This window comes from Oncorhynchus nerka, linkage group LG9a, assembly GCF_034236695.1.
Source record: "Oncorhynchus nerka isolate Pitt River linkage group LG9a, Oner_Uvic_2.0, whole genome shotgun sequence".
Classification (NCBI taxonomy): Eukaryota; Metazoa; Chordata; class Actinopteri; order Salmoniformes; family Salmonidae; genus Oncorhynchus; species Oncorhynchus nerka.
In genome coordinates, this window is record NC_088404.1 from 48,649,817 (window position 1) to 48,793,995 (window position 144,179).

At 42.8% G+C, this 144,179-nt stretch overlaps 2 protein-coding genes and 1 pseudogene across 2 annotated transcripts; 2 read left to right on the top strand and 1 right to left on the bottom strand.

Annotated features, from left to right (window-relative positions):
• Positions 1–10,681, top strand: part of LOC115134653 (AFG3-like protein 1) — a 14,781-nt pseudogene extending 4,100 nt beyond the window's left edge.
• A 14,762-nt stretch (positions 10,682–25,443) lies between these two features.
• LOC115134451 (voltage-dependent calcium channel subunit alpha-2/delta-4) lies at positions 25,444–96,461 on the bottom strand. The gene is made up of 36 exons (XM_029668431.2): positions 95,409–96,461; positions 89,719–89,800; positions 87,885–88,001; positions 87,614–87,673; positions 87,182–87,344; positions 86,779–86,910; positions 86,451–86,511; positions 72,724–72,874; positions 72,369–72,443; positions 70,774–70,863; positions 70,522–70,635; positions 70,081–70,293; positions 69,385–69,462; positions 68,954–69,109; positions 60,264–60,350; positions 59,636–59,707; positions 59,455–59,516; positions 59,281–59,348; positions 59,148–59,193; positions 58,816–58,913; positions 58,480–58,573; positions 58,223–58,315; positions 57,871–58,004; positions 56,967–57,038; positions 38,967–39,028; positions 38,657–38,671; positions 38,336–38,380; positions 38,143–38,205; positions 28,962–29,032; positions 28,781–28,856; positions 28,329–28,381; positions 28,191–28,246; positions 27,841–27,861; positions 27,606–27,723; positions 27,235–27,433; positions 25,444–26,044 (listed from the first exon to the last, which is right to left on the bottom strand). The coding sequence occupies exons 1-36, from the start codon at positions 95,846–95,848 to the stop codon at positions 25,955–25,957; spliced, it is 3,627 nt and encodes a 1,208-aa protein (XP_029524291.1). The 5' UTR covers positions 95,849–96,461; the 3' UTR covers positions 25,444–25,954.
• LOC115134452 (leucine-rich repeat and transmembrane domain-containing protein 2-like) lies at positions 43,803–56,608 on the top strand. Its single transcript, XM_029668434.2, has 4 exons — positions 43,803–44,270; positions 53,394–53,542; positions 53,764–54,444; positions 54,621–56,608. Exons 2-4 carry the CDS (start codon positions 53,506–53,508, stop codon positions 55,139–55,141), a joined length of 1,239 nt encoding a protein of 412 aa, XP_029524294.1. The 5' UTR covers positions 43,803–44,270; positions 53,394–53,505; the 3' UTR covers positions 55,142–56,608.
• Positions 96,462–144,179: the final 47,718 nt, after the last annotated feature.

The window sequence follows — 144,179 nt, forward strand, 5'->3', positions numbered from 1 at the left end:
TGCATGCTGACTGCAAGAATGTCCACCAGAGCTGTTTGTAGAGAATTTAATATTAATTTCTCTACCATAAGCTGTCTGTTGTTTTAGAAAATTTGGCAGTGCGTCCAATGGGCCTCCCAACCACAGACAATGTGTAATGCCAGTCCAGGACCTCCACATTCGGTTTCTTCACCTGCGGGATCGTCTGTAATAAAGCCCTTTTGTGGGGATGAACTCATTCTGATTGGCTGGGCCTGGCTCCCCAGTGGGTGGTCCTGGCTGCCAAGTGGGTGGGCCTACCCATTGTGGCTGCACCCCTGCCCAGTCATGTAAAATCCATAGATTAGTGCCTAATTTTTCAATTGACTGATTTTCTTATGAACTGTAACTCAATAAAATCTAATTGCTTCGTTTATATTTTTGTTCAGTATACAGAACTACTGGCTAAAAAGTATAAAGTACCAGAGAATCTCTTTTTTAATATAAATCAACATTTTCTATATTTTACTATTAGTTTGTAACTTGTTCTCTGCAAAATGCTAGTTAGTTGGTCTTTAGCAAGCTGCAAATGTGCCCCAAAAATGCTAATCTATAGCTAGCGGGCTAGCTAAATCCACTAATAGGGAAAATCCTGCTAGCAAACCTTTGCTCTAATACAGGCCGGTACCAGTGGTCGAGTATATCAGCATTTTTTTTGTTAAACAGTTTTCTTAATCAGAGGAAAAGGCAAAGAATATTCTGTTTGTCTGAATGTACCCATCGATTTCAATCTAATTAGGGTTCCATGGCAACCAACACTTCCCTTTTTCATTTGTCATGCCAAACAAAAGTGCCCACTGTATTCCAACCATAAAATTAGAATGATTATGCTATGAACAGTTTGCCCAAGTGAGTTGATCTATAATCTCTAGTGAAATTGTAATCGCAATATTTGGTACAAAAATGGCAATTTGATTATTTGCCCATATCGTGCTGCCCTAACTTGTTTGTCTGTCCTTGGGGGAACCTACAAATTCCATTTAAATTGAATCTCAACCCCTTACCCTAATTGTAAACCTACTCTTAAAATGGCGTTTGTCCTCATGGGGATGTGGGAAAGGTCCCCACATTTTACTATTCTTGAGGGGATTTTGGGTACACATGAGGCTAGAAGAAAAATACTACACACACCTCAGCAATTCATGCCTCCACCGGGCTAGACTCTTGCTCACCCCAAAATTAGAGGCAGACTTATGAGTCAAATTTCACGTTCAAGCTGATGTTTTAACTGAGACATTTTATAATTTGTCCTCCTACAGGACATTATTGATGCACGTGATCCCCACCCTGGGGTTGATTGGTTTCCTGCTCTTCTCCCTGCGACGGAGCCCAATGGGAGGTGGTGATTGGACCGCTAACACCCCATCCAGCATAAGGGAATCACCAGCGAAGATGATGGACAACATAAACACCAAGTTCAAGGATGTTGCCGGCTGTTAGGAGGCCAAGCTGGAGATCCTGGAGTTTGTTAACTTCCTGAAGAACCCCCAGCAGTACCTGACCCTGGGGGCCAAGATCCCAAAGGTAAGGGATGGGACAACTGCAGTCATACTAGTCCTGAAACACCTTTCAATGTAACGTCAAGGGAGAAAATGTGTTTTGATTTTAGATGTGGTATGATGACTTTTCACAACCCATCACAAGTGAATGTCCCTTTTTTAGACTTTCATATCAGATACCGTTTCAGGTATTTTAAATCTCATGTGTGTGTTCTCAGGGTGCTGTGCTCTCTGGACCTCCAGGCACAGGCAAGACCCTGCTGGCCAAAGCCACAGCAGGAGAAGCCAACGTCCCCTTCATCACAGTCAATGGCTCAGAGTTCCTGGAGATGTTTGTGGGTGTTGGGCCTGCCAGGGTGAGTACACAATAGAGCCAGAGGGAACACTTACAGCTGACTTCATAACATCCATTTCAAGTCAAATTATGCACATTTTAGATTATAGCTGAAAGTAGTTATAGCTAGCTAACCACAGGGATACATTTCAATCCATTTTTACTGGAAATACTTTGCTTAGAGGCTGTGAATGAAGTTGTTTTAAGGACCTAGTATTGACCGTTTTCTCCCTGTAGGTGAGAGGCATGTTTACCTTGGCCCGGAAGAATGCCCCTTGTATCCTGTTCATAGATGAGATAGACGCGGTGGGCCGCAAGAGGGGTGGGGTAGATTTTGGGGGCCAGAGTGAGCTGGAGAACACTCTCAACCAGCTGCTAGTGGAGATGGATGGTAAGTATGGGTGAAAGTTTCCACATCTAGTATCACTATCATAATGTTTGTTAATCTGATATGTGTCCCCTGTTTGTTACTCTGTGATTTCATCTGTTATAAAGCTGTTATTGTCCACCATTACTCTAAATTGTTTACTTTGTGAACTGTAATGCATATACTGTAAGTTTCATTCCCTGGTATTTATCTTCTAGGGTTCGATACCAGCACTAACGTGGTTGTCCTGGCGGGTACCAACAGACCGGACATCTTGGATCCTGCACTCACGAGGCCTGGTAGATTTGACAGGCAGATATACATAGGTATGGAATCATAAAATTAAACTGGAGCTCAGGCAATTTCAGTGTTATGTCAACTTGCTGCATATTTGTATTGATATCTAATACCATTCGGTAAGACTACGTACACCTTACATAAGGACTTTATAACCCATACATAACCATTTTAAAATCAGCAGACTATATGAGCATTTCTTAATGTAATACATGTCCATGTTTCAGGCCCAGCTGACATCAAAGGCAGAGCGTCCATCTTCAAAGTGCACTTACAGCCCATTAAACTGGACCCTGCTATGGCCAAAGACGGATTGGCCAGGAAGATGGCTGCCGCCACACCAGGCTTCACTGGCAAGTTGAGCTGCTCTGTGTGAGAAGATGCCATGTTGATTATCTTGACTTTAAAAAAAAATATCCTCTCGGTCTTCATCAGGAGCCGACATAGCTAACGTGTGCAACGAAGCTGCCCTAATCGCTGCTAGACACCTCAACCCACATGTGGAAGGAAGACACTTTGAGCAGGCCATCGACAGGGTCGTCGGCGGTGGGTACAATGTCTTCCAGCGCCTTCTCTTATTGTGTGGTCTCTGCTTTGTAAATGTTACATATTTAGGAAGATTGGGTGGGGATTCAATGGAAACTTCCATTATTTCTCTCTCGTTATCTCCCTGTAGGTCTTGAGAAGAAGACCCAGGTGCTGCAGCCCAATGAAAAGAAGACCGTAGCATACCATGAGGCTGGACATGCAATAGTGGGCTGGTTCTTGGAACATGCTGACCCACTGCTGAAGGTAATGCCCTCTTTAAAGGCCTTGCTTTGTTTATTTGGTCGGGGGTTGCCAAACGAATAAATAATATTACTATTAAAAAATGTTTTTGAGCACTGCATACTATAAACTCTGCAGCACCCTTCACTCCTTTGTTGGTGTGAGTGAAGGCCAGCTGTTTGGCCTCTGACCTACTCATGAATCAATAAAAGGAGACCTGTGAGACTTCTTAAAGTCATTATACTGTCTGAGCTTACTAGATCCCTCTGAAGGTAGCAGTCTGCAGTGGCCTCTTTGTGGCAGTTGAGGTCATTTCATGAGGTGCCCTATGTCCGTTTGTTTTGAAGCCTAGCCACAGTATTGGGCTATGATTTGATGTGATTTATTTAATACATGATTCAACCACATGTGGATACAGTGAGATGGTGTCATGAAAAGACATGGCATTTTTAAATTGTTACTGGAAATTTGAGCAGATAAATTATTATCTTAATGTGATTTATTTACCTACCATATTTATATTTTATCAATCAAATAAAAATATCAGCCAGGCTCCGAATGACACTTTACTCTTTGTGCATATCACCCATAGATATTAAATCACCTGCATGTGTAGGAGTGGGCCATTGCTCAAGGTTTTGATTTATCAGGATTCGCATTTGCCGACGCCAATGGCGACAAGTGGTCTTACTGGGTTCCTTCCATTAGGAAAATGTGGTGCCTGTCATTTGACTGGCAGCGTTTTAATTTACCGGATCCATATGCGTTGGTTGTGCAACCTGATTAGGGGGTCCTCCCACCGTGCTCAGAAATCACATTTTTAGTTTATTGGCGTTCATCTTAACAGAACATGCAACTCTGATTCGACCATGTGTGTCGTTCTTACCGAATTCCGATGTTAGAATACATAGGTGGCGCGAGCAAAAGGCTCGGACCCTTTCCCTAAAGTACATTTAATTAAATAGCCAAAATTAGAAAAAAAATTGCTATATTAGAAAGCATGATTTGGCCACAGAGGAACATTCGCTTAAAAAATAAGTTATGGCTTGTTTTAATTCGTATAGACTACGTTCGGGAAGGGGCCGCAATTTGTGCAGAGCGAGCAGCAAATACCAAATTCAGTTACGACAGTCAGTGAAAGGCAGAGACTCAGCCAGGGATATCGCAATAATTCAAAATACAGTCACGAAAGAAATGGCTATTGCTGTAAATAGAAGACATTGAAAAGACTCCAATCTGTCTTAATATCAACTTAATTGAGTAGCGTATCTTATTAGCACCAGCGGAGAACATCGGCCATATCCCCAGTAAGTGTGCATATTCACTGTCTTTATCATTGGGTCATTGCCAATTTTGTTTGTTTTTTGGACAATTTCTTCCAGATTAGTTGGAAGTCACTGTATTTGTCTCTCCTTAGGCCCAGAGTTGGATAGCCTGTAACTTGTCATATTAGCAGAATATTTTTTAACGTCTCCAGTCATACAATGTAGTAGAATTGCATGAAATGTGTTGATGAAAGGACAACATTTTCCTGTGATATAGCCATGGCCTACTCCACTACTTTTTGCGAACAGTGATTATTAGCTTATCTTACATATGTCTGCAAATGTGAGAATGCTTAATTATAAATGTGAATTTATTAGCTTCCCCGACCGTGAAACCCACGCACCGCCTAACTGTCCACATGTACTTTTCTTCCGCCAACAAGATGAGTAACGAACATCAAAATCACCAGCCTATATCTATCTACTATCCCCCATAGTAAAAAGTTTACCTAATGCTTGTCCTTCTGTGCCAGAATGAAATACCCTATTCCAAACAGACTCTGTGACAGTTCTCTGATGATGGATCCCAAATTTATACAACCAGAAGGCTTATGGGCTACATGCAGAAAATGTTAAAAAGCAATGAGTCTCCTGCAACAGATCAAAACGTTTAGCTTAAAATGTTGATAAACCATTATTTATTCACATAAGTGCAGAAATGAGCACAAGGCATTAGGCAACAACGGAATGTTCGTTCAGTAATGTAATTTGCGAGAAAACACCATTGTTACCTAGATGAAGATATCCATTGGAAATGTAGGAGGGAATATCTAAATATGAAACGACTAGGATTGTGCCTTTGGCTGCTGGAAAATGAAATAAAGGCTACTAGTTTCAATGGCGTATGGAAGGAAGTCTTTATAAAATGAAATAACTGCCTGCAGGTTTGGTAAAATTGTCTAGTCTACTTTGAAGCAAGGTAAGACGCCTCATATGTAGTAAAACGTTAAGGTTTTAAACAATTAAGTACGTGTTTTCGAAATGCATAGGTTTCCAGCTCATTGCAAAGTGGTGTGAAGCGCTGAAGCCTGCGCTAGTTGCCTGTGCACTTGAATGGGAAGCTTTGAATTTACCATTTTGAGGGAGAAAAATATATTTTTCTATCGTGGCCTTTTTATTTATATATAATCTTTTTACATCTGATTGCCTTTAGAATTGTTGCGCAATGATGGGGCTTATTAAAGCACACGTTTCACTCCAGCATCAACAAACCGCTTTTAGAGCTGTATCAGCAGCTCTCGCTACACGACTGGTATTTCAATCAATGAATCGGTTAAAATGAAATATTTCTCAATGCGATTTTTTTTCTCCTAAACTGGACAATTGACCAGCTCCAATTGTATTTATCGGCTTTTCATTTTATTTTTTACAAAATCCGGCTTTTACCAGCTAACTGAAACACTGTCCGACACAAAGAAAGACATTAAAGACAAAATACTTGCATTTAAAAACATTGACGTGTGCGCATCTATCAGTTAAACATACAGTACATGTCAGGAGGGAGAGACAGTTGGACGTTGCAGCAGCAGGTAGGCCTAGCCTATAAAGAACAAACTAGTAACTACGTAGCCAATTCAAAATATATATTGTTCCTGCTAGTTAACATTGGTTTCATGTCTTGACCCTAAACTTTCCAATAAGGCCAGACAACGTTGATTTACATTTAGGAAAGATTCATTTTAAACTTATTTTTATTTTTTAAAACAAATGATTCACTTCCTCACAGTGAATTGAATCATGTGACTAACAGTAATTTTAGGGAAAAAGATTAGATGTGGCATTTCTCTTGCATTGTGGCTTCAACTTGTTTTGCAGATATACTTCCAGTTGATTTGGGAATCCAATGTATGGAACATTACAACTCAATAGATGCTAGTCAGCCTGCAAAGTAAACACAATTGTATTTATTTTACCTTTATTTAACCAGGCAAGTCAGTTAAGAACAAATTCTTATTGTCAATGACTGCCTGTGGGTTAACTGCCTGTTCAGGGGTAGAACGAGGGGTTTGAACTTGCAACCTAATCCAACGCTTTAACCACTAGGCTACCCTGCCTCCCCAGAAAAGGTACATTTCCTGAAGAGAATTTGTGGGCTTGCTTCAGCAGAATACAATTATTTGTAGCCTACCATAGCCATTTAATTTGCAATATATATTATACTTTGTGGGGCATTAAGTGCCTTGCACAACGAACAGAGATGGTACATGGGATCAGAGAGCACCCTACCTGTGTCGATATACTTTCATAGAGACGCTGCAAATTGTTGGTCATGGAAACATTGTTAAGTCATGGAGAAGTCATAAAATTCCATCTGTCAAAATGTGTATGAACCCTGGATTTGTAAAGTGTTCTAATGCCATGTGTTCCTCTTCTCTTCCTCTAGGTGTCCATCATCCCCAGAGGGAAGGGGTTAGGGTATGCCCACTACATTTCCAAGGAGCAGTACCTGTACACGCGGGAGCAGCTGTTAGACAGGATGTGTATGATGCTGGGAGGACGTGTGGCTGAACAGGTCTTCTTTGAGAAAATCACCACAGGAGCTCAGGACGACCTGAAGAAGGTCACCCAGTCAGCCTACGCACAGGTACTGCAAGGATCATCAACTAGATGATCAGGACTTTTTTCTGGAGCGGATGGTCAAATTGACAGCAAGAAGCCCAAACAGAGATGTTTGACTAAAACATAATCATTTGAAACCTTCCTTACATTTTGTATCTATCACGTCTCTCTCTACTTGGGAACAGATGTCTTAAGTCAGTCACTTGGCGCTTGTTTTCCTGATGTTTTTACAGTCATGTCCAACAATGTAAATTCCACACAAGGTTATCTATCTGGATTTCACCTATCGGATAGGATTAAATGCTTAGAAATAGGAGTCCCCATTCAAGTCAATGATTCTTCTGTTCTATTCATTCCATTTCTATGCATTTAATAATCTCTTATAGGTGAAACCTAGATGACTTTTGAAAAACTGTGCCCAGAGCTTTTTAAATGACTCCCCAGAGTCAAAAAAAGCAATGGTCACGATTCAACAATGTTGATAGGAATTTGTTTTGGGAAGTGTTGCTTTGTCATAGTACCTGTTCTATTTATGATTTACACACACACATATATCACTTCTGCCCTCCAGGTAGTGCAGTTCGGGATGAGTGAGAAGGTAGGCCATGTGTCGTTTGACCTGGGGGAGATTGCGATGATTAAACCTTACAGCGAGGCCACGCAGAGCTCATAGACCAGGAGGTCCGAGACCTGGTGGACAGCGCCTACCAGAGGACCATGGATCTCATTATGGACAAGAGGGAGTGTGTGGACATGGTGAGACTTGCATTGACCTACATGAACATCATGTCGTTCCAAGGTTTTCAGAGTACTCTTTATGCTGTCTTATCAAGGGTACACCATCTAAACTCAGCAGAAAAAGAGACTCCCTCAAACTGTCAACTGTGTTTATTTTCAGCAAACTTAACATATGTTCATACACATTTATACAAGATTCAACAACAGACAAACTGAACAAGTTTCACAGACATGTGACTAACATAAATGTAATAATGTGTCCCTTAACCTCTCTAGGGTATGTGGTACATTAGCATCCCACCTGGCCAACATCCAGTGAGATTGCAGAGTGCCAAATTCAAATATAGAAATACTCATTAGAAAAAGATTAACTTCTTGTGAATCCAACCACTGTCAGATTTCAAAAATGCTTTACGGTGAAAGCATACCTTACAATTATTTGAGAACATAGCCCAGCAGACAAATCATTACAAACAGTAACCAGCAAAGTATAAGAGTTACACAAGTCAGAAATAGAGAATTAATCCCTTACCTTTGTTCTTCATGTTTGTACTCGGAAGACATTCATTTATTCAATAAATGTTCCTTTTGTTCGATAGTCTCTTTATATCTGAAAACCTCTTTTGTTCGCGTTTTCTTCAGTAATCCACAGGCTCAAACGCAGTCTCAACAGGCAGACAAAAAATCCAAATGTATCCGTAAAGTCCATAAACATGCCAAACGATGATTATATTCAACCCTTGGGTTGTTTTTAGCCTAAATGATCTACAATATTTCAACTGGACAATAACATTGTCAATATAAAAGCTAAACAAGAAAGGCAATCTCTCTGGTCGCGCGCATGAATAAGCTCTGACACGGCAGGGTCCACTCATTCAGACTGCTCTTACTCCCTCATTTTTCAGAATACAAGCCTGAAACAATTTCTCAAGACAAGACATCTAGTGGAAGGCATAGAACTGCAATTTGAGTCCTAAGTCAATGGCTACTGTAATAGTATTGAATAGAAAACTACAACAAAAAATTCCTACTTCCTGAATTAATTTCTCAAATCAGTTCTGTTACTCAGACATTATTTTAACAGTTTTGGAGATTTTTGCGTTTTCTATCCAAATCTACTAATTATATTATATGTATATCCTATCTTCTGGGCCTGAGTAGAAGGCAGTTTAATTTGGGTATGCTTTTCATCCAAAATTCCAAATGCTGCCCCCTACCTTAGAAGTTAACAAAGGGGGAGGTCCATGTCTGTTCTGGCCACCAGCTGCGTTTAGTACTGCAGTGCATCTCCTCATGGACTGCACCAGATTTGCCAGTCCTTGCTGTGAGATGTTACCCCAGTCTTCCACCAAGGCACCTGCAAGTTCCTGGACATTTCTAGGGGGATTGGCCCTCACCCGCCGAGCCAACAGGTCCCAGACGTGCTCAATCGGATTGAGATCCGGGCTCTTCACTGGCCATGGCAGAACACTGACATTCCTGTCTTGCGGGAAATCACGCACAGAATGAGCGGTATGGCTGGTGGCATTCTGAAGCTGGAGGGTCATGTCAGGATGAGCCTGCAGGAAGGGTACGACATGAGGGAGGAGGTTGTCTTCCCTGTCACGCACAGCGTTGAGATTGCCTGCAATGACAACGAGCTCAGTCCGATGATGCTGTGACACACCTCCCCAGACCATGACGGACCATCCACCTCCAAATCGACCCTGCTCCAGAGTACAGGCCTCGGTCTAACGCTCATTCCTTTGACGATAAACGCGAAACCGACCTTCACCCCTGAGACACAACTGGGACTCGTCAGTGAAGATAACTTTTTGCCAGTCCTGTCTGGTCCAGCGACAGTGGGTTTGTGCCCATAGGTGATGTTGTTGCCTGAGATGTCTGGTGAGGACCTGCCTTACTACAACAGGCCTACAAGCCCTCCGTCCAGCCTCTCTGTGTATTGTGGACAGTGAGCTCTAATGGAAGGATTGTGTGTTCCTGGTGTAACTCGGGCAGTTGCCATCCTGTACCTGTCCCGCAGGTATGATGTTCAGCTGTACCGATCCTGTGCAGGTGTTACACATGGTCTGCCACTGCGAGGACGATCAGCTGCCCGTCCTGTCTCCCTATAGCGCTGTCTTAGGCATGTACGGATTTGGCCATTTATTGCCCTGGGCACATCTGCAGTCCTCATGTCTCCTTGAGCAGGGACCCCGGGATTTTTTTTTTTTTTTCCCAGAGTCAGTAGAAAGGCCTCATTAGTGTCCTAAGTTTTCATAACTGTGAGCTTAATTACCTACTGCCTGTTAGTGTCTTAATGACCATTCCACAGGTGCATGTTTATTCATTGTTCATGGTTCTTTGAATAAGCATGGGAAACTGTTTTTAAACCCTTTACAATATAGATCTGTGAAGCTATTTGGATTTTTATGAATTATTTAAAATGTATATATATTATTTTCTGAGCTAAAACAACCTAGTAGTCCCTAGAGCTGCTCTTTGGCTCTGTCATTCCTGATGTGTCATGAATGTCACTGAGCTCACTGCAACATTACTGTTCTTTTCCTCTCTCCCCAGGTGGGGAAGTATGTCCTAGCGTAGGAGGTCCTGTACAAGGCGGAGCTGCTGGAGCTGCTGGGGCCACGGCCGTTTAAGGAGAAGCTGACATATGAGGAGTTTGTGGAGGGGACTGGCAGTTTTGAAGAGGACACCAGCCTGCCAGAGGGCCTGAAGGACTGGAACCATAGATAGTGAATGGAGCTGAGGAGCCTGCCCCAGTTGAGGAGAAACGGGACCAATAGGCAGGACATCCAGTGACTGGCGACCTCTTAACCTAAAACCTGTCTCAGCACAACACGCATCACTTCAATCATGTAGCCTAGGCAGAAGGGAAGGTTTGGGTGGACTTAGCATAGTACAGTGTCCAGGGACCTATTTATCGGAGTTCAAAGCAAACTTTCAAGCCCAAATTCAGATCTTTCATTGCCATATTTGGGGTAAGCCACATTTTACTCAAAGGAAAAATATGAGTGACAGTGGACGCATTGAGATTTGCTCTTTTTTTAGGACTTTGATTTACTTCTCTCTCCCCACATATGTTTCATATGTTTGTCATAACTGAATCATGTACAGTCGGGTACAAAATGATTGGCACCCTTGATGAAGATGAGCAAAAAATACTTTATAAAATAAGTACATAGTGAGCTATATTTTTATGGGACTTTTTTTATAATACTATTGCTCCCAGAATGATAATTGATTTAACAAGTAATACTTTCTGTTTTTCAATACTGTTGAATATCTCACCTTGCGAGGATATGGGCACTGAATCTTTTTTCCCTCAAATGTTTTATGAGATTGGAGAACATATTTGGAGTGATTTTAGACTCTTACTCCATACTGAATCTTCCCAGATCCTTGATATTCTTTGTCTGCCCTTATGGACTGCCCTCAATTCAAACCACAGATTTTTGAATGGGGTTCAAGTCCGGATACTGAGTTGGCCATGTCAAAATGTTGATTTTTGTGGTCAATTTAACCATTTTCTTTTGTGTGTGCTTGGGGTTATTTGATGTGTGCTTGGGGTTATTGTCTTGCTGGAAGATTCACTTGTGGCCAAATTCAAGCCTCCTGGCAGAGGCAACCAGGTTTTTGGCTAAAATGTCCTGGTACTGGGTGAATTTCACTGCACCATTGACCTTTAATATTTTACACAAGGTATGGGGTTCATTCTTTTGACACCAAAGCACCACGAGTGTGCGTGGCCAAACAGCCTCAGTATTTTTATCTTTTCTCATCTTTATCAAGGGTGCCTATAATTTTGGACCTGACTGGACATCTGCACCATAAGACCAGATTGTTTTGATATGTTCAGCTATTTATTTAAAAAGGGACTTCCTCCCTGTAACATGAAATTCACAACTGTATTTGTTTCCTTCCCTCAAATGAAGGCTACATTTCTAATCTTGTTCATCTTTATCTACCAATGACAGAGTTACTGGTTATGAAAGATGCACTGCTTAGAGTATTAATATCGTAGTTCATCAAAATGCCAGAAATATACTTCTTTAGATGTGTGGAAATTTGCCCTGCCTCCATCTCTCAGGCTTGCAATCGTAGGGTGTGAAAGCTTAAAGGGATACTTCAGGATTTTGGCAATGGAGCCCTTAATTTAGTTTCCAGAGTCGGATTAATTGTCTGATTGCAGTTTGAAGAAAGTTGCTAACTAGCATTAGTGCAATGCCTGGAAGTCTATGGTAACTGCTAGCATGCTAGTAGATCCCATAGACTTCCAGTCATTGCACTAATGCTAGTTAGCATTGGCTCACAAAACTACCTCTAACTTCTTTCATACTGGATGCAGAGACATAAATGGTGTCCGTGAGTTAATCAGACTCTGGCAACGTAGACAAAGGGCTTCATTGTTCAAAATCCCGAAGTATCCCTTTGACCACAAATTATAACTGACTATGCTCAGCGAGTTTGTTTTTAAGGATGCTATGCTGCTCCAGGAGAGTGCTGTTGAAAAATGTACAGTAGCGCACATCTCCTACAGAACTATAAACAATTTGCTACCTCACTTCAAAGCGACGTATTAAACTCAATTGCCTTCGTATAGGTTTGTGAAAATTTCCTGTCAGTACTACAAATGTTTCCATTTTAACTGATCAGCACGGAAGATTCCTAATAGTTTATAATTATTGATTTAATACTCCAGTATTGTAAATATGTTTGCATAAATGTATGTGTAGTTGCTGGTGGTTTTGGATTGTGTGCACTTACCACTTTAACAGGCAAATTTACCTTATGTTCTCCAATTACTGGGGGACAGAAAGTAGTTGTCCATTTGGATTAAAAATAAGATGCTGTGTAGGAAGGCAATGGGTATACTACCATGTATAAAGCATGTTTTTGTTTCCTCTGCTTACTGCCACCAACCATCTGCTTGTAATTTCAACTTTTAATGTTACTTTAAATAAACTGTTTGCATTTGATTTTGATTGCATTTGTGGTAACGTTTTAGTGTAGGTATTCATTTGAAGCTGTAAGGGGTTAAGCACAATGATAGCGTAATACTTTCAATCTCAAAGTACTTTTCAGTGCATGTTCTGAGACACTAATGGAAAAATAAGTTTATAATCATTGTAATAAAGCAACACACCCATGGCATCTCACATGTAGTCACAATTTCCAGTGCATTTGGAAATTATTCAAACCCTTTGACTTTTTCCAAGTTACGTTACAGCCAATTCTTAAATTTGACCCCCCTCAATCTACACACAATACCCCATAATGACAAGGCAAAAACAGGATTGTAGAACTGTATTGTTACGGATACAGTTATTCTGTGTGTGTGTATATCCTATGTGTGTGTTTCTTTTCTCTCCTTCTTCCCTCACAGGTGAAAACCATCACTCCCCAATCAGTCAACAATCAATCATCAATCAGAAGACACACCTCCTCCTATTTCCTACCCTATCACAGTTCCTTCCCCATGGTTTAAAAACCCCATCATTTGTTTGATCTCTAGCTCAATCTTTAGCTCAATCTCTCTGTAAATGCCATGTCTGTAGGTCTCTGTGTGTCACTCTCGCTTTGTGTCTTCACCTCTCTTTTGTTTAAGCACCTCATAGCACTTTGTCATCACCTGTGAGTATTGTTTTTGGTTATGGTGTTTGTTTGTTGCTGGTGGGAAAAGGGGAAACCAAGACAAGTCGGCCATGGGCATACACTACCCGTAGGTGAACTTTGTTAAATACACTAGTTAGAACTGGGCGGACCACCCACTGTATTTTTGGTTAGTTAGTTAGCTGTTGTTAAAGTAGGCTAGTCTAACTTAGGGGTGTTTTTGAATACTTATTGTTTCTTTCCTTGGGTCCAGCTCAGCCCCTTTTCCTGCTCCCCCCATTACCGTGTGTTTATAAATAAACCTGGAGTTTGACGGTAGATTTCTGTTGTCGTGGTTATTTCGTGCACACTTTTACTTTGTCACAATAATAATTTGCATGAGTTATGTTACGGGTCTCATTACCATCCCCCCCTAGACTGTCGGGCCAAAAGGGATTCGTAACATAAGTGGTGGCTCGTCCGGGATCTGTCATAACTGCCACCCATGCCGCTCATGTAGATTGTTGTAGTGGTATAGTTCAGTGTTGAGCGTCATAGCTGAAGTAGCATTAGTGTTTGCTATTTTCTTTGGCACTTGTGAAGTAGTGTAAAATGACTACTTTTGATTTGAAATCCTTTTTGGATAACCCTTCGTGGGAGGTTTTTGACAAATGTCGTAGAGTTGATTTAATGACCTTGGCTGACCATTATTCAGTATCGATTCCGCAGAGTTTAGTTAAGGCGGAGGTTAAACGGCTAGTATTAAATGTATTGTTGGAAGAGCAGGTGCTTGTGTTACCGCTGCCTGAGTCTACTACCCCTGTAGCGGATGTTGCTGCTCCTGTAAGCCCATTGGTGTCTGATAATGAGGGCGAGGCTAAAACACCAGCCACATTGTCCCGTTTTGATCCACTATCCCCACTGTCAAATGGTGATGCCAGGAGGGATGTCCGTTTAGCACAGTTCCAACTGGAGGTGGAAGAGAGAGCCCAAATTAGGCAAGAGACTCTCCAGTTGGAGATATATAAAATAGAGGCAGAAAAAGAACGAGAACAACGACATTTGGAGATGTGTAAAATTGAGGCAGACAGAGAACAAAGGCAGTTGGAGTTCAAAATGCGCCAGATGGAACTGGAGGCAGAGACAGCGAGGCTAGCCTCCGGTCCTACTGTGCCTGTTTGTGAGCCGTCCTCACCTGCTGTGTCCTCCAACACGTTTGACATTAGTAGGCAGATTGCCTTAGTACCTTTGTTCAGAGAGTCAGAGGTTGACTCCTATTTTTGTGTATTTGAGCGTATAGCCGTAGCATTGAAATGGCCTGAAGAGGTATGGTGCCTATTACTTCAGTGTAAATTAACTGGTAAAGCCCAAGAGGTTTTGTCAGCGTTACCTCTGGAGGACAGTTTGAATTACGAAGTGGTCAAAGCTACTGTTCTTCGTGCCTATGAGCTTGTGCCTGAGGCATACCGACAGAGATTTAGGTCTCATAGAAAGTCTTCTAGTAAGACTTATGTGGAATTTGCTAGAGACAAGGGAAATCTGTTTGATAAATGTAGTAAGGTAACTGATTTCAACTCTCTCCGGGAGTTAATCTTGTTGGAAGAGTTTAAAAATTGCTTGCCCGAACGCATTGTAGTTTACCTAAACGAACAGAAAGTATCCTCCCTGGCAGAAGCGTCTGTGTTGGCAGACGAGTTTGTGTTGACGCACAAGAGTGTGTTTTCGGCTCAAACTGAGAGTAGAGCCACTGAGTTTCCTACCTTTAGCCCTAGTCGGCCAGCAGTAGTATATCAAGCACGCCAGAAGAATGAGCGTCCCTGTTTCTATTGTCATAAAGTAGGACATATGATTAATGATTGCTTCCTGCTTAAACGCAAACAAGGGATGCCTCTTCGTGCCAAGCCACCAACAGGTGTTGCTCTAATTCGTACGGTTGTGAGGTCTGCAACAAAACAGGTGCCTCAGGGTAACTGTAGTTTGAAAGTCTCAGTCCCCGACCGCAGTTATGAACCATTCATTTTCGAGGGGTTTGTGTCCCTAACGAATGACGAAGCGTCTCAACGACCGGTTAAAATCCTTAGAGATACTGGTGCGGCGCAGTCGTTTATATTGTCTGATGTGTTGCCCTTATCTGACGATACATACTGTGGTTCCAGTGTGTTAGTGCAGGGTATTGAAATGGGTTTTGTCCCAGTGCCATTGCACTTTGTGAAAGTACACTCTGAGTTAATCAGTGGAATATTCAGAGTGGGGGTACGCCCTATGTTGCCAGTGAAAGGTGTGACCTTTATAATGGGTAACGATATTGCCGGAGGAAAGGTAGTACCCGTATTGGATAAAAGTGACCACTCTCTCTCGAATGAGCTGGCACAGAGTTATCCACATGTGTTCCCCGCTTGTGCTGTCACTCGTGCTCAGGCACGACAAGAGGGTGACGTGATAGATTTGTCGAACACTGTTCTGTTCAAAGAGGTTGATCAAGAAGATGGATTGTGTGATACTTCTGAGAAGCTGATCACCTCTGACAAACAGCCCAGGAAAGAATCAAAGAACGTTGAACTTATTGCTGATGCAATACAGTTACCAGTCACTCGTGAGCAGCTGATTGCTAACCAAAAGGTTGACAACAAGCTTGCTAAATGTTTTTCTAGTGTTGTCTCATTGGAAGATGTGAAGAAGAAGAACGTGGCTTACTTCATTGATGGTAATCTCCTCATGCGTAAATGGAAATCCCATGTTGACGCGGATGGAGATTGGAATGCTGTTTACCAAATAGTGATTCCTACAGCCTTTCGACAAAATGTGTTATCCCTTGCTCATGATCACCAAGGTCATTTAGGAATCACAAAAACTTATGATCGGATCCTTCGACATTTCTTTTGGCCGGGTTTAAAACAAGATGTGGCTCAGTTCTGTCGGACATGCCACACATGTCAGATAACAGGAAAACCAAATCAGGTTATTCCTCCCGCTCCTCTTTGTCCCATACCTGTCATAGGTGAACCATTCGAGCATGTGGTGGTTGATTGTGTCGGACCGTTACCGAAGACAAAATCGGGTAACCAGTTTTTGTTAACGATAATGTGTATGGCTACAAGATACCCCGAGGCCATTCCTCTGCGAAGGATTACAGCTCCGATAGTGAGTAAAGCCTTAATAAAATTCTTCACGACATTCGGGTTACCTAGGGTGGTATAAAGCGATCAAGGTACCAATTTCCTATCCAAGCTCTTCAAGCAGGTGTTAAAATCCTTGTCAATTACGCACCGTGTGTCAAGCGCCTATCACCCAGAGTCTCAGGGTGCACTTGAAAGATGGCATCAGACACTGAAGTCTATGCTACGTAAATATTGTTTGGAATCTGAGAAAGATTGGGATGAGGGAGTTCCTCTAGTTTTGTTTGCTGCTCGTGAAACTGTGCAGGAGTCCCTAGGTTTCAGCCCGGCTGAACTAGTGTTTGGTCACACAGTGAGAGGACCAATGAAAGTCCTTAAAGAACAGTTCTTGTCCCAAGAGTTGTGTACCAGAGATGAGAATGTGTTGGACTACGTTAGTCGCTTTCGTGAGCGCCTACACCAAGCTTGTGCTCTCGCAAAGGAAGCTCTGTCTTCCTCACAGAGGAGCATGAAAAGACACTATGATAAAGAGGCTGTTTCTCGTCCACTACAGCCAGGTGACCAAGTACTGGTGTTATTACCTGTTCCAGGATCTTCACTGTCAGCTCGTTTCTCGGGTCCTTATTTAATTGAAAAGAAAATAAGGGAAACTGACTACGTGCTTCAAACTCCTGATAGACAACGCCGATCTCGTGTGTGTCACATTAACATGTTGAAAGCTTACCACACCCGACCCATCACACAGTTAGAGAGTTCAAAAACAGAGGAAGGTACTGCTGTCTCCTCTGCTACTACTGCTATGATAGTGGACTGTCATATTGATGATGTTGATGGCTTGGAGTTGCGCAATACTCAGCAGCAGTGTGTTAAGATTGCCCAACTCAGAAATGTTGCTGTCTATCCAATCCGGTCTGGTTCATTTAACGGATGGACAGGCCAATGATATTGTGAGGCTACTACACAGTTTTCCATGTCTCTTTAATGACGTTCCTACTCGCACAAATGTGTTGGAACATGACATTATTGTTGAAAATGCTACACCTATCAAGCAACACCCATATCGTATCAACGCTTCCAAGAGGAAGATAATGAGGGATGAGGTGAAATATTTGTTGAAGAATGACCTGGCTAAGCCAAGTTCAAGCCCTTGGAGTTCTCCTTGCATTCTGGTTCCTAAACCTGATGGTACGTCCAGGTTATGTACGGATTATCGAAAGGTAAATTCTGTCACAATGCCAGATTCGTTCCCGTTACCCCGACTGGACGACTGTATCGACACTATTGGTGCTGCTAAGTATGTAACCAAGTTAGACCTCTTAAAAGGTTACTGGCAGGTTCCGTTAACTTCACGTGCTTCTGAGATTTCTGCCTTTGTGACCCCAGACAACTTCCTACAATACTCAGTCATGGCTTTTGGGATGCGAAATGCACCAGCCACTTTCCAACGACTGGTTAACTCCGTATTAGCTGGCGTTCCTAATTGTAGTGCATACCTTGATGACCTAGTGATTTATTCGTCTGAGTGGTCAGATCATGTTGACTCTCTAAGGGTAGTATGTGAACGGTTGGCAGCTGCTTCTCTAACCCTGAACTTGGCAAAGTGCAAGTTTGGGAAGGCTACTGTTAGCTATCTCGGTAAAGAGGTTGGCCATGGACAGGTGCGCCCTGTTGGTGCCAAGGTCTTGGCTATAACTGCATTCCCTGCACCTACCACCAGACGAGAGCTACGCCGCTTTTTAGGGATGGTTGGCTACTACCGTAGCTTCTGTAAAAATTTCTCTGCGGTAGTTGCTCCATTGACCGATTTGCTTAGTCCAGCTGGACCATTTGTGTGGTCCCCTGATTGTACGAGAGCTTTTGAATCAGCGAAAGCACTCTTATGTAGTACACCTGTACTTGCTGCTCCAGATTTTGAACAACCGTTCAAACTTGAGGTAGATGCTAGTGCCAGAGGTGCTGGTGCTGTTCTACTGCAGCAGGACAAGAGTGGAGTGGATCATCCCGTTTGTTATTTTTCACGTAAATTTAATAAATGTCAAACAAACTATGCGACAATAGAACAAGAAGCTCTTGCTTTGTTGTTGGCTCTGCAATACTTTGAAGTATATATTGGTTCCAGTGCCCTACCCGTGATTGTATATACTGACCATAACCCCTTAGTTTTTCTCCACCGAATGTACAACCAGAAGCAGCGCCTTATGCGTTGGGCGCTGATTGTACAAAATTATAATTTGGAGATCCGCCACAAAAAGGGTTCTGATAATGTGTTGGCAGATGCTTTGTCTCGTGTGTGAAAATGATTTCTGTATGTTTTGCAAGGTTGTTGCTTTGTTGTGAGTATTCATTGAAATACTGTAGTCGCAACCCCTAGGGTTGCTCTTTTAAGGGAGGGAGTGTTACGGATACAGTTATCCTGTGTGTGTGTGTATCCTGTGTGTGTGTTTCTTTTCTCTCCTTCTCCCCTCACAGGTGAAAACCATCACTCCCCAATCAGTCAACAATCAATCATCAATCAGAAGACACACCTCCTCCTATTTCCTACCCTATCACAGTTCCTTCCCCATGGTTTAAAAACCCCATCATTTGTTTGATCTCTAGCTCAATCTCTAGCTCAATCTCTCTGTAAATGCCATGTCTGTAGGTCTCTGTGTTTCACTCTCGCTTTGTGTCTTCACCTCTCTTTTGTTTAAGCACCTCATAGCACTTTGTCATCACCTGTGAGTATTGTTTTTGGTTATGGTGTTTGTTTGTTGCTGGTGGGAAAAGGGGAAACCAAGACAAGTCGGCCATGGGCATACACTACCCGTAGGTGAACTTTGTTAAATACACTAGTTAGAACTGGGCGGACCACCCACTGTATTTTTTGGTTAGTTAGTTAGCTGTTGTTAAAGTAGGCTAGTCTAACTTAGGGGTGTTTTTGAATACTTATTGTTTCTTTCCTTGGGTCCAGCTCAGCCCCTTTTCCTGTTCCCCCATTACCGTGTGTTTATAAATAAACCTGGAGTTTGACGGTAGATTTCTGTTGTCGTGGTTATTTCGTGCACACTTTTACTTTGTCACAATAATAATTTGCATGAGTTATGTTACGGGTCTCATTACCATCCCCCCTAGACTATCGGGCCAAAAGGGATTCGTAACATGTATAAAAATGTGATAAGTATTCAGACCCTTCACTCAGTACTTTGAAGTACCTTTGGAAATGATTACACCCTTGTCGTCTTGGGTATGACGCTACAACCTTGGCACACATGTATTTGGGGAGTTTCTCCCATTCTATGCAGATCCTCTCGAGCTCTGTCAGGTTGAATGGGGAGCATTGCTGCACAGCGATTTTAATTTATTTTATATAATATTTTTTTCTCAGATCTCCACAGATGTTCGATCGGGCTCTGGCTGGGTCACTCAAGGGCATTCAGAGACTTGTCCCAAAGTCACTTGCGTTGTCTTTGCTGTGCTTGGGGTCATTGTCTTGTTGGAAGGTTAACCTTTGTCACATCTGAGGTCCAGAGCACTCTGGAGCAGGTCTTCATCAGATGTCTAGGTACTTTAGTGCGTTCATCTTTGCCTCAATCCTGACGTCTCCCAGTCCCTGCTGCTGGATAACACCCCCACAGCATGATGCTACCACCACCATGCTTCGCCGTAGGGATGGTGCCAAGATTGCCAAGCGTCACGTCTGGAGGATTCAGGCTAAAGTGTTCAGTCTTGGTTTCATCAGACCAGAGAATCTTGTTTTAGGTCCCTTTTGGCAAACTCGAAGCAGGCTGTCATGTTCCTTTACTGAGGAGTGGCTTCCATCTGGCCACTACCAAAAAGGCCTGATTGGTGGAGTGCTGCAGAGATGGTTGTCCTTCTGGAAGGTTCTCCCATCGTCAGAGGAACTGTGGAACTCTGTCAGAGTGACCATCAGGTTTTTGGTCACCAACCTGACCAAGGGCATTCTCCCCTGATTGCTCAGTTTGGCTGAGTGGCCAGCTCTATAGGAAGAGTTTTAGTGTTTCCAAACTTCTTCCATTTAAGAATGATGGAGGCCACTGTTCTTGAGGACCTTCAAGGCTGCAGACATGTTTTTGTTCCTTTCCCCAGATCTGTGCCTCGACACAATCCTGTCTTGGAGCTCTACGGACAATTCCTTGGACCTCATGGCTTGGTTTTTGCTCTGACATGCACTGCCAACTGTGGGACCTTATATAGACAGGTGTGTGCCTTTCCAAACCATGTCCAATCAATTGAACTCCAATCAAGTTGTAGAAACATCTCAAGCATGATCATGGAAACAGGATGCACCTGTGCTCAATTTAGAGTTTCATAGCGAAGGGTCTGAATACTTGTAAATAAGGTATTTCTGTTTAAGAAATGTTATGCATTATGGGTATTGTGATAAGGAAAAAGTTTTATTTAATCAATTTTAGAATAAGGCTGTAATGTAACAAAATGTGGAAAATGTCAAGTGGTCGAAATACTTTCAGAAGGCACTGTATGTACATCGTTTGAAAATGTGATTCACGTATTGAAATACGTCATGGGTCCATACTTGCAAACAGTGTGCAGGTTTAAACTGGACCTCTGTCTCAAATTGCACACCAGCCAATTTAAATCGCCAACGTAGTTGGATGTGATCCAACATTTGTTCATGAATGTGTACTTAACAGAAGTCCAACGGCTCTGATAATCAAAGCAACTAGATCACATGCAATTGACTGACTGATTATATACAATTGAAGTCGACAGATTACATACACTTAGGTTTGAGTCATTAAAACTTGTTTTTCAACCTCTCCACAAATTTCTTGTTAACAAACTATAGTTTTGGCAAGTCGGTTAGGACATCTACTTTGTGCATGACACAAGTCATTTTTCCAACAATTGTTTACAGACAGATTATTTCACCTAGAGATGTCTCCTAGAGATGAATGTACTTTGGTGCGAAAAGTGCAAGTCAATCCCAGAACAACAGCAAAGGACCTTGTGAAGATGCTGGAGGAAACAGGTACAAAAGTATTTTTTATCCACAGTACAATGAGTCCTATATCGTAACCTGAAAGGCTGCTCAGCAAGGAAGAAGCCACTGCTCCAAACCGCCATAAAAAAGCCACAAAGATCGTACTTTTGGAGAAATGTCCTCTGGTCTGATGAAAAATAAAATAGAACTGTTTGGCCATAATGACCATTGTTAAATTTGGAGGAAAAAGGGGGAGGCTTGCAAGCCGGAGAACACCATCCCAACCGTGACGCACGGGGGTGGAAGCATCATGTTGTTAGGGGTGCTTTGCTGCAGGAGGGGCTGGTGCACTTCACAAAATATATGGCATCATGAGGAAGGGAATTTATGTGGATATATTGAAGCAACATCTCAAGACATCAGGAAGTTAAAGCTTGGTCGCAAATGTGTCTTCCAAATGGACAATGACCCCAAGCATACTTCCAAAGTTGTGGCAAAATGGCTTAAGGACAACAAAGTCAAGGTATTGGAGTGGCCATCACAAAGCCCTGACCTCAATCCCATAGACAATTTGTGGGCAGAACTGAAAAAGCGTGTGCGAGCAAGGAGGCCTACAAACCTAACTCAGTTACACCAGCTCTGTTAGGAGAAATGGGCCAAAATTCACCCAACTTATTGTGGAAAGCTTGTGGAAGGCTACCCGAAACATTTGACCCAAGTTAAACAATTTAAAGGCAATGCTACCAAATACTAAATGAGTGTATGTAAACTTCTGACCCACTGGGAATGATGTGATGAAATAAATAAAATCTGAAATAAATCATTCTCTCTACTATTATCCTGACATTTCACATTCCTAAAATGAAGTGTGATCCTATCTGACCTAAAACAGGGAATTGTTGCTCGGATTAAATGTCAGGAATTGCGAAAAACTGAGTTTAAATTTATTTGGCTAAGGTGTATGTAAACTTCCGACTTCAACTGTAGCTGAAAGTGTAGAGCGTCTTGTTCTTCATGTTCCAATCCCACATGACCCCCCTTTAAAATATAGCATTACATTAATTGTGCTAGTGTGTTGAGAAGTGAAGTGCAGCCAACAGCAAAATGAAGATTAAGAACAAAGAAGCTACGCCTTTCTTCAGCAAACACTGTTCTGGCCTAATAATCATATTGGCTATATTACATCGAAGTATACACCTAAATGTAACCCTACGACATTTCATAAGCATTTTTTATAATCTACTTTGTCACATGTTATTTGACTCGATGACCTCAAATAAAACCTCACCCCAAGGAGAATTCTAACTCACAGTGGTTGTTTGTCACTGTCTCTGGGCCTTAGTGGATCATGCCACCAATTAGTAATAGCAGGAAAGGGTAAAGTAGAGCTATTTGACATGGCCACAAGTTTCTTAATCTTTTATTTTACTGTACGAATATAAACTTACATGTTGTATAATCCTCATATGCCTTTATTGCTGTCAAATCACATTAATATGTGTGAAATGGAGAGGCAAATTTAGTCATATATGTCAACATGTGCCTTTTGGATTTAGTATCCAGTAGGCTAGTCAAGGGTGCATCATACAATATTGTAGGGACACGACACTTTGCAGACCTAGTGGAACAAAAGTAAACCTTGAAATTGGAGGTTAAAAATATCCCTAATTTTAAGAAATTCCTTTGGCTGGTGGCTATAAAGTCTAAGATCTTTGATAGGCTGATGCAGAATTTGTTACAGAAGATAATCACTGTCAGCTGGTGAAGTAAGCATAGGGTTAAAGTGTGCCAGGGGACCAGCTACAATGTAGCATTTGTGTTGATTTGGCACTCCAGCGTCAATAGATTACCCATCCCCCAACACTGTCAACCAAGAGTCAAGACTAAACCAATTAACTTTGGTGGTGTGTGTGGTTTTGTTTTATTCTTAAAGATGTCGCACAAACCAGAAATAAATGCAACAATATGTCCGTAAACTATATATTCACGATATTATGAATTAATTGTGGTTTATTTGGTAGCATTTCGTAGTGTGACGGATTTTACTAATTGCATTTAATACTGTACAAAGTTAGAGGTGCGCTTATTTGATAGATTTCCCCTCTCTCCCTACCCCGGACTTCCAGTGGGGAGACCTGAGATCAACCTACCCCGCCCCATCTCGTACTTCTGAGTGGGAGACCTTCCCAGGCAGTAGCCTGCTTAGCTCACAAACTAGAATCAGGGTGCCCACTCCGACAAGGTTAATTGACTCACAGTCCCACATGGTGACATGATATCATTGACGTGACGTGCAACTGAGCGATAGAAAACCAATTGCGCAAATGTCACCATTCCGAAATTGTTTGTGCGGGTGCCCCGTGCCGCCCCCGGCGGCTGTCCATGTCGCCTATACCTAAATCCGTCACTGCTTGTAATGATTTCACAGGGGAAGAATTTGGCAGAAGTGAGCCAATAACCACTAGCATAAGAATTTCCGGTCCCACCTACCGCCGTTGTGCCATTGAGCAAGGCGCATAACCCTCTGCTGCTCCCAGCTTTTGTGTGTGTGTGCGTGTGTGTTGTCTGGAGGGGTTGGGAATAAAATAAGACAGCAAAAAAGACAAATTTCTGATTTATATTTGACAATAGGTCATTGTTAAACAGTTTCCCACTTTCGTAAAGCTTCAAGCATACCAGTATCATGAACTACACTACATGACCAAAAGTATGTGGACACCTGCTCGTCGAACATCTCATTCCAAAACCATGGGCATTAATGTGGAGTTGGTGCCCTCTGAGGCCAACAGCCTCCACTCTTCTGGGAAGGCTTTCTACTAGATGTTGGAACATTGCTGCGGGCACTGATGTTGGGCGATTAGGCCTGATTCGCAGTCGCAGTTCCAATTCATCCCATAGGTGTTTGATGTTTGAACCATGAAAAACAGCCAAATACCATAATTCCTCCTCTACCAAACTTTACAGTTGGCATTATGCATTCGGGCAGGTAGCGTACTCCTGGAATCCACCAAACCCAGATTTGTCGACCAGATGGTGAAGCATTATTCATCACTCCAGTGAGCACGTTTCCACTGCTCCAGAGTCCAATGGCAGTGAGCTTTACACCACTCCAGCCAACGCTTAGCATTGCGCATGTTGATCTTAGGCTTGTGTGTGGCTGCTCGGCCATGGACACCCATTTTCATGAAACTCAGTTATTGTGCTGAAGTTGCTTCCAGAGGCAGTTTAGAACTTGATAGTGAGTGCTGCAACTGACAAGGACAGACAACTTTTACGTGCTACGCACTTCGGCGATCCCATTCTGAGCTTGAGTGGCCTACCACTTTACGGCTGAGTTTTCGTTGCTCCTAGACGTTTCCACTTCACAAGAACAGCATTTACAGTTGACTGGGGCAGCTCTAGCAGGGCAAAAATTTGACGAACTGACTCGTTTGGGAGGTGGCATCCTATGACAGTGCCATGTTGAAAGTGACGGAGCTCTTCAGTACGGGCCATTCTACTGGTAATGTTTGTCTATGGAGATTGCATGGCGGTGTGCCCAATTTTATACACCCGTCAGCAACGGTTGTGGTTGAAAGAGCGGCAGCTACTAATTTGAAAGGGTGTCCACATATTTTTTTATATGTAGTGCCTACGAGACTAGCCTCTGACTTAGTTCTGATGGTTTATTTATTTCACCTTTATTTAACTAGGCAAGTCAGTTAAGAACAAATTCTTATTTTCAATGACGGCCTAGGAACAGTGGGTTAACTGCCTGTTCAGGAGCAGAACGACAGATTTGTACCTTGTCAGCTCGAGGGTTTGAACTTGCAACCATTCGGGTTGATAGTACACTGCTCTAACCACTAGGCTACCCTGCCACCCCATGGTAAGGGAATGGTCACCAGCATGTTCCCGGTCTAAACACAAATGTACATTTATTGCAAATGTTCATCAAGTATACCACAAAAATATGAATATTCCTATTTCATAGCACACAGTTTTGGTACAGTAGTTCATTTCAACATAAAAAAGAGTTTTAATACAATACAGCTTAATGTTACTGTGTATAAAAATCTGATGGATTGTCCAGCAGAGGGCAGGGTTCGTCCTACCATATCAGTGTCTCCATGAAAATAACAGTCTCTCATTGCTTCGCATTTCCACAAGTTCATATCCCATGGCTCATGCAAAAGAGTCCCAAGCAAAGAAATGTGGCTTTTGTTTGGACTGTTGAGTCTCTTTCTCTCTCTCATTGTGGGAAAAGGAGTCTTACTAGAAAATAGCCCTCGCTCCGGAATTGACTTTAACTACTGTATTGGTAGGTCCTTTATGTAGTTAAAGGTCTTTTATAAAATAATATAATATACAAAAAGGAAATGTGAACGGCCATAAGACAGGTGGAGTCTTGTTATGTCCATCTTCAGAGGGCCAATGAAGTGGCCAGAGAAGTCAAGAAGACGGCCACCGATAGGCTGATCTCTGAAGCTCCTCCACAGTCCTTGGCATTTTCCTACAATCAGCAAGAAGATAGAAACATTTCAAAATGAATTGCTAAAATACAATTTAAAAAAAATACTTGCTAGTTAAACCTTTTAACAAAAACCACACCCAGCCAAACAAGCAGAAATTTCAGGCGGTCTTTTCAAACAGCTCTTACACTAAAAGTGCATTATCATAATAATTATTTCAACCTCATAGTGTGGAAATATATATAAAACACAGGTTAATTATGTTTTTGACTGCACTGGCCCTTTAAGTGATTTTATCTTGTGTTGATGAAGGTTGAGCACCTAATTTGTCCACTCCCAGTTCTACAGACTTTGTAAGAGGTTTTGAAAATCAAGAGTTGCACTGTTAAGAGGTTACTGTGCATTTTGCAGTAAGTTAATGGCAGTTTGTCAACAGGAAGTTCATGTTTATTTTCAATAATATACTCTCAACTTGCTGCACGTAGTTATTGTAAAATTGACAGTTACTGTGGCTGATCTCGGTCATGCTCACTGACCTGATGGTGTGGCAGCAAGGTCCGTTTTCGGGCAACCATGGCTGAGTCCCAAGTGTACTCATCACTAATAATCTCAGGAGTTGTCAACTAATGTTAAGCTATATCTTGTAATCAGAAAAGTTTACATTAGCTTACCTACAGCTGGATGCCAGTTAGGGACTGCAAAATGCACAGCAACTTCCAGGCAACTAACTGCTATTAAGTTACTGTGAAATGCATAGTAACGTTTTGACACTGCAACTCTTTACTGTCACATTCTCTTACATAGATCACAGAACTGACAGTATTAATGGAGGTGCTCAAACTTGGTCAACATACCCATCAACCACTTAAACTGGTACAACCCTTCAGTAAGTTGTCGTTGTTTACCGTACTTTCAGTGCAACCAGTTTCCTGTAGTGTACTGTCAAATCTTCACAACCATCACAGCAGTAAAGAACCTTTCATGATAGGCACATTTATTTTTACACATATCACCCTTACCCCTGACAAAGAACCCCTCAAGACCTTTTGAGCATACTGCTTTATATTGATTGACACAATCTACTTGGACGATGCATCTCTGTGAATTTCATACCATTTCAAATGTAACAAACACTTCCCTATTTTAATTTCAACATGCCTGCTATGCTAACCCTGTAGTCAATGACAGTAATCAACTCAATATTACACAATGAGGAGGGGAGAGGGCTGACCTTAGGATGATAGGCGTGACAGGAGTTTGGGCGCCGGCGGACTTTCTGAGATTTCATCCTGTTACACTTGACTGATGCGTTGTATTTGACCTCCTTGGGCTCCAGGGTGATGGAGGAGTACTGGCGGGAGCAGTCACAGTCCGCCTGGACCACCATCAACACCAGGTTACTTTCAGGAACCGCCTGCACCACAAACATCCTGGAACACAACACATTCCGTTAACGTTACATTCCGGAACACAAGTTCAGTTAAACAAGATTCAGTTCCATTCGGGAATACAAAAGACTCAGTTCAGATAATTGCAGGTAGGTATCATGGCCATAAGAGGGCGCCACCACAGTGGAGTTGATTGTCTGGTGGAGGTTCTTACTTCTGACAACGGCCACATTTGATGAGGCTGTTGGTTTCTCTGATGGAGGAATCGTACACGAAGCCAGGATACTCTGTGTCACACGGCTGCAGTGCGTCAACCTTCTTGGCTTTATGGGCTAATGAGGATAAAGTCAGCATTAATGTAATTTTTGTTTGTTTCAAAGAAATGCACACACACACCCTCACATACAGTACGTACACCCGCCCACATCTACAGGCACCCGTCTACTCACATGTATGGTAGCCAGCCTTGGCTGTGTTTTGGGAATCACAGTGGAGAGGAGATGGATGGTGCACCGTTCACGATGGACCACAGACAGATGAACATGGCAATGGGAGCGGCATACAGTCAAATGATGACCATGGGTGAGAAAATGGGATGGGAGACAGCATTTGGATGAGAGACAATGACATATGAATGAGACAAAAAGACATGGTATAAAAACTGCAGGATGATTCAGCAAGGGAATATGAAAGCACAAACATGTATTCATTTGAAAGTGACTCTCCCGTCACTGGTATGCATGCAAACATCCTCTTTGCGATGGTCTTTGTCACATAAAGTATTAAGAGCGTGACTTACCGTCTACAATGTAATCCGAGTGCCACAACCCACAGAAGTTGAACTCCATTAAGAACCTGTAAAGAAGTAGAGTTGTTGGGTTTTTTAAAACTATGAATTTCTCCCAAAATCAGCCCAAAAAGTGCATCTCATACTTACATCAACATGTGAGAAAAGAACCATTTGATCACTGCCGCAAGGCCGTAGAAAGGCTATAGGAAGGAGAGATGGAGATACGGAGAGAGAGAGAACGACAGACAGAGAGAAAACTACAGGTAAGTCAGGTGAAAGAGAGCAAGAAGAGAGCATCTGCTAAGTTACCATATTATTCAATCAGCAGATGAGATTTTATAATGACTTGCATCATAAGCCATTAGTAGAGCATTTAGAATTAATGTTCATGATTTGCTGGATTTTGTTAATCGTTATAACTATATTTATTATTGTCAGTGAGCAATTGATTCAAGATCAGTAAATAAAGTCACATACTGTATATGTGCTCCTAACAATTGAATGGGTAAACGCATCCAATTTTTCGACTTGTAGTGCCTTCTTCATGGTTGAGGAATTGATAAAGCAATTGAAAAACATGCTTATATGGCTTGACTTACACTGAGCAGAGGCCGAGCACTACTGGAATGACTGTGTCCTGATCTACACATACCCTGGTAGTCATACAGCGACACCCTGTTGCACAAACACACAACAATTAGGTAGTTAGGGGTTATATAACATTGCGCAATAGGTTCAATCAATGGTATAATATGTCCAACATAATGTAGCTTCTCTTACTGCTTGAACATGCCTGACGTGATCAATGCTGTCATCACAGACCCATCCACTTCCCCAAAGAAACGTCCGACCTGTAGTGACGACAACAATATCTAAGATCTGAGTCACCCCAGAGCTTAATCATTACGCAAAGATACATCACCTCAGAGTCAGAGAGATGGAGTCCGAGGGAGATTCTGTTACACCAAAAAGGCATTCTGTATCTTACTTTATGGAAACTGCCCTGTTAGTAAGCAGTCACAGTAAGCTGTTAGCAAGCACTTTCACATGTTTTATGGTCAGCATGACCCAACGTGAACATAAACTATTGGATCCTAGTGGCTTAAATGCCCATTGCAGTCAACGTGATTTTCCTTCGTTTTATATACATTTTCACACTATGAGGTTAGAATAATACTGTGAAATTGTGAGAATTATGATAATACACTTTCAGCGTAAGAGCTGTTTGAAAGCATCGCCCGAAATTTCAGCTTGTTTTGGTGGGAGGAGTTTTGGCCTGCCTGGTGACATCACCAGTAGGTGAATTAGTTAATAGACCAATAAGAAAGAGAGTTCCAAACCTCTATGTCAATAACAGCTGGTTTTCAGTTTTCCCCACCCCACTCCTAACAAAATTCTTGCTTGAGAAATTGCTCTTTGATAAGAAGCTGTTTCGTTTCTTTTTGACCATTTTAATTCAAAACAATCACTGTAAGGAGAAATTATTTGAAATTGAGATTTTTTTAAATGGCTGCATTGGACCCAAAACCACTCATTCCTTTAATTTACAGTTTTAAAAATAACACAAATATGTGAGAACAATATTTTTTGTTAAAACAAATGTTTCATTTTGGCTTTAAATTATGGTTGTAGCAACATGGAAAATCGTTGTGGAAATCTGTTGCAGCTCAAGTCAACAAAATCCACAATGCAATGCTGTCTTTATGGGCTGGTAGCCTAGTTAGCTAGTAAACTTAGCTACACAGAGTAATACCAAAGACAATATCAGCATGTAACGTAGCTAGTTAGCTGTAAAATCACCCAAACAAACTGTACTATTAATTTAGGAGTCTATAATCTCACCCTGTTCAACCTGCACGTCGATGTGCCGCACAAAGTGGAGTCTAACGTTCGCAACGGAAGATATACTTTTGAGGAGATGGGAAACGTTGCCTACCGTACGTCAATGGACAGCGCGGTGAATTATGGGCAATTTAGGGACAAGAGGCGCTCTCCTTCAAGGAGTGAATGGGAGTGTATTGGGCGCTAGCTGCTCAAAAAACAAAAATTAGCACAAATTCCGTCAACAAGAAGTAAAACATTACAAATATTTTCCGAGACGTGAGATAATTCACTTGCTATCTGTAGTTTCGTATAACTTTGGAATCGTGACATTATGTCGTTTGGAGAAAAAAATAAGCATGTTTCTCGACATGTGCACTGACTTTGAGACGATTAGCTTAGCAGCCGCGTGACGCAGCATGACAATGTGAACACAATTAGTCGACAGTCTGCTGGGTGAGGCATTAGAAATCCAATGAATGAAGGAACTTATATCTCCTTTCTATAATATCTCTGGCAACAGCACCTGCAATGCATGCACCTTGGACTAAAGAGGCAGACAATTGGAAACATGTGCTAGAGACCCTCCGTTAAATTACACATTTCTTGAGGTAGGACTATCAAACATATGATCAATGGCTCATTTGAGAGAAGACATCCTCCAGAGCCTTGATATCGGCCAGTATTGAAATCGGACATGTATGAGAGACATTTTCACAATCTAAAAGTCGTATTGCTATTAACTTCCAGTGTAGTGAGAGTGACGTTATCACGGTGCTACGTCATACCGGCCGAATTTCTGCCTGCTTAAACCCAATAACTCATATACTCATGAAAACATGAAATAACCCAGGGAATCCATAGAACATCACCCGGAGATGCACAAAAACGACATAACACTCAAAATGGGTACACTTTCCTTTCAGTTATCTCCATCTTGTATTCTGTACCTCTACTATATGTATTCACCTGTCACTATCATGTACTGCATGTTCATGTCACGTTAGAGTACTGTCGTCTGTGAATGAGTGTCACAGCTTATTCAATATGACAGAGAGAGGCTAACCTAAAGTACAGTATACACTTCCCTCTGTCTTTCTTGTCTTACCGTAGCACATCTCTGTTCCCCTGAATTATTCAAGGCCACTTTGTTTTAGCAACACTGTCCAAGTTTACAAGTCATCTTCACTCCTCCTCCCCTTTCTCTCCAACTGCGGCTGACACTTTATTTCAATCACAGGGAGAAGAGGAAAATAATTTCCCAGTGGCTTTTTAAGCGATTCAGTGTTTGCTGAGTGTGTGTGTGTGTTTGCCGAGCGTGAACTTTGGTCACCGAGGCCAGAGAACTCTGGAACATGACGCTCTATTTACCTGTCAGAAATGCTTTGAAATAAAACTGCAACAACGTTTCGGTGGGAAGCTTTGTAAACAACGCATCCATCAAATTATGGGAATCCAATGCAGTTCCAAAGCAGTGTCCTTGATCAAATCTATTACAGACATACTACATGTTGTGTAGTCAGCATCTAGACTTTTGTTTCTGCTTAGTCATAGTCTAGTAAAATAAAATAAAATGTATTATTGTCACATTCACCGGATAGGTGCAGTGAAACGTGTTGTTTTACAGGGTCAGCCATAGTTGTACGGCACCCCTGGAGCAAATGAAGGTTAAGTGCCTTGCTCAAGGCACATCAGCAGGTATTTGAATCAGCGACCTTTCGGTTACTGGCCCAACGCTCTAACCTCTAGGCTAGCGGCTGCCCTATACCGATATACTATCTCGATTAAGAAAGCTACATCTTGGACTCTGCTGGTGATCCTTCTAAATTTTAGAAAATAGTATTTGCATTGAGGTGTACAAATTCCTCTTCTTCCCTGCATTTTTTTCTGACTCTGGTATCATGACTGAGAATAATGGGATAAGTGATGCTTTTAATCAGAATTTTATCTCAGCAGGCTTTTTATTTGAAAGAAGCAGTGGTTTAATTGATGCTGGGCAGTCAATCGACTGCTCTTCTCTCTGCAAGCCTCTAGCTGACTTGACGGTTAACCCATCAACTTCTAGTGAATCTTTGTTTTCATTTCAACAATTTGCTATCTGTGATGTGTTAGATGCCTTGCTTAAGACTGAGGTATAAAAATCCACTGGGGCTTATATGCATGATCCATTTTTGCTGCAGCTCTCTGCCTCCCTGAATGCTGAATCATTAACCCATATTTTTTACCTGACTCTTATATCTGGTGCTATCCCTAAGGTTTGGAACACGGCCCATGTACTCCCCCTTCACAAAGGTGGCAGCCCTTGTGACCTAAGTAATTATCGCCCTATTTCTAAACTTTCTTGCCAAGCTAAAATATTAGAATCCTTGATTAATTATCAGCTAAGATCTTTATATTTGAAATGTATTCTACGTAAATGTACATCAGTCGGGTTTTAGACCAGGTCATAGCACTAGCTTTGCTGCATCCATAGTTATAAATTATGTGGTTAACTGTATGGATAAAAGGCAACATTTCATTGACCTGTCAAAGGCTTTCGATACTGTTGATCACTCAGGCTTTCCTCAATTGGTCTCGACCAGGCTGCATGAAACTGGTTTAAAATGTACTTGACAGATAAAACTCAATGTGTAACTACAGATGGTGTTAAATCAGGTTTCCTGGATATTACAAAAGGTGTCCCGCAGGAGTCAATTCTGGGTCCAGTACTTTTTCCTGTTTACATTAACAATGATGACGATGATACTGTTGTGTATGCTATTGCCCCCACGGTTGACCAGGCTCTATCTGAACTGTGCTTTTATTGTATAACAGAAAAATGTTATTGACCTGAAATTAGTATTGAATGAAGGTAAAACTAAGTATATGTTGTTCTCTAGAATGCATAAAAATAACTGATGATTTAAGCATACAGTACATTTGAAGAATATTCAGACCCTATCAGTTTTTCAACATTTTGTTATTTTTTTGTATTTTCTACATTGCAGAATAATAGTGAATACATCAAAACTATGAACTAACACATATGGAATCATGTAGTAACCAAAAAAGTGTTAAACAAATCAAAACACATTTTATATTTTAGATTCTTAAAAGTAGCCACCTTCTGCCTTGATGACAGCTTAGAACACTCTTGACATGTTCTCAACCAGCTTCACCTGGACTGCTTTTCCAATGGTCTTGAAGGAGTTCCCACATATGCTGAGCGCTTGTTGGCTGTTTTTCCTTCACTCTGCGGTCCAACTCATCCCAAACCATCTCAATTGGGTTGAGGTCGGGTGATTGTAGAGGCCAGGTCATCTGATGCAGCACTCCATCACTCTCCTTCTTGGTCAAATAGCCCTTACACAGCCCTTATACACCCAAATGATAGACCCACTAAGGGCAAACCAGATGGGATGGCGTATTGCTGCAGAATGCTGTGGTAGCCATGCTGGTTAAGTGTGACTTGAATTCTAAATTAATCACTGACAGTGTCACCAGCAAAGCACCATCACACCTCCTCTTCCATGTTTCATAGTGGGAACCACACATGCAGAGATCATCCATTCAACTACTCTGCGTCTCACAAAGACACAGCAGTTGGAACCAAAAATCTAAAGAACAGATCTAATGTCCATAGCTCATGTTTCTTGGCCCAAGCAAGTCTCTTCTTCTTATTGGTGTCCTTTGGTAGTGGTTTAATTGCAGAAATGGACCACGAAGGCCTGACTCACGCAGTCTCCTCTGAACAGTTGATGTTGAGATGTGTCTGCTACTTGAACTCTGTGAAGCATTTATTTAATTTACTCTGGGTCTTCCTTTCCTGTGACGGTCCTCATGAGAGCCAGTTTCATCACAGCGCTTGATGGTTTTTGCGACTGCCCTTGAAGAAACTTTCAACTGGGGGCGAAAGTTCACCTTCCAACAGGACAATGACCCTAGGCACACAGCCAAGACAATGCAGGAGTGGCCTCAGGACACCTGTCTGAATGTTCTTGAGTGGCCCAGTCAGAGCCCGGACTTGAACCCGATCAAACATTCTGGAAAGATCTGAAAATAGTTGTGCAGCGATGCTCCCCATCCAACCTGACAGAGCTTGAGGGGATCTCTAGAGAAGAATGGGAGAAACTCCCTAAATACAGGTGGGCCAACCTTGAAGTGTCATACCCAAGTAGACTTGAGGCTGTAATTGCTGCCAACGGTGCTTCCACAACAAAGTACTGAGTAACAAAATGTGGAAAAAGTGAAGGGGTCTGAATACTTTCCGAATGCCCTGTATGTACTTTGGATGGTGTCCATATTGATCATGTCCCTGCTTACAAATATCTGGGCATTTGTATAGCTGAAAAGCTCTTTTAAAAAGCATATACATTAGATAGTTAAGAAGCTGAGAATATAAATAGGTCCTGCCTTTCACTAAATAGTGGAATGCAGATTATTCAGTTGACGTTCCTATCGGCCCTGGACGACGGCGACATCATCTATATAAACGCAGCTGCCACTTCATTAAAGCCATTAGATGCAGTGTATCCTAGTGCACTGCACTTTATTTACGGGCGCCAGTTTGAACAATCATCACCGGATTCTCTCTTTGATGTCACTTAGGTTGTTTACATTGCTTTCATTTATAAAGCCCTTTTACAAAAAGTCTCACTGTACATAACATCATTATTAAACTTTAGACATTCGAGTTACCACACCCGGTCTCAGGTATAGTTAACTGTGGAAACTCCTTTGGTCTGTACTGAGTTACGTAAATCAGCGTTTAGTTTTCTTGCACCGTATTTGTGATGTTGTGGTGCCTCTGGGGCGATTCAGAAAGATGATTGAGGACCTTATTACTGATGAATGTGTTTGTTTTTTATGACTGTTTTTCTTTCTGCTTGCATTTTGTAGTTGTATTTTCTGTCATTTAGGGCTCATCTATAAAATAGACTTTGGTCTCAGTATGTCTCCCTGATAAAATAAAGGTTAAATAAAATTGGTACCTTGGTACATTTGAAAGAAGTTATGTATGACCCATTTCTTGAAGTCATCACTGCTTCCATATCTCCGATGATTAAATATTTAGAGCTCTGCCTCAGCCCAATCCTTCTCTCGGAATAAAAAGGGAGGGATACTCTGTGTTTCCACAAGTCCTAACCTCAGCGAAATGTTACGGGGTAGCACTAAATCATACTGTCTGCTTACTAAGGTTTGCTTTAGTGCCTTACTGAGACATAAACATATGCAATTAAAAGGGAAAATGTAAATACTTCATCCTTGGTTTGGCCTGAGTAGGCTTAATGTTAGTGAATGTTTTATTTCATAGGGGACTGGCAGAGATTGCAGCAAGAATACTTTTATGAGTAGATCAGCTTTAAAGTTGAGCTGACAGCTGTTTTGCACTGATTCACTATGGCTGTAGTCATCAATCTAGCAAGAGGGCAATATTTTATTAATGTAGTAGTGCTTCCCCCCCTAGAAAGTTATGACCTTTGACTTTCACTTTGAATTGTTAATTTATGTCTGAGAAAGATTTTTTTTTTCAACCCATATGATGTAGTATATAATAAAACAAACAAATATGATGATAAATATAAATAGTGAATGAATAAGCCTTTTCATACTTTATAATATGTCCATATATAGTTATAATCTGTTTTAGATGCATCTTACCCAAAACATTTCACATTCTTTATTACTTTACCAAACTTATCATGACATTAGTGATAAATGTTCAATTTCTAAATCAACATTTAAATGGGCAATTTAAACAGTGTGTGTCCCTCCTATTGAAAAGGGCTATGTAAAGGGCTCGCTTTTGTCATCCTGAGCATATGCAATGTGTCTGCCTCTGACGTAAAAAAAAATGTGCGACTTCCACACAAAATTATTACTTTACTTATTTTAGGAAGAGTGTAGGTCGCATTATTTATAGTAGAGCTATGGAAGTTGTGTATTTAGATCTACCTATTCGAGACATATCCCAGCGATTGCTTAGCCATGTCTGTGCCATGAAGCAGTCGAGCTGGATACATGTTTTTCTAAGGACCGCCCCTTTGACGTGATGTCTCAGTGAAGTGACATAAATCGATGTAATAATGCAGCAGACCACCAGAGGGGGGCAAATACAAGTTTATTCGACAGAGGACCTTTACATGGTCTTAGGAAGGTCTGGATTTCTGTCTTCTGACGTATAAAACGGTTGAAAATCAATCAAATATATGTTTAAGTAATTCTAGTGCCAGATTTCGGGGACTGTCAGCTTAAGAGGTTTTAATATTGCAGATTGATTGTAGGTTCTATCAATTGAATTGTTTGCATCAATTCTAATCCCCCTTAATGTTTTTTCTATATATATTTTTTCCCCCCTACCCTACTATCCCTACCCTACAATTCCTAAATAATTATACTTTTCTCCTTCATTTCCTCCTTCAAGTGCAGGATTTTCACCCACAGTGGCCAATACATTATTCATTCTGATTTTAACTCCAACCCTCCGATGTCCACAGATTAACTAATCTTTCCCAGTATAATGCCCTTTTGCTATTTCCTTTTGCAATACATCCCTCCATTTTACTATGATACCTTCCATCTGAACCCTGATATTATGACATAACAACCCCCCCCACACACACATACACACCCCTTTTGGCCTCAGAACATCCTCAATTCGTCAGGGCATGGACTCTACAAGGTGTTGAAAGCGTTCCACAGAGATGCTGACCCATGTTGACTCCAATACTTCCCACAGTTGTGTCAAGTTGGCTGGATGTCCTTTGTGTGGTGGACCATTCTTGATACACATGGAAAACGGTTGAGCGTGAACCCAGCAGCATTGCAGTTCTTGACACAAACTGGTACACCTGGCACCTACTACTGTTCAAAGGCACTGACGTGTTTTGTCTTGCCCATTCACCCTCTGAATGGCACACGTACACAATCATTGTCTCAATTGTCTCAAGGCTTAAAAATCCTTCTTTAACCCGTCTCCTCCCCTTCATCTATACTGATTAAAATGGATTTAACAAGTGACATCAATAAGGGATCATATCCTTCACCTGGATTCACCTGGTCAGTGTATGTCCTGTTCTTAATGTTTTGTACACTCAGTGTATTGAGCATTATTTTTGTAGCAAGTGTTTTTTTTATAAAAGCTTAAATTGAACCAAACATATTCAAGTGTCAAGTGTTGTTTTAAATGTCAATTCATAGACCCGATGCCAAGGTATTGGGACATTAAAAAAACTCTTCACAACTGACCTGAATTTGAGGAATTCTTATACACGAGGACCTGCTTTGGGTAAACAAGATGTGGTGCATTTGTGTGTTCAGCCTATGTGTTTGTGTGTGTGTTTGTGCACTCTCCTCCAGCCCGCGCTCCTCCTCAACCCAAAAGGTCTCCCTATTACAAGTGATAAGAGGCCATGGTCAATCGACCAACAAGGACAAAATACATCCCACGAATGAGTCCCCGGTATCCTACGTGACCTACGCCGTGACAGGCTATAGGGGTCAAGATCCAGATCCATACAGGGCGAGCCTCATCCAGTCAAGGCCTCTTTACAGTGAAGTCAAGTGATGAGGTGGCGCAGGACGTTTGGTGCCTTTAGCCCCAGTTAGTCAGTCTCTGCTAATGCGTCTAAGAGGGATTAGGACCCTAAGTGTTCTCAAATCCTATGAGTGCTCCAGATGTTGTTTTGGCCTGCTACCTACTTTCTGCAACGCAATGTGTCTCTCTCTCTCTCTCGATCGCTCTCGTTTGCTCTCTCGATCGCTCTCGATTGCTCTCTCGCGATTGCTCTCTCGATCTCTCCCCCTCTCTCTTTCTTGTTGCTAAGGAGCTACCAGCACTGAACACGTCCCTTAGGAAGAGTGTTAAGATGCAATCACCTGACCTTATGTGTATTTACATGGTCAAGCCGACCAGATCGTGATTATATAAATTATCCCTCCCCTGATCTGCTGATCCCTGATCTGCTGATCTGCTTATCAAAAGGTTAAACATGTTATTATGTTGCAATCGTTATATAACAAACCACATATGATGTACTATAGTACAGTTGAGGGGTTACTTTAGAATTTTCAACTGGTGTTTGATGGTGGTGTTAGGATGGCCGTATGGATTGGTTTAATATGTTCGCGTCACTGGGTGGTCATGATGTCGGCCACTTACCTCTGACCTCTCTTTCGAGACTATGATGAAACCGTTGCTGTCCACAAGGAAACAGTTGACATCCTGGAGGAAAAGAAGACCGCACATTAAATGAAGCATCATTAGCATTTATACAATAATATTTGAACATCATTGTCATTCATGAATTGAATCGTAACTGACCCCAAACCTGTAGAATAGGCTCAGTACTCACAATGCTTTGACAGGTGAGAGGGCAGACACCTTCCACTTCAGTACACTGGAGAGAGAAAGAGACAGATAGAGATGAGAGAGAGGATAAAGGTCAAGGTCGTGAGTCAGAAGGTCAACCACCCCTTAGATGCAGATTAATCATGTGACTGGCTGACAGCAGAGAGAGAGACCTATATGTGGATTTGGAACACACAGCCGTAACATCAACACAAACATGGCTGGCTCTATAGCCGAGTCAATAGGGTGTGATAACCTCTTCATAATCAGAGAGAGGAGTTAATGTATTGTATCAACAGAAAGTGAAAGGTCACTGTTTACTTACGTCTGTGTCATTGGGCTGTGAGTGGAGGTGAGAGGCAGAGAGGCAGAGGAGGAGAAAGACAGAGAGATGATCAAATATTAGCACTTAGCAGATTATCCGAAATGTAGTGCACACATTTTGGTATGTGTATGTGATCCCTGCGGGAACTGATCCTGTGACCTTGATGTTGCCATGCTCTTACCAACTGAGCCAGAGATGGATTTGTGTCAGTAGTCTGATATATCGATGGAGAGCCGAGTGTGTGTCTGTGTACGTTTGTGTGTGTCTGAATGTTTGTGTGTGTGTGTGTGTGTGTGTGTTGCTCCCTTACCTGAAAGGTAATGGCCCATAGCCTCTTCTCCAGCATTTCCAAGGACATCTGCACCCCGATGGCTAAAAATAGACCACAAGCGCGCACACACACACTCAGGTCAGTTGAGAGAGGAAAACATGGACTCTGCAAAAACCCTTAACCCTAAATTTACTGTGACCATCTGTGAAACTATATTGAGAGGCTGGGTGGATGTGGGGTTGGGCATTACAGTGAGACAGGAAATCGATTAGGCCTTCAGTTCACCTCTATGCAGTTTGCCCAGTTAGCACCAGACTGCTGCTGTTTGCATGCAAATGGTCACTGTGTAAACACTGATGAGGTAGTGTGAGGCGTGTGGTACAAGTAAATCTTGTCTGGGTGGGGTGAGACTATGCAAATATCTGCCATGCTTTCATGGTAGCCTGTTGTTGTTGATACCTCTGCAGTATTCGGTGTTGTGAGATACTAATGCTGGTAATACTTTATTTAACCAGCTGATTACTTAGAAGACTTGTTAAAATGGTTATCACCTATTGATTGCATAGTATGTCTGATGTTTTACATAGTATGCCAGATGTCTTCTCAGATGTCTTGTAGTATGCCGGAAGTTTTGCATAGCATATCAGATGTTTTACATAGCATATCAGATGTTTTGCATAGTATATCAAAGGTTTTGCATAGTATGGCTGATGTGTTGCATAGTATGTCTGATGTTTTACATAGTATATCACATGTTTTGCATAGTATATCAGATGTATTGCATAGTATGTCTGATGTTTTGCATCGTATTTCAGATGTTTTGCATCGTATTTCAGATGTTTTGCATCGTATATCAGAGGTTTTGCATAGTATGTCTGATGTTTTGCATAGTATATCAGATATATTGCATAGTATGTCTGATGTATTGCATAGTATGTCTGATGTTTTGCATCGTATATCAGAGGTTTTGCATAGTATGTCTGATGTTTTACATAGTATGTCTAATGTTTTGCATAGTATGTCTGATGTTTTGCATAGTATATCAGAAGTCTTGCATAGTACTGTATATCAGAAGTTTTGCATAGTATGTGGATGTTTTGCATAGTATATCAGATGTTTTGCATAGGATATCAGATGTTTTGCATAGTACGTCTGATGTTGTGCATAGTATATCAGATGTGTTGAATAGCATATCAGATGTGTTGAATATCATATCAGATGTTGTGCATAGTATTTTGGATGTTTTGCATAGTACATCTGATGTTGTGCATAGTATATCGGATGTTTTGCAGAGTATGTTGGATGTTTTGCATAGTATATCAGACATTTAGCATAGTATGCCTGATGTTTTGCAGAGTATATAAGATGTTTTGCATAGTATTTTGGTAGTTTATCATAGTATTTTGGATGTTTTGAATAGTATATCAGAAGTTTTGCATAGTAAATCAGAATATTTGAATGTATGTTGATTGTTTTGCAGAATATTTTGGATGTTTTGCATAGGATAGCAGATGTTTTGCATAGTATGTGATGTTTTGCACGGTATATTAGATGTTTTGCACAGTATGTTGGATGTTTATCAGAGTATGTTGGATGTTTTGCAAAGTATATCAGATGTTTTGCATAGTATGCCTGATGTTTTACATAGTATGCCTGATGTCTTGCATAGTATATCTGATGTTTTGCATAGTTTATCTGATGTTTTGCAGAGTGTATGAGATGTTTTGCATAGTGTGCCTGGTGTTTTGAATAGTATATCAGAAGTTTTGCATAGTATATCAGAAGTTTTGCATGGTATTTCTGATGTTTTACATAGTGTGCCTGATGTTTTACATAGTATGTCTGATGTTTTTCATAGTGTGTCTGATGTTTTACATAGTATGCCTGATGTTTTCCATAGTATGCCTGATGTTTTCCATAGTATATCAGATGTTTTACATAGTATGTCTGATGTTTTTCATAGTGTGCCTGATGTTTTACATAGTATGCCTGATGTTTTCCATAGTATATCAGATGTTTTTCATAGTGTGCCTGATGTTTTGCATAGTAAATCAGAAGATTTGAATGTATGTTGGTCGTTTTGCAGAATATTTTGGATGTTTTGCATAGTATATCAGATGTTTTGCATAGTAGGTCTGATGTTTTGCATAGTATATCAGATGTTTTGCATAGTATATCAGATGTTTTGCATAGTGTGCCTGATGTTTTGAATAGTATATCAGAAGTTTTGCATAGTACATCTGATGTTGTGCATAGTATATCAGATGTTTTGCAGAGTATATCAGATGTTTTGCATAGTATGTTGGATGTTTTGCATAGTTTATCTGATGTTTTGCAGAGTGTATGAGATGTTTTGCATATAGTGTGCCTGATGTTTTGAATAGTATATCAGAAGTTTTGCATAGTATGCCTGATGTTTTCCATAGTATATCTGATGTTTTTCATAGTAAATCAGAAGATTTGAATGTATGTTGGTTGTTTTGCAGAATATTTTGGATGTTTTGCATAGGATATCAGATGTTTTGCATAGTATGTCTGATGTTTTGCATAGTATGCCTGATGTTTTTCATAGTATGCCTGATGTTTTTCATAGTATGCCTGATGTTTTTCATAGTATGCCTGATGTTTTGCATAGTATGTCTGATGTTTTGCATAGGATATCAGATGTTTTGCATAGTATGTCTGATGTTTTGCATAGTATGCCTGATGTTTTTCATAGTATGCCTGATGTTTTTCATAGTATGCCTGATGTTTTTCATAGTATGCCTGATGTTTTTCATAGTATGTCTGATGTTTTGTATAGTATATCAGATGTTTTGCATAGTATGCCTGATGTTTTACATAGTATGCCTGATGTCTTGCATAGTATATCAGATGTCTTGCATAGTATATCAGATGTTTTGTCTATATCATGTCTCTATTTTTGTTGTGGATCTTTTTTGACACAGTGAAATATTTATAGCTAATACATATTTCTGTGAATCAATAAAGTACTATCTAATTGAATCCAAACTAATCTATGTCAACTAGTAACAATTGACCCTAATGTTCATAATGGCACACACATGCAGGCAGGTAGCCACGATGCACACAAAACCACGCACAGTCTGGTCACTCTACTAAAAATAGGGGTCATATCCGAAACCGTAGCTCATCTGCAGTCTGGGGAACTGAGGAGTACCACCCACACACACTAACTGACTGATGCCGCGTGGTGCCAGGACAACAACCTCTCCCTCAACGTGATCAAGACAAAGGAGATGATTGTGGACTACAGGAAAAAGAGGACCGAGCACGCCCCCATTCTCACCGATGGGGCTACAGTGGAGCAGGTTGAGAGCTTCAAGTTCCTTGGTGTCCACATCACCAACAAACTAACATGGTCAAAACACACCAAGACAGTCGTGAAGAGGGCACGACAATGCCTTTTCCCCCTTAGGAGACTGAAAAGATTTGGCATGGGTCCTCAGATCCTCAAAAGGTTCTACAGCTGCACCATCGCGAGCATCCCTGACTGGTTGCATCACTGCCTGGTATGGCAACAGCTCAGCCTCCGACCGCAAGGCACTACAGAGGGTAGTGCGAACGGCCAAGTACATCACTGGGGCCAAGCTTCCTGCCACCCAGAACCTCTATACCAGGCGGTGTCAGAGGATTGCCCTAAATATTGTCAAAGACTCCAGCCATAGACTGTTCTCTCTGCTAAAACATGGCAAGTGGTACCGGAGCACCAAGTCTAGGTCCAAGAGGCTTCTAAACAGCTTCTACTCCCAAGCCATAAGACTCCTGAACATCTAGTCAAATAGCTACCCAGACTATTTGCATTGCCCCCTCGCTCCTCCCCTCTCCACACCACTGCCACTCTGTTGACATCTATGCATGGTCACTTTAATAACTCTACCTACATGTACATACTACCTGAACTGGCTGGTGCCCCCACACATTGACTCTGTACCGGCACCCCACTTGTATATATTGTTATTTTTTGCTGCTGCTCTTTAATTACTTGTTACTTTTATCTCTTATTCTTATCCATATTTTTTTAAAACTGCACTGTTGGTTAGGGGCTCGTAAGTAAGCATTTCACTGTAAGGTCAACACCTGTTGTAGTCGGCGCATGTGACTAATATTTGATTTGATCTGATTTGATTTTGACAAGGTGATATGCATCACCAATAGTATGGGATGATAGGTTGATGACAGAGATACACCTTTAAACCCCCTCTTGGAGTAGAGTAACTTGGTGGTGACATCTTATTGGACAGAATAGAGGAAATGCCAATCAGAAGACCTACTGTATACCTACCTCCCTGTCAGACATTGCCTACCTTTCTTGAGAGACCAATGACACAGCAGAATGAGTCATCTCATAATGACATGATCATTGTCAGTAGCAGGAGGAATTCCTGACTGCCTTGCATTAGCCACTGGTGCAGCAGTGGTGCTTTTATTGTTTTGCTGCTTTGCTGCAGTCACACACACACACACACACACACACACACACACACAACGACCTTCACTGTAGGCATTTTGGGACAGACCCCGACACAGCTCAGGGTACAGCCTTTACAAGAACGTATAGAGACACTCCTCTTCTGTGAGGTACTGAGCTATATCAGCTGATTCCACCCGCCCTCTCTGCCTCTCTCTCTTCCCCCCCCCCCCCCATCTCACTCCCTCTCCTTTTTCATTCAGCTGTAACACACTGTACTATTTTTTACTATTTTGGCCAAACCAGGCGTAATGCATACACACACACACACACGCACGTACACATGCACACACACAAACAGACAAACACTCAGACACACCCACATGGCACGCATATATATGCCATAGAAACTGCACAGCACTCTCCTTCAGGATCATATAAAGACGTGGTGTATCCTGCAAGAGCGACAGTGCGTTAGCTATCTCGCACACACACACACACACACATACACACTGAGCTAGACTGAACCTCTGGACAGTAGTGCACTCAGACTACAAGGAAAAGCAGAGTTGGAAAGAGGACCCGAGAGGAGAGGAGAGGAGAGGAGAGGGAGAGCCACTGCTCTGAGAGACAGAGGGAGAGAGAGAGAAAAAACAAAAGAGAAGACTGGAGCATGTGTTTCTCGACCAAGAACATCTCCCCTTGGGATCCCAACATCTGCATAAAGCAGGAGAAACAGCTGAATCGAACCACATGCAGCTAAAGGACCTTTCCCCAAGCTCCTCAGTTAGCAGCATTATCAGATGAAGCATATTATTTTTCCCACACGGGGAGGATAAAAGACACTACTGTAGCACTTTTCTTGTAGAATTATTGTAAGAGCTATAGCACTTTGGAGGCTGAAACAGATGGTGAGTACTGCGCTGCGCTGTCTGTGTGTGTGTGTGTAAAAGCATCTGTTGTTGGGAAGGTTTTCTCTTTCTTTAGGCTTCTTGTGAGAGAATATTACAACTACTAGGCTAGCGCATCGAGTCTGTACGCAATAAGAACGTGGTTGTTACCAGACAACAGGCTGACTGTTCTCCCCCCTCATTCCAGTGCAATTATCAGAGTAAACTAATCCATAAACTTGTGGGAGCAAAATGAAACCAAGGGGAATTGCCATTGACCAAGCTGCAGTAAAGGTCTCATTGCAATGCAGGTAGTGTGCACTGGGATGAGAACCACTAACTTTAGGGCTTTATAAAAACGTGAAAGAAGACCGCGGACATACAGCAGAGTACGTAGCTGAATAACCTTGTATATCAACTTTGCATGCAGACTTCCAGTATCGGACGTTGGTAAGATAAATAACATAAATTGACATGTTCCATACAGCATGAGTTCACACTGTCTTGCCGTCTTTTATAAACTCCATAGCAGTGGTTCTCAAACCTCTCCTTGGGGAACCTCAGCCGCTCCGTGTATTTGAACTATTCCACAGCAACGCCTTGACTAGGTGAGTTCAGGTTGAGCTAGTTCAGGGCTACAACAACATTATGAAACGTCTGGGTGTCCCCGAGGAGAGGTTTGAGAACCACTGCTGTACAGTACATTGAGACAGCCGGTTTTGCGGTCTGACAACAACACAGTTTAGGACAAGAAATAACTTAGAACAAGGGACATGCGATACTGTAGATGTAGAGTTCAACACTGGGGACTATGTGTTGTTCTATGTGTTCTGTGTTCCACCACCTGCCAGACAGCCATCTGGAATCATAACTAGCATCTGTGCTGCAGTCTAAACCCTGCTGCCACGGAGGATTGAGACCACGGTCCTAATCTGGGGCAGGAATAACTCCACATTTACAACCCGTCAATGCGTTAGTCACATAAGTGGGAGGCGGACGGGAGGCCTAATCTGATGTGATCTGTGTGATGGTGCACTTGATGGGACAAGCTGTCAAACGCAGTTCGTAAACACCATCTCTTGTAATTAAACACTTGGTATAAATAATGTGTGATACTGTGATGCACTCACCCCTGAGCTGGAACCTTTGCATACACAAATCAGATATATTGGCTCCCTTGCACTTTATAATGGAGTGCAATGGAGCAAAATATGATGTTTTCTCTTCTTAAAGCTGGTTGAATGGCTTTTTGTATCCTGTAGAGACCTGCAACTTACCACAGGTGAGATCAATTACAGAGTAAACAAAATAACTTGCCTCCAACCAAAGGAATGACAATTCTGAATCATTTAGACCAAGATTCTTTTGGGCATTTCATGTAAACAATCTCGATGTCAGTTTAGATGTTTTTCTACTTCTTCTTAGTCCCGTGTAGCTGTAAATCAAACAAATACACTTGTGAACTTGAATTTGAACACATTTTTTAAGAAATAGTCAATTGTGCAAGAGTGCCAACACACCTAAACACATCTGTACAGATGACCATGTGTCCAAACACGAACACGTCTGTCTATCCTCCTTCTGTGGGCAAGTCTGTACTAAATTATTGATGCTAGCTTTTTGTTGTTGTGCCCCTCCCCCCCACCACCCCAAAAGCTTCTCTCAGTGGCTGGTACTGTAATTCAATGAAAGGCAGCCCCCCCACTGGAAAGGACTCCCAAGTGCTTCAATAACTTCAACTTTGCTACTGTACTGGACGTGCATGGACGCTACTGTACTGGACGTGCATGGACGCTACTGTACTGGACGTGCATGGACGCTACTGTACTGGACGTGCATGGACGCTACTGTACTGGACGTGCATGCTTCCCCCCCCAAAATTAGGACAATCCATTGAGTGAGTGAGAACCCCAGTAGGGAAGTGAAAGCTGATTTGAAGGACTGAATGAAAAGTGCTCTGATGTGGGATAGAGAGTGTGAGAGTCTGTGTGTTTGTGTGTGTGCATGATACGTAAATGGCAGGGGTGTGGCCAGAGGCACCTTCTGTTCAAAACCATAACCACAGAAAATGTTAAATACATTTAATTATGTACCGCCCCTCAGTGTTCCTTCTTTTATACTTGTCCTTGGCTTAGGGCAGTGTGTGTGTATGTGTGTGTGTGTGTGCAGTGCCCTCAGAAAGTATTCAGACCCCTTGACTTTTTCCACATTTTGTTACTTTACAGACTTATTCTAAAATTGTTTAAATAAATTTAAAATCTGCATCAATCTACACACAATACCCTATAATAACAAAGAAAAAACAGGTTTTAAAAATCTAAAACAGAAATACCTTATTTACATTTGCTATGAGACTTGAAATTGAGCTCAGGTGCATCCTGTTTCCATTGATCATCCTTGAGATGTTTCTACAACTTGGGAGTCCACCTGTGGTAAATTCAATTGATTGGACAGGATTTGGAAAGGCACACACCTGTCTATATAAGGTCACACAGTTGACAATGCAAGTCAGAGGAAAAACTAAGCCATGAGGTCAAAGGAATTGTCCGTAGAGCTCCGAGACAGGATTGTGTCGAGGAAGGGTACCCAAACATTTCTGCAGCATTGAAGATCCCCATCATTCTTAAAAGGTAGAAGTTTGGAACCACCAAGACTACTAGAGCTGGCCGCCCGGCCAAACTGAGCAATCGGGGTTGAAGGGCCTTGGTCAGGGAGGTGACCAAGAACCCGAAGGTTACTCTGACAGAGCGCCAGAGTTCCACCGAGGAGATGGGAGAACCTACCAGAAGGACAACAATCCCTGCAGCACTCCACCAATTTTTTTATTTGCATTTTAAATTTATTTAACTAGGCAAGTCAGTTAAGAACAAATTATTATTTTCAATGACGGCCTAGGAACAGTGGGTTAACAGTGGGTTTACTGACAGATTTTTACCTTGTCAGCTCAGGGATTCGATATTGCAACCTTTCGGTTACTAGTCAAACGCTCAAACCACTAGGCTACCTGTCACACCATTCAGGCCTTTATGGTAGAGTGGTCAGAAGGAAGCCACTCCTCAGTAAAATGAACATGACAGCCCTCTTAGTGTTTGCCAAAAGGCAACTAAAGACTATCAGACCATGAGAACCCAAGATTCTCTGGTCTGATGAAACCAAGATTTAACTCTTTAGTCTGAATGCCAAGCGTCACATCTGGAGGAAACCTGGCACCATCCCTACAATGAAGCAGTGTGGTGGCAGCATCATGCTGTGGGGATGTTTTTCAGTGGCAGAGACTGGGAGACTAGTCAGGATCGAGAGAAAGATGAACGGAGCAAAATACAGAGAGGTGTGTGTGCCTTTCCAAATCATGTCCAATCAATTGAATTTACCACAGGTGGACTCCAAGTTGTAGAAATGTCTGAAGGATGATCAATGGAAACAGGATGCACCTGAGCTCAATTTTGAGTCTCATAGCAAAGGGACTGAGTACATATGTAAACAAGGCATGTCTGTTTATTCTTTTTTTATTATACGTTTGCAAAAATGTCTAAGAACCTGTTTTCACTTTGTCATTATGGGGTATTGTGCATAGATTGAAAAGGGGAAAAAATGTAATCAATTTTAGAATAAGGCTGTAATGTAACCAAATGTGGAAAAAGTAAAGGGGTCTGAATACTTTCCGAATGCACTGTGATTCAGGAGTAACGTGCAAACAGAATAATATGCCCCACCAACTTTGGACAGCTTTACAGAAAACCCTCAAATTGCTGAAATAAGTTCATTAAATAAATTATGAGTAAAAAAAACTGATAACTAAAATAGCAGTGCCGATGGCACTCTTTTGCTGAGTGCAGATATTTATTATAGGTTGTTTTGGGGTCACGTGTCACATGTGATGTGAAATGTTCCACGTCATATGTTTTCAGATTTCACGTGTTCACATGATCTACCATGTGAAATGTCACACGCAGTGTTCCAAAAACATATTTTCACATGATTTCATGTGAAATTTCACATTTTAAGTGTGAAATCATGTGATTTTTCACGTAAAATCATGCAGTTCAACATGTGATAACTTGAAACTACACTGTTAGCTATTGCTGCTAATTTTGTGGTAAACTTTATGCAGATTTTAGAATATTCACATGAGAATCTGTCGCCAATTGGATGGAAAACTAGCTATTTATGCAATTTCAACGTTGTTTGAGTTGCTTTCTGTATCCCCAAATTTGCTTGATCTGATTTTTCACGGCTCAAAGCATCCAAGTTTCTTGACATAGGTGTCTCAGAGCTGTCAGTCAAGTTGATCTCATGAATATAAGCTCCCCGCCCACTGAGCCTGTCTTTTCAACATTTGTGGCAGTTAGCATGAGAGAAAAAGTTTTGCATTTCTATCCCCCCAAATTATAACGAGTGATATCATAGTCACTTAAAAGCCTATTTTTACAAGGGAATCATAATAACTGTTCAGGACCTTTTAAGTTATTGGAAAATGCATAATTCTTTTACACATTTGCAGGACAGATAACGTCAAAGGAGGTGTCCCATTTGAATTGGCATGACCATCAAACACAAACTGCTACAACATTTCCACTGACGGTTGGCACAAATACATAGATAGTTGACCACACCCACATATGTGCTAATTACCCCACCTATCAAAAGTCCAGTGATGATCGAAAAATGTTCCCATTATATATATTTTTTTGTACCCCAGGTAACAACACTAGTGTAACCTAACCATACCATTATGTTTTAACTGTGTCAATATACAGTACCAGTCAAAAGTTTGAACACCTACTCATTCAAGGGTTTTTCTTTGTTTTTAGTATTTTCTACATTGTAGAATAGTAGTGAAAACTTAAACTATGAAATAACACATATGGGATCATGTAGTAACCAAAAACGCATTGAACAAATCAAAATATATTTTATATTTCAGATTCTTCAAAGTAGCCACCCTTTGCCTTGGTGACAGCTCTGTACACTCTTGGCATTCTCTCAACTAGCTTCATGAGGTTGTCACCTGGAAAGCATTTCAATTAACAGGTGTGCCTTGTTAAAAGTTGATTTGTCGAATTTCTTTCCTTAACGCATTTGAGCCAATCAGTGTGAAAAGGTAGGGATAGTATACAAAAGATAGACCTATTTGTTAAAAGACCAAGTCCATATTATGGCAAGAAAAGCTCAAATAAGCAAAGAGAAATGAAAGTCTATCATTACTTTAAGACATGAAGGTCAGTCAATCCGGAACATTTCAATAACTTTGAAAGATTCTTCAAGTGCAGTCGCAAAAACCATCAACCGTTATGATGAAGCTGGCTCTCATGAGGACCGCCACAGGAAAGGAAGACCCAGAGTTACTTCTGCTGCAGAAGATAAAGTTCATTAGAGTTACCAGCTTCAGAAATTGTAGCCCATATAAATGCTTCACAGAGTTCAAGTAACAGACATCTCAACATCAACTGTTCAGAGGAGACTGAGTGAATAAGATCTTTGTGGTAGAATTGCTGCAAATAAACCACTACTAATGAAAACCAATAAGAAGAAACTTGCTTGTGCCAAGAAACACAACTGGTGGAAATCTGTCCTTTGGTCTGATGAGTCCAAATTTTAGATTTTTGGTTCAGCCTGCCATTTCTTTGTGAGACGCAGATAGGTGAATGGATGATCTCCGCATGTGTGGTTCCCACCGTGAAGCATGGAGGTGTGATGGTGTGGGGGTGCTTTGCTGGTGACACTGTTAATGATTTCTTTAGAATTCAAGGCACACATGACCAGCATGGCTACCACAGCATTCTGCATTGATACCCCATCCCATCTGGTTTGCGCTTAGTGGGAATATCATTTGCTTTTCAACAGGACAATGACCCAACACACCTCCAGGCTGTGTAAGGGCTATTTGACCAAGAAGGAGAGTGATGGAGTGCTGCATCAGATGACCTGGCCTCTACAATCACCCGACCTCAACCCAATTGTGATGGTTTGGGATGCGTTGGACCACAAAGTGAAGGAAAAGCAGGCAACAAGTGCTCAGCATATGTGGGAACTCCTTCAAGGCTGTTGGAAATGCATTACAGGTGAAGCTGGTTGAGAGAATGCCAAGAGTGTGCCAAGCTGACATCAAGGCTACTTTGAAGAATCTAAAATGTATATTTATTTGGATACTACATGATTCCATGTGTGCTATTTCATAGTTTTGATGTCTTTACTATTATTCTACAATGTCAAAAATAGTAAAAATAAAGAAAAACCCTGGAATGAGTACTGTAGGTGTGTCCAAGGTTTTGACTGGTACTGTATGTTCCAAGCAATTGGTATGAACCTGGTGGCACTGCAGACACGTCGATGCACTCCCAACTGACCGGTTGGAAGTTCAAACCATTCATTTATGCTCTCCATCAAGTGTCTTTGAGCACTGCTAGTTTTAAATTGTTGTTACGTTGATGGTGATTACGAGACAATTATTTATTTGATTCTGTGCGGCTTTTAGCAAAGTGCCGAAATACATTATTGCCAATAAGTCTGTGGCCATATCTCTTTCACACTCACATGTTTGGCGATGTAGCTGCACTGTAGCAGGACATTTCAGTTTGCTTGCAACTAAGAGGTTATGAATTGAAATCCCATTTACGGCTAAGTCCCAATTGTGGTCACAGTACACGGTTTTACAGTAATTGAAATCAGAATACATCAGAGCAATCTTGAGGGAATACTATTTGAGACAGCAAAGGATATTCATATGATAGGTGAGATATACAAAACCTTGCAGAGAGGCTGTCCAACTGACAATCTCTTTGAAAAAAATATAAAAACTATCAGAACCAAAACTTTACAATAACTGACATTGGCACAAGATGGAGGGAATGTTGCAACGTAACTAATGAAAATGTATGCTTAATCCAGTATAAACTAATGTATAGAATGTATTACACAAGAGGCAATTGAGCCAATTCTACAGCACAACGGCAGGGTCATGTCTTAAGTGTAAAACTAACATTGACTCAATTATCCATGACTTCTGGGAATGTTATGAAATCCAAAAGTTATGGGCGGAGTTAGAAAGTTGGCTGTCAGAAGTATTACAATGTAAATGTTCTTTTAATCTGTCTGTCTGCATATTTCAAATTGGATTTGTCACAGGTGTAGACCCTACAGTGAAATGCTTACTTACAAGCCCTTAACCAACAATGCTTTTATTAAGAAGTTAAGAAGAAAAAGTGTTAAGTAAAAAATAATCAAAAAGAATTAAAGGGCAGCAGTAAAATAACAATAGCGAGGCTAAATACAGGAGGTACCGGTACAGAGTCAATGTGCGGGGGCACCGGTTAGACGAGGTAATGTACATGTAGGTAGAGTTAAAGTGACTATGCATAGATAATAAACAGAGTAGCAGCAGCTTAAAAGAGGGGTCTGGGAAGCCCTTTGATTAGTTGTTCAGGCTAATCTGGGGGTAGAAGCTGCTATGAAGCCTTTTGGACTTAGACTTGGCGCTCTTGTACCTCTTGCTGTGTGGTAGCAGAGAGAACAGTCTATGACTCGGGTGGCTGGAGTCTGACAATTTTTAGGGCCTTCCTCTGACACCGCCTGGTATAGAGGTCCTGGATGGCAGGAAGCTTGGCCCCAGTGATGTACTTTCAGATAGTTGTTTTTAGCCATCCATAAGAGTAAAAGTCATTCCTGTTCATCTGTTTTGTTGTATAATTAATACATGGCAAAGTTGAACATTGACATGTTTGTAGTTTCAATAAGGCTTATAGAAGTGTTTGAGTTCCTTATTTGCCTTATATAAACTTAACATGATGAACAGGAATGTAATTTACTCTCACTGGTGGCCAATTAGATCTAGCTGATAGCCACACCCTGAATACTCCACACCTCATGAAAATAACCAAAGGATTATGTTAAAAAATGACCCAGCTGCTAGGTCAAACCAGTCTGAGAGGACAAAATGCCCAACTAATGGTTAAATGATCCCATGTTTGGGTAAGCCTCAAAGTGAACTGAGTATACACTCAACCCAACAGAACACTGAATGTGTTCTGTCCAATATTTACTAGCGCCGGGTTACCAACGAACCCAAATAGTTTTTAACACAGCATTTTTTTTTGAGTGTGGTGTTGCTGCACTGGTGACAGCTCCAGTCAGTGACAGAACGCTGTGGTTCATCTGACTCCAGATCAGATGTACTCATCATGCTGTGATTAAACAGGACACGCACCGCACACCTCACATGTCAAACAGAAGAACACCCAACGAAGATACGCTAATATAACCAAGTGCACCTAAAACTGGAAAACAGAAGCAAGAACACTTCATATCAAAATTTGAGGAACAGAAGCAACTACACTTCCTACTGAAAATTGAGAAACAGAACCAAATGCACCCAATTCTGAGAAATACAACCAAGCACACCCAATACTGAGACACGAAGATATAACCAAGCACACCCAATACTCAGGCGTCAAACTTCACAAAACCAAACAATACTGTAAGTGCCCTCAATGCCTCCTAACTCTACCTACAGTTGAATACAGGGAATAATGTTGTATAACCCTAGTGAGAGTACAGCGTATGAGAATGTAAGAGGAAAGGAAGAGGAGGAGAGCCTTTGTGGAGGGATGACAAAAGAAGGACCTTGAGGCTCCTCTAAACTGGTTCTACTAAGTGGCAGCAGAGGCACGCATGATGGAGCTACATAATCTCTCTCTAATCATGAAATTTAGGACACATTTCTCTCTTTCTCTCCCTCTCTCTCTCCTGTGTGATTGTCTGCAGGTGAAAGATGAGGGTTGTCTGTGTTCAGTAGAAAGTTAACTTTGACTTCACCTCCGTACAGTATTTGCATTTCCTTAGTATCAAGCTCTTTTTTTGACCGCCGCGCTTGAAATACCAGAGAAGTAAAATGGAATCAAAAGTGATAAAAAGGGAGAGGGATAAGAGGGTGAAGTATAGAATGATGTTGTTCCAAATCAGATGGAAGAGATTGTTGTCCTTCCTAATCTGTACATGTGGCATATTATCATATTCATTATTATATAAGAAGAGAGTTAAACTGCCAACAATCTCTCTCCTACACATCCAAATAAGCAATGTGTATTGCTCATCTGATGACTCCTTTTCTCTCTTTCTCATTCTCCCGCTCTCTTTCACTTTTTTCAGTCTTTCTTACTGTTTTACATTTACCAGGGTTCTGCATAGCTGGTGGGTGGCACAAGGACGGCACCTACAGCCAGTGCCAGTCTATGGTGGCACCAGAGTGGGCAGAGCAGACATGCAGCCCCTTGACAGGACCCACCCGGAGAGCCTGGGTGAGTGACTACCGCAGGGGGCTTATTGACAGGCAGAAGTGTTTGGTTACTCGTCTTTTAAATTGATTTCAGAATTTCCTGTACGTAGATTTGACTTTGCATCCAACAAATTCTGGGGGTTGATTTAGATTACTCAGACATTTGGCGAAAATCTTGCACTGGTCATGTCATTAAAATGCGTAATCAAATTTCTCTCCTTTAAATCTCTCCTCCCTCCCGAGTCTATGCAGCCCTGCCCAGTCTACTGCTGGTACTGCTCGGTCTGCTAGAGGCGGCTAGCGGTTGTCCCACCTTGTGCATCTGCAAAAGCAATGGCACAGACTGTACAGGCCTAGCTCTGCTCTCCCTAACCACCGTCCTGCCCCTGCTGCCCCAGGACACCCGCACCCTCCGCCTGCCCCACAACAACCTCTCCTCCCTAGGCGACAGGGACCTGTCCAACCTCAGCGCTCTGGAGCTCCTGGACCTCTCCGACAACCACCTCTTCAGCCTGCAGCCAGGGGCATTCTCTGGACTCAGTAGCCTCCAGTGGCTCAACCTCTCTGGTAACAATCTGGGTGACTGCCCCCTTCCTACCTCTCTTGACCCCAGTAACCAGACGGAGGTGACACAGAGTAACAGGAGTTGCTGGGGGCTGAGCCGAGAGCTGTTCCAGGGTCTGTGGACACTGAAAGGGCTGGACTTGTCGCTGAACGGCCTGGTTGTTCTGCCCATGGGCCTGCTGGACGAGCTCCAGGGCCTGGCCTGGCTGTCTCTGGCTGGAAACAAGCTGCAGAGCTTAGACAGAGCCACCTTCCAGCCCCTGGGCAGCCTGTTGAGCCTCCAACTGGCAGGGAACCCATGGGAGTGTGACTGCAACCTGAGGGACTTCAAGCACTGGATGGAGTGGATGCTGTACAGACGTGAGTGCTATGTTGTGTATTGAAAGGCTTTAAGGTTACAATGTTTCAAGTACAGCCAAGTCATTTCGCCTTCGTTCCATGTCATGTACTACTCTGATACTGTATCAAGTATGTAAATGAGATTGATTAGCTATTGATTGTGTTAATGATCCACTGCATCACTCTCTGTGTCTCAGATGGGCAGGTGGATGCTGTGAAGTGCAACCTCCCCAAAGAGCTGAGGGGGCAGGACATCCGCAGCATCCCCATAGAGATGTTCAACTACTGCCTGCAGCTGGACAACCAGGACAGTGTCCCTGGCTACAACGGGCCCAGAGGAGGAAGCCCACCCTGCGTCGGTCGGATTAACGGGCCCATGAACGGGCCCCAGGTTAACCAAGAAGAATGTGTGCGCCAGCGCTACCGGCCCGTTAGCGTGCGCAGGGCCTGGGGGACTCAGATCGTGGCGGCGTGTGTGTGCGGCGTGGTGTGCGTGTTGATGGTGGTGGCGGCCACCTACGGCTGTATCTACGCCTCTCTCATGGCCAAGTACCAGAGGGAGCTGAAGAACAGAGGGCAGCCGCTGATGGCGGGGGAGGGAGGGGGGGAGACAGATGCTGAGGACGGAGCCTGTATGTCCTCCCCAACGTCACCAGATGAGCCAGAGCTGAAGGAGTCCAGCCCGATAGTCCACGGATACAGAATAACAGGCTTTTGACCATTGTTTTTCTGACTGGATGAAATTCCTGTTAGAAGCGTTCAGTGGACTGAACTGCATGTCGTACTCCTCTGTGCTAGGGCATTCTAGGTGAGGGAATGTACGGAGCTGAGAAAGAATATCCCTGCTGCATATTGCTGGTGGTGTCCTACAGACTCCTACAGGTGGAGTCCTACAGACATGATCATACAGGCGATCGTATAGAGGAAAAACTGGAATCCTGCTTTGCTTCAAGACGTGTGGATGCTCTGTGGTTTGTTCTGCCCTGTGACTCTTTAGTCAGCTCTCCAACTGTGTGTTCATGATTCTGGCACCTCTGCACCTTGGTTAAAGAGACGTTCCTCGAAATTGTCTTTGGAATTGTTATTATTCTTTGATCCCACCGTTGTCAAAGTTATTTGTGTTTGAAGCAAAACATGTCAACAGATCATAGATTAAGTCAACATGTTGAATATCCCTGTCCAATATCCCCGTGTTGTAACTGCGCCTAATGTTTCGTTACAATAAGCCCAGGTAAAAAATACCAGTAGTGGTTGTCGCTCAATTAGTTGGATGAGAGAAAAACAAAAAATAGTTGATATGAATGTACTGAGAAATTAATGTTAAAGCAGTCTTTCTTGTGTATTAGACCTGTGCTCATGTGTAGTTGCTTAATTTAATATTCCAAATCATATCTATGCAGAGGTAGCCTGCTTTCAATGTTCCAAAGCCATTACAATACAACAGCACGCTACTGACCTCTAGAGGATGTTATGATAACAGCAGCTGAAGAGAATCAGCTCCATGGATAGCAGCCATATTCATTACACACTGAATCTAGTTGTCAGCTATTTCCATTGAACCATTTAGAACTGTCAAAGAGATCATCAACACTGCCCTAAAACATGTGTGTATATATATATAACTATCTCCTTATTTAGTTAACCCTTATTTTTGTCTCTATGTTAAAAGCTGAAATCTGCGTAAGGTAAAACAGCGCCACTGGTCGCCCCCCCCCAGGTGTTATTGTTATTGTTTTGTTCAGGAAATGGAGTAGAGGAGCATCCAGCATCATGGTAAAATAAAATGGTAATACGTACTCTACTGTTCTATCGCATGTGCAATGATGTCTGAGGGGGGGGGGGAACAGTGTGGTTGTTTGAAGTAACGTTTTTGTTTTGGAAGTAGCAGTTTCACCGCTACGAATTCCAGCTTTAAGGGCCACAGCTTTAAGGGCCACACACACCCTATGCAAAAAGAGCAATGGCGCGTCGTATACAGTCCCTTCCAAAATTTGAGCCACACAAAAGAACATAGAACTACGTAGAAAACAACGCTCCATCGCTGGGTTGGCATAGTTTACGTAAAGTGTGTAGGGGCCTTTAAGCACATTCAGTATCTGCTCTTCAGGTTTGCTCCAGAAGACGAAGTGAGAAATGTGATATTCTGTTCATCACGCCGATGAAAATAAAGCATTTATTTATCTATGCTGCCTGTCACAATTTATTCCCGGCTGAATTTTTCATTCTAGCTACATTTATGAGACCGGACATGAAAATAAAGCCTATGAAGATGTGAAAACCATCACAGTTGTCATAGGAACACACACTCAACAGTAACCATGTTCTTTTGAGGACAAGACAAATGGAGTGCTTCCCTCTCCACAAGAGAATGTGTGTCAAACATTTAGCAGTAGCACCCCAGAGAGTACTACTACCAGTATGAACACTTCTATGTGTATTGAACACTTCAGTACACATAGAAGCCACAAGATGCATCAACGCCTCCAGCAGTTGTGAAAAGGAGCCAGACATTTCAGAGAGAGTAAAAGACAGCAGAAGCTTACCTCCAGCCATGGCTGTCTTGCCTCCCGATGACACAGTCACAGCTGTGACAGCTATGACATACTTCGACGCCCCTGTCACAACAGAATCAACCATCAGTCTCACACCACCTCTGCAGTGGCATACTGCAGTTTCGTGGACCCCCCCAGGTCTGAGAAATCCCCCTCCAACCCAGCTAGCTTCCTACAATTGTACACATTTTGCCATGGAGCAAATAGAAAAATGTGCCGTTTTACATCTAAAATCATGCTATTCTACACATTTTGCAATGAGGCTTAGAGAATTTTGCATTTTTAAAGCTGATTTCCTGCTATTCTACCATGTTTCCATGAGGCCGAGAGAACATTTAGCAGTTTTAGAGTTAATTTCTTGCAATTCTTTTTTTTCTTTTTTACACGGCTTATGACATGTTCATATCCTATCTGGGGAAGTGGGGAGGGGAACCATAGAGATTCTATTAAATCACTAGAGGGTCTATGTCATAAACCCTTGAAGTTCCAGAAGGGGTGGGAAATGGCAGCCATATTGGTCAGGGAGAAATCCAAACCAGTCTAATGAGAATGAATGGCAGTAGAGGCATAGTCCTGATTTTACTTATGCAAGAGCCTGTGGGCCCGTGGTACGCAAGTTAACCTCTGACCTATTGTATGTCTGTATATTAGAGTTAGAGTCAATTCAGCTAAAATTCCTGCCAGTTTGGGTTTGATTATGACATTTCTCAATAGTGATTCCACTCAATTCCTAAATTGACTGGGTAGAAGACAGAATTCACTAGACTGGTGTCAGGTCGGCTTACCAACACCTATGGCCATTGTCACGACAAGGGTTGGTAAGACAGCACAAACAGATGTGTGACCAGGCTAGGAATTGAACTCAACCATGGATCACATGGTAAGCCTACAGTACCTGTCTTGTCGTTGTCCTCCACCGGCATGTAGTAGAGGAATCTTCCGGGAGGGTTCTCCATGGCCAGACGGTACCACAGGGGGAAGTGGTCCATGGTGAACAGGTTGTCCTTATCCGCTGGAGTCAGGAACTTCCTATGGAGCAGGAAGTTAAGAGAGATCAAATTCCTCGTTCGTATTCCTTAGTGCACAATGTAGCAAAATGTTTTGCAACGCAAAAAAACATTGTTTCTTATTGGGCAAGTTCAGGAAGTGCCTTCCTGTTTCTTTAATTTGGTGTTAATGAATATGGGCTCAAAGGACACAGTGAACGTATAATATAATGTAGGGATAATGTAGGTTGTTTGACTCACTTGGCGACCCTGGTCTCCATGCCGGTGTATCTGGTCAGCCGGATGATGCCAGAGCGAGTTCCCAGGAAGGCTGTCTCCACACCCGCCTCCATCCTGAACATACACAAATACACAGATGGGTCTTTTAATGCACTTGAACACACATGCACACACATATGCACATACTCATGCTCACACGCAAACACACAACACACACACAAACAAGTACTAGCTAACATAAAATTACATTTGTGAAAATAATAATTCCGTAGTCTTACCCAGATGCATTGAGCATTATTGCCTGCCAGTAGGCTTCTAAGGGGGCTGTCACCACAGCATCAAACAGGGTCTGCTGCAGCAGCACCTCGTCACCTGGAAGTCACAGACACTCAGTCAACATCAAACCGGACATCTGCCTGATATTATATTTGTTTATTCGTCTTAATAATAGTCTTTATTATCCCCATTGGCCGATGCCCTCTCAACCGCTAGTCTTCCTGTGGGTCCACAAAAAAAGGTTTGGATTTAGGGTTAGGGTAACATTCGCATTGGGGTTAGCGTTGAATAAATGGTTGTCTTTGGAGGATGGAGCAGGTTGTAGAGACAGTACTCACACTCCAGGTCAGGCTCCTTCCCCTGCAGGTAGCGAATGACAGCCTGGAGCTGAGAGTATTTGCGGTGGTGAGGGTCAATGTCTGTCTCACAGTATGTCCTGAACAGAAAGGATACAGTACACCCTGAATGGATGAGGGGTTTTCACTCTATTAAGTCCAAGGGCCATTAAAGGCCAATGAAGTTTTACAGTCCAATACTCTATCATTTAGAGTATTAGAGTTCAATACCCATTGATTTAGATTATTACAATTCAATCATTTAAGTGTTACACTCCAACATTCTGTAATATAAATTAATATTTTCCAATTTTCATTTATTTATCTATGCTTACCACTCAGCGGCTATGGATAGATCAGGGGACGTCAGGTCATGCAGGCCTGAGAGGAGATTGGATGAAAACCAGTCAATAAACCAGATTGTTCTGCCGTAGATGAGTGGCAGAGAGAGTGGCCAATGGCACTTACCCTCTTCCACAGAGACCGTCCCCATGAACATCAGCTGTCCGTGACCCCTGGTCAGCACCATACCAAAACTGTGGAGGGAAATACATAAGGCACAATGTGGAGTGAGATGTTCAATGACTTCATTCAATCTAATAGGCCAACATTCCACACTCACTAACCTAGTATCACATTTACCTGAATGGGGTGTCGTTGATGGTTGTGTAGAAATAGTCATTTGTTAAGAACATAGGCCTTTTCTGTTGCAAATAAAACATTTGAAATGCATTGTGAGACAGTTACAATCAACATTATTGAATCATTTTTACATAAACTACTGAGCCAAGTTTAATCTCCCCACACACGAGGTCTCACTTACCGCTTTGTCCACTGATGCTCTCACATTTAAGGACAGAGTGCCTGTCTCCCCTTTCACCATGGCTGTCCTTAGCTGGAAAGAACAGACACATTAATGAACACAGTCTCTGTTGAACTTGTGTTCACTTGCCTTACCAGCACAGTTAAAGCCCAGAATAACACATTCATACCTAGAATAGGTACAGGTGTTCTACTGTATTGATAATATTAATTGTGTTGTCAGTGAATAATTTGATATAGTATGTACAGTATATGTGCATGTATATGTCCTTGCTATGTTTCAGAGGTATCAAATGAAACAACCCCACTGACTGATTTTTAATGCAAATGTGTTAAGAACAACTTCATATAGGCTGTAGTTAAAAATAACCTGAAATTAAAATCGTACATAGAATCAATATTTTCGATGATCATTGCAGGTAATATCCCTGGGAAAAATCCCATTAACGGAATTTTTAAACAGTCACCCAAATCGCTAAGCCCGCCCCTGTACATGTGTATTCCGTGTTTCCTTCCTGTTTTATACCCAGCCTCACTCATTTATCGTTTTCGTTTATTCTAAAGCATCTTTGGGTTTTTAGAAAAGCGCTATAGAAGATCTATGTATTATTATTACTGCTATTACTCACTGTCTCATCTATGTCCTCCCACTCCACCTCAGCCAGGTCCACACTGTTGTAGTTGGGCTTGGGCTTCAGCTTCTTACCATCTTTATACTGCGGGACAGGAGAGGAGAAGATGAGGAAGACAACATGGGGGAAAAGATCAAGAAGAGGACAGATATGTGTCTGTATGTACAGCTGTCTGCAGGTGTGTGTGTGTTCTGTAAGATGAGAGGATCACTTAGGCCAAATGTGTTTAATGGGCATCTCTGTGACATGGTATCCTGAATCCAAAGGCTCCATGACAACCACCGGCTCCAAATGAAACAAGTAGGCATGTTATTGACCACTTAACCTTGCCACCCAGAATTGCATCTCATTGTTGCCTGGGAGGGACACGCTGAAGCTGAAGCTGACAAATAAGAAAGGCTTGTTTTCATTACCTGTTGCAAAACTATTTTCTACACAGTAAGGGCTCTATTCAATCCGCATCGTGGAAGTTCAGCTTTACAGCATGATTGAAATCGAAAAGGCAATTTTCTTGCTTTAGTGGAGACTACATTCACGGTAAACGCTCCATATGTCAGCTCAAACGGAAATTACCTTTACATTTCTGTCGTGGAATCTGTAAAGCTGAGCAGAGACCTAAATCACGGATAGTTGAAATCAGTGTTAAATGAATTAGGGTTAAATTGACTCTACCTGGAGTTATTTTAACCCTCGAGAGAGTGACACGCTCCCTGGTGTTGATAACTGGAGTTCATTGGGATGCAGTACTTTTAACTCCATCTAGAGTAACCAGAGACAGGGAGTTGCATCTATAGAGTTAACCAAAGATGTGGGAGGGGCCTCATTGTCATATTTCTCAGCATGCTCTGTTGCAGGTTGATTTGAACCTGCGGGATATCTCCTGCAATTTGGCTTCCAACAGAGATTGGATATCACATTGCAAACCACCAGAAATGTTAAGAAATATTGAAGTAAGGCTTTACACCCTTACAACTCAAATGAAGTAAAGAAATGTACTCCCACTATACGTCTGGGGGAGTCAGAAATATTTTTGCTCTTTTCACAGCGGGAATTATGAGCTCAATACCTGGCGGTAGCGCGAAAGGGCTGAGTTTTGATGAAAACATTTATTGGAGGTATGAGAGGGTTTGGCCACTCACTGACCAATCAATGCGTTTCTTGGCTTAATAATGCGTGCTGTTGTCTCAAGTTCGGTAGGTTATTGACGGAATTGTCATTGTCATCAACTCCAATTCAGCTGGGGGCAGGGAATAGTCTGATTGAGTCCATTATACTACAGTTTATTATACTACGGTTTATTAAATAGCATAGGTTACAGTAACGAGTAATAACAATATATAAATATAAAATACATCCAGTGTTTGCTCAATATGTTTGGAGTGTTGACAGTCAACATAGTTGAAATTGGCTCCAATGAGTATAGGCATGTCGAAGCACTGCCCTGCTCCTCAAATAAAAAAGTCTAAGTTCCCATAAATGGTATTGTCCGTGCGAGGAACGTTCTCAATGAGCAAGAAATATCCTAGTCCTACCGTTGATATGGCGTTAAATGACTGAATAATTGAAATGTGTTTGGTAGAGTGCATCTTTGTAACCTGACAAGAGGCGCTCTTTGGAAATGGGGATGGATACAAGCCAAATGGAGTGTGCACTGCAGGTAGGCCTATGTGAATTGTGAATAATGCAAAAGCAAGACGGCAAAAGCCTAATTTAGAAACCTTTCATGGTTAGGCTCCTTTGCTAACGCATGGCCAGGACAAGAAATACACCCGACGCATTGCTGTTGAAACAACTTTCATTATAATAGGGTAAGGGTAGCCTACTGAAGGCTTGTTTTTGTTTTTTTGATCACATGAAAGGGGAAACAAGCAACGGTTACAGGAAAATAACTTAAATGTTTCTAAATAGGGTCACATGCATCAGCTCATCGCTCGTTCCATGATGAGCATATGGACATGTAGCCTACATGAGTGGTTTTATGTACATCCAAAATAATGACAGTAGCTGGCTTAAATAATGTAAGCCTTCAGATTTAAAGGGGATGTCCGCACACATCTCTGATGCTCCCAAACGTCTAACACAGCTTTGTCGATTGAGATTTGTTTGAAAGCGGACCCTTTATCGATAGACTTGACTACTTGGCAAATGCATTGGGCAGGACTAAAACAGGAGATGAGGCTATGCTTGGTTTTGAATCAATTAAAACTAATTGGGGAAAAACAATTTTTGATGTTTCTAAATACAAGCTTAATGGATACAGAAAGCACATCTCTATTGTTCCATGCACATATGGGCAGTGTGTATCATGTCTGGATAGGCTGTGCTTCCTCTGTCAAAAACCATGCCATAACCAGTCATGTAACCGCTAAGACCAGGTATTGGTTGGTCCACCAGCACAGCCTGACATTGGTAATTTGGTGCATGTTTCATAGCGACACACATCAGATATTGCCACTCCTCCCACCTCAGCGCAAGAGAGCTCCTACAAGACAGGTCAATTACCAATCCTGGCACAAGTGATCGGAAATAGCCCAGCGCCAGAGGAAATTGCCAAGGAGTGTGCGTTTGACACTTGCACTGGCTTAACGCCAGCTGAAAATAAAGCCCTGAGATTGTCGTGAGGTTAAACTGTTTGGACGGTTTGAGCAGGTCCATTGACCATGATGATTGATGGAGCTGGGAAGAGCACGGACCGATCTGGGACCAGGCTGAGCTGAACATGCATTTCCTTTGAGCAGACATGGATTGATAAGAATTGTGGTTGAATGTGTTTTAGTTCATCAATCACTGTTGAATGACCTCCCACCAAAGGGCTGCATACATGGATTAAGTCGTAGAAGATACATCTGCTGAGTCTGAGGACTGGAGACACTTCAACAACGCTCAACAGTACTGCATACTCTACATCTTTTTTTTCTGGCACATCGTTGAAGGGAAAATCTTTTTCTTTCTGATTCTTTTCATTCTACTTCTCCTCACTCGGGCGATAAACAGCTGCCTACTCATTGGATTGATGAGACTTAAAGAGTGCTTCTGGCAGTCGTCCTACACCTTAATCTGTTGGCTTTATTACATCATTATTACAGCATTATTACAGCATTCCCTGTGTTGTACGCTCTTCTGTTCCAACGTACTATGATTTTCGGGGGTCCTAGCTAGTAACGGTGGATCTGGGCCGATTCCGGCTGAGAGTCGGGGGGCACTCGGCTGAGAGTCAGACTCGGCCGATGTCATGTGGCCCGAGTGTAGGCCGCCTTTGTCAGTATTACTTATGGCTAGGATGCGGGGATTGAGTTCGGGACGATTCCGGTGAAAGTTATCTGGCCCAAATGTATTACTTGGGGCTCGGGCCAATTGGGGCTACTCTCTGGCAAATGATTACATGGGCTGTTTTATATAATTAACATTTCATAATTTATTGATCAAAAAATACAATTAACATTTAAATGAAGTCCTGTGTAGTATTTAAGTATTTTGATACGTTGTGCAAGGCAATTGATGAGCATTAAAAACCTTCTAGAAGGAGCCTCCCGAGTGGTGCAGCGGTCTAAGACACTGCATCGCAGTGCGAACTGCGTTGTTACATATGCTGGTTGTTACATATTATTACATATTATCCCAGAGGCGTTGGAAAACACAATGTAAGTAGTCTAATGTAGGTCCCTCTAACTGCCCTGAATACCTCTGCTGATCCTACAGCTATTGTATGCAGTAATCAGTCCGCTTTGTGCAGCTCACCCTGCACTAACATCAATAACATACGCATGTCTACTTCTGCTAATCTTCCCAGTAAAGCAATGAAAACAATGAAGCATCCCAGAAATGTGCTAAAAAACTGCCCAAGTTAACATATGTAGCTTAAGAAACAAGGTTCATAAAATCAATAATTTGCTAGTAACAGATTACATTCATATTCTGACAATCTCTGAAACTCACTTAGATCATAGCTTTTATGATACAGTGGAGGCAATACATGGTTATAACATCTATAGAAAGACAGAAATGCCAAAGGCATTTTCTTGTCTATGTTGAATACATCATTTAAACATTCACAGTGTAGGTTGGAAAAAGTATGTGAACCCCTAGGCTAATGACTTCTCCAAAAGCTAATTGGAGTCAGGAGTCGGCTAACCTGGAGTCGAATCAATGAGATGAGATTGGAGATGTTGGTTAGGCTGCCTTGTCCTATAAAAAACACTCACAAAATTTGAGTTTGCTATTCACAAGAAGCATTGCCTGATGTGAATCACGTCTTGAACAAAAGAGATCTCAGAAGACCTAAGATTAAGAATTGATGACTTGCATAAAGCTGGAAGGGTGACAAAAGTATCTCTAAAAGCATTGATGTTCATCAGTCCATGGTTAGACAAATTGTATACAAATGGAGAAAGTTCAGCACTGTCGCTAGTCTCCCTAGGAGTGGCCGTCCTGCAAAGATGACTGCAAGAGCACAGTGCAGAATGCTCAATGAGGTAAAGAAGAATCCTAGAGTGTTAGCTGAAGACTTAAAGAAATCTCTGGAACATCCTAACATCTCTGTTGACGAGTCTACGATATTTAAAACACTAAACAAGAATGGTGTTCATGGGAGGACACCACGGAAGAAGTCTCTGCTGTCCAAAAATAAACATGTCTGAAGTTTGCATAAGTGCACCTGGATGTTCCACAGTGCTACTGGCAAAATATTCTGTGGACAGATGAAACTACAGTTGAGTTGTTTGGAAGGAACACGCAACACTATATATGGAGAAAAAAGGCACAGCACACCAACATCAAAACCTTATCCCAACTGTAAAGTATAGTGGAGGGAGCATCATGGTTTGGGGGTGCTTTGCTACCTCAGGGCATGGACAGCTTGCTATCATCGATGGAAAATGAATTGCCATGTTTATGAAGACATTTTGCAGGAGAATGTTAAGCTATCTGTCCTCCAATTGAAGCTCAACAGAAGTTGGGTGATGCAACAGGACAACGACCCAAAACACCGAAGTAAATCAACAACAGAATGGCTTCAACAGAAGAAAATACGCCTTCTGTGGTGGCCCAGTCAGAGTCCTGACCTCAACCCTATTGAGATGCTGTGCAGGTCTGATTCAGAAACTACAGAAACTGCAGACTGTTTGTCTATTGTTGTGACCTAGATGAAGATCAGATCCAATTTGATGACCAATTTATGCAGACATTCAGGTATTTCAAAAGGGTTCACATCATTTTTCTTGCCACTGTAGTAACCATATCTAGGAAAACTAAAGTTCCAAAGGCTGGGCCTAATATGGTGTATAAGAGGTCATACAATACGTTTTCTAGTGATTCCTATGTTGTTGATGTAAAGAATATTTGTTGATATGTGGTGTGTTATCAGAAGCAACCAGATACTGCACTTGACAGGTTTATGAAATTGCTTATACCAGTTACTAATAAGCATGCAACCATTAATAAAATGACTGTAAACTGTTAAATACCCAATGATTGATGAGGAAATTGAAATATTGTATGGCTGAGAGGGATGAGGCAAAAGGAATGGCAAATAAGTCTGGTTGCACAACTGATTGGCAAACGTACTGCAAATTGAGAAATCATGTGACTAAACTGAATATAAAGAAGAACAAACTATACTATGAAACAAAGAGAGATTCATTGAAGAATGATAGTAAAAAGCTTTGGAGAACCGAAAATGAAATTTTGGGCAAAAAGGCAAACTCAGCTCCACCATTAATTGAATCAGATGGCTCATTCATCACAAAACCCACTGATATTGGCAATTACTTTAATGATTGTTCATTGGCAAGATTAGCAAACTTAGGCATGACATGACAGCAACAAACATTGACACTACACATCCAAGTATAACTGATCAAATTATGAAAGACGAGCAGTTTAATTTTGAATTCCGTAAAGTGAGTGTTGAAGAAGTGAAAAAACTATTGTTGTCTATCAACAATGACAATCAAACAATGACAATCTGGCGCCGGTATTTAGCCTCAGATGGAGTTTACCACCCGCTTTGGGCTGCATTCCCAGGTAACCCGACTCAGAGAAGACCGGACCCCGGCGCGATGGGTGCCGTTACCGGCCTCACACCGTCCACGGGCTGAGCCTCAATCAGAAGGACTCAAGCCCCCGATCGACACCAGGCAAGCGGTCTTCTATATGCCACATTTCCCGTGTCCGACGGACGGACAGGGATTTGGAGCTGGGCTCGTTCCTCTTCACTCGCCGCCACTGAGGGAATCCTGGTTAGTTTCTTTTCCTCCGCTTAGTAATATGCTTAAATTCAGCGGGTTGTCTCGTCTGATCTGAGGTCGTAGTCAAAGTGAATGGAGTGTGGCCGGGTGCCCGGGCTCACCTTCTCAATCCGGTTCAGGTTGGCGGTCAGAGCTCCGCGGCCCAAACCTAACCCCGAGCGTCTGACAACTTTGGATGGAAAATTACTGAGAATAATAGAGGACGATATGGCCAATCCTATTTTCCATATGTTCAATCTAAGCCCACTAGAAAGTGTGTCCGCACAGGCCTGGAGGGAAGCAAAAGTAATTCCGCTACCCAAGAATAGTAAAGCTCCCTTTACTGGCTCAAATAGCCGACCAATCAACCTGTTACCATCCCTTAGTAAACTTTTGGAAGAAATTGTGTTTGACCAGATACAATGCTATTTTACTGTAAACAAATTGACAACAGACATTCAGCACACTTATAGGGAAGGACATTCAACAAGCACAGCACTTACACAAATGACTGATGAGTGGCTGAGATAAATTGATGATAAAAAGATTGTGGGAGCTGTTTTGTTAGACTTCAGTGTGGCTTTTGACATTATCAATCATAGTCTGCTAATGGAGAAATGTATGTGTTATGTCTTTACACCCCCTGCTATATTGTGGATAAAGAGTTTCCTGTCTAACAGAATACAAATGGTGTTCTTTAATTGATGGCTCTCCAACATAATCCAGGTAGAATCAGGAATTCCCCAGGGCAGCTGTCTAGGCCCCTTACCTTTTTCAATCTTTACTAATGACATGCCACTGGCCTTCAGTAAAGCTAGTGTGGCTATGTATGTGGATGACTCAATATTATATACATCAGCTACTACAGCGAGTGAAATCACCACTTAATCACCACTTAACAAAAGCTGCAGTTAGTTTCAGAATGGGTGGCAGGGAATAAGTTAGTCCTAAATATTTCAAAAATAAAAGCACTAAAAGCATTGATTTTGGGACAAATCATTTACTAAACCATAAACCTCAACTAAATCTTGTAATAAATAATGTGAAAATTGAGTAAATTGAGGTGACTAAACTGCTTGTAGTAACCCTGGATTGTGAAATGTCATTGTCAAAACATGTTGACACAACAGTAGCTAAGATGGGGAGAAGTCTGTCAATAATAGAATGATTCTCTGCCCTTTTAACAACAATTTCAACAAGGCAGGTCCTACAGGCTCTAGCTTTGTCGCACCTGGACTACTGCTCAGTCGTGTGGTCAGGTGCCACAAAGAAGGACCTCGGAAAATTACAATTGGCTTTGAACAGCGCAGCACGGCTGTCCCTTAAATGTACACGGAGAACTAACAATAATATGCATGCAAATCTCTCATGGCTCAAAGTGGAGGGGAGATTGACTTCATCATTACTTGTTTTTGTAAGAAGTGTTGACATGCTCAATTCACCAAGGTTCCTCTTAAGGATCGGACCCTTTTTTTCATATTGACATACCCAAATGACATACCCAAATCTAACTGCCTATGCATATTCTTGATATCATTTGAAAGGAAACACTTTGACGTTTGTGAAAATGTGAAATTTATGTAGGAGAATATAACACATTAGATCTGGTAAAAGATAAAACAAAGAAAAAACATGTGTTTATTTAAAAAATGTGTTCCATCATCTTTGAAAGCCCAAAATGTAATGTTCCAGGTTTAGCGCATATTCAGAATTTGGCCACTAGATGGCAGCAGTGTATGTGCAAAGTTATAGACTTATTCAATGAACCATTGAGTTTCTGTTCAAAATGTTGTATTAAGACTGCCCAAATGTGCCAAATTTGGTTTATTAATACATTTTCAAGTTCATAACTGTGCACTCTCCTCAAACAATAGCATGGTATTATTTAAATGTAGTAGCTACAGTGTATCCTGTGTACTACTACAAGAGCAAACTGTGTCATTTCCCTTTCCGTCAGCAAGGGAGTATCCTGCATGTCACAATGATGGTGTTGCTCATGGTGGCACCGTTCATCAACTCTATTGTCAATATGTTCTGTAACCAAGAGTTCTGTGTAAAACAATGGAGACAGGTGGAGAGAGAGTGTTCAGGAGGAGGATGAGGAGGGTTTAGGAGTTACATCTTATACACTTATATCATAATACAGATATAAGTGTTTATGTGAGTGCTATGTTCCACTGGATATGATTGGGAAAAACATCCTATATGTGCTTTTAATAAGGTTGCATGTTTGAAGTGTGTGCTCATGTGAATGCTATTGGCCACTGTATGTTTCAGGATGTTGTGGAGTTGACTCTCTCGCATTATACTGCTCAATGAAGTGTCTTTCCTTTCCTTTCCCATTGTCATAGTCATGTCTATAGTTGTAGATATAGGAACTGTAGTAGTATTAGTAGTGACTGTAATACTATAGTAGTGACTATAGTCAGAAACAAGCACAAGCTCTACAGCAGCTGAACTCACAAGAGGTCGCAGGTCAGGGTGTGCCAGGATGTAACCGTTGTTGGTGATGAGGAAGGCGTAACCATGTGGACCCAGCCTATATCTGGGAGCCAGCTTCATGACCTCCAGCAGAGGGATGTCAGAACCCACCACACCCAGCAGAATCCCATGAGACAGCTGGAGGAGACAGGGGGAGAGATGGGTTTATAACACTCGTAATGCCAACAACTGTATGGTACACACAGAGAGCTGCTTAATCTGGTTCAAACATGTAACACATACATTTTATAGCTGTACTTTACAACAGTTGTGACCTTGTCCCCAGGCTATTGGGGAACAAGTGTCTGGTGCATGAGACTACAATGACAAATTATACTATTGTTACTTTGATTACCACCATGCCTACGTTTAAAATACATTTGAATTCTAGAAAAACTTTTTAGTCCACTGACCGTCTCTTTCTTCTTGCTGAAGACAGGCATTGCCACGGAGGTCATGAGAAGTAAACTTTGAGCCTTTGTGGCAAAGAGCTGAAGGAGAAATGGCAACATTAATGATATTTTGTTAATCCTAAACCAAATCAAAGAGCTGCTGATTCTGGTACTACTACTACATGTTCACTACTAATACCTGCAATAACAAATCGCTGCACTAGAGGGTGCCATATAGTTGCAGTTGTTGGTGGCCTATCTTAATTATGCTTGGGAGAATGCATTCAATATTACCACAAAGACTGCACTGCAAGAGCTTCACTATTAGACAGGCTGTATTTCCCACAGTGGCAGGTCTCTTTTACCTCCTTCGTATTGGGCAGCTGTCAGTGTGAGTGAGTGAGTGTCAGGTCCGGTGAAAGAGGTGCGGTGAGATGAGAGAATGAGCGCAGTAGCAGGACAGAAGGCACACATAGGGAGGACTCATGAACAACACAGGTACACAGAATGAATAAACGAACGTACTGTAACTGGCAGCACCCATGAGAATACAGCAGACAGTTGACTTTCAAACAGGACAATGTGAGGTGACTATCATGAGGTTAAATCAAATGCAACAACAATGCTTTGCCTTTGAAGCACAAAAAGTGCAGTTCTGTGGGAAATACAGTAGTTATTAGGCAAAGCACACTGGGTAAGTACAGCTGCCGTACTCACCACAGAGTCCATGTAGGCCTCCGTCCAGATGATGTCATGATTGTGATTGATGACCATTGGTCGACTCAAGACATGAAGGTATTCCATGACATTCTCCTGTACGTCAGCCAGAGTGGAGATGTGTGTGTAGTAACCCTTATTGTTGCAGGCTATCCACTTGGTGTTGTCTGCAAAGGTCATCTCTCTGCCTATAAGGTAAGTGAAGAGCCGCACCTGAAAGAGACAGTATTGGAGACTGATGTCCAATTCAGTAAGTTCATTGAGTAAATACTGAACAGGTTACATTGTAAAGGCCGTTAGAGTAATGTCCTCTATTATAGATCTAGCTTTTCTGGGTCAGTAGGGAAATAGAGAAGTAGAGTACTGCAAATAGGTATTTCTGTAGGTCAAGTGGGTGTGTAGTTATTCTATAGAGTAAATAGTAGTTTTGCCCTACAGTACCCTGCGATCAGGCCAGTTGAACTCTTCAAACACTTCCTTGAAGTCCTCCATGGCTCCATCTGTGATCAGCATGATGGCCTGGTTGCACAGGCTGCCTTGGCCCTTGGTCGCTGCCTGGGAGGAAGCACCACACAGAGGAAGAACTGATACTGGGCCAATAGCATTTGTGTGGAAGTATGTTTGTGTGGGGGGTTGTTATGTATGTGATTGTGTGTGTGTGTGTTTGTGTGTGTGTGTGTGCTGGAGGCAAACCTCGTTCAAGATTTTGAACGATTCCTTCATGGCCTTCGCAACTTTACCCTCTCCCTTCACATGCAGGTCGTCCACCAGCACCTTAAAATGCTGGATAGTGAAAGAGAGAGAGAGAGAGAGAGAGAGAGAGAGAGAGTCAGCACTTTTTATGGTGAAAATGCAACGTGAACTACAGACAATTATCAATCAATCAAATTGATTTATTAAGAACTTCTTACATCAGCTGAACATCAGCTGATGTCACAAAGTGTTGACAGAAACCCAGCCTAAAACCCCAAACAGAAAGCAATACAGGCGTAGAAGCACGGTGGCTAGGAAAAACTCCCTAGAAAGGCCAGAACCTAAGAAGAAACCTAGAGAGGAATCAGGCTATGAGGGGTGGCCAGTCCTCTTCTGACTGTGCAGGGTGGAGATTATAACAGAACATGGCCAGGATGTTTAAATGTTCATAGATGACTAGCAGGGTCAAATAATAATAATCAATTATGCAGCACAGCACAACACAGGACAGGACAAGACAGCACAGAGCAAGACAGGACAAGACAGGACATTGTAAGGTCAAATAAACCAGTCCAGTTGACTGTATACCAAGGGAGTTTTTTTTATGGCCAATATGACCTGTTTGCTCTCTCTGGTTGCTGGCTATTAATCACTCTGTGACAATTTTATTAAATACACTAGTTCAATGGTTTTTGATTCATTGATTGATTAAGGAAAACTTATAATGCAAATAAGGAAATGTGTATTACTGTACATTTGTTTACTTAACACACCTGGTAACTACACAGGCATGGTTAACCTTAACAAGAGAGAGTAATTCGTCTAGGTCCTAAGGGTAACCATAGTGCGTACCTCATTCCTGTCATACCCATTAAGGTGCCAGAGGCTTCCAAAATGTTCCTGAGAAGATCTGATTGTAGGATGTAGGAGCACATTTAAAACCCAGAAAAACATTAAAAGTGTTTAAAGTGTCTGCCCATAAACCGATCAGCCCCAAGCGCAAAGTCAACGGGCCTGTCTGCCTGCCTGCCCCACTGCCTGCCCAGCCTTCACTCATTTTACTATATGTTTACTGCTATGGTACAGTATATGGGCAGAGAGTGATTGATTGCCAGATTAAATAGAACTTTTTTAGGAGGTTATACCTCTCACACATTGCCTACGCACAAATCCTGCAAGCTAAAATCGCATGGAGTGATTTATCAATACATTTTATGCACACAGTACATTATAATTCTGTATCCTATCTAATTGTGTGTTCTGCATACAGAATATACTGTGTATATATATATATATATATATATTTATATATTATCTACAGTAGGCTGATGGTTGTTGTGAGTGACAGCTGACCTGGAATGCTCTCTGTTCCACACTGGTCTGATGCAAGAAGTAGGACCTAGGCCAAGAGGTGGAGCCAACTATGTCACACCTAGCCCAGAAACATGCCTGGCAGCCAAGGGGGACACTCACTCTTCTCCCTCCATAGGGGTGTAATGTCATAATGGAACACTTTGAGTTTCTAGAGCCCTGCTGAGAGGTAAGGGCTCCGGGGCTTAGGTCCACAGTTTACCTGATGCAGATAATGGACTTACCTCACGGTTGTCCAAATCAGCCTGCACCAGAGTGCCTTGGAAGCAGGGCTCTACGTAGCGCACGTAGTCAGTGTACTGTGAGGAGAAAAGATGACAAGGCAGGGTTGGCGTTAGCACCGGTCTTGTCAAGTCAGCCTGTAGTCCTGGCAACAGTGTACTGTAACAGTGATGCAATGCAACAGTATTGTGCTATAAAGGGTAACGTGTATTGGTGTGATGGTGTAATGGTGTTGTCTTGGTCAACCAAAGATCAACTGAGGATGGGGGTGAATCTTTCACATTTCAATCCACGGAAATCAGAAGACACTGTTTGAGAGTGCATGGCCATTGGTGCTGAGTGGAGGGTTTGACTCACAGCAATGACGTTGACAAAGTCGTTCTCCCCCAGCGTGTCCAGGATGGTGTTGATGGTGTGTTTGGCAATGGTCATCTTCAAGCCTTTCATACTGCCACTGATGTCCACCACAATGATAATGTCCTTTGGTGAGGTGGCAGCCTGAATATACCTGGGGGACAGGGGGAGAGAAACAGGACTGTAACTCTATGGTGAATGAGAGGGTTCTACCACCGCTACAGATTTTGTGGTAGAGGGAGTGGGCTCAATCTCTCTTTTACACTGCTTCATGAAAATACTCTCCCCATAAAATTCACAACCCGTTACATAACAATTGACAATTAAATATAAAGCTAGGCCTGCAGTATAGGCACTGTATAACATCGCAACCACAGTATCTGAAAACCAGGGGCAGCTCAGGTCCCAGGACACCTTTCAACTGAGAGGAAAGATAGGGAGGGCAGCCATATGCTACCTAAAACCTATCAGGGTCATTCCACAACATGCGTGCCCTTTGACGTTTTAAGTAGAAGTTGTGAATCAATATATAATTCCGAAGTCTGTTCGAGTCGACTGACGCACCGCTGTGTCAATCTAAATGACACAGCAAAAGAATACCCATCAAAATCCATCCGTTTTTTTTTTTTGCGTTGGATGCGTCTCAATCCACGCACTTCCCCATCTGTGGTGAAAGCTGGCAGTTAAAGCAGTGTTTGTCAGACCATGGAGACATCCCAAAAACTCAATGGAAAAGGGAAGACTCTCACGAGCATGACTGTGTTCTTTTGCGGTACCGTCAATGTGCCATCTTCTGTTTGGTACTGTAGCTTCCGAACCTTTTGGGCTGCAAACTAATGGGACCCCACTGTGGAAAGGGGAGATTCTCACGAATACGATGGTGCTCTCTGTTTTGCTCTACATCCCCTACAGGAGATGTCTGAAGGTAACCGGTATTGGTAAAAAAAAATTAAAAACAGAAGTAGGAAGGTAGTTTTGTGCTTACCCAGAAAAAGGGGTTAAATATGTGTAGTATGTACATCGCCTAGATTTAGGACAGACACTTCAAAACCTTTTTTGACTGTCCATTTTGCTATTTATGAATGTGCTATTCAATGTGTTTCTATGGGTTTTAGTAGTAAAGGTCAAAATCAATATTTGATCAAATATAAACTGTATGTATAATTTTTATGCCTAAAGGGGTCCTAAAATTCTTAATAAATTAGCTATATGATCCATAGTATGACCATCTTACAAAAATATCATGTCAACTTAGCCCCCCCCAACCTCTTAGACTCTAAATAATTAATGGAAGTGCCCTTTAACATAGACCACATGGGCAGCCCAATTATTTTGACCAATCACATCAGATCTTTTCACATCAGCTCTATTTCAGAGCTGATGTTTTCATTACATTGGGAGGATTTTATTAGGATCCCCATTAGCCGATGCCAATGGATTCCGGACACATACCGAAAAAGATCTTACAGACAAAATACCAATTAGTGAACAAAATATCAGAATTGGGCTGGTTGTCAAAACGCAGCCATGGAGAATTCAATAAATCTTATATTTTTATATAAATAAAGATTTGCTTAAGTGCCAAAATGCAGCATTTTGACATGTCCTTCCGTGCACCCTCTGTGACTTTTAGGAAGTTTTCAACCCATTTGATCCCAACATTTCTCCAAGTTTTTACCATCATTGTAATGCCCTATGAGCTCCAAAAGTATTTGGACAATGACACGTTTTGTTGTATTGTCTCTATACTCCAGTACTTTAGGTTTGAAATGATACAATGGCTATGAGGTTAATGTTCAGACTGTCAGCTTTAAATTGAAGGTATTTTCATCCATATCGGGTGAACTGTTTAGAAATTACAGCACTTTTTGTTCATAGTCTCCCCATTTTAGGGGACCAAAAGTATTGGGACAAATTCACTTACAGTGGTTCCTCCTTTAAAAGTTGTGCCTTTATATATACAGTGCCTTCAGAAAGTATTCAGACCCCTTAACTTTTTCCACATTTTGTTACGTTACAGCCTTATTCTAAAATTGACTAAATACATTTTTTCCCTCATCAAGCTACACACAATACCCCATAATGACAAAGCAGACGCTTTGCTATGACACTTGAAATTGAGCTCAGGTGCATCCTGTTTTCATTGACCATCCTTGAGATGTTTCTACAACTTGATTGGAGTCCATCTGTGGTAAATTCAATTTACCACAGGTCTAGGAGACCCCAAGGCCTAACAGAAGTGATAGGGGACTAATGCTCGCCTCCGCTTGAGACAGTAAATCAATATACATGTACTTTAATCCAATAATACATGGCCAAATCCCAGGACCTACCACATTAGAGCAATACATCCATGGCACTATATACTCTCTTTCCTCTGGCTAAGTAAAGTAAGGTAGTATGAATGCTGTAGTGAAGTCAAACTCAATTTAACATATTTTAAGTAGCAAAAAGTAAATAAATGATGCAACTAAACCAGAATAACACTTGCGTATAGATTTCACATAAACATATAGAAATACATGGAAAAACAACACGCTACACCATTGTACAAGAATATGTCAGTAATGAGCTGCACTGTGAAGAGGTTATTGTGCATTTTCCAGTAAACTAATGGCAAATTGTCATTTCTTAACTGGAAACACTTGCTGCCACTAGCAATCTTGCCAGTAGCATACTGTGCCAAAACTGACTCCTCTGTTGACAACCTGCACATCAATTGCTAATTGGCAGCATACTGTAACAGCTGCAGCCTATCAGAAAATTGCAGGCGTGGCTTTTCAGCTACGGAATGTCATCCCATTTAATGTGTTCTGTTCATAAAGACTAAAGGGAAACTTCACCGTCAGACACTATTTGGAGTGTTTTTCCAGTATCCCTACATAATTATGAATGATGAGAGGGTTTTACAATATAAAAAAAATGTATAATATAAAAAAATATCCTCTCACTGTCAGCTTTGTTCATTTTCAGCAAACTTAACATGTGTAAATATTTGTATGAATATAACAAGATTCGACAACTGAGACATAAACTGAACAAGTACCACAGACATGTGACTAACAGAAATGGAATCATGTGTCCCTGAACAAAGGGGGTCAAAACCAAAAGTAACAGTCAGTATCTGGTGTGGCCACCAGCTGCATTAAGTACTGCAGTGCATCTCCTCCTCATGGACTGCCCCAGATTTGCCAGTTCTTGCTGTGAGATGTTACCCCACTATTCCACCAAGGCACCTGCAAGTTCCCAGACATTTCTGGGGGAATGGCCCTAGCCCTCACCATCCGATCCAACAGGTCCCAGACGTGCTCAATGGGATTGAGATCCGGGCTCTTCGCTGGCCATGGCAGAACACTGACATTCCGGTCTTACAGGAAATCACACACAGATCGAGCAGTTTGGCTGGTGGCATTGTCATGCTGGAGGGTCATGACAGGATAAGCCTGCAGGAAGGTTGTCACATGAGGGAGGAGGATGTCTTCGCTGTAACATTGAGATGGTTGAGATTGCCTGCAATGACAACAAGCTCAGTCCGATGATGCTGTGACACACCGCCCCAGACCATGACGGACCCTCCACCTCCAAATCGATCCCGCTCCAGAGTATAGGCCTCGGTGTAATGCTAATTTATTCGACGATAAACGTGAATCTGACCATCTCCCCTGGTGAGACAGAACCGCGACTCGTCAGAGAAGAGCACTTTTTGCCAGTCTTATTTGACCCAGCGATGGTGGGTTTGTGCCCATATGCAAGGTTGTTGCTGGTGATGTCTGGTGAGGACCTGCCTTACAACAGGCCTACAAGCCCTCAGTCCAGCTTCTCTCAGCCTATTGCGGACAGTCTGAGCACTGATGGAGGGATTGTGCGTTCCTAGTGTAACTCGGGCAGTTGTTGTTGCCATCCTGGTCCTGTCCAGCAGGTGTGATGTTCCGATGTACCGATCCAGTGCAGGTGTTGTTACACGTGGTCTGCCACTGCGATGACCATCAGATGTCCGTCCTGTCTCTCTGTAGCGCTGTCTTAGGCGTCTCACAGTACGGACATTGCAATTTATTTCCCTGACCACATCTGCAGTCCTTATGCCTCCTTGCAGTAGGCGTAAGGCACTTTTACACAGATGAGCAGGGACGCTGGGCATCTTTCTTTTGGTGTTTTTCAGAGTCAATGGAAAGGCCTCATTAGTGTCCTAAGTTTTCATAACTGTGACCTTAATTGCCTACAGTAAGCTGTTACTGTCTTAACGACTGTTCCACAGGTGCATGTTCATTAACTGTATAATTAATGTTCATTGAACAAGCATGGGGAACAGTGTTTAAACTCCTTTACAATGAAGATCTGTGAAGTTTTTGGATGTTTTACAAATGACCTTTGAAAGACAGGGTCCTGAAAAAGGGACGTTTATTTTTTTGCTGAGTTTAAATGTACTTTTAATCTGTCTATTTGCATATTTCAAGATATGGCATATGAGGGTGCGGTGAAAGATCCAATGGGTTGTCGATAACTTTGAAAAAACATTTGCTTGAAAACTGTAACTCAAATAACCCTCCATCGTTAAGTCAGTGGATGAATCAAAAGGATTATTTTCTAAATATAGAAAAATGTGGGCTACAGAGAGAAGCAGAATAGTGCAGTTTGAAGCTATATGGCATGAAGTACTGCAAGCACAGGTGATGTGCAGGGAATGAGAAATTAGAACGTTTTATTGTGAGATGGCAGGATCATGTGGGTCTGAGCAATTGTGAGGTCATTAATGTTTGTTTGAATTTGTGTTTGTAAATGTTGAGTTGTCTATTGTTTTTGCCTATGTATGTTTTTGTCTAGTACAAAAATAAATATAAAATATTATTTCAAAAAATTTAATAATACAATTATGCGCTATAGCTGTCTATGATGAGTCATGTTTTGTAGCAATTATTGTGGCCTTTGTGTTTCGTCAATTGCACGATCATGCTAGCAGCTAGTAGATATGGTCTTCCTTGTTCAATAGAGGCATTGGACTTGTCTCAACAATGTTCCTATCTGCCAGGACACTGCAGGTTATGTTTCACAATATGGATCACTCCTATAGATTGGTATCCCTCCACGGCGGAAGGATACATACGAGGTGAGGATTTACAGATTTACTCCTGTGTACACTTGTGTCACGGCTGGGGTCCGCCCCTATATATAGACCCCCTGGCCGCGACACACGTTCTCTTTCATTTTCTCGGCGGAAGTCCATATGGTTTGAGGTATAAACTTCCTGAAGTTTGCTTGTTAAGTCACTGGTAAGTGTAATATCTTGCGTGGAATTATACTCACTGGCTGTTTGCATCTTGGAGCAGCTGGCCACATAGCCAGCCCCTTCTCTTGAGTTCTCCACTTGCTGTGTGTGGTTGATCTGTATCTTCCGCCTGTGGTTTATCATACTTGCATTTCGTTAGCATTACACTCTGCCTCCCATGAGTACCCGATCATGGACACCATGATAGCTGCCATGTTCCACCCGGACTGGGAGATCATAGGACAGAACCCGCAACTGAAGCCGGGACCCCCCAGAGTCTTTGATGCAGACTTAAAAGCCACACATGGCTCCCTCTGCTCTCTTGGCCGCCTTATCAACATGGCTATGCTGCTGCAGGCCTACCTGCAGACTCTGTTGCCCCGGCTGCAGGAGGGCAAAGTGGAGCTCCTCCGGGAAGCGATGGAGGTGTCTCGCCTGCTTTCGTCGCTCCAGAGGAATGTGCCCCGCACCAACGAACGGGCCATGGCGCAGGTGGTTACTTCTCTGGCTGGCCCAATCCCATCTGACAGCTGCTCTCCAGAGCACGTTAGCCACTCTCCCCATCACCCCAGGGCTGATGTTTGGCCCAGGGGTTGATTACATTCTGGAGCAGACTGATAAGTTTTGTAGGGACAAGCAGACCCTGAGACGGTTCATGCCGCCGCTTCAGGTCCAAGGCAGACGGACCGTCGCCACCCGCCTGCACCCGAACGACGGTGGGGTCCTTCTCCTACCCCATTGCATTGTGCTGAGGGACGACAGCGGGGAGGGGCACAGTGTGCGGGGGAGCAGCAACCTGTCAACCATCACCGCCATAGGGACGTGCCTGGGGGACCCAGGCGCTCGAGTCGCTAGAGGAGAAGCGGGCTATTGCAGGACCCCTGACACACCCTTCCCCGGCCTAGGCCACCTCTCCCAAAGTGGGAGGAGGGTGAGGAGGCCCCCTGAGTGTTGTCCATAATGCTTGAGGGGTACCGACTCCAATTCCGGTGCCAGCCCCCGTCCTTCAGGGGCTTTCATGTCACCATGGAGGCCAACCTCCTGAAGAAAACCCTGTGGCTGGAGAGCTTCTCACTCCTGGACAAGGGTGCCATCCGCAGGATCGAGACATCAGAATGGCTAGGTGGGTTCTACTCCACTTATTTTGTGGTCCCAAAAGAGATGGAGGATTTCGACCGATTCTGGACCTCCGCAACCTAAATGGGTACTTGAAGGTACTGAGGTTCCACATGCTGTCCCCAGACCACATGTTGCAGGCCGTACTCAGGGACCAGTGGTTTGTGACGCTGGACCTGAGGGATGCATACTTTCATGTTCCTGTTCACACAGCTCATTGGCAGTACCTCCGATTCGCTTTCGAAGGGACGGCTTACGAATTCATGATTCTTCCCCTAGGCCTCTCCTTGGCACCCCGCACACAAAGTGCGATGGACACTGTCCTGGGACCTCTCACATCCCGAGGATTGTCGATTCTCAATTACCTGGACGATTGGCTGATTTGTGCCCCGACCAGGACCCAGGTCCTGTCAGACAGAGACATGCTTCTGACCCACATCGGCGGGATGTGCATTACTGTTAAATAACAAGAAGCGTCATCTGACACCCACCCTGAGGGTGGCCTTCATTGGCATGGAACTGGACTCAGTCCTCGTGTGAGCACGCCTGCCCGCCAGAAGGGTTCAGGAGATCTTATCTTGTCTCGACCTCTTTTGGCAGAGGCGGGTGGTATCCGCCCTGACCTGTCAATGCCTGTTAGATTTGCTGATCGCGGCCTCGTTGTTGATTCCCCTAGGTCTGCTCCATCTCCAGCCTCTTCAATGGTGGTTCAACTCCCACCTGCTGCACCCGAAGCACCAGCTGCGGGTGACCGCCCAGTTCCTCAGGGCATTGTTGAGGTGGCACTGTCACTCCTTTCTCTCAGATGAGGTGGAGATGCTGAGGATGTGCCGCCGGGAGCTGGACAGCACACCGGGTCGGTGGGGGGTGTGACCAAGAGCAGGTCGGCCAGTGGCTGATGGCTACCCCCTTGGAGTGGAAGGCACATCAATACACTAGAGCTCCGAGCTGTACTGCTGGCCCTGCGATCTTTCCTTCCGCAACTGAAGGGAAGACATGTCCTGGTGAGAACGGAGAACACCACAGTGGTGGCTTACATCAACCATCAGGGTGGACTGAGGTCCCACCGCCTCCATCTTATGGCACGGGAGCTCTTTCTCTGGGCTCAGGGACGACTAGCGTCTCTACGTGCAGCGCACGTACCTGACATCCTGAATGTGGCAGCAGATATGCTCTCGAGGGAGGGCCCACCACCTTGGGACTGGAACCTACATCCCCAAGTGGTGCAGCATCTGTGGGACAAGTTCGGGAGGGCGCAGGTGGACCTGTTTGCCTCCCTGGACAATGCACGCTGCCCTCTGTGGAACTCCATGTCGGAGCCACCAGGGCCTCTGGGCTTGGATGCTCTGGCTAACGATTGGCCAGGGCTGGAGATTTATGCATTCCTTCCTCTTCTCCTGATCCAGGCCTTGCGAGACAGGATCAGGAGTATCGTCTGCTGCTTGTGGCCCCATACTGGTCCAGATGACCCTGATTCAGCCTTATCCTATCCCTGTTGTCTGGGACACCTTGGCAATGGCCCACGAGACCCGATCTGCTGTCTCAGGCCGGCAGAACTCTATGGCATCCGAGACCGCACTGCCTCAGTATGTGGGCTTGGCTGCTGAACGGCACCAAAGGTCCATGTTAGGACTACAGGAGGGCTTAATGAACACTATTCAGAGCACAATGTCACTGGCCACAACAGTGGCATACCAGTTGTTCTGGCGGTTGTTTTGCTCTTGGTGCACTGGTATTGAGGTTGTGCCCGAGTCATGCTGGGTGCAGCTGGTCCTCCAATACCTGCAGTCTCAATTCGATGAGGGTTTGGCAGCCTCTACACTGAGAGGGTATTATATCTGCCTGCCATGTGGGGGGGATGGACAGGCCAGTGGGATGCCATCCCTTGGTCTCCAGGTTTATGAAGGCGGTTCATCACCTGCGTCCAGCTAGGACTCGCTCAATGGTGAGCTGGGATCTGGATGTGGTCTTGGCAGCTTTGGCAAAGCCGCCTTTCAAACCGTTGGAGTCTGCCTCCTTGAATCACCTCTCTATGAAGGTGGCTTTCTTGGTTGTGATTACTTCCATGAAGAGGGTGGGTGAGCTCCATGCTCTTTCAGTAAGTTCTGAGTGCTACCGGATGGACCCGGGTGGGAGGAGTATATCCTGTTTGGGATAGGGGGCAGCATTTTCACGTTTGGATGAAAAGCATGCCCAGAGTAAACTGCCTGTGCATAATACTTGTATCTTTTATCAAAGTTTATTATGAGTATTTCTGTAAATTGATGTGGCTCTGTGCAAATTCACGGGATGTTTTGGAGGCAAAGCCAAATGTAAACGGAGGTTTTTGGATATAAATATGAACTTGATCGAACACAACATACATGTATTGTGTAACATGTTGTCCCGGGAGTGTCATCTGATGAAGAATATCAAAGGTTAGTGATTAATTTTATCTCTATTTCTGCTTTTTGTGACTCCTCTCTTTGGTTGGAAAATGGCTGTATGTTTTCTGTGACTAGTTGCTGACCTAACATGTTGTGCTTTCGCCAAAAAGGCTTTTTGAAATCGGACACTGTGGTTGGATTAAGGAGAAGTTTATCTTTAAAATGGTGTCTAATACTTGAATGTTTGAGAAATTTGAATTATGAGATTTCTGTTGATTGAATTTGGCACCCTGCAATTTCATTGGCTGTTGGCGAGGGGTCCCGCTAGCGGAACGGGGTTCCGGATACGGTCAGCGAGAACAACAGACCAGCTCTTTGTCTGCTATGGTGAGAGAGTCCTGGGAGCTGGGTTATCAAAACAGATGTTCTTTCGCTGGATCGTCGACACGATTACGACAGCACACTGGCTGGCTGGCTGGCAGGCCAGTGCTTGGTTCTGTGGTGGCACGAGGTGTGGCTGCGTCCTGGGCTTTACTGAGAGTTGTGCTCCTCCTGATATCTGTGCTGCGGCCAGCTGGGCTTCCTCTTGCACCTTTGCTTGGTAATATCCGGTAAATGTGGCACTTCCCTCTGCGGTTGATTCGGCGGTCCTGGGTGCCCCCCCTTTCTGGGGATTGTGCCGGGACCCCCCTTCCACATTGACGGCCCCTGCGTCTTATCCGCTGGCTGGCCAGGTCCCTCTAGCATCGACTAAATCTGGTATGGGTATACCAATATATTGGAGTGATCCAATATAGTGAAACATAACAAAGGTTACATATGTAACCACGGTTATGTGAGCTATATGGATCACTCCAATCCTCTACAGTGCTAGAGGTGCCTCAAAAATTATGTAGAGATCGTGTGTTGCGACCTTGGGGTCTATATATAGGGGCGGACCTCAGCTGTGACACAGGTGTACACGGGAGTAAATCTTTAAATCCTCACCTCAGATTCATCCCTCTGCCAGGGAGTGATACCAAAATCAAATCAAATCAAATTTATGTGTCACATACACATGGTTAGCAGATGTTAATGCGAGTGTAGCGAAATGCTTGTATATATTGGAGTGATCCATATAGCTCACATAACTGTGGTTACATATGTAACCTTCTATATCTAGGTTCACTATTTTCCCCTGGCTTTGTAAAGACTGCAGCCCTACTTCCTTGTTTCCACCGTTGAAGGCAGGCTTTAGTAGTTTACAGGTTCACAGAAGCTTGCTAAATAATGAGCTACAATGGCTGCTTCTGATGATTCCTCTTTCCAAGAAGAGCTGGAGGAACAAAACGTTTTTTTATGTTATTTTACATAGTAACATACAGCCCTATTTATTTGAGCCGGTATACACTTAAGAGGAGTTGAGAACACAAGAAAAATAATTGCGAGACCAGCAAGCAGCGGCAGCAGCCTAGACCAGATAGACCAGCACTCAGGCGAGCAAATGACAAATTAGTAAGTTGTTTTGCTGTCAGTAGCTAGCCAACAATATGAGTTCTCTTTTTACATAAGGCAGTGTTGTTCAGTACAGCACAATTTGGTGATCGATTCGGCCATAACGGGGCTTGCTAGTACCTCTAAAAGGCAAGCTAGCCAAGTTTAGCTAGCTAGCTGTGTATTTGCTATATCTAAAATATACTGTACTACAGTCTGTAGTCTAACGTTATAGCTAGCTAGCCTCAGTGCCTTTTCATTTGGAGCAAAACTGGAGAATTGTTTTGATTATGATGGCGGAGAGTACAGGAATGACTTTGTCTTCATGACTTATATCAGTCTTGGAGTTAACAATACCTGTGTGTTGTAGCTAGCTAGCTAACATGTGTCTGTGAGATGTCTCATATTCTACACCATGCTGCTACAGTACAGAGAGTACACAACGATTGCCCATGAATGTGTAACTAAGTTTTAGTCTTTCTCTCACAGACAATACCGTTTGATAAAAAGAAGTTGACTCTCAAGAGGCGGTGTGAAAGGTCCCATAACAGCAATCTCTCCTTGTATAAAAGTGACTCCGAACTCACGGCACTACCCAAACACACCATATGCAAGTATTCCTTTTGTAGAACTGTTGAATTTATTATAAGCGTTAGTAGTATATTTTTCTTATGCTGTATATATGTCATACATTGCCATAACTGTTCCTGGATCCTGCTGTGTAAACAAGCGGGTCTCCAGAAAAAATATAAGGCATGTCTACTTATTTGCTATATTGACAGACTAATCTATTTTTATTGAAACATGTTTACTTGCCAACAAAGTTTAAATGAAACACCAACTCCCTGCATTATTTGTTTTAGCAGTCAGACTGAAGCTAGTTGATTTTGGAACACTTCACATGTGACATTTCACAACTAAAATCATGTGAAAACATTTTAAAAAATACATATTTTTAAAGACATCACGTATAACATTTCACACGTGAAACATGCTTTTGGAGCACTTCACATTTGATCAAATGTGCAATTCCATGTGTTATCACTGTTAAGCTAAAATATTTCCCTACCTGGGAATTTACCACACAACCGCTGGATTTGAGGTACGCTAATCCTTCTGCTCTTTCACATAGTTTGTAGCGTTCCCCTAAACATTCCTTACCTACAATACATCTCTGCATTGCCATCTGCAATTTAATTGACTTATATCAGCAATTTGAGGGTTTTCTGTATAGTTCAGTAATGTTGATTAATGTTGATAAATTATTTAGTTTTAATGTTACTGCTGAATCAATATGATAAATATATTTGTTTTTCTTACGTCTATTTTTAGCAAAGAAATTTACTTTGAAGTTCCAAGTGTAGGAATACAGGTGAAATCTGTTACTGACACAGGCATGATGGCGTAGCAGGAAGATCATAATGCAGTGAACCAAGAGGTTATGAGTTAAAATCCCAGATAAAAACATGTTGAATCATAATAATTACTGTATAAATAAACATACACAATGCAGTCATGTACAGTGCATTTGGAAAGTATTCAGACCCCTTGACTTCTTCCACTTTTTGTTACGTTACAGCCTTATTCTAAAATGGATTAAAAAAAAAGTAAAATACTTCATCAATCCACAATCAATACCCCGTAATGAAAGGCATAAACAGGTTTTTTGTTATTTTGGCAAATGTATAAAAAAATGACATAATGAAATAACACATTAAGAGAAGTACTGTGTTGATGCACCTTAGGCAGAGATTACAGCCTAGAGTCTTCTTGGGTATGAAGCTACAAGCTTGGCACACATGTATTTGGGGAGTATCTCCAACTCTTCTCTGCAGATCCACTCAAGCTCTGTCAACTTGGATGGGAAGCGTCACTGCAAAGCTATTTTCAGGTCTCTACAGAGATGTTCGAATGGGTTCAAGTCTGGACTCTGGCTGGGCCACTGAGACTTGTCCCAAAGCCACTTCTGCGTTGTCTTGGCTGTGTACTTAGGGTCGTTGTCCTGTTGAAAGGTGAACATTCGCCCCAGTTTGAGGTCTTGAGTGCTCTAGAGCAGGTTTTCATCAAGGATCTCTCTGTACTTTGCTCCGTTTATACTTCCCCCAATCCTGACTAGTCTCCCAGTCCCTGCCGCTGAAAAACATCCCCACAGCATGATGCTGCCATTAGCATGCATTACCGTAGGGATGGTGCTAGGTCTCTTCCAGATGTGACGCTTGGCAATGAGTTCAATCTTTGTTTCATCAGACCAGAGAATCTTGTTTCTTATGGTCTGAGTCCTTTAAGTGCCTGTTGGTAAACTCCAAGCGGGCTGTCATGTGCCTTTTACTAAGGAGTGACTTCCGTCTGGTCACTCTACCATAAAGATCTTATTGCTGGAGTGCTGCAGAGAAGGTTCTCTCATCTCCACAGAGGAACTCTGGAGCTCTGTCAGAGTGACCATCGGGTTCTTTGTCACCTCCCTGACGAAGGCCCTTCTCTCCCGATTGCTCAGTTTGGCCGGGCGGCCAGCTCTAGGAAGAGTCTTGGTGTTTCCAAACTTCTTTCATTTAAGAATGATGGAGGCCACTGTGTACTTTGGGGACCTTCAATTCTGCAGAAATGTTTTGGTACCCTTCCCCAGATCAGTGCCTTGACACAATCCTGTCTCGGCGCTCTACAGACAATTCCTTTGACCTCATGGCTTGGTTTTTTGCTCTGACATGCACTGTCAACTGCGGGACCTTATATAGACAGGTGTGTGCATTTCCAAATCATGTCCATTCAATTGAATTTACTACAGGTGGACTCCAATCAATTTGTAAAAACATCTCAGGGATGATCAGTGGAAACATAATGCACCTGAGCTCAATTTTGAGTCTCATATTGTGTGCAGAATGATGAGGAGAGAAAAATGATTTAATACATGTTAGAAGAAGGCTGTAACGTAACAAAATGTGGAAAAAGTCAAGGGGTTTGAATCCTTTCTGAAAGCACTGTATGTCAAATATGTAAGTTGGAAACACTATGTTTGAACCACTGTGTGTGTGTGTGTAATCACATCTAATTTTTGTTTGCAGGGCATCACATGTGAAACTTCATATGAAATATCATCACAAGCATTTCAAAAACACATGGTTTCACATGTAAAATCCACATGAAACTTCATGTGAAATATCATCACGCGCGAAGTGTTCCAGAAACACATGTTTTCACATGATTTCACATGTGAAAATCCACATGTGAAACTATCACTGTGAAATATCACATGTGAAATGTTCCAAAAACACATGGTTTCACATGATTTCACATGTGCAAAACAATAATGTTTTCACAATAATCACAATAATGTGATTTTCAACATGTGAAATCATGTGTTGTTTCCGTAAGGGGAGTCTAAGGGTATAAGAGGTCACAGTATTAGTGTCTTAACTCTTACTCTTACTCTTGTCACCTTGATACCTGTCAGTTTCCTACTCTGGTCAAGGTCAAGGCCACCCTAGACACTACTAAATGCAGAGATAGTAGCTTACCAGTTACGGTTTCTGCAGTCAAAAGCAGCCACACCATTTGAATCTGGAGTCCATTTGATACCTGTATAAATGACACAGTCACACAATCTCCACAGTCAGCAAACATCATGGCATCCATTTAAATTCTACAACACCACTGCAATTTACATCATAAGAGTGTTGACATGATTTATGTATACTAGTATGTTTTTATGTTTTGCTGTGCTATCTTTTCTGAAATGTTCTATTCTAGATTTAAACATAATTCTGTGCTGATTTATGCTATCAGTTGTATGGAGCTGTGGGCGTATGACATCAGCATTGTGTGGGCATCTGCCTCGTCCTTTACCAGGGTAGATTCTGAAGAAACCCGAGGAGCTGCCAAAGTACTGCCAGGTGAGGGTGGGGTCTTTCTTGAAGTTATTGGCGAACACGTCATTCAAAGCTTCCGACATGTAGATTCCATTGAGGATGTAGGGATCTTTACACAGGGGAGATAGAGAGCGCAGCAAATGAGTGAGATGGAAAGTGTAACATCACATATAGCAATACCTTTCACTTTAAAGGTGGACTACGCCACACCTAATCCAATGTTCTGACATGCTAATCTCCCGTTGAATTCAATGTGTGATTTATGTAAAACATATGTGTTATGTGCATATATAAATGAGGATTTGCATCCAAGGGCATCAAGTGAGGATTTGGATCCAAGGGCCTGCAAATGGCCTGTTTCAACTTCGCCACACACACACCTTTGTTGTAGACATTGGTGGGGACCTGTATGTCACTCTGCATTGTGTTGACTGGGATGTTGTTGAAATGCTCATTCTCCTCCAGAGGAAACTCCCCACCCAGCTCTATGAAGTTACCATCGTCATCCATTGTGTTCACCAGCATGGAGTTATAGTAGTCAAACTGGAGAAGGAAGAAGCACGAGGTAGGTGGAAGAGTTGCATTCAAATTCATCAAGTGTGATTGGAAGTCGAGTAAGTTAGCAGTGTATATTCTATCAGAAACGAGCTTCTTCTCATGGCATTGTGTGTTTTTGTGGTCATCAACATGTGCATGATAGTTAGATATTTCATTATCTCTATTGTGGTACTGTAGAACAGCTTTCTGATACTCATAGTAGCATTACTTTGATAAATCTGAGACCTCACATTCCCACAGACAGAATGACAAACCCGTAGAGTTTTGTTGAACTCGTGGTACAAATCTGCATCCTCCGCAGACTCAGCCAACCGCTGAGGAGAAAATAAAGATATATTAATTTAAAGAAGTTTTGCAAACCACAAGCCCAACCACAATACTCATGGTTAAAGTTCGGGGGGTGGCTACTCTCATATTGCAAAGAGTATATAACAGCAGGGGACATCAACTGATGGTCCAATGGCAAATTCTGGTTTGCGAGGGGATCTAACGTGTGTGATGCTTGTATCTGACCTTTGTACTCACCTTAACGGACTTCATCTTGGACCCCAGCATTCTCTCTATGTCCTCTGAAAAGTCCCTCACTTGGGCTCTCCCATCGATGTCCACTATCTTGATAATGGACTCTACATCTCTGAATTTCTGAAAAGAACAAGGGAGATGTTCAACCATGTCTGTAAGTTTGTCTGATATGTCATATCTGGTTTGGTTATTTGTACAGGAAATGAAATTCAGCTCCAATTGCAGCATTGCCATGCTAACGTGGCACGTATCATTCTCTCTTGGGCCTGATTGATTCAGAGAGCTAAGTGTGAGCCATTAGGTAAAGCCATTTGAAGACGAAACAGAGCTCTCTGACTTTACTTGTATCTTAATTACTCGATTAAGGCACTCACTAATCCTAATTAATCCAAGCAAGCCATATACTGAAGGGTGAAAGCGTCATACTGTGTATTCTGAAGCTATTAGAGGAGTCATGACTGAATAGCTCTGTTGGGGAGAGAGTTCAGCTATGCTAGATACAGGTATTTTTCCTCTGGCAATTCACAGGGACAATGAGTACACAATGGTCATCATAATGTCAGGAATATCACATATTGAGGTAGATCCAGTACGTAGCATAGACTACATCAGCATACCATAAAATAGTAGTTGAAAATGTACATTTAATTATTATAACTAAGAGTAGAGACAAGCAAACAAACTAAATAGTAAAGACAAGATTGGGACGTGACCATCTGAAACAAGTACAGGAGGACACAACATCCTGATTATCATTATGGTAAAGAGTTCCTGGTTCCTACATTATATTAGTGTGATCGCATTTGTAGCCTAGCTGCTCTGTACCATGTGTGTCTTTGTCTGCTGCCCTGGGCCACTAGCTGTGCCAAGTATCTCCCTTCCCTTGACTCCACTCCAGTCCACTCTACTCTACAAAAAAAATGAGGGTTCCTCAAGGGTTCTTTGGGAAGGGTGATGTTTTTATGTGGAACCATAGCATACCTTTGATGGTTCTTTGTAGTTCAAGAAAGCATTCTTTCCTCTTTTAGTGATAATTCAAATGTAGGGACAGCAGCTCATTCGAATATTTTGGGGAATGGTTTGGGCACAACTTTTTTTGTTCAACGGTGAGTGAGAGTGTCATTACAGTTTATGTAATCTGTGGTGTTGTGCAATTGCATGGTATGTATGACTACGACCAGTGAGGGTGTCTTATGAAAGATGTATGCCCTTGTGTCTATTGAAAACAGTTGACTAAGTCTGTAGTTCTCAATTCTCTCCTCAGGGACCCCCAGCTGTGCCAGAGCTAGCACACCTGATTCAACTTGTTAATAAACACAATGAATCCACTGGCATTTTAAGAATATAATATGGTTACTAATCCAGACTAACTTTTGAGATTGAAAAATGTTCTTTATAGAACCATTCTCCATAAAAGGTTCTATAAGGTTCTATAAAGAACCATGTATAAATAACATTTTTGGGTGCTACATAGAACCTTTTATTAATGGTTCTTTATATAACCTTGGGAAAAGGTTCTTTATAGCACCATACAGGTTCCATTTGGAACCTTCAGAAAAACAACCTTCTGCTATGGTTACCAACCAAATAAGCCTTATTTGGAACTATATAATTTAGAACCATTTGTTTTTAGTGTGTGGCGTTAGAAGATAATATGGTGCTCCACATGAGATTATACATGTGATGAGACAAGGAAAGTATGGGGAAGATGGTGATCAGTGGGTTGAAATGGCAGAGAATATGTGTGGTAAGTGGAGCTGTTTCTGTCCTATGGTTGATGTTAATTCGGTCGCATTCTCGTTTAGGGATCAAACCCCAAATAAAACCCATATTTTACCTTTTGCAGAATGTTAGCTCCCGAATATCTTGTGGTAGCCTCGCGTAGTTGCACTGAAAGGACATTTGCCCAATCTTGGACCCTGAGAGAGAGAGAGATAGAGAGAGAGAGAGAGAGAGAGAGAGAGGTGATGGATAGTGAGGGATGATAGATAATCTATCATCCTGTCCATGACAGAATATAATCATCAAGATTTTGGCCTTGCTGTCTACGTGACACTCAAAACCCAGACTGGACCCATGTGCCAAAAAAGGCCATGAATATCACAACTGTAATGCCAAATTTGTTTAATCTGTCCATAGTTGATGTAGGTGCCCCTCAAGCACATGATTGGATTTTAAGCATAGCAGCGGGATGCTGAGAAATATGTTTTGCCCCCGCTACAGACGGCTACATCGGTCTGCTAATAGTAGTAAAGTAAAGGCCCAGTGCACTACTTCTGTTTTATTAATTTTCTATTCAGATTTTTCAGGGGGTGCTGCAGCTCCCTAAGCACCCCTACTTCCCGCGGCTATGATTTTAAGGCACCTATAGAACTCTCTCTTTATATGTCAACAGACAGACTACCAATGTGGTGTTGTATGGAAATCAAATGGAATGAGGCGTAATGCTATTTGTTTGCTCCTCCCGACCTCATTAAAAAGAATGCCGCAGAGGGAGATGCATGCCGTTTTACGATCCTGTAACCAATTGTGCTATTGTGTATGTTTTGTTGTGTTATTTGTAACTTGTTTTGTACATAATGTTTCTGCCACCGTGTCTTATGACCGAAAAGAGCTTCTAGATATCAGGACAGTGATGACTCACCGCGTACTGGACTAGTACTTTTTCTTCAACGATTCGGACAGGAAGGATTTACTTCAGATGCCCGACAAGGCCCTCAGCCCCGTCATTCGCAGGAGAAAGAGACAGAGGTATTGGGGACGAAGGTCCGGGTGCCTTGGAAGGATCCAACGCCGAGAGGGTAATCTACCTTTACCTTCAGTCCTATTAGCCAACGCACAATCAATCGATAATGAAATAGACGAACTACAATCATGTATATCCTACCAACGGGACATTATAAACTGTAACATCTTATGTGTCCCCGAGTCGTGGCTGAACGGTGACATGAATAACATACAGCTTTTGGGTTTTAAGCTTTTCGAGCAGGATAGAACAACGGCCTCTGGTAAGACAAGGGGTGGCTGTCTATATATGTTTGTAAACAACAGCTGGTGCACGAAATCTAAAAAAGTCTCAAGGTTTTCTCACCTGAGGTAGAGTATCTCAAGATAAGCTGTAGAACACACTATTTCCCAAGAGAGTTTTTAGATGTATTTTTGGTAGCTGTCTATATACCACCACAAACCGATGATGGCACTAAGCTCGAACTCAATGAGCTGTATACGGCCATAAGCAAACAGGAAAATACTCATCCAGAGGTGGCGCTCCTAGTGTACGGGGACTTTAATGCAGGGAAACTCAAATCCGTTTTACCTAATTTCTACCAGCATGTTAAATGTGCAACTAGAGGGAAAAAACTCTAGACCACCTTCACTCCACACACAGAGATGCGTACAAAGCTCTCCCTCGCCCTCCATTTGGCAAATCTGACGATAATTCTATCCCCTCTGCTTACAAGCAAAAACTAAAGCAGGAAGCACCAGTGACTTGGTCAGTAAGAAATTGCTCAGACGAAGCAGATGCTAAGCTACAGGACTGTTTTGCTAGCACAGACTGGAATATGTCCTGTGATTCTTCCGATGGCATTGAGGAGTACACCACATCAGTCTCTGGCTTTATCAATAAGTGCATCGAGGACATCGTCCCCACAGTGACTGAATGTACATACCCCAACCAGAAGCCATGGATTACAGGCAACATCCACACTGAGCTGCTGCTTTCAAGGAGCGGGACTCTAACCCGGAAGCTTATAAGAAATTCCGCTATGCCCTCCGACAAATAATCTAACAGGAAAAGTGTCAATACAGGACTAATATTGAATTGTACAACACCGGCTCCGATGCTCGTCGTATGTGTCAGGGCTTGCAAACTATTACAGACTACAAAGAGAATCACAGCCGTGAGCTGCCCAGTGACACAAGCCTATCATACAAGCTAAATTACTTCTATGCTCGCTTCGAGGCAAGTAACACTGAAGTATACATGAGAGCATCAGCTGTTCTGGATGACTGTGTGATCACGTTCTCCGTAGCCGATGTGAGTAAGACTTTTTAAACAGGTCAACATTCACAAGGCCGCGGGACCAGACGGATTACAAGGGCGTGTACTCCGAGCATGGCTTGACCAACTGGCAAGTGTAATCATTGACATTTTCAACCTGTCCCTGACTGAGTCTGTAATACCAACATGTTTCAAGCAGACCACCATAGTCCCTTTTCCCAAGAACACTAAGGTAACCTGCCTAAATTACTACCAACGCATAGTACTCACGTCTGTAGCCATGAAGTGCTTTGAAAGGCTGGTCATGGCTCACATCAACACCATTATCCCAGAAACCCTAGAGCCACTGCAATTTGCATACCGCTCCAACAGATCTACAGATGATGCAATCTCTATTGCACTCAACACTTCTATTTCCCACCTGGACAAAAGGAACACCTATGTGGGAATGCTATTCATTGACCACAGCTCAGCGTTCAACACCATATTGCCCTCAACTCCATATTGCCCTCAACTCTCAACACTAAGCTAAGAACCCTGGGACTAAACACCTCCCTCTGCAACTGGATCCTGGACTTCCTGATGGGCCACCCCCAGGTGGTAAGGGTACGTAACAATGCATCCGCCAACTGTTTGTTTGGTAAGTTAGTCTAGTGGCCAGCTAGGCCGAATTAGACCTTGATTAGACCCCCATTGACTTTCTAGTCAGTCTCACTCAGATATCATATTAAAATATCATATTAAAATGTGACGAATTGCACAGATTTAACACGAAAACAAAAATGTGCATGAAATTAGTTTGCCTCATGGCAAAATGTGTAGAACTGCACAAAAGGAACTCTAAAACTGTGGCCCCTCATGATGAGTTCTGGTTTCTTGTGACACCCACCCCCATCAAAGTTGCCCATCCCTGATTTAGTGTGGCATTGTGTTAAAAAGAAATGTAAGAGCTTAGGAACTCAATTGGTGAAGTCCATAGGATCGAAAATGGATGAATGCAACAAACATGTCTCTGTCACTATCAAATATAGTCATGCGTGGTAGCTCTACAATTTACTCGAAAGGCAATGCACTCTGGGAAATAGTGTCTATTTGGGTCCACAGACTGGAGTCTGTTTTTCACTTTTGGTGTTGATTTAACACGGTTAATTATTTATTTTATTACACTTGAGAATTTGCTGTGTAATCGTCCAACTTGCTGTTTGCATTGTTACAAATTGGCTTTTGAATGACAGTTTTTTCAAGTATCATAAAATAAATCTTCAGTGTCATGTCGAAGAGCCATACAGTAGTTGAGCGTCACAACTTATTTATACTTATCTGTACAAAATATCATTGGTTAATTGGTTTCACTTGATTATATACACCTGGGTTCATGGACATTGAGAAGAATGGACATTTATCGAATGTTCAGATAGAAATGTATTGTGTAGATCAAATATGGCTGTCAGCTAGATTGGAATAGTATATGAGATTGTGTGTGCTCTATTCATTATATTTCTATCATCAACATGCAGTTCCAGATACAGCCTTGCCATTAGTTGAAGTAACTTCCTGTGATCTGGACTAAAATATTTTAAAAAGGTTTTAGCTTTCTCAGATCTGTATTAATATAGTTTTGAAAAGTAGTCACTTTCTGAGATCTGTTTTCAAATAGTTGGAGTCACCCTCCAAAGTAACTGTTGGTTCCCCCGGGAAAAATAATTACTTTCCGCAAAGCACAGTTAAAACTACCGTTCAAATCAAATCAAATCCAGGTCTGCAGTGATAACACCTTGGATCAGACTACCACAGTCCCGCTGAGGCTTCAGGCAGTGATGGACCCAGTGTGGTACAAGTTAACATGCAGGTCTGCTCACAGGAGGTTCCCGTGACAACACACTCCGGTCTGCATGACCATCTGTCTACCAATGTGGTGTGATACCCCTGGCTATTGGCCCGGCCCAAATGGGTGAGGGCAGAGTCCTGCAAAATAACAGTGGTCAATCGATCATACGACCGGCAATTTGGACCACTTCCTGCCACTGGCAGTGACTGAACTGACCACTGCTTACTGGGAATTGGCAGCCTATGGGAGAAATGCTTCTTGGTAAAAAACTAACTTGGTTGGCAAAACCGGTTGCAAGGATGTCATTATGGAGTCTTTAGTTTCATCATGGTCAGATTTATTACTAGTTGCAAAAGCAAGACAATGACGTCCTATGCCAAATGTTGCCTGTTAGTGGGTCAAGTATATTTTATCTATAACACACTGGCTTAAAAACCAGTGGAACTGCCAGCAATAAGCTGTTGGCAACTTTGAAGAGCGAGACAGCTTTGGGTCAATCAATATGATATTCGGCCTGACTCAAGGATTTAAATGTATGTAAGCTCAGGAGAATATCTCGTTTGTCCAACGCCAGCCCTGTATTAGCCTACAAAATCTAATCTACAGAAACACAGACAAGCGCAGAACAGCCAGCACTCCCCATTGTGCCTTGGGGAAACTGCAATGCATTTGATCACAAAGACAAGGCTCGCCTTGTCCCACATGGGATGAAGCAAAATGTAAAGTAGTAAACCACGTGACAAACACTCCGTCACATCAGCACACTGAGTGACCCGATGACGATGTTTGTTCTCTTCCAGCAAAAGTAAAATGGTGGCTGAATTCCCACAAGTTGAGAAAATCTGGATTTTGAAAGCAAGGGGGGAAAAAAATCTTGGCTTTGACGCCGGATGATGAATCACATCACATCAAATCATGTTGTGGAACTGGCCTGGCTGACCGCTGGCACTGTCCCCTAATATGGTGGGATGAGAGATGAATGTGAACACAGGGCCAGACGGGCTGACAAGCAGAGTGCAGAGTGTGGGACTCGAGCGTGATTAATCTCCCTGGCTCATGGGACCTTTTTAGGTGCTGTGATTTTGGTGACAGTTGGACGGGGTTCAATTATAGCGGAGGGAGTGAAGCGGAGGCAGAGGAGAGAGGAATCAGGGTCAATGTGTAATCAGGCCTTGAAACAAACCGAACAGCAGCCGACTGCAGATAAACAACAATAACCAGCCAGTCAGTCAGACAGACCGTATTGGAATAGAGGTTCAACCTAGAAATCCTCCTCCTTATATGCCTTTTAGCAGACACTTTTGTCCCCCTACTATAAATGGATGGATTCGGCTGGTCAGAAAATGTGCTTCCTCAAAAATTTTCCAAGTGCAACAATTACATTTGTTAGAAGGGTACTGTAACAGTCAATCTCAGGGTGACAAGTTGCTGATAAAACTGTGGAGACTCATCAACATCAAAGGCCAACTGGAGGATTGCTACATTTCACACAGTGCTGGACCAACAGGGAATTATATATTTGAGATAGTACAGTAAGAATACCACTGCACCAAGTGATAGATTTAGCCCCCTTGTGCCTCCACATCTGAGGTGTAGCTGACACACAAAGCCTCAGTAGCCTGTATGAATAGAAACTTTAAAGGAGAGACTGTTGGAGGTGAGCAGTACTACATGATAGCACTAAGGGGCTACTCACGTCTCAGGTGGTATCTTCATCTGAGCGTGAGCAGTGAAGCAGAACCAGCTGAAACACAGGATCCACAGGCCCAGCCTCAGCCCCGCTGGAGTCCCTCTGGGTCCCAGCCTGTTCGTTACTCCACCTGGCTCGGCCCTGGGTCCTAGTCCCATCCTGTAAGGGTCCACTGTGTCAGCCCTGGGTCCTAGTCCCATCCTGCCTGGGCCCACTGTGTCAGCCCTGGGTCCTAGTTTCATCCTGCCTGGGTCCACTGTGTCAGGCTTGGGTCCTAGTCCCATCCTGCCTGGGCCCACTGTGTCAGCCCTGGGTCCTTGTCCCATCCTGCCTGGGCCCACTGTGTCAGCCCTGGGTCCTAGTCCCATCCTGCCTGGGCCCACTGTGTCAGCCCTGGGTAGTAGTCCCATCCTGTAAGGGCCCACTGTGTCGCCTGAGGAAGACATCTGTACCGGTGGTATCTATGGCTCCTCTCCAATGTCTCAGTCAGCACACAACAAAACAACGACAACGCACCTCAGGATCAGCAAGCCTCAGGAAAGTGTCGAGGAACATCCCAATGAGTCTGTGGGGGAAAGTGTTCTCATGTCGGCTAAAGGAAGTGGAAGCCCCATGACGTCATTTTTGACTGTGTTGAATATGTGAACCGGAATACTGTCCTCCTCTGAGTCCGTAAATACCCGCAGTCGGGATTCTGTCATCCCCCAAGTCTTTCTCGTTATCTTCTCATTCTCTCAAAACCACAGGCCAACCTCTCCTTTTTCCAATCCTAAAGCACTACAGCATTCTCCTGTTGGTGTTAGAAGTGTTGCCTTCTAGTGTTAGAAGTTGAGAAGCTCAAAACACTCCAACATGACACAATGAAGAGGCACTGTTTAGATCACTGTGACCCGTCGATCAACCATGAAGACGACACGCTAAGAGGTATTCATCAAAAGTTGCATGGTGGTCATTCACAAGATCTAGATACTGTAGTTCCTCTCTGCATCCTGGCGGTGAAGGATCCTTTCCTGGTCTCTGGAATACCAGAGCAGATGAACAGGTTATGCACAGACCAGACAGACGTGCCGTCACACTGACAACGACGAGATGAAAATAACCCAAAGAAAAATGATGGGAGGGAGGCTTGCAGCAGCCATTGATTTGTCGGCATTCCGACGCTGCCTACTCTGTCATCAAATTTAGGGCGTAACCTAGTTGGATTAAAACTCCCCACCCCAACCGAGATGGGGATAGGAGAGTGAGAGGAAGGGAGGGGTGGATGGAGGGAAAGTAGAGAGGAGGAGGGAGGGAGCGAGGGGGGATCGAAGCGGAGGATTGGATGAGGGGTTTGTTTTATCTAAGAGGATTATAGTGATTTCTGGAGACAGGCTCTTGTCCATCCAATCAGTGGATGATAAATAAAAGCCCCAACGTTTTTTTAGCAAAGGCAGTGCTGGACTGGGATATCTAATGAAGCCTGATACTCCCCTCCAACATAAACACGCTTGCCAAGCCAAATCCCGCCCGGCCACTCTGGCAATGTGGCACTCTGGCACAGGAGCACCACTAAGCAGGAGGGAGCATTACCGAATGAACACACACCCGGCACAAATGCACAGCATGCTCAGATACATACACGCACTCACACACACCTTTATGATTTAAAAAAAATGCTTTGGTTTATTTTCACAAGTATGTGGTACATTTTCACAAATCTCTCACCACAAACATTGATTCAAAATAATAGTTTGTGAAATGTAATGAGAACATTGGTTTAATCACCAAAACACAACATAATGATATCTTCTAAATGTAGTCGTTTTGACTACCAGTTAGCCAATAACAAACAATGCAGAGATGTTTCAAATTGCCCTTAGAAGTGCTAAAAGTCGTATATGCTACAGTGCATTACAGTTCACATTAGGTAATACACAACAAAACTGACAGAAAACCTATAATTTACATAATATCTAATCAATGTGTAATAAAAGGTGTGATCAAGGACGACTACCTCTACAATCATTCATGCAAAACAACCATGATATTTTCAGATATAAACTCAGCAAAAATAGAAACGTCCTCTCACTGTCAACTGCATTTATTTTCAGCAAACTTAACATGTGTAAATATTTGTATAAACACAACTAGATTCAACAACTGAGACATAAACTGAACAAGTACCACAGACATGTGACTAACAGAAATGGAATCATGTGTCCCTGAACAAAGGTGGGGTCAAAATCAAAAGTAACAGTCAGTATCTGATGTCTTCCCTGTAACGCCACCAGCTGCATTAAGTACTGCAGTGCATCTCCTCCTCATGGACTGCACCAGATTTGCCAGTTCTTGCTGTGAGACGTTACCCCACTCTTCCTCCAAGGCACCTGCAAGTTCACGGACATTTCTGGGGGGAATGGCCCTAGCCCTCACCCTCCGATCCAACAGGTCCCAGAAGTGCTCAATGGGATTGAGATCCTGGTTCTTCGCTGGCTGTCTGGCTCTTCTTGCTGTCTTGCAGGAAATCACGCACAGAACGAGCAGTATGGCTGGTTGCATTGTCATGCTGGAGGGTCATGTCAGGATGAGCCTGCAGGAAGGGTACCACATGAGGGAGGAGGATGTCTTCCCTGTAACGCACAGTGTTGAGATTGCCTGCAATGACAACAAGCTCAGTCCGATGATGCTGTGACACACCGCCCCCAGACCATAACGGACCCTCAACCTCCAAATTGATCCCGCTCTGGTCCAGCGACAGTGGGTTTGTGCCCATAGGCAACATTGTTGCCGGTGATGTCTGGTGAGGATCTGCCGTACAACAGGCCTACAAGCCCTCAGTCCAGCCTCTCTCAGACTATTGCGGACAGTCTGAGCACTGATAGAGGGATTGTGCGTTCCAGTGTAACTCGGGCAGTTGTTGTTGCCATCCTGTACCTGTCCCGCAGGTGTGATATTCAGATGTACTGATCCTGTGCAGGTGTTGTTACACGTGGTCTGCCACTGCGAGGTCGATCAGCTGTCCGCCCGTCTCCCTGTAGCTCTGTCTTAGGTGCCTCATAGTACAGACATTGCAATTTATTGCCCTGGCCACATCTGCAGTTCTCATGCCTCCTTGCTGCATGCCTAAGGAACGTTCATGCAGATAAGCACGGACCCTGGGCATCTTTCGTTTGGTGTTTTTCAAAGTCAGTAGAAAGGCTTTTTTAGTGTCCTAAGTTTTCACAACTGTGACCTTAATTGCCTACCGTCTGTAAGCTGTTAGTGTCTTATCGACTGCTCCACAGGAGCATGTTCATTAATTGTTCATGGTTCAATGAACACGCATGGGAAACAGTGTTGAATCCCTTTACAATGAAGATCTGTGAAGTTATTTGGATTTTTATGAATTATTTTTAAATGACAAGGTCCTGAAAAAGGGACATGCCTTTTTTTACAGAGTTTAATTGTAATATAGGTGTACATTCTAAATTAAAATGTAAGAAATTAAATGAAACAAATTAAAATAAAATAAAACAATGCGTGCTAAAGGTTCATTTGCATCCAGCCTGTCTTGAGTATTTGACCTTAAATTCTCATCCACATCACAGTGAATGTCGTCATTCTTCATGCACCATGAGAAAAACCTTTTGGCACGCTCCTGGGAATGGCAATCATATACCTTCAACCTCCATGCTGAAAAAGACCCTCAATAAGGTTGAGGAAAGTATGAAGAGTATGGGGAAAGGTTAACTGTAGGGTCACGAATCGGGGATGGGCCCGAAACCATTCCTGGGCCACTTCTGAATGTTGGAACCTGACATTGTCCCACACAATGACATAGGTGACCCCTTCACCTTGACAGGCCAGCTCAATTTTATTGAGAGACACAATGAGGTGTGCAGCACTGTAGGATCCAAGTAATTGCCTACATCCTACCACACCATCTTCAGAGATATCTGCACACATTAAAATGTTTCCCGCACGTTGTTCAGGCACTTGGACGGTCGCCCGTTGGCCGATGAGGTTCCGCCCACTGTGCTGAGTTTTGGCCAGGTTGATGCCCGGCTTCATCAACAAACATATAAAAGTAATGATTCACAGAAGCATCAAACACCAACACCTTTTAAAAATGTATTTGATAATCTATTTTTACAATATAATTCCAGTATGATATTGTGAAACAGCATGTGCATTAACAGTAACAGTAACACAGTATATAGTGCTGTACCTGAACATACTCGGCCCGCAGTTGTTTCACCCAGTCGTTGTTTCTCAAAAGGCACCAGGTAAATATGTTTCATAGATACATGGTGCGTCTTTGAAAGGTGGGCGATTGTTGGTAAAAGCTAATGGATGCCACATCGGCAGAGGTGTCATGCATGCAATTTAGAAGTTTATACTTTACAAACATACAGTTGTGGCCAAAAGTTTTGAGAATGACACAAATATTAATTTTCACAAAGTCTGCTGCCTCAGTTTTTATGATGGCAATTTGCATATACTCCAGAATGTTAGGAAGAGTGATCAGGTGAATTGCAATTAATTGCAAAGTCCCTCTTTGCCATGCAAATGAACTGAATCCCCCCAAAAACATTTCCATTGCATTTCAGCCCTGCCACAAAAGGACCAGCTGACATCATGTCAGTGATTCTCTTGTTAACACAGGCATGAGTGTTGACGAGGACAAGGCTGAAGATCACTCTGTCATGCTGATTGAGTTTGAATAACAGACTGGAAGCTTCAGAAGGAGTGTGGTGCTTGGAGTCATTGCTCTTCCTCTGTCAATCATGGTTACCTGCAAGGAAACGTGTCGTCATCATTGCTTTGCACAAAATGGGCTTCACAGGCAAGGATATTGCTGCCAGTAAGATTGCACCTAAATCAACCATTTATCGGATCATCAAGAACTTCAAGGAGAGCTGTTCAATTGTTGTGAAGAAGGCTTCAGGGCACCCAAGAAAGTCCAGGAAGCACCAGGACCGTCACCTAAAGTTGATTCAGCTGCGGGATCGGGGCACCACCAGTACAGAGCTTGCATAGGAATGGCAGCAGGCAGGTGTGAGTGCATCTGCACGCACAGTGAGGCGAAGACTTTTGGAGGATGGCCTGGTGTCAAGAAGGGCAGCAAAGAAGCCACTTCTCTCCAGGAAAAACATCAGGGGCAGACTGATATTCTGCAAAAGGTACAGGGATTGGATTGCTGAGGACTGGGGTAAAGTAATTTCCTCTGATGAATCCCCTTTCAGATCGTTTGGGGCATCCGGAAAAAAGCTTGTCCGGAGAAGACAAGGTGAGCGCTACTATCAGTCCTGTGTCATGCCAACAGTAAAGCATCCTGAGACCATTCATGTGTGGGGTTGCTTCTCAGCCAAGGGAGTGGGCTCACTCACAATTCTGCCTAAGAACACAGCCATGAATAAAGAATGGTACCAACATATCCTCCAAGAGCAACTTCTCCCAACCATCCAGGAACAGTTTGTTGACGAACAATGCCTTTTCCAGCATAATGGAGCACCTTGCCATAAGGCAAAAGTGATAACTAAGTGGCTCGGGGAACAAAACATCGATAATTTGGGTCCATGGCCAGGAAACTCCCCAGACCTTAATCCCATTGGGAACTTGTGATCAATTCTCAAGAGGCGGGTGGACAAACAAAACCCCACAAATGCTGACAAATTCCAAGCATTGATTATGCAAGAATGGGCTGCCATCAGTCAGGATGTGGCCCAGAAGTTAATTGACAAAATGCCAGGGTGGATTGCAGAGGTCTTAAAAAAGAAGGGTCAACACTGCAAATATTGACTCTTTGCATCAACTTCATGTAATTGTCAATAAAAGCCTTTGACACGTATGAAATGTTTGTAATTATACTTCAGTATTCCGTAGTAACATCTGACAAAAATATCTAAAGACACTGAAGCAGCAAACTTTGTGGAAATTAATATTTGAAATGATATATATTTGTGTCATTCTCAAATTTTTTTGGGCCCCGACTGTACATTTTATTTCTGTAGTTCTCAAAATACATATATAGTAGACAAACCAATTTAAAATCTATAGGTTTACCAAACGGTTAAGGAATTTAAACCATTAAACGCTGTTGGATTAAGTGATGGTCAAATGTATTTAAACAAATGAGAAGACAATAATACGAAAAGTATTGTGAGCATTGCATTGTGAAAGGCAATTACTTGATATGAAAGGTATTTCTAGACGGAACAGTGATTAGGTTTGGTCAAAAAGTTACTGTGTGATTTTGTGTGATGTACTTAGTCAATTGAAAATGTCCTTAAAGTTGTGAGAGAAAAAAAATGTGTTTATGATGATCTGTTTTGAGTTTTGTACTACGAGTTTTACCACATACTTTACCACATACTAGTACCAAAGCGATTAACAAATAAAATGTAATAAGATAATCTATTTGTACTTTTGTCTTGATACAACTTTGGAGAGTGCTGCAGTGAGGCTAAGTGATAAGGGATGTATCAGTGGGACATCAAGTAGGGGGTCTTTAAGACTAATCTCCTTTAAAAAAAAAAACGATTAGAAGAGCACTAAGCTTCTACTCTCCTGGCCTATGGGATCTCATAGTATCTCATATTCAGACCATGACCTTCAGTAGGGCATAGGGTTTAGACTCCCATAAGTTTTTTTGAAATTGTTTTGCAGTCCACAAATGGAGCCTTTGGCACCAACCGAAGATGGTAAATTGCTAAAATGATACATTCAGCTCAACCCACATCAGTTGCCCATGGTAGAGAATGAAGTCAAGACAATAGCTCCCTCTGCTGGCATGTGAGGAAACATGCAGGTGTATATCTCCGTGAAGGGATATGGAAACATTGCAGAATAATTCACCCCAGCAAGCAGTACTGTAACCTAGGATTCAAAAAGTGACACTCTCTGTTCTGAATGGTGTTCGTTCTGGGATGTTGAGACAGAGGGAAAATAATGGCTCCCACCCACCAATAAGACAAGAAAGAACATATATTACTCCAGTTAACTTTCTCTGAAGACTTATATTTGTACAGCGCATTTGGGAGTCGGGACATTTCTGCGTCCCTGTCGAGAGGTTAGGTTTAGTGACACACCTGTAGTAACTCACGGTGGCCTGGGTGTCAGGTTCGCCCCTGCAGCAACCAGAGCCGTGCTCTTGGCCCAATACACAGCGTGAAAGGATAAATCACCCCCAGTTACATGGCCCACACTGGAAAACTCCACAGTAAAACGTATGAATGTAAAAACAAGCTTACCCTGAATCGTTGTGCGAACCATACTAACTGTAAAAACACTCCAATGTGAAAAGAAGCATACGAATTGCAACAGAGCCTGAGGAAATTATTCTGGGTCAATTAACATGTATCTTAATAAGAGAAAAGTGTTGGGACAGCGGTCTTGAGCCGTACAGGAGGACATAAAGGTGTGCCTCCTCTTATGAACACGTGATTTCATGTGAAGTTAATGGGATAACATGGGACAACATGTGAAGCAACATGGGACAACGTGTCAAGCAACATGTCATAACATAAAACTACACGTGACAATACAGTAGGTGAGCACATGTGAAAACATTATCTCGTGTGAACTTAACGTGACAAAAAATGTGACACGGGGATGCACAATTTCAACATGTGCATGACACTACACATGGGACAACATTGGGACAACAAAACCCAGGTGTCAAATGTCATTTAGAATATTTTACTTTGAAATGCAATAATTTACATTAATTACATTTTAGCAGTCATGGTCCCCAAGCAGGTTTTGTCTAATTCCCAGTTTGTTACAGGTACATCCCCAAGGATGTTTTTAGGAGATCCTTACTGTGAATCAGCCTTAAATTGGGATTTGAACTCATAACTTGCTGGTTGCTATAGCAACCTAAGATGTCCTGCTTCGGTGCAGTTATACACCACACGATCTGTGAGTGTGACAGGGATATGGCCACAGACTTGTCGGCAAGAATTCATTTCTGCACTTTGCTAAAAACTGCCAAGAATCAAGTAAATAATTGTCCAATTATCGCCACCAACATAAAACTGGCCGTGCTCAAGGGCACTTGAAGTAGAGTATACGTCAGTTCTTCGAGGATTTGAATTTGCAACCTCTTGGTTGAGAGTGCGTCAATGTTTCTTGGAACATGTATCATCACACTATCGAAAAATAATCATATGGTTAGGGTATACTACAGTGCTGTTTCCTGGGGTGCAACAAGGTCAAAGGTACACTTCACAGGTACACACATGAACTCATATTGTACAGTTTGGTACCTTGTAGTTATAATGGGAGATTTTTTTACTCAATATTTGGAATATAAGGTACAATCATCACTGCGCTTTCATAGGTGGGGGCAATGTACAGGTGGGTCACATTTGAATATTTTGGGGTGTGGTCAGATATATGTGTATTTGTGCTAACCGTCAGTGGAAGTGTTTAAGTATTTCATGGTTATGCCGATGCAAGAAACGCACTTTGACACCCTCTGTTCTGAATGTGTCATTAATTAGCTGATCTGTGAAATTGTCAATTATTAACTAGAAACTAACTGTCTCTAATTTCTGTTAGTCACAGTAATTTACTTGCAAAATGTTGTCTGTAACCTACTGTGCCTTCACTGACTCTTCTGTTGACAACATGCACATCAGTTGCAGATTGGCAGCATACTGTAACCAGCTGTGCTTATTTGAAGTGTGGCTTTCAGCTAGCTGTTTTTGGTCTTCCGTAAGAGGGAATGTCATCCTATTTAATGTGCTCTGTTCATAAACATTAAGCTTGTATACTGTCAGTTCTGTAGCATTTCTAAAGGCTGTCATAAGTGCAGGTTATTCCAAAGAGCCATACAATGTTTCATTTATAGCTAGTCTGCATGTAATTATAACATTCACTTCCCTACCAGACCGTCAGGTCAGTTAGTGTGATGGATTAGCTACAGTAAATTACTGTGAATTTTACAATAACCCACTTGTAACTAGTTAACACTAAGTTATTGAACTTTAAACATGACCTTCCTGTTAGGTAGCTGCCATTAAGCTACTTAAAAATGCACAACATCTTAACAGTGCAGCTCACAAGTTCTTACAAAAACTGCAGCACTGACAATGTCAAAACAGGTGCTCAAACTTCCTCTACTGACAGGTGGCACAAAAACAATATATTTTAGACCATGCCCCCAAACATGCTAATGAGACCCGTCAGCACATTGCCTCCACATACATTTCAATGTGCAGTAATGATAGTACCTAATGCTGCATTCGTAACCAAGTGGGAAGCGGGAATTTACCACCAACAACTGGGAAAAAGACTCTTGAACGGCCCTCCAACTGGTAATTACTAGTGGGAAACACGCCTATCATCCCTGAGCTCCAACTTCTCCCGCATGCTGATCTCTGACATCAGCTACTAAGAAAATGACCTCGATAACAGGATTTTCGGCAGTTAAATGTAACAACATAACATTATTTATAAAACAAATCTATTAATTTGGTTTTTGAACTCTATACTTAGTTTACAAGCATGATAGCTGTACTCTTAGTGTATGATTGATGCATCTTGTTGGTAATTAGCCAATTGGCATTTCCCAACAATATCAAACCACATGAATGACTCCAACTTGTATTTACGACTTCACAACTGGTACATTCCCAACTCCCACATGGCTACGAACACAGCTTTATGTTTAATATATTGGGTAAATAAACGTACCATTAAACTAGATTATCCGCACATATACTGTACCCTTCAAGGTACCGACCAGTACCATGTGAGTTCCTATGTGTACCTCAATGTTTTTGTACACCAGGAAACAACACTATACCGTAATGGTACTGTTTTTTTAGTTTTTTTACTGTGTGCATATATGTTCATTATAACAAATAACCATCTGGTGGCACTGCTGACACATTAATGCACTCCAGACCAAAGGTTGCAAGTTCAAATCCCGAGAGTGCTTATGCACATTTAGGGCTAGATTCTAGCAGACATCTGCATAGGGGTTCTTTTGTACTTTTTGCATTAAGAGAAATCCCTGCAGCCTCATTTACCGGTTGAAACACTGCAATATGAAATGTAATGAACACCACAATATGACTCATTGAAATCTTAATGATTTTTATTATTTTATTTAACCTTTATTTAACTTGGCAAGTCAGTTAAGAATGAATTTGTTTTTTCAATGACAGCCTAGGAACAGTGGGTTAACTGCCTGTTCAGGGGCAGAATGACAGATTTGTACCTTATCAGCTCTGGGATTTGAACTTGCAACCTTCCGGTTACTAGTCCAACGCTCTAACCACTAGGCTACCCTGCCTTGTGATTTTCTATTTGAGCGTCATTATTTATATACAGCCTACACTGTCTCATTCTGAACTTCTAACACGAGTAGGATGGTGTGGCTTCATGACAATAACCACACAGCCGCTCACCGATTTGACAGCGCTAACACAGTTACACCTCCGACGCCGCCAAAACACCACCTATGTGGATGTCGGCTAGCATGTGCTAACGCTTGATCTGATTGAATCTAGGCCTTACTGGCAAGTTTCCATGAGCATTGCTGCTTTTTAGTTGGTTTTGCCAGATAATCACACAATTATCGACTTCATTCAAGGCAACTTTTAGCAAAGTGCAGAAATGTATTCTTGCCAATAAATCTGTGGGTGATCTCTATCAGGGCCACAGACCTGGTGGCAAAGCAGGCAACTCAGGTTACTGCCTTTTCAGAGGTTGCGAGTCAAAAACACAGGTGTGGCTATGTCCAAAGTGTGGTTATGTCCAAAGTGTGGTTATCAATGTTGAGGTCAAATCCATTTAAGTTCCAGTAAATTCAGAGAGTAAACCCAATTCCTATGTTTCCGGTATTAAAAATAATTAGAAGTAACATTTCTGTGTACTTCCTGAATACGATATGTATTGTCAAAATATAGGTCAGCTGTAGAAATACATTAAAAGTTTCCAATATTTTCACTGCAACTTACATTTTTAAATTTTTTTTTTTTACCTTTCTTCAGTTAAAGAACAAATTCTTATTTTCAATGACGGCCTAGGAACAGTGGGTTAACTGCCTGTTCAGGGGCAGAAAGACAGATTTGTACTTGTCAGCTCGGGGGTTTGAACTTGCAACCTTCCAACGCGCTAACCACTAGGCTACGCTGCCGCCCCAACTAAATAAATAATAATCTTCAGAAATGACTTCGTCAAAGCAAGAAAATAACTAGGGCTTTACAATGATGGTGAAAACTTGGATAAATGTTTGGATTAAGTGGAAGTCACAGAGGATGCATAGAGGGACTTCAAAAACCAATGCAGAATTATAACAACTCTGATCTATTCAATTTTCCTTGTGGTCTATAATAAAGGGCACTTTATTTAATATAACAGGCTTTTAAAAATCAAAATGTGTACTTAAAATATCAAAGGGACTCAAAGGGAACTACCCTTCAACACATGCAACACTCACTTTCATCAATACATACAATAACTTTTAGAGCCACCTGCTGCCCTTACGTAACTACAAGGCCATGGGTTGCTTTCATTTAGCTGTTGTTGTGCTTAACTTCAGGCGCATTTGTGTGTTCGACACCTTAGCAGTGGGCATGTGTTGGTTTGAACAATTGAACATAATATACCGTAGGTACTTTCATTCTCATGTCCCAAAGAGTTACTGAATATTTATTTAACTTCAGCTTGCTTTTCAAAGTATTTGATGGCGGTGGGCATCACCGGGGGATCACTGCCTGCCCTCCAGGTGGATGGAGCACCCGGTGTCACAGGAAGTTCCTCAAATACCTAAGTCACCCAAGCCTGTTCAACCTGCTACCATCCAGAAGGTGAGGTCAGTACAGGTGCATAAAAAGCTGGGAAGAACGTCTTCATTCTCAAGGACAACAGACTTAGTCACCACTAGCCGGCCGCCGCCCAGTACCAGTACCCTGCCCTAACCTTTAGTCATTGTCACTAGCCGGCTACCAGCCAGTTATTCAAACCATGCACCTTCAAGGCGTCTGCCCTATGTACATAGTCCTTTAATAATGTTTACATACTGTATTCTAGTCAAGGCCTATCCTATCTAACTGTTTCTGTACAAACTGTATACTATTCAGATATACACATATTATAGCCATATATTGTCCATATTGTCTATACAGTACCAGTCAAAGTTTGGACACACCTACTCATTCAAGGGTTTTTCTTTACTTTTTAAAATATTTTCTACATTGTAGAATAATAGTGAAGACATCAACTCTATGAAATAACACATATGGAATCATGTAGTAAGCAAAAATGTGATTAACAAATCAAAATATACTTATATTTGAAATTCTACAAAGTAGCCTTGATGACAGCTTTGCACACTCTTGGCATTCTCTCAACCAGCTTCATGAGGTAGTCACCTGGAATGCATTTCAACTAACATATGTGCCTTGTTAAAAGTTAACAGTCTATCATTACTTTAAGACTTGGTCAGTCAATGCGGAAAATGTAAAGAACTTCAACTTTTCTTTAAGTGAAGTCGCAAAAACCATCAAGCGCTATGATGAAAGACCCAGAGTTACCTCTGCTGCAGAGGATGATTTTGTTAGAGTTACCAGCCTCAGATTGCAGCCCAAATAAATGCTTCATGGAGTAACAGACACATCTCAAAATCAACTGTTCAGGCCTTCATGGTCGAATTGCTGCAAAGAAATACCTACTAAAGGAAAACAATAAGAAGAAGAGACTTGTTTGGGCCAAGAAACATAAACAGTAGACAGACCGGTGGAAATCTGTACTTTGGTCCAAATTTGAGATTTTTGGTTCCAACCGCCGTGTTTTTGTGAAACGCTGAGTAGGTGAACGGACGATCTCCACATCTGTGGTTCCCACCATGAAGCATGGAGGAGGAGGTGTGATGGTGTGGAGGTGCTTTGCTGGTGACACTGTCTGTGATTTATTTAGAATTCAAGGCACACAATCAGCATGGCTACCACAGCATTCTGCAGCGATACGCCATCCCATCTAGTTTGCGCTTAGTGGGACTATCATTTGTTTTTCAACAGGACAATGATCCAACACACCTCCAGGCTGTGTAAGGGCTATTTGACCAAGAAGGAAACTGATGGAGATCTGCATCAGATGACCCGGCCTCCACAATCACCCGACCTTAACCCAATTGAGATGGATTCAAATCAAATCAAATTTTATTTGTCACATACACATGGTTAGCAGATGTTAATGCGAGTGTAGCGAAATGCTTGTGCTTCTAGTTCCGACAATGCAGTGATAACCAACAAGTAATCTAACTAACAATTCCAAAACTACTGTCTTATACACAGTGTAAGGGGATAAAGAATATGTACATAAGGATATATGAATGAGTGATGGTACAGAGCAGCATACAGTAGATGGTATCGAGTACAGTATATACATATGAGATGAGTATGTAGACAAAGTAAACAAAGTGGCATAGTTAAAGTGGCTAGTGATACATGTATTACATAAGGATGCAGTCGATGATGTAGAGTACAGTATATACGTATGCATATGAGATGAATAATGTAGGGTAAGTAACATTATATAAGGTAGCATTGTTTAAAGTGGCTAGTGATATATTTACATCATTTCCCATCAATTCCCATTATTAAAGTGGCTGGAGTTGGGTCAGTGTCAATGACAGTGTGTTGGCAACAGCCACTCAATGTTAGTGGTGGCTGTTTAACAGTCTGATGGCCTTGAGATAGAAGCTGTTTTTCAGTCTCTCGGTCCCAGCTTTGATGCACCTGTACTGACCTCGCCTTCTGGATGATAGCGGGGTGAACAGGCAGTGGTTCGGGTGGTTGATGTCCTTGATGATCTTTATGGCCTTCCTGTAACATCGGGTGGTGTAGGTGTCCTGGAGGGCAGGTAGTTTGCCCCCGGTGATGCGTTGTGCAGACCTCACTACCCTCTGGAGAGCCTTACGTTTGAGGGCGGAGCAGTTGCCGTATCAGGCGGTGATACAGCCCGCCAGGATGCTCTTGATTGTGCATCTGTAGAAGTTTGTGAGTGCTTTTGGTGACAAGCCGAATTTCTTCAGCCTCCTGAGGTTGAAGAGGCGCTGCTGCGCCTTCTTCACGACGCTGTCAGTGTGAGTGGACCAATTCAGTTTGTCTGTGATGTGTATGCCGAGGAACTTAAAACTTGCTACCCTCTCCACTACTGTTCCATCGATGTGGATAGGGGGGTGTTCCCTCTGCTGTTACCTGAAGTCCACAATCATCTCCTTAGTTTTGTTGACGTTGAGTGTGAGGTTATTTTCCTGACACCATCATTCCTGATTGGGATGAGTTGGAATGCAGAGTGAAGGAAAAGCAGCTCAACATATGTGGGAACTCCTTCGAGGCGATTGGAGAAGCATTACAGAGAACGCCAAGAGTGTGCAACGCTGTCATCAAGGCAAAGGGTTTTATATTATAAAATACATTTGTTTTGTCTAACACTTTTTTGTTTACTACATGATTACACATGTGTTATTTCATAGTTTTGATGTCTTCACTATTATTGTACGATGTAGAAATAGTTCAAATAAAGAAAAACCCTTGAATGAGCAGGTGTGTCCAAACTTTAGACTGGTAGTGTATTTAGAATATTTCTATATTTCTTCATTCCATTCTTTACCTTTTAGATGTGTGTGTATTGTTAGATATTACTGTTGGATCTAGGAACACAAGCATTTTGCTACACCCGCAATAACATCTGCTAAATATGTGCATGCGACCAATAAATATTGATTTGATTTGACATTCGAGGTAACAATGGCATTCCTTTCCCCACGTTTGTGAGTCAGCAGTAGGGTCAATGTTGGTTGACATGGACCCATGGACCCACACACACCCCACACACAACCATTATATCAAGCTCATCTGATCCACAGTGCCAGTCTCCACTCTCTCTCCCAACTGTTAACACACCATGTACCCGCTCTACCATGACTCCTCTAGCTCTCTGATATGGGGGCTTATCCAGCACTCCCCAGAACAATGCTCCTATTGAGAAGTACAGAGTGGTCCCCCGTAGCCCCGGCCCTCGGAGACCAGCCAGGGCCAACCAGTGAGGTCCAACAGGGGGCCAATAGGCAGGCGGGGCACGGGGCCCAGGGCCTGATCCATGCAGCTGTCGCCTGGCACACTCCGGCCTCAGGGAGACACGACAGCTTATGTTAGTGCCAAGTGGCCTGCTGCTGCATGTTGCATGTGGAGAGGGTGGTGTGGTGGTGCCTGTCGCGGATCTTTCATCGAGGGCGCATGTGGAGATGTGGGGGGTGGAGTTCCACTGATAAAGGGATGGATGGATTGATGGAGGGATGGAGTGATGGATGCATGGCTGGGCAACAAGGGATGGTACACAACCCACCACCGACCTCCCACCCATCCACCCCTCCACCTTTTCATTAACATCTTCACCCAGTCTGCCCCAGGCACCCAGCTGTTCAGTGGGCAGAGACAACACATCCCCTTTTGGGCTCGGCATTCTCCAGAGGCTGGTCTTGTCTGGAAGATCGAATGAGAACTAGGCCTAGTTTCAACCCTATGTAGGTCATCATTGTAAAGAAGAATTTGTTCTTAACTGACTTGTCTAGTTAAAAAATGGTAAAATATAAATGTCTTTGTTTTATAAACCATTGTTTTGTTGTTGCATTGAGCCGAGTGATCTGGCTGGAGGACAGGGGTGAAGTCTTGCTGTAGATTTACTATGTTGTTTAGAAACAGACGTCACGTTAACTGTCTGATCCCAGGTTCCAGTTACATTTCGGAGGACGGGGTCAGAGGTTTCTGGGGAGAGGTGTGTCGTAGAGGGGGGCATACTGAGACGTGGGTAATTACAGACGCTAAAAATACTACAGGACTTGTTAGAGTTAACCCATTACAGGGCGGCAGGGTAGCCTAGTGGTTAGAGAGTTGGACTAGTAACCGGAAGGTTGCAAGTTCAAACCCCTGAGCTGACAAGGTACAAATCTGTCGTTCTGCCCCTGAACAGGCAGTTAGCCCACTGTTCCTAGGCCGTCATTGAAAATAAGAATTTGTTCTTAACTGACTTGCCTAGTTAAATAAAGGTAAAATAAAAAAATGTGGCCATACTGCTATTAGCTCATACAAACGCATCGAATAACAGATTCACTACATGGAACAACAGATAGACTCCCAAAATATCTCAAGGAAGTTCCTCCATGTATTTAACCCCTTATTTTTTGGAACAATACAGTCCCCATATATCCTTCCATATAGTTTTTCTACTGGTACAGGGGGACCTTCCGACGAGTCTTGCCCACAGGCCTCAGAGCAAAACAACCTTTCCCGACTTCAGATGCGTCCCAAGACACCTCTTTCCATAGAGGGGTCATAACGGTTTGTAGCCCAAAATGTTCGGACGTTACAGGCGATTTTGTGAGAAGACCGATTTTGTGAGATGTCTCATGGTCTGACGAACCTCGCTGTAGCTCTGTCACTTTTCACCGCAGATACGGAGGCGCGACATCGGCAGATGTGGTGGATTGAGACGCATCAAATGCAAAAAAATATATTTAGCTTAAACTTTTTATTGGGATTTTTTTCATCATGCTAATTCGATTTCAGTGAGGACGTGGACATCGACTCTAGGGGGTTTGGTAGTGCAGCCACAGTGTACCCACCGCAGTGCAGTGTACACACACACACGCACACACACACACAGGCACAGGCATAGAGATGGATAGGGTTACCCTGCTGACAGAGCTGGATGCCTGGCATTGCAGCCCAGAAGAAGGGTTGAGAGGGGCAAGGCTCAAAGGGTTAGGGTAAGAAGGTGACATCCTCTAGGGTCTAGGGTAGCAACAGGGGCAAAGAGCCTCAACTATTCTGGCGACACTGCAGAAAAGGTGTCATGATACAATGTTTGAATGTTGCATGTCGAGGTCGTTTTGGTCGCCTGCACTGTATGTACATGGAGCTCTGAACCGTGCAAGGAATCGTTCTCTGTGACCCCCACAGTGAAACAAGTAGAGGGTGCTGATATGGAATGTGTAGTAGACTGGCCATATTTTGCTTTGCTGTAACCCTAAGCCTAACCTAGCTAAACTAAACCTAACCCTAACCTGACCCTAGAATGGACATATCTCTGTTGCATTCTGATTCTGCAGCAGTATCACACATCACTCCATCTTTTCCATGTGGCTGACACATTAATGTTTGTACTGATGATGCTGAATTTCATGAATGTCAGTGATACATTCATTATTCAATACAAAGTGGTATAACACAATGACACAATGATGAGTCTTTGGCTTATCTTGGGGAGGACACCCTTTGGAGGGCATTCAGTCTATCGTGATTTATCTCCACAGTATGTACATTCACACACACACACACACACAAATACGGTCCTGATGTCCTTTGAATGGATTGTTCTCCATAGTCCACACACGCCCTGCCTCAAGATGAGCATGAAATTGATCCAACCAGAGAGAGACCATTTTGCACGTGCTCTCTGGATTATTTACTGATCCCTGTGCATATTACATCACCCCGCAGTCCAATATCAGGTTACTCAAAAGTTGAAATATTCATGGCGACATCTGCTTAATTAATCTTCAGATACTAATCTTCTGTGCCAAACCGCCGGTGCCGGGGGTTTACAATTCTGCATCAAGTCATGCATTTTCCCCCCTTTCTAGAAGCCTTTTCTCCCCGATTGAAGAACAGTGCTTATCTCACAGTTGGTTTATTATTTATCCTCAGGCATTAGGCCAACAGTTGCCGTTCGTTCTGCCTGTTGCTCCCTCCAGCCCTGTGTCTGTCGGCACCTGCAGCTGTCACTTCTGGCGCGGCTACTGCGGTCCACACGGCCCCCCTCCCCCTATGCCCGGCCTGTGGCCGAACCCCTTCTGTAGAGTATAGAGACCCCTGATCTGTGCTCTCTGTTCATCCATACCCACGTCTGGAGAGTAAAGAGTCCTGACTATCTATCCTCTAGGTCTGTCTGTGTAGCATGAAAGTGAAAGTGGACATGATTCGGATGTCCTCCAACTTCTCTTTGATATTAGTGTCCACCCAGCTAACAACACATGTTCCCACAACTTTAGAAAATGTTCCCTTAAGAGTCTCATTAAGTCATTAACTAACGTTTTCACTGGAATGTTCCTGTGATGTGCAAGGAATGTTTCCAAGGGACAATGCTCTCAGAACTTAAGATTTTAATGTCATAGAAACATTTAATTGGAAGAACATTCATGTGTTCAGTTTTCTGTGTGTCGCACCAAACACACAGAGAATGTTTGGGATGTTTTTAAAATTGTATAACTGCATTCATTTTGCTGGACCTCAGGATGAGTAGATGCTGCCAAAGCAAATCATTGGGATCCATAAGAAATACAAAAACAAACACAAATGAGAACATTGCGAGAACATTCATGTGTCCTGTTTTCTGTCGGTTGAGGGAATATTCCATGAACGTCCCACCAAACATACACAAAACATGGTGGTCATTTTCTCAGAATACAATATATGAATGTTCTAGACACGTGAAATGAGAATGTTGCAAGAACATCCATGTATCCAGTTTTCTGTGGGTTAGGAGAATATTCCATCAACGTCCCACCAAACATATACTCTACAGAACATGGTTTCCATGTTCTCAAAATATAAGATATTAGTCGTCTAGACACAGTTCGTCAAGAACATTTATGTGTCCAAAGCAGAGTCAATCAAGGCACTGATTGGTGAACCTCTGATCCATTCACAGCTCTGTCTGTTGGCAAGGTTAGAGATATATTGCTGTAAGTATTTATTACCCCCAGCACTGGTCCTAAGTGATTATTTTGCAATTTGTCTATTTTTCCACATGAAAACCTGGAGATGGAACTCTGTGTTGTGTATTGTTTTGGTATAACTGGCATCGGCGATGTGAGCCTACCAAACGAGCTAAATGCCTTCTATGCTTGCTTCGAGGCAAGCAACTCTGAACAATGTTTGAGAGCACCGGCTGTTTCGGGCAACTTTGTGATCACACTCGCTATAGCCAATGTGAGTAAGACCTTCGAACAGGTTAAGGATCTCTTAAGAATCGGTCCCTTTTTTTCAATTTTTGCCTAAAATGACATACCCAAATCTAACTGCCTGTAGCTCAGGCCCTGAAGCAAGGATATGAATTTTCTTGGTACCATTTGAAAGGAAACACTTTGAAGTTTGTGGAAATGTGAAAGGAATATAGGAGAATATAACACATTAGATCTGGTAAAAGATAATACAAAGACAAAAACAAAAAAATGTTTTGTATATTTCTTTGTACCGTCATCTTTGAAAAGCAAGAGAAAGGCCATAATGTATTATTCCAGCCCAGGTGCAATTTTGATTTTGGCCACTAGATGGCATCAGTGTATGTGCAAAGTTTTTGACTGATCCAATGGAAGAACCATTGAAACATTGCATTTCTGTTCAAAATGTTGTGTCAAGACTGCCCAAATGTGCATAATTTGCTTAATAACTTTACATGTTCAAAACGGTGCACTCTCCTCAAACAATAGCATGGTATTATTTCACTGTAATGCAATTAGATTAACAAGAATTTAAGCTTTCTGCCAATATCAGATATATCTATGTCCTGGGAAATGTTCTTGTTACTTACAACCTCATGCTCATCGCATTAGCCTACGTTAGCTCAACTGTCCCGCAGGGGACCCACCAATCTTAACATTCACAAGACCGTAGGGCCATGACCGATGCACCAAGTCTGGAACCAACAGCACCCTTAAAAGCTTCTACCCCCAAGACATAAGACTGCTAAATAGTTAATTAAATAGTTAACCAAATAGCTACCCGGAACATCGGTATTTACCCCTTTTCATGTTTTAAACCTTACAAGTAAGGTTCTGTATTTATTTTCTCAGTCAACCTTGTGTTCTGTTTCATTGTGTTTTTGAACGTAGCCCTGTTCCTTTGTGTTCTTGAACACAGCCCTCTCTTTCATTTTTGTTAATTGATTTCACCTTTTTAACTCAAGACGATCTGCAGAGAAGAGCGGGAGAAACTCCCCAAGTGCAGGTGTGCCAAGCTTGTAGCGTCATACGTGAGGCTGTAATCGCTGCCAAAGATGTGGTACCACATTACTCATCGCGAGGGTTTTTATAACAGGTAAAACACAAATCCCTTCTAAGTTACTCAGAGTCAGACACGTAATGAAATGCTTCTTTGGGACTGATATACAGAAATGTTCTTGCAGCATTCCCATGAAACGTGTCTAGAACATGAATATCTTACATTCTGAAAACATTACAACATGTGCTGTGTATGTTTGGTGGAACGTTGACGATGTACTCGCAGAAAACTGGACACATGAACGTTCGTTCTGGCAATGTCCCATAAAAAGCATCCAGAACATTGTTGTATATTCTGAGAACATTGTAACCAGGTTCTAGATAAGCGCTGATTGACATTAAAGGAATGTTTTCCTAACTCTAACGCCAAAACACGCTAAAAAGGTCCTCAGAAGTTTTTTTTACTAACATTAATAGAACGTTCCCCTAACTAATGGAAAACTGGCAAACTGAAACATTAGGGGAACAGATAACATTACAAGAATTAGAATTATTAGATGGGCATGAGTGAGTCCTATGGGGATAGGTACAGGAGCTGATATTTTCCCTCTCTGTCATCCAGTGACTCATTCTTACACGTTCCAACGTTCCAAAACACACACCATTTAAAACATCCATAACCTGAACAGTTGTTTGTTTTGTAGCTCCGTAGTCTAGATCATCATAGCAGGCACCCCTTGGAGGTCCTCCTCGTCACCCACGCGCCTCTCAGTCTAGCTGATCCCCCATATCTCCTGCATCTCCCCCGTGCCGCCACTGATCGCTGGCTATAAAAAGCCCTTAACAGAGGGATGGTAAAGAGCAGAGCAGCCTCTCTTCTCCTTCAAACCAGAGGCCTAGTAGGTCTGTAAACATCCCCCTGTGTGGGCACTCAGTCGTAAACCTGTCCGCGTGTCAACCAGGGCCGCTGCCACTTGCCACACACATAACCCGCCCAGTTAAAAAGCCTGTTACCTTCGCCCTGGCCTAGGCCCTCCTCCTCTCCCCCTCCTCCTCTGTCAGAGACAATAACCTCCGTACCCCCAGGATGGTTTTTCACTATTGAGGTGAGCTGTGTGCCTGTGTTTCAATAACAAAAGCGTCTGAAAAGGCCCATACGATTGTCCCAGCACAGATGTGGCACTTCTAACAGGTTTTAGTCACCTTGTAATGTACTGGGGGCTGGTGTTTGGTTTCCCACTGCTTGGGCTGAGGTCAAGTACTGTCTTTACATGCATCTTCAATGAGGCTTGTAGAAAACTGTTGTTCTCTGGTGTTTTGTTGGAAGTCATCCGTGCATAAGGTTTTAAGAGGAGGGAGGAGAGAGTGTCTGTATGTGCGTCTTCCAATTCTTTCAGTGGCGACCTTGATCGAAAGCATCTGCTAAGTCAATATCCTGCATGGCACAATATATGCTCGCGTTTGGGGAATATGGACCGAAACCATCTTCTAACACCATATCACCCAAACTGCATGTCTTCATCGCACTAGGAGCCTAGTCTACAACTGTGATGTCGTTCTACCTCAGTTAGCGTGCTCCACTGGCTACAGACACATGGCCACATGTTGTCCATCTGCCCACCAAAAACCATGGCCACTGACCTCTAACCTTTTGGGTTGAGGGTTTTTATAACAGGTAAAACACAAATCCCTTCTAAGTTACTCAGAGTCAGACACGTTACACCAACGACCATATAGAGGCAATGATATGGTTTCACTGTTAAAATACTCCTGGACTGACCGTGTCAAACTCCCTGGATGTTAAAAGCAGATTTACGAAATGTTGTTAAATGGCGTTAATTATAGATGCCAAGAATGTCCCTCCAATAGCAGTTGCAGTAAATGAGTCAATCAATGATAATGGTTCATTTTAGAGACCTATTCACATTTTGATTAAGGCAATACGTATGTTATTTAAGGGCAAATAATAGGGCATCCATTGGGCATATTTATTACAATATAAAAGGTTTTTGACCATTACTGACCATTCCAAAAACTCTGAACCAAAACATTAAATCTTAGACGTTTACTCTATCATCTATAAGCTGGCCATAATCAACTGGGGAAGGCAGAAGAGCACTCACACAGAAGGGGTAAGATACCCAACCTAGAGAGCAAGAGCCAACGCCTGCCACCTCTCCTCTCACTGGTCGTCAGGGGTCAGTCGGAGCGCGGTGAACTCAACTCAGCATCAGACGCTCACGCTTTAAAAAGGTTTAGACCTTCTTATGTCAAGACGTGTTTATGTGTTTTTCACTGTTATGAAGAGGAAAGAGATGATAAACCTTTTTGGGGGAGAGAGATGATTGGTTGATGCTGTGCTAGTGGCTTAAACAAAAACCCTCTGTCACAATGAGAGTAGACTACTTACAGCAGGGTTCGATCTCTATCTCTGTAGAGAGGGAGTGTGATGAACAGTACAGCACATTGCATACGTGACACGAGGACGGGAGGGCCTTTGGCTTCACAACGTTAACGTGCCCCATGGGGGTGCTTCTTGGACCCCTGCTTACACATACATACACACACTGCACCACCCTAATCCCCCCCAAAGCAACAGCTTTAGTGTAATGTGCACTGCAGCTGTCCGCCCCTGGAAGAATCGAGAAATTGTCCTCCTGCACATGTTCAGCTGCAAGAACAAATGTCACGGAGGGAGCGAGAGCAAACTTCACAGCCCTGTGCTGGACCGATGGGGTGATGTGGAGGGGGGAGAACGGGAGGCGGGGGTAGGGGGCCAGAGGTTTTAGGAGAGTGAGGCACAGGGTGAGGGGGCATGTCAGAGGGGTTGAGTGCATGGTCTAAGACGACGGTTCACCGCCAAGGGGAGGCTGGGAGGTGAGCAGGAGCCAGGGGGGCCAGAGACTGGGGATTGGTGGAGGACTGCGTACAGTGCGGTGCAGGGTGCCCTTCTGATAGATAGAGGGGGGGGGGGGGGGGGGGGTGCTGAAAGCGGACACAATCCAAACGGGCCGTGCAGTTGGCACGCTTACCGCCAGCCAGGTCACGCATCAGCAGAACGTTGGCACACAGAGGTTCTGAGAATGCCTCTGTGTTAAAACCAAATTAAAGCAAGATAAAAGCTAGCTGGGATGAAAGCAAGATAATGTATATCCATATAATTCCTAATTCACATGCCTTGACATGAAGATAACAGTAGGGACAAGAGTAGGCTTATAGCGTGCATTACTGATTAAACCTTTGATTCATGTACTGTGTCTGCCACCAGTTATAGTTAACCATAAAGGTATATTTGTTCTAAAGCTTTAGTTTGATTTGACATTCTAGGTTAACTTTACATGTTTTACTTTTTTTTTTGGGGGGGGGGATTGTGGCTTCTATCAGTGTAATTGGCTGCATCATTTCCAATCGCCCATATATTTTTTAAATATATTTTTTGTGTAAATAGACAGTACCCAGTCAAAGGTTTGGACACACCGACTCTGTCACGCCCTGGTCATAGAGAGGCTTTTTATTCTCTATTTTGGTTAGGCCAGGGTGTGACTAGGGTGGGCGTTATATGTTCTTTTTTCTATGTTTTTGTATTTCTTTGTTTTTGGCCGGGTATGGTTCTCAATCAGGGACAGCTGTCTGTCGTTGTCTCTGATTGAGAACCATACTTAGGCAGCCTGTTTTCCCACTATGGGTTGTGGGTAGTTATTTTATGTTTAGTGTGTTTTGCACCTGACGGAGCTGTTTCGGTTGTTTCTTTTGTTCCTTGTAGTATTTTGTGGTGAGTTTATTAAAGTAATGATGAACACTTACCACGCTGCATCTTGGTCCTCAACTTCTTCCACCAACGGTCGTTACAGACTCATCCAACCTGACTTGAGAGCTTGAGAGGATCTGCAGAGGAAAATGGGAGTAATTCCCCAAATACAGGTGTGACGTGCTTCTACACCTGCATTGCTTGCTGTTTGGGGTTTTAGGCTGGATTTCTGTACAGCACCTTGATATATCAGCTGATGTAAGAAGGGCTGTATAAATACCCTTGATTTGATTTGTGACAAGCTTGTAGCATCATACCCAAGAAGATTAGAGGCTGTAATCGCTGCCAAAGGTGCTTCAAGAAAGTACTGAGTAAAGGGTCTGAATACTTATGTAAGTGTGATCATTTTTTTTTGCACAAATTTCTAAACCTGTGTTTTGTCATTATGGGATATTGTTCGTAGATTTATGATATTTTTTAAAATACATTTTAGAATAAAGTTTTAACGTAACAAAAGTTTGAAAAAGTGGTCTGAATTCTTTCTGAATGCACAGTCGGTACACTGGGATATGACTAATGAATTAATCAGGGTGATTTTTAGAGAAATATACAGGTGTTGTCCTTTACATGGTAGCAAAAGCTTATCTAATTTGGCTAACTTTCTATTAGCATTTATTGTAGTGAGAGAACATTTTCTGGACATGAAATACAGAGTATGTCCGCAACTCCATCGGTCCCATTTATTGATAAACTACACTGTAATGTAAAAGTTGTATTTCTTGGAGATCCAAAACATATGGTAAATTCGTCATAATTCGGTTATAATCGAGAGATGTTCGAAAGAGGATCTATATCCGCTATGAAGCTGTGCAGGGATCCAAATTGCGGATTCAAAAGAAACATGAATCTTCAGCGTACAATGGCACATTTGTTTTTTAAGCCTTTAGTTTTACTCTAGGCAATTTAATACTTTCTGAGAACTAGCCATTATTTACTATTTTACACCTGGGGTAACTAACTATACATAACTTTAACCCATTGTATAATAATAGATTGTCCAAAATTAAAATAGTCCAGGCATTTACAGTGCCTTGCGAAAGTATTTGGCCCCCTTGAACTTTGCGACCTTTTGCCACATTTCAGGCTTCAAACAAAGATATAAAACTGTATTTTTTTGTGAAGAATCAACAACAAGTGGGACACAATCATGAAGTGGAACGACATTTATTGGATATTTCAAACGTTTTTAACAAATCAAAAACGGAAAAATTGGGCGTGCAAAATTATTCAGCCCCCTTAAGTTAATACTCTGTAGCGCCACCTTTTGCTGCGATTACAGCTGTAAGTCGCTTGGGGTATGTCTCTATCAGTTTTGCACATCGAGAGACAGAATTTTTTTCCCATTCCTCCTTGCAAAACAGCTCAAGCTCAGTAAGGTTGGATGGAGAGCATTTGTGAACAGCAGTTTTCAGTTCTTTCCACAGATTCTCGATTGGATTCAGGTCTGGACTTTGACTTGGCCATTCTAACACCTGGATATGTTTATTTTTGAACCATTCCATTGTAGATTTTGCTTTATGTTTTGGATCATTGTCTTGTTGGAAGACAAATCTCCGTCCCAGTCTCAGGTCTTTTGCAGACTCCATCAGGTTTTCTTCCAGAATGGTCCTGTATTTGGCTCGATCCATCTTCCCATCAATTTTAACCATCTTCCCTGTCCCTGCTGAAGAAAAGCAGGCCCAAACCATGATGCTGCCACCACCATGTTTGACAGTGGGGATGGTGTGTTCAGGGTGATGAGCTGTGTTGCTTTTACGCCAAACATAACGTTTTGCATTGTTGCCAAAAAGTTCAATTTTGGTTTCATCTGAACAGAGCACCTTCTTCCACATGTTTGGTGTGTCTCCCAGGTGGCTTGTGGCAAACTTTAAACGACACTTTTTATGGATATCTTTAAGAAATGGCTTTCTTCTTGCCACTCTTCCATGAAGGCCAGATTTGTGCAATATACGACTGATTGTTGTCCTATGGACAGAGTCTCCCACCTCAGCTGTAGATCTCTGCAGTTCATCCAGAGTGATCATGGGCCTCTTGGCTGCATCTCTGATCAGTCTTCTCCTTGTATGAGCTGAAAGTTTAGAGGGACGGCCAGGTCTTGGTAGATTTGCAGTGGTCTGATACTCCTTCCATTTCAATATTATCGCTTGCACAGTGCTCCTTGGGATGTTTAAAGCTTGGGAAATCTTTTTGTATCCAAACCGGCTTTAAACTTCTTCACAACAGTATCTCGGACCTGCCTGGTGTGTTCCTTGTTCTTCATGATGCTCTCTGCGCTTTTAACGGACCTCTGAGACTATCACAGTGCAGGTGCATTTATACGGAGACTTGATTACACACAGGTGGATTGTATTTATCATCGTTAGTCATTTAGGTCAACATTGGATCATTCAGAGATCCTCACTGAACTTCTGGAGAGAGTTTGCTGCACTGAAAGTAAAGGGGCTGAATAATTTTGCACGCCCAATTTTTCAGTTTTTGATTTGTTAAAAAAGTTTGAAATATCCAATAAATGTCGTTCCACTTCATGATTGTGTCCCGCTTGTTGTTGATTCTTCACAAAAAAATACAGTTTTATATCTTTATGTTTGAAGCCTGAAATGTGGCAAAAGTTCGCAAAGTTCAAGGGGGCCGAATACTTTCGCAAGGCACTGTATATATGAATTCCAGTCGTACTTCTAGGTTAGCTTGTATACTTTAGTACACCGTTCAAAAGAGTAAAATAATTGTACTATAAACCCCAACAGCATGTTTCTGTCTGTCTCCTCAGAGCAGAGCAATACAGTAAAACTGGTTGATAATCAAAAAAGAAGGTAACTAAGCATTTAAATGTAAAATCTGATACTGCTGTAATGTTTAGATAAAGAGCACGTAGTTCAGTCAAGGCATGTTGTTAATAGGGGTAGAAATACCCTGGCGGTAATTGCATTTGCGTGTTCAAGTCATGAATGAGGCTAATTTGATCCCTTATTTTAAGATTGAGCACAAAGGTATTTTAAGGTGACTCAAATTTCAGCTCAAAATTCAGAATTAAAACTCAAGGTTTACCCACACCCAATTTTGTTTTATAATGACTGCTTTAAATACTTTTTTAATCCGTCTAGAAATTAGTTTATGGAACTGCAGCCAATGGAACTGCTCTCAGTGCCCACTTGACAATGGAGAGTAAAAGTTAGTAGCCTAGCATTCGCTCTCTCCACTACACAAAATAAGGCAACTAATGAGCAGCTGTGTGAAAGATAACACGTTCTACAATGTGTCTCAAGCCCGCAGTGAATCTGTTCAGTGTGCACAGTGAATCACTGCACTCAGCCACTTGGCATGACGACACATGGAGGGAGGGAGGGAAGGAAGGAAAGGATGGAAGGAAGGGGGAGAAAGGGAGAGAATGAGGGATGGGGAGACACAAGATTCCTCACCCTGAACTCAGATCTGTTCCATGAAATGGTCTCTACCACGAACAGAACATGCATGGAGAACCTAACAATGCAGAGCACCCATCAGGGTGCCGGGCCACGCTTGAGCAGAACTGCACGCTGCACGTCCCACTGACCAAAGCCCAAATAGTACGAGAGTTTCCCCAGAGCCTAAATGTGACACCATCCTCCACCTCCATACGTCCTCAAGATGAAATATGGATTAATGCAGAATGACACTGTTCAGTTACCTGCTGTCTGCTGCAAAGGACAAGAGTGATGTCATTAAGACAATACATGTTTCTCTCTAAATTTGTAAACCACACTGAACAAAAATATATATCAACAATTTCAAAGATTATATATAAGGAAATCAGTCAATTTAAATACATCTATTAGACTAATCTATGGATTTCACATGACTGGTAATACACATATGCATCTGTGGGTCACAGATACCTAAAAAAAAAGAAAGGTAGGGGCGTGGATCAGAAAACTAGTCAGTATCTGGTGTGACTACCATTTGCGTCGTGCAGCACAACACTTCTCCTTCGCATAGAGTTGATCAGGCTGTTGATTGTGGCCTGTCAAATGTTGTCCCACTCCTCTTCAATGGCTGTTGCTGGATATTGGTGAGAACTGGAACACGCTGTCATACACGTTGATCCAGAGCATCCCAAACATGCTCAATGGGTGAAATGTCTGCGTATGCAAGCCATGGAAGAACTGGGACATTTTCAGCTTCCAGGAATTGTGTACAGATCCTTGCAACATTGGGTGGTGCATTATCATGCTGAAACATGAGGTGATGGCGGTAGATGAATGGCACGACAATGGGCCTCAGGATCTCGTCACGGTATCTCTGTGCATTCAAACCGCCATCGATAAAATGCAATTGTGTTTGTTGTCCATAATTTATTCCTGCCCATACCATAACACCATGGGGCACTCTGTTCACAATGTTGACGTCAGCAAACCGCTCGCCCACACACCATCATCTGCCCAGTACAGTTGAAACCGGGATACATCCTTGAAGAGCACACTTCTCTAGTGTGCCAGTGGCCATTGAAGGTGAGTATTTGCCCACTGATATAGTTTATGATGCCAAACTGCACTGAGGACAAGACCTTGGTGAGGGCGACAAGCACTCAGGTGAACTTCCCTGAGACGGTTCCTGACAGTTGTTCAGAAATTCTTTGGTTGTGCAAACCCACAATGTCCCTCAGCTGTCCGGGTGGTTTGTCTCAGACGATCCCACAGGTGAAGAAGCCGGCTGTGGAGGACCTGGGATGGTGTGGTTACATGTGGTCTGCGGTTGTGAGGTCGGTTGGACTGCCAAATTCTTTAAAATGGCTTATGGTAGAGAAATGAACATTGCATTCTCTGGTAAAAACTCTGGTGGACATTCCTGCATTCAGCATGCCAATTGCACGCTCCCTCTAAATGTGAGACATCTGTGGCATTGGGTCATGTGACAAAACTGCACATTTGAGAGTGGCCTTTTATTGTCCCCAAGGTTCAGCTGTGTAGTGATCATGCTATTTAATCAGCTTTGTGGTATGCCACACCTATCAGGTGGATGTATAATCTTGGCAAAGGAGTAATGCTCATTAACAGGGATGTAAACACATTTTTGGCACAACATTTTAGAGAAATATGTTTTTTGTGAGCATGGAACATTTCTGGGATCTTTTATTTCAGATCATGAAACATGGGGCCAACACTTTACATGTTGCGTTTTATATTTTTGTTGAGTGTGTATATATATATAACAATTTATAGTGAATGGTGTGTACTGACTTTACATGTATAGGTGTAGATTACTTTTGTTGATATGCCCTTTATTGTCTTTTTGGTACAGTTTCTGTCAAATTCAGTCCAGATCATGTATAACCTAATGGCCAGACTACATTTTAATGTCTGACTGTATTGTCCAACTGTCTCTCATCAAAATACCAAAAGAAAGTCCATTGTCTTTGCTGACACTTAGCTGGCCAGTCAACACATTACCTTCTTGTTGACGGGGGCGACCACATGAGAGCAGACCGAGGGGGGTTGGGTCTATTTGTGTGGTGGTGTTCCTTGACCATACATTCTTGGCATGACCCTGGTCTCAGATGGTATTAATAGACACATTTACAGGCATGCCACTGATGCCATGCCAGTTAGAGGCTTGACCAGACAAAACACACTGCGGTGGCTGTCACCAGCCCCATAGGGGAAATACACATCTGATGAAGGACTTGTCTGTCTGCCTACAGCTCTAACATGCTTCATCATGGGGATTTCATCATCAGCTAGATGTAGAGTTTAGTCCCTCGGCCTTCATAGTCTGTTATAAGACATTTCATATAATACAGATACGATTCACATGACTCTTAATATATTAGCTCAAATGGGAATGTAATGCAAAGTTGGAACATTGAATTTCATGGTAATGTTTTAATTCAACCATTACGAGGGGGAGCTTACTGACAACACGTTCATACATTCTAAGTAAGGAGGACTGCCATCTAGTGGTACAAAGTATTGAGCATTTTCGAGATGGATGGCGAATGTGTAGCAAGGCTTCCTCTTATTCAAGTAAAAAAATATAAAATAAAGTCTCCTACACAAGTCGTTTTCCCCCAATGTATGACACCTAATGTAAGATGTCCAAAAAATCTTCAAAGTTCTTCAAAGTCGTTTTCCCCCAGTTGCTTTTATGGAAGCCAAATCATGAAAGCCATGTTGAGATATGAATTCCTGTGAAACCTCAGTTGCCATCTCTTTACCGGGTTATAGCTAGGCTTCAACTGTATCAACCTTCATGGGTGGCCATAGTGGAGTGGAACTTTCCAGGGTGGAGATTGGAACATTCTAGTGGAGCTCCCTACGTGCATGCTCGACGTGATCTGTGGATTCACGAAGCATTAGCTCGTCCTCTGCTGCCATCTTATCCAGGCAAGACGTAGCATGAGAAAGGTCACAGAGCCCTCTCTGCTCTCTGTGGTTGGGCTGGCTGTGACGCTGGGTACCAAAATAGTGTCATAAAGTCATCCATCAAGCAAGTAGGTCAAGGGTCAGGCACTGGCAGCCAGTGGCACCGAGGGATAGCAATGGTGGAACCTTACACATAAAAAAACTGAACTGCTCTTCAATCATGAATGTCTCCATAATGTCTCAAAACAAAAATAAATGTATGGAAAGAGAGAGAGAGAGAGAGAGAGTGGGAGGGACGGAGAAAGAGAAAGAGAGACATAAAAATTAGAGGCAAAAATGGAAGACAATGAGATCAATATTGTCAGATAACTGGGTAACCATATCTGCCCTTGCTGCTATGTGGCTGACATAGAGGCTCCACAGACTGTCATGACTATGTAACGTCTGATGTCATATGTCTTATGCCATGTGTAAAAACACTTTGTAAGGTAATGTATGGAGCTGATGTGTGAACAGCATCCATAATATGTGCAATGTCCATCTACATCTAGTTGAGAAACTCCAACAACTTCATTCTACCTAATCTTATTTTAGTCTCAGACATGGAGAAGAGGTGCGGGTGCTTTTCTTTCAGCTTAAAGGCCTGACTCTCCTCCCTCTGGTATCTCAGTGGCACCTCCACGTTCCCCTCACACCACAAAACACAGAAAAAAAACACAGTCCAGCCTCCTGAAACTGATCACCATGGCTCGAACAAAGCACCCATATTAAAACAAAACAAATTGGGCCCCAACCGACTCATATTCTGCTCATGATAAGAATAATAAACCTACTAGTGACTGATGATCAACCATAAATATCAAACATTGTCCGGGCCCAGATGTGGTGGAATATCTGCCTTAAAGTCATTACACTCGCATCCTCTCCTTTAAGCTTTCAATTCCCCTCTCCCAGACCCATTGTAATACCAGACAGGGATCACTTTTCCACATTAAACTCACTGTTAGTGTTGTGCCAGTAGATATTGCCAGCTTGTAGTCCTAATAACCGGAAATGAGTTAGCATGTTCTACCTCTGGTCCCAATTAAATGGGGAAGAGAATGGGGCTTCGGGATGTACACGTAACATAAAGTCGGGGGTTAACACAGGAGATCTTATACGTTTTGTTCTATGAGATAAAGGTCCTGTTAGCGTACTGATATTATGAAGCATCAATGTGCTCAAAATACTGCTAAGTCAGTTACTAACGAGTTGCTAACTGTTAAAGAAGTGGAACGATAACATTAGTCGCCAAAATTGTTCACGTCACTACGCCGACCATGCAATCCAGTCTACACTTCACCAGTCCGCCAGAAAACGAGTTATCCTAGTTAGCTTTCTGCATATCAGCTCGAATGAAAATGCTAGGACGGTATATTGTTTTGCTCCAGGCTGCTACCATACAGTATATCTTCAGCGGGAAGGTGCTTGTTTTATCAGTTCCCGAACTATGTTGTCCAGAGGAGACTTGGGGTCCGTCTGATAAGGTAGCTAAGCATGTTAGCTAGACAAAGGCATAAGACCTGAGGTATAGTTTTATTTTTTTACCTGTTAGCACAACGTCAGCTTAATACTTGCTTTGATTACAGAAAAGCTTCAAATTTCACAAAAAGGATGTTAGCTGATGAAGATTATCTCATAGAACAAATTTCCTAAGCCTGTGTTTACCGCAGACCTTACTTTTGGTGTTTATACAAAAACGCTACAGAAAAAACATTAATTTCCCCATAAGCTTTGGCCAACGAGCCAAGGCGGCGTAAGCCTTAGTTAGTGCCCACAAAAAGATGCCATTACTATTGCTCTCTATAGGGATTGTGACTAGATGGAGTACAGCTACAACTGGAAGTGACTTTTCGTAGTAGGTTAGAAGAGCATTTTAGCTAACCCCAACCCTTTCCTAATCTTAACCTAATTCTCCTAACCTGCTACGTTATTTCTCCTTGCTGCAGTGTAAGTTCTCCTAACCTGCTACGAAAAAGTCACAGCTGTATACCATCTAGTCAAAACCTTCTGTAGGGGGCTTTATTGTCCACACTACTAAGGAATTAACATGGTCCACAAACACCAACACAGTCGTGAAGAAGGCACGACAACGCCTCTTCCCCCTCAGGAGGGTGAAAGATTTGACATAGGCCCTCAGATCCTCAAAAAATTCTACAGCTGCACAATTGAGAGCATCTTGACTGGCTGCATCACCGCTTGGTATGGCAACTGCTTGGCATCCGACTGTAAGGCACTACAGAGGGTGGAGCGTATGGACCAGTACATCTCTCCCTGCCATCCAGAAACTTTATACCTGGCTGTGTCAGAGGAAGGCCCTAAAAACTGTCAGACTCCAGCCACCCAAGTCATAGATTGTTCTCTCTACTACCGCAAGGCAAGCGTTACTGATGCTACATCTCTGGAATCAACAGGAACATTACCCCCAAGCCATAGGACTGCTAAATAGTTAACCAAATAGCTACCCGGACTATCTGCATTGACCCTTTTTGCACAATCTTTTGACTCATCACACACTCCTACTAGTGTTTTATCTATCCTGTTGCCGAGTCACTTTACCCCTACCTTCAGTATATTTACATACTTCACCTACCTCAATAACCTAGACGAGGTACTGGTACCCCGTGTATATAGCCAAGTATATAGTAATATTATTGTGTATTTATTCCTTGTGTTGAATGTTTTTCTATAATTTTTCTGTTTTTCTCTCTGCATTGCTGGGAAGGGCCCGTAAGTAAGCATTTAATTGTTAGTCTACACCTGCTGTTTATGAAGCTTGGGACAAATACCATTTAACTTGATTTATTAATGCTTGCGTTTCAGCCGTGCCGAAACAAATGGCCCCACCAAGGAGATAAAAGCCACAGCATGAGTAATGTGATTAGGCGGTTAAGTCACAAATGAGTTGTATAACTGGAAGGATCTAATCCAGAGAAAACAGGGCAGAACGGAGGATCTCTTCCTAGGTGGTGGTGGGCTGGGGAGGATCGAGACATTCTCTCTGATGCCCACATCCTTTGATGTGAGGACAGTTTGTGTTTCGACCCGCAATGCTTGTGAGAAGTCTCCTGGTCTTATAACAGGGCGTAATCGGAGCCGTCAGAGGGGCTTAGGGTTCTCCCGCTGGAGTTTTGATATCGATTATATTTGAGGCCACCTGATACCGCGGGCTGCGGAGAACATCTGCACTGGATAATGAGAGAGGGGCCCAGCCAAACACTGTTAGCTATGCTACCTCATTCTGTGCCACCCCCCCCCCCCCCATTCTCTCATACAATCCCCCAACACGCTCACACCCCCAATCTCACTGACTGCTTGGGGCAGGATGATCTTCACAGACCGAGATAGCAATAGCCTTGCTAAAAACATTAAAGTCAAAAGCCTTTCCTTGTTAAGCGTAATTCAGAGTCCACAGATGCAGAGACACGATAGTCCGGCGTCCTATTGTGACATAGCTACATGGCTATGAGACTCCCATCTGCGGGGGACACACAGCCCGAATGCGCACCTCTGCAAAATTCCCAACCAACGTGGCTCCACGTACATGTCTTTTATTCATTTGAATGTGTTGACAGTTGGAGAAATAACTTGAGCCGCGCTGAGAATTATAAAAGTATGAAAGCCAGCGGTCCAATATTCTACAATGTAACGTTATGCCTATATCTACTGTTCCCTGAAGGAGGGAAACAAGACGCAACATACTATGGAGAGTCGCACTCTCGTCACTTCGGTTGAAGGATCTTAAATCACCCCTGACAAGGCCAATGAAATCCACTCCCCTCTGGAAGCCCCGCCTTCCACAGGTGATAAGTGTGAGGCTCGGAATCATTCCTTCAGTTGAATACCATTCTTCAATGACCACAGGAACGGGCGGTGCGGGCCAAAGAGGTGTTGTACCTTGTTTCCCTATTTCAGGGAGCAGTTCCCTTTCAGTCTGTCAACTTCAGTACAACATATTATGGGGAAATGCCCCAAGATGACCCCCGCGGATACTAAATGAAACGGCCCATGGCAGACCATAAAGATCTGACCCTGCAAGATGTGACAGTCTGGTTATTGTGCACACAGCGTGCTGCCTAGTGACTTTCCTCTAATCCCAGCTGTAAGTACACTGGGAGCAGGGACATCCAATCAGTAATATCTCACAAAGGTGTGTGGTGATACCCAACTTGCCACAACACAAATATCTCGTACAGTCAACAACCCTATAAATAATGCCCAATACGCTGCCAGACCCCTGGTAGAGTCGGCATGTACACTGCTAAGTAACCCTTGCCCTTGCTGCTATTTGCCAAGGAAATGATCCAGTGGGAGATAGGAGCTTAGAGAGCCCCCTGCCTCAAGATAGATTAGCAAAACAGACTGGTCACATAACCGGATATCCCAGTCCACTCAATCTACATGCGCAAATCTTGTACCAGACACAGGGCATGCAACCACTGTTGCTCTTCAGAAGCAAAAGGAGGAGGCAAAAAGGGAAATATGTTACAAAATTGCAAAACATACAATTTGTTAAGAATTTGCAAAACGTATCATATGTTACAAATTCTACCTAGGTGGCTAGGTGACTAACGTTAGCTAGTTAACGCTAGCTAGGCTAGGAGCTAGGGGTTATGGTTACATTTAGTGGTTAGGTTAAAGGGTTAGGGTTAGGGGAAGGGTTAGCTAACACGCTAACTAGTTGCAAAGTAGCTAAAAATTATTTGAAAAGTTGCTAATTATCTAAAAGATTCAAACTCGCAACCTTTGGATTTCTAGACGCCTGTGTTATATACATCCACCCTACTTTTGTTTTTGCCTTAACCAACCATCTATATATTATGTAACCATACCAAAATAATTTATATCCAGTGCGCATAGTGCCACTGTTCATACCGCCCGAATTGAGCTGTCATCATACAGTGCACCCCTCCTTCAGGGGGCTGAGTCTGTCCTGACCACCCTGCGGGGTACAACTGAAACCGTTGGAGCTCCCTAACAATAAGAGGGGGTCCCACCCCTGGCCCGATGAAGACATTCCAAACCACCGGTTTAGGCTGTGACTAGCACTAGCACTCAGCGCTGCAAAGGGCGCAGCAACAATAGCCCAAAGGAACGGCTTCTATCACGGAAGGGCGCAGCAACAATAGCCCAAAGGAACGGCTTCTATCATGGAAGTTATCATTCCCAGTAGGCACGGAATGTGCTGAAATGTAGTCAAACAGCTATTTTTCTGGTTTAGCCTTGAGATTGAGTATAGGACACCAGTATTTACAGTACCAGTCAAAAGTTTGGACACACCTACTCATTCCAGAGTTCTTCTTTATTTTTTAAAACTATTTTCTACATTGTAGAATAATAGTGAAGACATGAAAACTATGAAATAACATATATGGAATCATGTAGTAACCAATCAAATTGTTTTATTTTTATATTTCAGATTCTTCAAAGTAGCCACTCTTTGCTTTGATGACAAATTGGCACACTCTTGGCCTTATCTCAACCAGATTGATGAGGTAGTCACCTGGAATGCATTTAAAGTAACAGGTGTGCCTTAAAAGTTCATTTGTGGCATTTATTTCCTTCTTAATGCGTTTGACCCAATCAGTTGGGTTGTGACAAGGTAGGGGTGGTATACAGAAGATAGCCCTATTTGGTAAAAGACAAAGTCCATAGTATGGCAAGAACAGCTCAAATAAGCAAAGAGAAATTACAGTCCTTCATTACTTTAAGACATGAAGGGCAGTCAATCCAGAACATTTCAAGAACTTTTAAAATTTCTTCAAAGGGAAGTCGCAAAAACCATCAAGCGCTATGATGAAACTGGCACTCAAGAGGACTACCACAGTAAAAGGAAGACCCAGAGTTACCTCTGCTGCAGAGGGTAAGTTCATTAGAGTTACCAACCTCAGAAATTAGAGTTCAAGTAACAGACACAACTCAACATCAACTGTTCAGAGGAGACTGTGAATCAGTCCTTCATGGTCGAATTGCTGCAAAGAAATCACTACTAAAGGACACCAATAAGAAGACGAGACTTGCTTGGGCCAAGAAACACGAGCAATGGACATTAGACCGTTGAAAATCTGTCCTTTGGTCTGATGAGTCCAAATTTGAGATTTTTGATTCCAACTGCCATGTTTTTGTTAGATGCAGAGTAGGTGAATGGATAATCTCCGTATGTGTGGTTCCCACTGTGAAGCATGGAGGAGGTGTGATGGTGTGGGGGTACTTTGCTGGTGACACTGTTGGTAAATTATTTAGAATTCAAGGCACACTTAACCAGCATGTCTACCTAGGCATTCTGCAGTGATACGCCATCCCATCTGGTTTGCACTTACTGGGACAATCATTTGTTTTTCAACAGGCTGTGTAAGGGCTATTTGACCAAGAATCAGAGTGATGGAGTGCGGCATCAGATGACCTGGTCTCTGCAATCACCCGACCTCAACCCAATTGAGATGGTGTGGGATGAGTTGGACCACAGAGTGAAGACTTGGAATGCCAACAAGTGCTCAGCATATGTGGGAAGTCCTTCAAGACTGATGGCAAAGCATTCCAGGTGACTCTAGTTGAGAGAATGCCAAGAGTGTGCAAAGCTGTCATCAAGGAAAAGGGTGGCTACTTTGAAGAATATAAAATTGATTTTGATATGTTTAACACTTTTTTTGGTTTACTACCTGATTCCATATGTGTTACTTCATAGTTTTGATGCCTTCATTATTATTCTACATTGTAGAAAATAGCAAAAATAAAGAAAATACCTTTGACTGGTACTGTATGTGTGTAACACTGCTTGCCCCCAGCCCGTCGACTAATAGCCAACAGCTCGCGAGCGTTCTGAATTCCAAGACTGTAAGGTGCTAGCTGAGGATACAAGTCTACAACCGGGCGTAAAGTCCAGAACGCTTTTTGGAACCAGGAAATACCGGCTGTACCAGTCACCCTGGATCCGGCATAGAAACCACTCGGACTGCCCGCGCCTGGAGGCGGGCAATCCTCCCTTAAACTGTTGCCTCTCATAAAACGGGCAGTGGGGCCTCGGGAACAGTTGATTTGATGACACGGCTGAAGCATTGGGTACAATTTGTAGCCTGTACCCCAACGTCACTGTTCACATGATCCATAGCAAAACTGTGCATGCACGCCATTGGTTGGAGCAGACAGCAAGCTTCCCTTCAAGTGCCATCTGAAAGGGTGGATTGGGAGAGATTGGTTAATTTCCCCTCCACCCCCACAGGTCTGAAGGTGGAAAAGGGACACTTTTCATTGAAACCCATATGTGGGAGATGCAACCGTTTTGACACCCGTGAACACTGAAACAATGTGGAACTTTGGGTTGACAGAACTGTGTTTATGCGCCAAGTTTTGCCTGAAGCTCGTTCCACTCTGTGTTTAGGAGCTCCGGCAATCAGTTACGTACACCGATTGGCAGTGCCCCTTAGTGTTACCTCTGTCACAACGAGCCTCACTCGGTTTAGGAGTTCAAATGCGTCCCAATAACCAGCTGGCACCCATGCTGGACCACAACCATTAAAAATAGACCCAGGGGAAAACCGCTATTATGAAGGTTATCATACCCACTAGGTACCTGTGCCACTGCACCTTGTAACCCAGCTGGGAAAAGGACTGACAGCTCTGAAAAACAGACCCCTTTAGTGGTAACATACAGGGGCAATTTGTCATTTAACCTAATTCCCAGGAATGAAACCAATCATAGGTACTAGTTAGTTACAGGCAGGAATCCACAATGAATCCCAGTAATGAGCCACCTATGGGGGAGGAGTGCCTCCTTGTGCATAGAGAGCAAATCGCCCAACTTAATACTCTCACCCTGGGGAGATTGACATACCCCTTGAACTCTGTGAACATCATGAACTGGTGACCAAAAGAGAGGGGAAACTAAGTTGTGAGACTGTATAGCCTGGATGAAGCCCAGACCTTTATGGACACAGGCGATGGCCATAACCAAGCGTGTGGGCACTGAAATCACAGTATTGTTTTTTTGGAGGGGCGCACCGGTTGGTCATAACCATGCTAAGGCCTCCCACTCCGGGGTGTACCGAGCCAAGTGCCCTGATGCTACTTCCTCATCGTAATACCTAAATGGGACCCGGACCCTTCTGGGAAGAGACAAGCAGTGCTTAACCAATGCAGACACAGGCGGCGGGGGGATACCCACAGTACTCTCTACAAGTAGCCACCTCTAACCGGCGACAGAGCGCATCCGAGCCGGGAGACATTTGACCCAACCAAGACCCAATCCATCTCCGCGTTCCGCAACTCAGATTTAGCCGATGTATGGGCACCAGGGAGAGAAAGTCACTATAGGAAACACCAAGCCCATTAAAGAATGCTACACGATTGTCAAGAGAACCTGCTCCTCACACTAGCAGGGGAAGAGTGCCCCTAGTCTCACACAACTGATTTGAGCGAGGGCAGCCTGAGCATGCACCGAGCCAAGACATACAAGACAACAAACGTATCTTTTAATTAATTGGGGCACGGTAGCAAACCCGAACCCGGCTTGTCAGCCTTTGTCGTTTCGGTTGTAGTTGCATCTTACTTGACCTCACACCTTCATGACCACCCTCCTCTCCCCCGTAACTATTCACCAGGTCATTGCTGTAAATGAGCATGTGTTCTCAGTCAACTTACCTGGTTAAATAAGGGTTTAAATAAATAAAATGACTTATTGCTATAGCCAGGCCAAGCAATCCAAAGAATAACTCATTGTTAATGATTGGGAAAATGATGAGAGCCATACAATCTTTAGCACACAAAGTCCAGGGGGTGAGCACGCTCTACCACTAAGGGACAGTTTAGGTGGCACAATGTAAGACAGTCTCCTGTTCCAAGGTGAAGAGCGGAATACCTCTGGCTTAACACCCGTGGATCCTTCAACGGAAGTACGACTCCCCATAGTATGTTGTACCAAAGTTGACTGACTGAAAGTGAACACTGCTGTGCGTAAGCACTGATAAGCCCTTTGGGGGTACAGCCAGACTTAGACATATGAAAATGCATATGCATTCATTCCGTGTGGGTGGTGGTCAAACGAGCTGAGGCCCAGACACCACGGCCCTAGCAACAGCAGCTGTGTGTGTTGGCTGTGTGTCATTAACATTCACTCTGTCACTATACAGCAGCAACTGTTACGCACGCCTGACAGCACAAAACATCAACAGTAGCCACTAGACACAACCAGTTGGGGGTTGATGATGGTCTCTACGATGAGGCGACATTGTGTATGGAAAATCCACATAAATGACAACTTTAAAAACATCCAAAGTCGACAAAACGTTATTTTTACACAGGAAATACGGAATAGCTTCGAACTTTAGGGGTTATTTTTCAGCATGTCACACAATACATGATGATAGTAGTGGCATAGAGGCCTTTTGATTTGACACGTGTCCTGCAACAAGAAAGATCGAAGGCCAATTACGAGTCACTTTAAAAGTTATTTTAAAATGTTTAGAAGACTGGTGAGGCCAGATGCAATGGTAAGTGATGTCTCCTGGGACCCAATCTGCAATCCTGTCCATTAATTAAGCTTGTCCCTCGGAACCCACTCGCCGCTCGCAAACGGTAAGCAAACTACTCTGTAGCCGGATCCAATTTCAAAGTCTTCAGAAACCAGCTGTATTCCATAGCACATTTTTCACAATATAATGCTGTGGAGGCTTTTGAAATGAAAGCTGCCAGCCATACAGGCCTAGGCCAGCTAGTGTTGTTGAACAATGTTGAAAGAATGGGGGAGAAAAGACAAAAGACAGAAAAACAACGATGTTTGATAAGCAACAGATGCTCTACTGGATTTGGAGGTCGGTGCGGCTGTTGGCAGTTTTTGAAGAGAGACAGCTTGTGAAGTGCTTCTGATTGTGTGCGTGTCTGTCTGTGTGTGTGTCTGTGTGTCTATGTGTGTGTCTGTGAACTGCTCTTCTGTTCGACATGCTATTTCAAAATATGGATATCTTATAAAACATTGATTTCAATGATTTATCATTTCAACTACTATACTGTAGGTATTAGTGTTACAATTTACTATGCACTGTGCCTTAGTGTTTTTATTTCTTTCTCCTCAGTAATCCAATACCCTTCCTTTCCCTACCCACTCTGTCCTCACTCACTCACCCCACACCAAACTACATCACTCTAGTGCTGCCGGCCGGCCGGGGAGAATTGACATTCTTGACCAATCCTTTAATCTCAGGAAAGACTTCCTCATCCCCTGATCAAAACAGTCCCATTGACAAGTTTACAAAACCAAACACTTGTATTTTCATGTTTACCGCAAGTTGTCCCTTTGATTTGGCGACTTGCCATATGGAAATGAATGGATAAGGGACGCTTAAAGCATATCTCACATTGAAGCCGACGACCACAAGGAGCTTACCCACAGGGGACATTTTGGGGATCATTTCCCCATGTTATGAATTTAGCTGACCTTGACAAGTAAGGTTTCATTCGACGGGGCTAAACAGAGTGAAGATAGCTGAGTGGAGTTTGGGGGTCAGGGATGTCTGGAACAGCAGGGTGGAGGCTGGAGGGACACATCTGCAGAACAATGAATGAAATCACTGCAACGACATCACAGTCTGTGGCTAAATGTATGGCACGGAGTCTATGGCACGGTCTATGGCATGTATGGCACGGAGTCTTAGTTTATGTCAACAATTACAAAGTGACCGCTTCTCTAATGGTGTCATTAACATCTAAATGCTAGTGACACACTGTGACACCTTGGTGACGTCCTGATTAGCAATGCAAACATGAGAGAGCCTGTTCCTGCTTACAGTGCTTTGCTATGGGATCACTTTCTCTCTTCTGGCTGTATGTGAATATGTGTTGCATCAAAGGAGACAATGGTGTCAATGGGGACACATGCTCAGGAGCTAGAGGAGGCGAGATGAAGACATGAGGAGAACCACCGCTCAACCCTCTCAGGAGGATACTGATGTGACAGTGAAGAGACAGTGATGGAAAGGTGCTAAAGAGGAGCTCAAAAGCCAGTTTAACATCTGGGTCTCTTCAGGATGTCCTGTTCTGCATGTGAGGTGATTTATTAGTTTGTTTGCAATTAGAAACAAAGAAAAAAAGGAAAAAGAAAGGAGAGAGAGAGAGATATATAAGAGAGGGGGATCTCAGTGTGTAATAACGCATCGAAGGCACAAGCGAGCCTCTGATCTGATCATAATGGACCATTGACTGTGATAAAACTATCAATTAAGCCATAAGAGTCTAAGACCTGTCTACGCTGGGGGGGGGGGGGGGCTCTACTAAGCTATGGAATTGTTTTAAGAAGGTTATACCAAGGATCATTTAGCTCTTTGATTATGAATTTTAAGACCCATTGAAGGATCAAAAAAATATATCACGCAAAAATGATTTGAAGAAAAAGTATTTTTGGCCCGCTAGCTCGCTCATGCTTACTGTTAGCCCATACAAACACATTGAATAACATATTCACTACATGGAGCAACAGATAGTCCCCCCAAAAATCGAAAGGAAGTTTGTTCTTTAGTGTCTGTCCTATATCCTATATCTGAGAGATATGTGCATGTATTTAACCACTTATCTTTGTTATAGATACAGCACTTGTGTGTGGGAGGGATCACATTCCATTTTACAGCACCTGCCAGTCTGAGTCTGAGTACATTGTTATTGTCCTCCCAAGCTCTGACTGGCCCTGACTGACTCACAGTGGTCAGCATTGGGCAGCAGGCAGGCTGGCTTTACAAACGAGCCTAAAGCAATGACATCCCACACGCACACATATCAGCTTACACACCAACATGCGTGCCAACGCCTAACATGCTCCTCCACACACACCCTCACAAAGTTCGTCGTTTTATTTTCAAGCCTGTCACAATTTCACACATCTTTTCCAGCGTGGCTGGGGGCTAATCCATGAGAGTGAGTGTTTGTGGGCTGGCGAGGTTTCAGCGTGCCGGCCGGACCAGTCACACACCCAAACTGGGACCTGCGAGGAGAGGTGAGGAACAGTCGGCATGTTGTTGGGTTCTCTGTCCTTAGACTCTGACGTGACTTCAGCTATATTTTAGGAGTGCTTCTCTCAGAAAAGATACATGAATCTTACTGTAAGTGATACAACTCAACACTGAATGAGACAAGTCTCTGAATGGTATTGTACCTAGTACTCAAGTTGAGAAGAAAAAAGAACAATCGTCTCACTGGGCAAACAAGTTGAATTGACATTGTTTCCACGTCATTTCAATGAAATGTGGAATAGACAATGAATTGATTTCTGTGCCCAGTGGGGTGCTTTAGAATATGCACTCAGGTCTACCCAATAATCTGGCCACTATCTCGTACCGGGTCAGACCTCCACTGCTAACAGAACAGACTGAATTCTTCGGGGAATGGATTCTACAAGGTGTGGTGTTCAAACATTGCTCAATTGATATCAAGGGATCTAACATGTGCCAGGAAAACATTACCTATACCGTTACACCACTGCCACCAGCCAGTACCATTGACACCAGGCAGGATGGGGCCATGGACTGGTTGTCTGCTGCAATAGCCCATCCATGAATGGTGCGACAAACAAAAAACCTTCAGTCAGTGGCAGTCCTGTGGTCGAAAACAGCTTGTTAGAATGGGCCAAACGAGTGACCTAAGCGACTTCGAGCGTGGTATGATCGTTGGTGCCAGGCGCGCCAGTTCCAGTATCTCAGAAACGTCCGGACTCCTGGGCTTTTCACACGCAACAGTGTCTAGGGTTTACAGAGAGTGGTGCGACAAACAAAAAACATCCAGTCAGCGGCAGTCCTGTTGGCGAAAACAGCTCGTTGATGAGAGAGGTCGAAGGATAATGGTTATAATCGTGCAAGCTAACAGGCGGGGCACAAACATGCAAATAACGGCCCAGTACAACAGTGGTCTGCACACCACTGTTGTACTGTATGGGGTGAATGGGATGGTGTACCTAATACACCGGCTGGTGAGTGTACATACACACAACACACACACATCATACATACGTACATACACAACAACAAACCCTAATAAATTAGCACTGAGTGTATGTTCCTTAGTATTGTCAAACTGTGTGTGGAATATATTGTTATTTATGACACATTCATTACCATTATCACACAGGGTGCGTTTGTAATTTCACACTGGTAATCTACTCCAATTTGGTTTGAGTGTGCCTGAGCGCAACATAATTGATGAATTTACAGACACCCTAAACTCGGTTGTTATTGGTGTCTTTTTGTAGGCACTAATGGAGGCTAACTCTGCCATGTCTTTTTGGCCAAAGCTTATAGGGAAATGAATGGGAGGGTTTTTGGATAAACACTGAAAATAAAGTTTGTGCTAAATACAGGCTTAGGAGATCTAATACGTTTTGTTTTATGAGATCATTTTGAAGCATTTATGTAATCAAAATAAGCACATAAAGTACGTAACTTCATAATTCATGAAGGTCATGTTAACTGACTGATATTATCTCATAGAACAAAACGTATACGATCTCCTAGGCCCGTGTTAACCTTATTTTTGGCATTTTTTCCCCATTTATTTCACCCATAGTCCCAGTTGCTATTAGACAGAACGTTGCGGCTCTGCCCGCTTGTGGGGAAAACAACCTGTGGTTACCTAGGTTACCCCATTGACTCACAACAAAAAACATCACCTTTTTCAAACACTTCTATTTAGTAAATTACAAAGCTACATGTAAGAAAAGTATAAGATTTATAAAGATGACTTTTCATCATTGCCTGCTCCCCAGCGTTGCTCCCCAGAAAAAACGTAATATCATAGGGCTTGCCTCAGGCACGGTGCTAGCAGCCACGTGAGTGAGTGCTAGCTAGTTACCGATCAGAACATTAAGCCAGGCAAGACCAACAACACAAACAAACAGACTATACAGCTACAAGTAGTAAGTGGAGTTACGAACGGACTACACTAAACACATGTCTTACCTGTGATGAAATGTTTTCCACCTACATAGCTATGTGTAACCTACTTGAAAACCGGGTTCCCACATTTCCCACGCTGAATAGCCTGAAGCCAAAGAGCATTTCAAATCGTAGGTCAGGATTTTTGACCTGATTACATGTACATTGAACAACACAGTGGCTTTTTGTCATGTTTTGTTATTTCAGTCTAACAAAAAAATGTACGACGAAGTTGTCTCTTTTACAATGGGGGTCAATAGGAACGAATGTTTGTTTTCCCCGATTTGTGGGTGTGGTAAAGGAGAATTCCTTCTTTAGACGTGAAAATCAACAGAGTATAGGAATGGCTGAACGAACTAGAGGTATAATTTCCTTTTTTAAAGACTACAAACAGACAGGTGTCAGTAAACGTTGGCAAAAAAATGGAATTCAATTGGTGCCAGTGACACAGTTACAGTCACTAACCCTCTTGATAACATGAAAACACACTGGAGGCAATTTACAAACACACACACAGTATAAACCCAAAACAGTTTTGAGTTGAAATTGCATATCAACTGGCATTCAGTATGACAGTTAAACATATCATTTTTTTGTAAAACACAGAACATGCTGGCAAGCTTCAGAAGGCAAGGGGGAACATTCAAATCTATTTCTACTTGCCTTTTATCTACAGTAGTCATCACGATGACATGTTCTCATGCTTTGAGAGTAAAGTCATAGCTTGTAAAAGCGGTGATTACCTCACCCCATTATACACGGATGGTGAGGGGAGGAGAGCGGCCTGTTCCAAAGAGAGAGACATTCTTTCCCCTTTAGTAGGGAGAGAGATGGTAATTAGGCCACCCTGAACAACCAAACAGTCCAGCTTTGTCCAAATGGGAACGCTTTCTTCACACTTCCTCTTTTCCTTTCCTTTTCTTACTCATTCGTACTGCCTCACTTGCTGTAATTTAAACCACAACTCACTGAGAAACGTCACAAACCATATGATATGGTTTTTAACACTGAGTCAGTGTTAGCTGGGAATAGGGGAGCTCATATAATTATCATCAATAATAAAGACATGCTTCACTGTGGTGATGTGACTGGGCCGTATAGTTCTTCGATAACTGCCGCTACTAAAGTACCGTATAACACTGACAGTCATCCAACTGGGTTACCATGTAATGAGGAGCATCTGACTACCAGCATTCTGGCCATGGCCTGAGGTAGGGGAGAGTGGGGTAATGGCTCTGTTCAGGGCGGTCGACAACCATCCTCCAGATGGCAGAGAGGGAGGTGAGCGACTTCTCCAACTCCAGCAGGGTGCCCAGAGCGCTGCGGAGTACGCCCTCACCTTTTGGACTGTGGCAGTCTCCAGCGGATGGAATGAGCCAGAGAGGACTGCGCAAAGAGGTCCAGACGGAGTTGGCGTGTCGGGATGAGAACCTATCCTTGGACGCACTCATTGCGTTGGCCATCCATCTGGATAACCTTCTTCAGGAGCGCCGGTTCCCACTCGCCACTCGCCCCCCTCCTTTGGCTGTCCTGAGGCAGAGCCTGAACCCACACCTGCTCGGGGCACAGCGGCGTTGCCGGAGACAGCAGGGGCTCTGTCCCGATTGCGGCCAGGAGGGGAAACAACTTCAGCGGATTCCGGTACGTCCCAACCCGGGGTCCACTAGGGCAGAGGGGCGGCCTCATGATCTTCCGTCTCCCAGGGTAGGCGTGAGTATTCCATCATCATCGTTTTACGCTAAACCCTTTCTGGTTTCCATTTCACTGGCTGGTGTTGGCTCTGGTGGACTCCGGTACCGCAGGGAATTTCATCAACCTGGCCACCGTCTCCTCCCTGAACATAACCTCGTACCCCTTCTCCTCTCCTTTTCCGGTCCATACCCTGGATAAGCGACCATTGGGATCCGGCACAATCACACACATTACAGCACCACTCACCCTCACCATGGGACCCATGCACCAGGAAAGCCTTCCCTTCCTCATCACTACTGCACCCCATACAAATAATGATTACATTTAGTTAGTTCATGCATAATATGCATAGTATTTTTGCCATGTGTCATGCATATGAGCTCAAGGTAGTGCATTTTTATTGTTTCAGAGCAGACAGCATAATGCCCTTTGTATAAAAACGTAAAACAAGCAGGGGTCTAGCCTCACCTGAGGTTCTTAAAAGAGCAGCCAAATAAGTGAGAGAATGGAAAAAGTTTGAGCAGCAGTAAGTGATAAAAATAGACTGAATGACAATGAAGTGGCACATTGACCCCCCCAAAAAATGTATGAACATGTACCCGGACTTAACTGATGACGTAGAGTCCGAGCTTACTAAACATATCAAGAATCTCACGGGCTAGTTTCACGAGCTTCTCTCCTCAATTGGCACATCGAAACAACATCCCTGTCCCAGACAACTGGTCAAGAAATGGAAGGGTAAGTGACATTGAAGAGAGTGCGCTACACTGAGTGGACAAAACCTTAGGAACACCTGCACTTTCCATGACATAGACCAGGGGTTCCCAAACTTTTTCCACTCGGGGCCCCCCTTCCAGCATTGGGGCACATCCTGCGCACGCCACATCTAATTCTACAGTATGGGCACAAGCACTGTTCATGACACAGACTGTTCACACCCCTCTTGATGGTGGAGAGAGTTTTTGCAGGTTTAAAGCTTATTTCCTGCAATTCTACATATTTTGTCGTGGGGTGCAAATCAAATGTTTCAGTTCTAAAGCAAACAAAAGCAATGCTATACACACACAATTACAACAACATCTATGGGCTAAAAAAACGAAATAAATACAAATGTAAGCTGACATGGGCTAGTTGATCTGGACATTTCTGACAAGCTATAAATACCTCTCTACGGTATGCAATGACTAACATGACAAGAGGAACTGATGACGCACTACCCAATTTAGAAATGGCACCTTGTGCATTCTGCTATTACGTCTTTCAAGAGTTTGGGAACCACTGCATAGACTAACCAGGTGAATCCAGGCCAAAGCTATTATTAGTGTCACCTGTTAAATCCACTTCAATCAGTGTAAATGAAGGGGAGGAGACGGGTTAAAGAAAGATTTTTAAGGCTTGGGACAATTGAGACATGGATTATGTATGTGTCCCATTCAGAAGTTTAAGTGTGTGAAGAACTGCAACTCTGCTGGGTTTTTCATACTCAACAGTTTCCCATGTGTATCAAGAATGGTCCACCACCCAAAGGACATCTAGCCAACTTGACACAACTGTGGGAAGTATTGCTGTCAACATGAGCCAGCAGCCCTGTAGAAAGCTTTCGATATCATGCCCCAACAAATTGAGGCTGTTCTGAGGGCAAAAGGGGGTGAAACCCAATAAGGAAGGCGTTCCTTATGTTTTCTACACTTAGTGTATCTGAATCTAGGCATACATTTAAAGATGCAATATACTACATCCCCATTCCATGAATGAAACTTTGGCCTTACAGCATCATCACCCACTGTCACAGGATATCACCATCCACTTACCCCAAGGTGTCTCAACTTACCCTGTCCCTATCATCAATTTAATCCATACCCCAGGTTAATTGTTCCAAGAGACTACTTTTTGGTGGGCAAGCTAATGTTTTCCAAAACTGAATACATGAATTCTGATTATTTCCAGGGATACAAAACATCCTGAAATATACAGTTCCTTCAGAAAGTATTCACACCCCCTTGACTTTTCCCACATTTTGACGTCTTACAAAATGGGACTACATTGATTTAATTGTCCTCTTTTCTCAACGATCCTACACAAAATACTCCGAAATCTCAAAGTGGAAGAAAAATTCAAACATTTGTAAAACACTACAAGTATTCAACCCCTTGAGTCAATACATGTTAGAATCACCTTTGGCAGTGATTACAGCTGTGAGTCTATCTGAGCTTTCTAAGAGCTAAGAGCTTTCTACACCTGGATTGTGCAACATTGACCTATCTTTGTTAGAAAGAACACTACATTTCCCTGGACGTAGTGATGCTGAATGTAAAAAATGGCTCAACATACTACACTCTCCCCTATAAGTGGGATGGGAGGTTGTAAACACCATGGTGGGCCCTGGCCCTCTTCGGCCCAAAGTCAGGTAGGCTGGCTATAGGGTAGACCTGAGCTGTGTTTGGATGATGGCTTATTCATTGTGCCTCGGTTCCCTGGGTCAATGTGGTTGCCAGGGATAATGTGGCCTTTGCAGTGCCCAGGGGGATAGGGGAACTGGTCATGGGGTCAAGGGCCAAGGGGAGCACTGAGGGAACAGGTGGGCTATGTGGGGGCTTCTGGAAACAGACCGACTGGCCACACCTGCCCCACCTGTCAATCAAGATACAACTCTGCACGTGTGGCTACAGAGGGCTGTGGCTCAGTGGACACACGTGAGAGAGAGGGAGAGAGGGAGAAAGAGAGAGAGAGAGAGAGAGAGAGAGAGAGAGAAACTGTGTGTGAAGAGGGTACATGAGTGCAGAGATAAGTCACTGTTTAATCAGTTAATTGAAACAGTTAAGCCTGATAGTGTCATCTGCTCTAAATGAGCTTTACACAGCAAACAGGCAGAGGGCAATGAGATTGGAAAACACTCTTCCTCTACTATTTCAGCATGGTAAAAAGAGTCCTGTAGATACAACACAACTCATTTCAACCAAGATAATGTCTGTCTCCACATAACCAGAGGACTACAACACAGTATTTCACAACATTTGA

Bases quoted from the DNA above. Each gene is read 5' to 3' on its own strand.
- LOC115134451 (XM_029668431.2), bottom strand. From the start codon at position 95,848: ATGTCTTCCTCAGGCGACACAGTGGGCCCTTACAGGATGGGACTACTA. The intron at 89,801-95,408 runs GTGAGTAGCCCC...TCTCTCTCTCAG, and splicing joins ATGAAGATACCACCTGAGAC to GGTCCAAGATTGGGCAAATG. The intron at 27,724-27,840 runs GTGAGTAGACGG...TATCCTCATTAG, and splicing joins CAAGGCTGGCTACCATACAT to CCCATAAAGCCAAGAAGGTT.
- LOC115134452 (XM_029668434.2), top strand. From the start codon at position 53,506: ATGCAGCCCCTTGACAGGACCCACCCGGAGAGCCTGG. The intron at 53,543-53,763 runs GTGAGTGACTAC...CTCCCTCCCGAG, and splicing joins GACCCACCCGGAGAGCCTGG to TCTATGCAGCCCTGCCCAGT. The intron at 54,445-54,620 runs GTGAGTGCTATG...TCTGTGTCTCAG, and splicing joins GGAGTGGATGCTGTACAGAC to ATGGGCAGGTGGATGCTGTG.